Genomic DNA, 144,179 nt, shown 5'->3' with positions numbered 1-144,179 from the left:
GCCCAGAAGCAGTTTGAAGGCCACAGCACAGAGTGAGGGGACTCACACAGAACCTGGCAGTTTCAGTGAGTTCAGAATACAGAGTTCATAAACACAGAGTCAGTTAGATTGGCAGGCCAGAATATGAGCAAGGAGGGAGCCATACATAGAGGTTTGCTCTAGAGAACCACATGGAAGTCCCCTTCAACCTTTAGCTGTAAGGATCTGTGCAGTAGGAGGAAACTTCCATAAGGCTGAGGAAAAAACAATACCAGAAAGTAGTACTTCATGATATATCTAGAGTTCACTGAAAACTGGAAATAGTTTGTAGCCCTACCAGCCAGAAGAGAGAGACTTTGTGAACATGAGGGCACTGGGTTTGAAAGTATTGTTTAAAGTGTCAAAATGATCCCAAATAATCCAATTCCTAGATATTTCACTGAAAATAAGTAAAAACATACATTCACACAAAGATGCATGCTTGAATGGTCACAGCAGTTTTATTCTTTTTTTTCTTTTTCTTTTTTTTCTGTTTATTTTTGAGAGAGATAGAGACAGAGGTGAGAAGGGGAGGGGCAGAGAGAGAGAGAGAGAGAGAGAGAGAGAGAGAATCCAAAACAGGCTCCAGGCTCTGAGCTCAGCACAGAGCCCAATGCAGGGCTCGAACTCACGAGCTGTGAGATCATGACCTGAGCTGAAGTTGGATGCTCAACCGACTGAGACACCCAGCCACTCCAGCAGTTTTATTCTTAATAGCCAAACAATCCAGTGTCCACCAACTGGTGAATGGATGAATTAATTGTGGTATATCCACATAAAGAAAGAAAGAAAAGAACTATGAGTACACAATAAAATATGGGTGAATCTCAAAAACATCATGTTAAGGGTAAGAAGCTAGACCAAAGACTATATACTCTATGATTCCATTGTTATGAAATTCTAGAAAAGGCAAAAGTACAATGAAGGATTGCAGATCAGTGTTTGGCAATGGCAAAAGATGAGGAAAGAGGTTTTTCTACTTAAGGGAAAGGTGCATATGTTCTACCTTACGTGTGGCAGTGGTCGTATGAGTATGTACATTTTTTAAACATTCATCCAATTGTGCACCTAAATTGATGAAATATATTGTACATTAATCATATCCTAATACATTTTATTTTTTAAGTTTATTTATTTTGAGAGAGAGAGTGTGCACACATGCCAGCAGGGGAGGGACAGCAAGAGAGGGAGGGAGAATCCCAAGCATGCTCTACTGCTAGCGCAGGGTCTGATTCTGGCCTTGATCTCGGGAACTGCAAGATGGTGACCTGAGCCAAAATCAAGAGTCCGAGAGTCAGACACTTACCCAACTGGGCCACCAGGCACCCCCTAATAAATTTTATTTTAAAAAGCTGACCGTATGTCTAAAACAGAACATTCTTTAGGCTACTGTTTATGTATTTTCCGTCCTCCACAGAATTCATTTTCAAGCTTTGCAGTTATGCTTCAATGCCCAGTGTGTACTCTGTAGGCATCTTTAGTCTCAATGAAGACTAGGAAAGTGAACAGGAATAGCAGAATTCTTTCCCACTCTGTGGGTGAAAGGGGCGAGGCCAAACAGAATTGGGAATAGCTACTGAGTTATCTGATCAACAGTAACTGCCGCTGTCTCAGATATCTTGTCTTTTAATAAAATAATTCTTTTTTCTAATTTTATTTATTTATTTTGGGTGAGAGTGAGAGAGCAGGGGAGGGCCCGAGAGAGAAAGAGAGAGAGAATCTCAAGCAGGCTCTGTGCTGGCAGCTCACAGGCCATGAGATCATGACCTGAGTCAAAAATCAAGAGTCACACACTTAACCAACTAAGCCACCCAAACGCTCCAAACAGAATAATTCTTAATACAGTGGGGCTATCAAGTTTGCTCAGAGCAACCTAACTTGTCAGCATAATCAAGACGTGATGGATTCTAGTTAACTGTATTTTCTGGTTAGCTAGAAAAGCATTTGGTTTAGTTTTAGAAAAAATCTTCCTTAGACACATAAGAGCCTTTCCTTCTTTACCAAATACAACACAGTGAATGTATTTAAATTTTATTTTTATTAATACTGAATCTTCTACTGCTCCAGTTCATCACTTTGAGCTTGAATTTGCAGATGCAGGTAGAGATGGATGTAGTGAAATATTTCTCAGTTGGGTTCCATAGAATGCTTATCCTGCAACATCTCTCCCCTCTCTTTTCTCTACATAAGTGTTCCATAGTTAGTCATGTTTGGATAATATTGCTTATTATAGCCATCTCTTATATTATCATTGGGGCATATTTTTAAAATTTCTGAAGTATCCTACCAAAAAGAACAATCACAAAAAATCATTGATTCTGTTTATCTGAGTAGACAAGTTATTACTTTTGTAATTTATTTATGTCAACTTCCTAAGAACTGGAATTCCAATGAGGCATGCTGTTGCTGTTGTGGAAAGGCCCATAAACTGTGGGGCTGACAGAATTGGCTTTGAATCCTGACTTGGTGACTTAACAATGACCATGTATAAGGTTTAATCCCTTTGATTCTCAGTATTCTCACCTGTAGAGTCAGCATTATACCATAAAAGTGTTCTAATAAGAATTAGCGATCAGGTCTATAAAGCATCTAACACAGTGTCTAAAGAAGGTAAATGCCCCAGAATTCAGTTTATCATCAATCTATCACCACCACCACCACCATCATCATGTGACTTTCTTTCTAGGACCTCTAGAACTTTTATTTTTTTAACTTTCCCCAAAATTATAGATATTACTTTTTTAATGCACTTCTTCCCTAAAAGGGGGTTGGAGAAGTCTAGTTAATTGAAGTTTCAATTTTAGTTGTTTTTTAATTAATCAAATTCATTACACTTTGGACAGTAGCATCACATTACTCTTTCAGTAGGGTATTGGACTCTAATCCAGGTATCTAATGTATCTTAGGCTGAAATCAAATTCATAGCTTTCACTTAATTGTCTTTTATTCTTGGGTGGTTAAGGAGATTCTTAGATATTATTCCCACATCTGTCTTAAGCACCTGTGGAGATTTCAGGATGGTTGAGCTAATAGGAGGGCTGTAATAATGTATTATATTATGGTTCATCTGGTTCATTATACTTTTGAACATCCTACTCTGTCCACAGTTGTGGGTCTTTTTTCACATTTTTCCAGAGGTAATAAAAGGAGTAATAATTGATGGCAGAAAAAGTAATAGTCTTAATATTTTATACTATAAAACACTGGTTGTTTAAGGTTGTCAAGGCATTTTCTAAATAAATGTTTTAATAAAGCAATAACCAGGCTCTCTGAACCATTATGTAATGCTAGGGAGAAGGTCGTATAACTTTCCCATAAAAACTCCTTTTTTTGCATCAGGTAAAATGTTCCACAATAATTGTATTGGCTGTCCATCACAGCACCTCAGGGAAGCATACTGTTAACAGGGTCATTTCTCCTTCACAGTCGAGGATACTGAAGCATAGACACATTAGTGGTAACTTGTCCAAATGAACACCATGAACTAGTGAACCAAATCACTGTGTGACAACGACACCACTCAAAGGCAGGTGCCACACAGGAAATGGCATCATGAAGGTTAATTTCAGATTAAACTGGGGCAGCATGCACATTGGGTCATCTTGGGAAGATGTGCTAAAATGCACAGAGACAAGGTTAGTCATGGTTCATAAACCTTACCTGAGAGTGTTCTCTGATGTGTTTAGGCATTCAACTTTATTTTCACAAAATAGTTGTGGCAGGAAGACTGTCTTTTGTTATCTAAGTGCAAATAAAACACAATACTTTTTCTTCTTTCTAATGAGTATCAACAGCTTCATCCACTTTGGACTGCCAGAGTTAAGTCTACTGTGTTCATAAGGAATGATTTTCAAAAATTTTTTACCAAAATCACACGAAGTACTAAAGTAATGCCTGCTGGTTATATACTCAAGAGCTGTTTCTAGTAGCATAGTCTCACAGCAACTAGTCTCCCTCAGCTAAAGAAGTTAATTGCAGAGGACAGGCAGAGCCTCTCTTAGCAGAATCATCTAGAAAGTACCAAGATGGAAGAAAGTGATTTAAAGTCATTGGCTCATGAACTTTTTTTGAGCACACATTCCTTCTCCCTGCCCTATAGATTCTGATGCACTATACACCCTAAATATTGCATAATATATTTAAAAAAATTTTTTTAACATTTATTTATTTTTGAGAGACAGAGCACAACTGGGGGAGGGGCAGAGAAAGAGGGAGACACAGAATCCAAAGCAGACTCCAGGCTCTGAGCTGTCAGCAGAGATCCCAATGCGGAGCTTGAACCCATGAACTGTGAGATCTTGACCTGAGCCAAAGTCTGTCACTTAACTGACTGAGCCACCCAGCCGCTGTGCATAATATTTTAGAATGATCACAGACTTTATGTTGCCCTATATAGACTCCCTAGAGTGCCAGGAATCCCAGATAATCTCTCCCCCTCCCTCTTCTTTTCTCCCTCTCCATCTTTCTCTCTCTCTCTCCCTCATCCTCTCTTTAACATCATTTCTAGTTTCAAAAAGGAAAACTAGAATCCAGGACGGATAAATTTTTTCACGATTATTCCACATGGAAGAGATTCTTATCTCTTCTCTCCAGAGTTCTTGCATGATTTAAGACATCAAGTGCAACAAATATTAGACAAAGATAGGTTTTTTTTTCCAGGCTCTATACTGATTCTAAATACGCTTATAGTTCAGCATCTTAAAGATGTTGGTATTCATCTTAGCAAGTTAATATCAATTCATGATATTTCATTGAAGTAATGGGAATATATACACTGACTTATCAAAGGAAGGTAAGGATGAATGCCAATGAAATTCATTTCACTGTATTATGAATACTAATTTTGTAGAGCATACCTTGATATTTATAGCTTAGAATAGTGATTTGAGTCCTACCAGTATGATGTGAATATTTGTGCATAATTTAAAATGTTGAATTTCTTCTGTCTCCATTGGTTTTAAGTTAAAATCTGTATTTGTAACTGACAATACCAAGTGTTGGTGAGGGTGTGAAGCAACCAGAACTCTCATACATTGCTGGTGGGGACATTTAGGAACATAGTTGGGCAGTTAAACATATACATGTCCATCAATTCCACTCTTAAGTATTTACTCAAAAGAAATAAAAACATATGCCCACCTAAACAATTGTGTAAGAATGCTTTTAGAAACTTTATTCATACCAGCCAAAAAATGGAATCAACGCCAGTATTCATTAATTTTTGGAGAAAAGAGTAAACAAATTGTGATGTCTATACACAATACAATACTTCTCCAGAATATAAAGGAATGGATTCGTTGTACTGCCAATAGCAGAGGTGAATCTTAAAAATACTAACATGAATGAAAGAAGCTAGACATGAGCGTGCATAGTCTATGTTTCTGTTGATATAAAGTTCAGAAACATGTAAAAGTTATCTTGGGTGATAAAAAGTATTATATTGGTTGCCTATGGTAAGGGGTGATTTTATTGGGAAAGAGGAACAGGGAGCTTCCTAGAGTAATGGACATGTTCTAGCTTTTGTTAGGGGTATGAGTTAGATGGATGTGTACATTTGCCTACATTTATGGAACTACAGTAGTCCCCCCCTTTATCTTCAGTTTGGCTTTCCGCAGTTTCAGTTAACCTCAGTCAACTGCGGTCTCTTCTAGTGAATTATCTGAAAGAAGCCCATAGCAGCCTAACATCCTTCACCTCACTTTATCTTCATTGCATAGGCATTTTATCATCTCACATCGTCACAAGGAGAAGGGTGAATATGGTACAAGATGTTTTGAGTGAGGGACCATATATACATAACATTTTACAGTATATTGGTAAAATTGTTCTATTTCATTAGTTCTTATTGATTTCTTACTGTGCATAATTTATAAATTAAGCTTTATTTTAGGTATATATGTATAGAAGAAAACACAGTATAAATAGTGTTTGGTACTGTCCACGGTTTCAGGCACCACCAGGGGTCCTGGAATACATCTCCTGCAGATAAGTAGGGACTAGTGTATATACTTTTAAGACCTGTGCATTTTACCATTTGTAAATTATACCCTGTCTGCCCCCCAGAAATATAGCTTCAGTCTGCTTCTGCATTCTCTTATCACTAGAATGTCCTTGGTAGCCTCTCATGCCTTGCATGTCCTCTGCAGCCTTTCCCTGGGTTGCCACAAGATGACCCTCATGTGAACTCACACAGCTCTCTACTGCTGATAGGTCTTTTTTGTCTAGCTATGTTTCCCTTATTACTTAAATGATCTCTTTCTAGGATTCTGATTTCTTTTCACCATCATAAATAAATTAATACGAGAACTTTTTTTTTTTCAACTTTAGTTCCAAAATCTGTGGCAAGTCTACCTCCAAGAGGAGTTAATTTTAAAATGGTAGCTAGCAGGTTACCAATCCCTGACAAATTTTATAGAGAGAAGGGTCACTATTGTGTTGTAAAGTAACATGTGAGAAAGATGGACTTAACTAATGACTAATGATATTACGAAGGTAACTCTAAGACAGGTGGATGTCCTTTATCTGTGGCTCTTCCACACAAAAGAATTTGGCATTTGGTAGCCTGGGACACTGTCTTCTCATGGCAGAAAGGGAGGTAACAGTTAGGAGTTGGCTCTTCACGGTTTCAATACTGAGAACGTCATCTGTGGTTAGCTGTGGCAATTTCTAGGTTCCTTCAGTGAGGATGGAGGAGTTATCAGGGTGAGGACCAGGCTTCAGAAATTGATGCCGATCTCTTCGCACCGTGGCTGGCACTATGTGGTTTGCAAGCAGAGCGATGATTTTTCTGGGGTTTTGAGCTTGTCAAAATAAGGACAAAGCAAATAAGGAAAAAATTGCCAGGTGCTTTACCATGCTAAACGTATGGTGTTTTATACTCTGTTGTCTGGCAATTACTATATAGTCCCAGGGCATAAAGTCATACCATGGTTTCTAACATGAGCTTTGATCTTCATAGAACGATTTGACTGAGTGTAGAGGTGTGGGGTAACAAATTCCATCCCACACTTCATAAATTTGGGGCTACTATTACTTTAGTGTGGCTTCTTTATATTCCACTTTATTATGACTATATCTATATAAATGCAAACACTGTTTCTGTGGATATAATTTCATAAAGCAAAACTATCTTCTATCTTTAGCAGTGAAATTCAAGTGGCAACTATGACAAGCAAAGAAAAATGAATGCAGTTAACTTCAACCATCCCTGCTCATCTGAAAGCTTATGTCAGTTTCTAAATAAGCTTTTCATTTTTCTATTCAGTCTGCTGATCTTTGTTGATTTACAGCATGAATGAGCATGGCACATTGCAACTTGTATAGTGTATTTTTCCTAAATAATAAAACATTTATTGCAGACACATCAAGCTAGCTAGTGGCTCTAAATTATTGTGGCAATGAAGTGCCATGTTAACAACTCATTTACATCCTTCTGGTAACTCTCCATTACCAAGGTAAGTAATTTAATTCCATCTAGGAACAATGACTTTGCAAAGTGTATTTACTGCAATTTGGAAAAAATATATTTAAATTGGATTAGAAATTATGATGAGATCATTCTAACTAAATACAAACAAAATAAAGTATTTAGTCAGGATAGACTGAATTATCTCATTGAATTTTGGGTAAAGATGTGCTGAAATACCTTCAGAAAGCTTTATAATATATTTTCAGATATGCTGAATATATGCTACTTGTGAATGTCCATGCTTTATAAATTCAGTTCTCTCGTTCATCTTTGATTTCAATGTTCTCTTTAGGTAAATTACAAAAAGTTGACTTAGTTGTATTCCTCATCATCAGGGCTGTAACACTTCATAAACTTAGTGGGTGCATTCACCTTACTGCATATGCACAGCACTTGCATATATATGCATAAGCCATTGTGATGTGATGTGATGTGATGCCCCCCCTCTTATTTTATCATTTCCCTTCTTCTTCATCCTAGATCCTGATTCCCATTCATCTTCCTGTACCCCACTAAGTACTTATTTTAATGTATTTAGTTATATCTTTGTATATGTATCCTTTTAAAATATAGTGTTTTCTGTTTTGCACTTATATAAATAATACTTTTTCGTAATTTACTCCTTCAATACAATTTTTATATGTATCCATTTATCTCTGATACCATTCGTTTGTGCTCTCCACTGCAGTGCTGTGTTCTAAAGTGTGCATCTTCCACATTTACTTAACTGTTCCCCAACTAGAGCACCTCCAACTCTCTGCTATGCTAGATGATGAAGATTCTCATATGTCCCCTTATGAGCCTGTGAAAAAATTTCTCTAGGCTATGTTACAGGAGTGGGTTTCCTGAGTCCCACTCGTAGAGCATGCACACATACTCAGCAAAGATGAACACATGGCATTATGATGAATCCATGCTCAAACCATGTTTACATATGTGGCGAGGTTACAGGGGTATGCACATTCTCACGAAAGATGAAGACAGACTCATTAAGAATGTGCTCACTGTTTCCGATTCTGTGTCTCCCTCTCTCTCTGCCCCTCCCCCGTTCATGCTCTGTCTCTCTCTGTCCCAAAAATAAAAAAAATAAAAAATAAAAAAGAATGTGCTCAGAGTGGGTGGGGCTAAACATATACTCCATAATCAAGATGTCCACGTAATCAAGGTACACTCAGGATGTACCTACACCCAGTACAGATTACCTCTAACTTTGAGGACACGTGCTGCAGATTGTTGTTTAAAATAGCTGTGGTTTTACCAGTGGTGCCGGTGTCCCCATTTTCTCATATTCCCTACAAATGTTGCTTTATTCATAATTTGTTGCTTATCTCATAAATACAAATTATTATTTCATTTTTGTTGTGTTTATCCTATTACTAATGAGTTTTAAGATACTTGTGATCAGTTTGGCCTTACCTTTCTATGAATTATAAATATAAAACCTTCGTACTTTTGAATTGATTGTTTTGTCATTTTTTGTGTGATTTCAGGAATTCCTTTCATATATGTATTATTATATATTATGTATGAGTATAATATATTATATGTTATATAATTTGTACAGTATGTACCATGTACTGTATGCTACAGCGTCCTTCACTCGGTAACAGTAGTTAACTACATATAACAACATCCATTCAATTTTTTGTACCATGAGTTTTACTTTTGGGAATTTTGTTGAAGACTTAACTCACCATGCTCCAAGTAACAAGGTAATTTTCCTCCTTTTTTTCCAGTAGTTTTATAGTTTACCTTTTACATTTAGATACATATTATATCAGAATCGTACTCTTCTATACAGTGTAAGTTAGTGATCCAGGCTTATTTATTTCTTAACAAGTAGTATGAAGTTTCCAAACACACTTTTCTAAATACTACATACATGCATTTGTAGTGCTGTATTTATGATTTTTTCCATATATAAATAGATCTCCAAGTTCTGTTCCTTTGGAATATTCATTTCTTCGTGAACACCATATCATTTTCACTAAATCATTTTGAGGTTTATCTAAATATCTGGAAGGGAAACTATCTCTCTTCACTCTTCTTTTTATGGATCTTTATTCTCCCATGTAAAGATTAAAAAGAGTTTGCTGAGTTCCTAAAAGATCCATCTGTAATTTTTCTTGGGGTTGCCTTGAGTTTACAGATTAATGTCAGAGAAATTTGTATCTTATAATGATAAGTTGCCCCATCCGTAAATACAGAATATTTTCCCATTTAGATAGATCTGCTTTTAAGTCTTTAATAAAAGCATTAATTATCTTCATAAAGGCAGTGTTCACTCTTTGTTAGGCTAATTTATATATAACAATTTTTGTTACTTTTGTAAATTGCATCTTATTTTTCTATCATATTTTCTATTTAATTATTGTTGCTTCAGAGTGGGGGTTAGCAAACTTTCTTTGTAAAATACCAGAAACTAAATAATTTAGGCTTTGTGGGCCAATTCCCATTCTAGCATTCAACTCTGACGTAGTACCAAGAAAGAAACCCTAGACAGTATATACAAATGGGCATGGTTATGTTCCAACAAAAGTTTAATTACAAAACAGGTGATGGCCAGATTTGTCCAGCAGGCAATAGTTTGTCAACCCCTTGCTACAGAGGAACAGTATTAATTTGCTTATGCAGCAAATTTGCTGAACTCTCTAGAATAATTGGATCATTGTATGCAGAGGGTTTTTTTTTTAATATTGATAAACATATTATTTGTAAATAAAGGCAGTTCATCTCTTCCTTTCTAACTGTTAAACTTTATTTCTTTTTCCCTAATTAGAAAGTTGGCTAGGATCTTCATCATTGTATTCAATAACAGCAGTGATGGTGGGCATCCTGGTCTTGTTCCCAGCCTTTATTGGGAATACCTCCGAAGTTTCTTCATTAAATATGATGTTTCACACAGGTTTGGGTTTTGTTCATCTCTATCACTTGATAAAGTTAAGGACACTCTTCTATTTCTGGTTTAATGATATGTTTTATCAGAAATGGATGGATTGCCCAGTATTAGCCATCATTTCATTCTTAAACTTTATTACAGCATGATGTATTTTTCTCTTTAAATCAACTTTTTTGATGTAAAAATTATATACCATGGGGGGAGGCTGGGTGGCTCAGTCGGTTAAGCATCCCACTCTTGATCTCGGCTCAGGGCACAATCTCATAGTTGGTGGGATAGAGCTCCACGTCAGGCTCTGCGTGGACAGCCTCCTTGGGATTCTCTCTCCCTCTCCTCTCTGCCCCTCCCCTGCTCATTTGCACATGCTCTCTTTCTTTCTCAAAATAGACATTTTTTAAAAATTGTACACCACAGAGTAAATCCACTTTAAGTACAGTGCAGTGAGTTCTGGCAAATGCATGTAGCCTTGAAACTACCATCCCAGGGGCGCCTGGGTGGCGCAGTCGGTTAAGCATCCGACTTCAGCCAGGTCACGATCTCGCGGTCCGTGAGTTCGAGCCCCGCGTCAGGCTCTGGGCTGATGGCTCAGAGCCTGGAGCCTGTTTCCGATTCTGTGTCTCCCTCTCTCTCTGCCCCTCCCCCGTTCATGCTCTGTCTCTCTCTGTCCCAAAAATAAATCAACATTGAAAAAAAAAAAAGAAACTACCATCCCAGTCAAGACATGCGTCACTTCCATCACCAAAAAAAAAAAAAAAAATTGTATTTATACCTTTGCAGTCATTTTACCCCAATCTCTAAAATCAGGAAATAAATAATCTGCCTTGTGTTAGGATAGATTCGTTTTGTACTTTTAGTGTTTCATATCAATTAGGTCATACAGTATGCTCACTTTGGTTTGTGCTTCTTTTTATGAACATGTTTTTAATTTCATTGATGCTGAGAATATAGGTAATACGTTCTTTTTTATTGTTGAATACGATTTCATTTTATGACTCCAGCAAAATTTGTACATATATTTCACCTAAAATTTATTTTTCATCTTTAGAAATTCTATTAGATCTTTTTCATATCTTCTGTTTTTCTCCTATTATCTTTTCACTACATTTTTGAGTATATGGAGCACATTAAAATAGCTGTTTTAATATCTTTTCCTGCTAATTGTAATATTTCTGTCATTGATTGGTGTTTCTCCTTCTTGTGGGTCATAGTTTCTTACTTTTTTGCATGACTGATAGCATTTTGTAGATGCTAAACATGGTTAATTTTACATTGTTAACAATTGCTTTTTTTAAAAGAGTGTTGGGAAATGTTCTGGATGCATTTAGTTTAGTGGCAATCAGTTTAATGTTTACAGTCTTACTTTCAAGTTAGTTTGAGTCAGTCCAAAGTAGCTGTAGGGCTAATTTAGATCCATTACTAAAAAACAAACAAACAAACAAACAAAAACTACCTAATTTTCCATGTTTACTGAGACACTTTGCCTATGGAAGCAAAAGCATTCTCAGCCCTGTGTGAGCTCTGATAGTTGTTTGCTTTCCAGTGTTTCTTTCCCCAGCATTGTGTTCATCCTGCACATGTGCTATCAGTACTCAGTCCAACACTTGAAAAGACCTCTCTGCAGATCTCACGAGTTCTCTGTCTGTGAAACTCTGAAAGTCTTTTTCATATACTTTGCTCAGTTTTTTTGTTATTTGGGACGCCGTATAAATTAAATCCTGTTCCCCAATCATTAAGAGAAGCAAAAATCTTATATATATATAGATACATACCTTTTCCATTTGTCGCCGTCTCCTTAAACTCTGATCTTTCTCCTGAATTCAAAGAATCCTGTGTCTTCTGCTTGGATTTATCCTCCTTGCATCAGAGTTTGGAAAGTGCCTCCAGGAAGAAAGCAGGAAACATTGTGAAGTTGCTTCATTTTTTTTTTTTTACCTTCTCTCAGGGATCATATGCTGTGTTGTCTGTTGCTAAATCTGAAAAGAGTGCTGTTTCATTTTTTTCCCCTTGGTTTTCTTGCTCATGATGAAATTGTAATGTGAGTACCATTCACTCCATCAGGGTTCATGGATGTTTTATGTAGTCTTAGGTAATGCACTGTTGCATTTGCTTAGCTAATGCTTTATTGAGGATTTTTAGATCAATGGCTTTTCTGTGAAATGGAAATTTTCTCTATTTAAATTTTTCTACCTTGCTATGTAATCAGTGCTGTAGTAGCCTCAAGATGAATTAGACAGCATTTATTTTTATACATTTTGGAAAAAATTGTGGACGAGAACATTATCTGTTCTGTGAAAATTTTGTTTACAACTTACTTTTAAAGGAGTATGAGTCAGGAGACTTTTAGAGGAAAGCTTTTAGATAAACATTTTATTTTCTTTAGTAGGTTTTGATGTGGTCAGATTTTCTCCTTGTGATGATTTTGGCATTTTCTAATTTTCCAAATATTACTCCACTTAATCTAAATTTTCAAATGTACTTATTTATTATATGGTTTTAAAAATATCTGTGGTATCATATTTTTCTTTCCTTTCTACTCTATATTTTTAAAATTTGCATCTCCTCAGTAAACTATATGGGTACAAGTCTCCATCTCAGAGTTTATTTCTTGGAGAATCCAACCCAACACAACGGGCTATCCCTGTAGTTTAAAAAAAAAAATGACTCTCAATCTAACAATATTAACAAAATACATTTAGGATAATTAGAAACAAGGTAAAAAATGTTTTTAAAGAAAGCAGGAAATAATGTTATAATCTTAAGGTGAGGAGACCTTTCTTAGACAAGACAAATTAGCTAATACATGAAGAGGAGATGGTCAAGTATCTATATGTTAAAATTTTCTGGCGCATTTAGAGTAACCATTTTAAAAGTGAGATGCATGGCGCCTGGGTGGCTCAGTAAGTTGAGTGTCCAACTCTTGATTTAGGCCCAGGTCATTATCTTATGGTTCATGGGATCGAGCCCTGTGTTAGGCTCGCACTTGACAGCATGGAGCCTCCTTGGGATTCCCTCTCTTCCTCTCTCTGCCCCTTCCCTGCTCTCTCTATCTCTCTGTCTCTCTGTCTCTCTCTCTGCCTCTCTCTCTTTCTCTCTTTCAATAAATAAATAAACTTAAAAGTGAAAAGCCAATCCAACAGCTGGAACAAGTTCTTTGAGATGCATATACTCAATAAAATGTTAGCATCTGGAATATATAAAGAACTTCTATAAATAGATAAGGGAAAAACAAAGCAGGACCAGAGAAAATTGAACAAAAATCTATAAAAGGCAATTCAGGGGGCACCTGGGCTGCTCAGTCAGTTGAGCATCTGACTTCGACTCAGGTCATGATCTCACAGCTCTTGGATTTGAGCCCCACCTTAGTTAGGTTCTATGCTGACAGTTCGAGCCTGGAACCTGTTTCCAATTCTGTGTCTCCCTCTCTCTGCCCCTTCCCGACTCATGCTCTGTCTCTCTCTCTTTCTCACTCTCTCAAAAAATAGACAGTAAAAAATTTTTTAGTTGAAAAAAATAAAAGGCAATTTAGGAAAAGAGAATTTGGTTGGACAAAATATATATGTGAAAATATGTCAAACCCACTGCTAATTAGACAAATTAAACACTATAAGGTTATATTACCACTTTATACCCATCAGATTGGCAAAAATTTATATGTTTGACAGTATCAAATGTCGATGAAGAAGAAACTGTCAGCGAGAGTGTAAATTTATGAAGTCATTATGGAGAACAATTGGGCATTAATACACTCTTAGGAGTATATGTCAGATAATTATTACTCATGTTCACAAAGACATATGTGTAAATATGTTCATAAAAACTGTTGTTTATAATTACAGAAAGTTACCAAAAATGGAAATTATACATAAATCAGAGAGCAGATAAATAAATTATGATATAATCATATGAAGGGGCATTATTCAATAAGGAGTAAATTAAGTAGAGCTACATGTTCTTGCATGGATGATTCATAGTATAATCCAATAATGTTTTGTATCTTGAGGTAGGCGGTGAGTACACAGATGTTCATTATATTATTTTGACTAATTTGTCAAATTTTTGTTTGACTAAAATGTCTTATAATGAATGATTCTTTTAAAGAAAGAAAATATAAATTACCTAAAGTTAATAAAAAAGATACCCCATCTGGGATCAAGGAAAAGATCAGAAAGTATTTTATTAAAAAGGTGGTATTTGGAGCACCTGGGTGGCTCAGTTGGTTTAACGTCCAGCTCTTGATTTTGGCTCAGATCATAATTTCATAGTTGTGAGATCGAGCCCCACATTGGGCTCCGTGCTAAGCATTGAGCCTGCTTAAGATTCTTTTTTCAAAGTGTATTTATTTTATTTTAAGACAGAGTGCGAGCAGGGGAGGGCAGACAGGAGACAGAAAATCCCAAGCTGACTCAGCGCTGTCAGCACATAGCCCAACACAGGGCTCGATCTCACAAATAATGAAATCACGACCTGAGCAGAAATCAAGAGTCTGCTGCTTAATCAACTGAGGCACCCAGGTGCCCCTAGATGTGGCCCTTTTATCCATTGTTGTGGAGAAGCCATTCAGCTAGTTTTCAGGTCTTTTTCAGAGAGAATTGTTCTATATGTAACTGTAGATTTTATTGTGTTAATGGGAGGAAGTAAGTTCAGGACTTTCCTATGCTGCAATCTTGAAAAGCCTTTAAAACAGTTTTTTCTTATTAAAATGCATCTGGTAAAGTGCACCATGCAGAAGTCCTGACTCTCTGTTTTGAGCCTCTAGGACAGATTCTGAATAAGAGATAAGACACAGAATTACTGAAATCTATCTTACCAGCTAAATTAAAGTAAAACGGAACATTTTTTCTTTAGCCCGGTGCAACTAATTATATTTTTTGGGTGAATGGCTGAAAAACAGGACAATGGCTCAAAATGCTTTTTGGGTTTGAAACTCATTCCTTTTGAGAAAGTTATATGTGTACACACACACACACACACACACACACACACACACAGCACACAAACCAAATTTTACTCAAAGGAAGCTCAAAACTATCTTATTGGACTTGTTCCACCTCTGAAGAAGAAGAATATTGATGTGGGTCAGGGTGAATGTCAAGGTCAAGACACTAGTATGAACTTATATGAACTGAAACCTTCACATGGCAGGGGATATATTTGAGAGCTTTTGTGAGTTTATATTAACGAGTGTCTTTCAAATCTGCTCCTTGGTATCTCCTAGACCACATTCTTTTCTGTACTGTCTTTATGAAAACATGTGGTGGTTGGTCCTGTAAAGGAACAAGCAACTGCTCCTAATTTTGAGGATCTCCTTGCTCTAGGAAAGGCAGTGGACCAGAATGGGATCCAAAAGAAAGATAGATCACCTATCTTCTGGAACTGCCTTCAATCTGAGCTAAAAGTCTGTGACTTAAAGCTCTCCAGGACCATATTTTTTTGGAGGTGACTTACTAGTAATAGCACCATTGCCTCTCATTGTTTCTTTTCATCTGTTCATAAAGTAACAGGCTATTTAGTAGTCTGATTAAGCATATGTTGAAGGCATTATCTAACAAAGGGGCATCAACAATAGATTTTTTTTTTACAAGAATAAGGTATTCCCTAGAAAGATGCAAAGAGTCGTCATAACAAAATGAGAATTCTGTTAAATTTATTAGATTTATTTCAGAACTATTGTTTGGAAATAATAATCACATTACTAAATGGGTACAGTAACCTTTACAGTGTTTAGGTTCCTTAACTATCTCAATCTGAGTCCTGATCCCAGGAGTATTGCTATAGACTGTTTATGTGCCTCTCAAATTCATTAGTTGAAACCTACTCCCTAAAGTGATGGTGTTTGGAGGTGATTAGGTGATGAGGGCAGAATGTTCGTGAATGGGATTAATGCCCTTAAAAAAAGAGACCCCAGAGAGCTCCCTCAACTCTTCTGCCAGGTAAGTTTATAGTGAGAAGACAGTCATCTATGAGCTAGGAAGTGGGTCCTTACCAGATGCTGAATCTTCCAGCACCTTGATCTTGGGCTTCTCAGGCTCCAGAACTGTGAGAAATAAATGTTTGCTGTGTGTAAGGCACTAAGTCTGTGATCTTTCTGTTATAGCCATTGTGCAGACTAAAATACGTGTCTTAGCAGTGTTTGGATGTCATGTCATGATCAGACTCTACTCCACCGTTTTTGAAGTTCTGTTCAGATTTGTTTGTGCAGTTAAGTCAAGTTTACCCTAGAAGTTGGCATATTTTCTCACTCATCTCTAAACTGAAAGTCCTACATTTCCCTTGCCATCTCCTGCAAAAATACCCTAGAGTTCAAATATCTTAAAAAATTGATTTTTCAATTTTCACAGTAATTATAACTAAGCTTTTTTTTTTCTTTAGTAAAGTTGTTCTTTGGGCTCCACCCTTTATTGGAGTCATTGGAAGAGTTACTTCATTATGACTCAGGTTTTCATTCATCAGACAAATGGAAATAGTACAATACCCACTGCACAAGATTGTTATGGAGATTAATTGAGATAATGCACTGAGATCAGCACCTAACACATAATAAAGGCTTAATAAATATTGATCTCTATTATTTGTGTTCTGCAGTATCTTCTTGCACTGTCATAGATTACCATATAGAAAAGTTCAAAAGGCGTGAATCACAGAGGTGCTGCTTTTGAAAATGATAAAGCCCCAGTGCCAGGAGGAAGTAGATTTCAGGAGATATTTGGAGAAGAACAAGAAGAGTACTTACCAAGGGTAAGAGTACTTGCCAACTGAAGTGGCAAAGAGTGAGATCCAAATAGGACGTCAGGTAACAATAGAGGTGTCTGGAGAATGTGGCAAGTGAGGAGAGGTGAGGATGAGGGTAGGGTGGCAGACACAAGAACTGAATGTTTCTAGTGACTTTATGGAAATATGCTTTGAATATCACTAGGGAAGGTAGAAGAATGTTAAGAAAATGTCTCAGAAATAAGAGGTGTTGAGCATAATGGATTAGGGAAGGGCTGGGTTTGAAAAAAAGATAAGAAAAATTGTAATAAATAAACCTGAAGTGACCTGAACACCAGCTTACATTAGAATGAAAACTCCCCACAGACCAGTGACAAAGGTAGCAATGTGGGATATTTAAAACAAACAAACAAAACAAAAACAAAACAAAAACAAAAAATCAGGGATTGATGAATAAATAGGGAAACAATACCTTAAAAAGAGTAACATACCTATCATACACTTCACAGTTCTAGAAAACCAGCATTACTACCTAAAGTTAATAGCTCTTAAGAAATTCAAAAATAGAGGTGCCTGGGTGGCTCAGTCAGTTAAGCATCTGACTTTGGCTCAGGTCATGATCTCGCAGTTGGTGGGTTCGAGCCCAACATCAGGCTCTCTGCTGTCAGCGCAAAGCTCACTTCGAATCCTCTGTCCCCTTCTCTCTCTGCCCCTCCCCCGCTCATTCTCTCTCTCTCTCTCTCTCTCTCTCTCTCTCTCTCTCTCTCTCTCTCAAAAATGAATAAACATTAAAAAAAAAAGAAATTCAAAAATACATATCACTTCATAAAGCAAAGGAAAACACAGGAGCAAGCCCCTACTTTTCCCAGCCTTAACAAGAAAATTCAAACACAAATAAGAATACATTGGCTCTTCTAGTAGCCTTCATTACAAAGTGTCAGTTCTGGGTTCTGCCACTTGAAAAGAAGAAAACCAAATTTTAAAAATTATTCTCTTTACTGCCACTGGGTGAGTTATGAACCAAAGAAATTAACAAAGGCAAATGAAAGAAATGAAAGCACCTGACAATTTAAGGCTTGCTTACCTATTGCCTTAGGGTGGTAGGTAATGTAATGATGTCAATTAAGGAAGAGTTTGTTATTCTCATTCAGGACTCTTGCCCATAAAATGATTAGACTTTTCCTCAATGCTATCTCTCCAATGATTACCTGAAGTCATCATGCCATTAGAGTCTTTAGTTTAAATTCTGCCTGCCACTTCTCATTCCAGAAGAAAACAAAACAAAAGACAGGCTCTTTTTATCCTTTGATTGTTGCAACATAATCAATGGCTCCTAGAGACAAAAGGATTTTCCTTCTTTTTCATTATTTCTCACTTCACTCTTTCTTTACCCTAAAATCACATTTGCATTGTCTAGTTGACCCTTTACCCTTTCATAAGCGGGTGGAGCATCACATCTCTTACAGCAGTCTGGATAAGAACCCTAGAAGTGCAACCAAAAAAAAAAAAAAAAAAAATACCAAGCCAGGGGCGCCTGGCTGGCTCAGTCAGTTAAGTGTCCAACTTTGACTCAGGTCATGATCTCACAGTCCATGAGTTCGAGCCCTGCATCGGGCTCTGTGTTAACAGCTCAGAGCCTGGAGCCTGTTTTAGATTCTGTGTCTCCCTCTCTCTCTCTGCCCTTCCCCTGCTCACACTCTGTCTCTGTCCCTCAAAATAATACATAAACATTAAAAAAAAATAAAGAAAAAAAAGACCAAGCAAAAAGGTACATGCTATAACTCACTGAAATAAATGTAATATTCTAGGACCTAGAACATATTGACTGGTATGCCTTGTATTGGTGAATTTCTTTAGAGAGTGTGTTTGGGGGGGGGGGGGCGGTTACAAGCCAAGAGAAAATATAGTTTAATTTTCTAAAATTACAGTGTATGAACTGGGTGAACAAAGGTTTGTTCAACAGAAAGTAGAATTTTTTAAGGCTTAGAATAATAAACTTAGGTGCAATAAAATAAGAATTACTGTGGTCCCACTCTACAAAACTTATAGAGTGCCTACTACATGCCACATATTGTTCTAGATGCTAGAAGCATAAATACAATTTTTTAATTACTAGAAAGTTTGTTCTACGCTTAGAAAAATTATGGTCCAAAAGAAGACGTACCTAAATTTACACAAATGAATAATTTCCATCCAACCTGATAAATGCCATGATAGGAAAATGCACAAGGCATTGTGGATATACTGAACTGAGAGAAGGGTCAGGGAAGTCTCATCCAGTAGGTCATGCATGAGCTGAATCTTGAAAAATGAATAGGAATTAGCCAGTAGGAAATGGAATGGAGAGTGAGAAAAGCATTTCCATGCAGAAATGTCGTGAGCAAAGGCAAAGAGGCATGAAACAGCTTGGTGTGAACAGCCAGGAACTACAAGCAGTTTGCTGTTGCTGGAGCATAAAATGTGAAAAGGAGAGAAGGCCTGAGCAATAGGTAGGAATGGTTTGAGTTTTATCTTATAGGACATAATTAAAGGAAGTGACATGAAGTTTTGCTTTTCACCAAGATCTCTTTGGGACTCAGGTAAAGAAAAGATATTGAGTGTGATTGACTATATTATATTATCATTCTCAGTTCTTCATTCATAATAAAATTAGATGCTCATATCTTTTGCTATGTGAATTGTAGTACCTCCTACTGGAGTCTAATCTTCCTACCCCATTGAGGTTTGGCTTGGGTTTGCCCAATTTCCAGAATATGAGCAAGAATTAGTGTTTCAGTTCCCAAAGCTCCATGAGGCACTGTGAGTTTTCTCCTGCCCTCTTCAGATTTCTTCCCCTGCCATGAAAAGAACAGGTACCAGTTAGCCATTCTTTAAATCTGAGTTCCAGATTGATGAGCCTGATCCAAAGCCTGGAACCAACCCAAGCTCAGCTGAACTTGGCCAGACTGCAGTAGATCTACAAATTAATGAGCATGCCATACCTATTTGTTACTTAAATCATTAAGAGTTAGGGGTTAGTTGTTACCCAGCATTATCACAAGTGAAATCAGAGTAATACAGGGAGGAACAAACAAATACAGGAAGATTACTCCAAAGGTTGCATCTCTATCCTGGGAGAAAGATGATCAAGGCTTGAATACAGCAGTGATAGTAAAGATGAGGACAAAGAGGATGGAGGTGGAGATAAGAAATATTTTAGAATTAAAGTCTAGATTTGACAGTTGGTGGTGGGGTAGTGATGAGAAAGAATAACAATTTAGGGATGGCTTTTAAATTTCTGGAATGATAATTAGATACATGATAGAGCCATTCATGCAAATGTGAAATAGACAACAAATTTATTTATTCTTTCTGGAATATTTTGGGAAATAATTCCTTGCCAGCTCTAGGCTAGGCACTGAGTATATGGTCAATAGGTCAAAAAATTTGCTGCCCTTGTGGACTTTATACTGTGTTTGGAGAGATGATCACATATGTAAATAAAGGAGTAAGTACGAGTGCTTTAAGTACTATGAAGCAAATAAACAAAGATGTAATTTTTATTTTTTTAAATGCTTATTTATTTTTGAGACAGAGAAAGAGAGAAGGAGAGAAAGAGAGAGAGAGAGGCAGAGAGAGGGAGACAGAATCTCAAATAGGCTCCACACTGTCAGCGCAGAGCCCAGTGTGGGGCTCTGTCCCAAGAACCATGAGATCATGACCTGAGCCGAAATCAAAAGTCAGATGCTTAGCCAACTGAACCATCCAGGTACCCCACAGATGTAATTTTTAAAGTAGCTAATAAGTAGAAAGGGCTCCTTCATACAGGGCAGTCAGTGAAGGACCCTTTTAAAGAGATACCTGGGCTGAAACCCAATGGACGAGAATGAGCTGCCTAAGGCAGATGTGTTCTCTCAGCAGAAGGAATAGTGATGACAAAAAGTCCTCAAGGCAGGACGGAGCTTGGAATTCATTTCTGAAAAGAAACATGGTTAAGGGAGTGGGGGGAAATATGTGTTTGGTTGTGGAAACCTTTAATTTGAGATGTCCGTAAGATATCCAGGGGGAGATACTGAGCTAACACCAAGCAGGAGTCTGAAGTCCCTGAGGAGAGGCACAGGTCAAGCTAGAGATAAAAACTTTGACTCACCACCCTGTAAGTGGCAGTTTTGAACGTGAGTGACTGAGATGTCCAGGATAATTTACAGAATGAAAAGAGATGTTGTCCTAAGAACAAATCCTAAAGGTCACAGATGTTTTTAGTTTTTTTAGAGGGAAGCACACCCAAAAAAGAGACTGAGAAGAAAATCTAAGAACTAAGGGTGAAGTAACAGAATTCAAGTGTATTTATCATTGTTTTTGTTGTTGACGTTGTTTTCCTGTGTAAGAATTGCAAAAGCTTACAACAAAACCAATTTATTTTTATGCTTATGGGTCTGCAGGCCGGCTGCAGTTTGTCTAAGCAGTGCTGAGCTACACCAGGCTGGACCCCAAGCCTCTTGGTAGTTTCAGATCTACCCATAATCTTCATTCTGGGGCCCAGGCTGAAGGGTTAGCTGCTGCCTCTGGAATGTTTTTGTAATGGTAGATCACAGGAACTCAAGGCTCTGAGTAAAAACACACATTGCCTTTTATGACTGTGCCTTAGAACTGATACATTCTCATTTTGCCAACATTTCATCAGCCACAGCAAGTCAGGTGGTTTAGCCCAATATCAATGTAGTAGGATGTATATGTTACCCACCTTAGAAAGAGGTTCTGCAGAGTCTCATGGTAGAGGGCTCAGATACATACTTTTAACTCAAAGAAGGAGGGAAGAATTAGGAGCGGTTATCTAATCTACCACTTCAAGGAAATAGTGTCAAGGAGGAGAAGATCAGCAGGGCCAGTTATTACAAAGCTGTCTAACAATATAATAGCATAAGACTGAGCAGACTCCATCTTATTGAACTAAAAAAATTATTTCTGGCAATGCCAGTGGGAGCATATCTTAGAGACTGGTAGGGGCAGAAGCTAAGGAATGAAGAGCAGCTGAAGAAATTGAGAGAATGGTAACAACCTACTCTCTTAAGTTTGGATATTAAAGGAAAAGAAAGCAAAATTAAATATGAATATTTTATTGTTATGTATGTATGCTTGTTGTTTTTAGAATGTGAGGAATGGGAGCATATTTCTTCACTGTCATTATCATCAATAACCTTTATTAAGGACTTACTATGTAGCATACACAGTTTTAAGAGCTTTACATGCATTGTTTTATTTAATCCTACCATAAACTAGTGTAGATACTAAGTATATTGCCCAAGGTCAGGAATCTGATAAATAGCTATTGAGGGGCACCTGAGTGGCTCAGTCAAGCCTCCGGCTCTTGATTTTGACTCAGGTCATGATCTCATGGTTCATGGAATAAAGACTGGGTCAGTATCCTTGGTGAGAGCACAGAGCCTGCTTTGGATTCTCTTTCTCCCTCTCTACCCCTTCCCCGTTCATGCTGTCTCTCTCTCTCAAAATAAATAAGTAAACATTTTTAAAAAAGAGCTATTGAGTCTTGCTACTCACAGTGTCCCCACAGATTATCTAAGCAGCCTTGATGTCATTTGGCAGTTGGTGAGAAATTCAGAATTCAAACCTACTGAAACCTACTGAAGCAGAATTCGTGTTTGCAGCAGGATGTCTTGGTAATTTTACTCATTAAAATTTGAGAAACACTCTTTAATAGATTGATACTTTTGTTTATCCAAAATCTATTGCCCCATTTTCTGATAACTGCATGGTTTTTTTTTCTAGAAACTTCAGACTTTTCTTTAATTCTTCCTCTTCTTTTTAACACCTTTACATTGAAGAAATGACACAGGACACTAACTCCTCATTATTTGTGGGTTCCATTTTTGTAAATTCACCTACTCAACTAAAATGTATGTGTAACCCCCAAATCAATGGTCACTTCACTGTCATAGCCATGTGTGGATATGCAGAGAGTCGCAAAAAGTTTGAGTCATCAACACACATGTCCCAGCTGAAGTGGAACAAAGCAAGCAATACTCTGCCTTGTTTCAGTTTTCATAATGTACACTTGATCTTAGCCAAAAGGCCGAGAAGCGATCAGTTTTCATAATGTAAACAAGACCTTTTTCTAGTCTATTTAGTGTCATGTTTTTCACATTTTGTGTTTTTTGTTGGTGATTTTGATGTTTAAAATGACTTCCAAGTGTAGTGCTAAATGCTGCATGGTGTTCCTAAGTGGAAGATAGTTGTGATGTGCCTTACAGATAGTATACATATGTTAGATAGCCTTCATCCAGACATGACTTACGGTGCTCTTGGCCATGAGTTCAATGTTAATGAGTTACCAATAAAATATATCCAAATCCATCTACCTGTATATGAGGCAAGGCAGCTCCAGAAAGTACTAGAATAACATGTTTCATGCATGATGAGACTATGGAAAAGTGACTAAATTTGTGGATTCAGGATATGACAACCTTTTTTTAAAAAAAGTAGTGGACAACATCATTGTGAGGCTGGAAGCCAAAGAAATTTATGATCACATTACCCAGAGTCAGGGAATGTTAAACTCTTCCTCTTCTCCTTCTTCTTCCTCATCTTCTTCTTCCTTTCCTTCTTCTTCCTCTCCTCCTGCTCCTCCTCCTCCTTCTCCTCCTCCTGTTGGGGATAGGGAGTGTCTTAAATTGCTTCAGTGTCAATTTTCTTATGATACCATTTTGCTACTGCCATTTCTGGAAAGCAGATGTGAGGAAATGAGTTGATTGCAAGTCCAAGAATCTTTACAACCAAATTAACATTGCAGTCAAGAATCAGACAGGAAGGACTGAAGCCAATGGGCACAGAATTAACAAAATAAAAGAGTTGAACCAGACTTTGGCTTGTGAGTCAGAACCCAGAAACTGATGGTCTTCAGGCTATACCAGACAGGATGCCTGGTATTGAATCCATTACCAATTCAGGCTCCCTATCTCCTTGAGTAAAACTTTGACCTGGGAACACAGGTGGAGTTACTCTGAACCAACAAGGCCAATACTCAGATCTAGCCAGGCAGTGATATCAGGAAGCTGGGTTAAGATCATGAGGCCTCTCCTAGGGGTGGAGAGGCAGCCCGAAGATTACTGAATTCTTCCCAGATGTGTTCTGATCCAAAAACCAGGGTCCACATTCAGGGATTAGGAGGCGGGTCAAAAAACTGTGATCAGGAATCCAGAGTCAAGATACTTCGAGGACTTTGGAGGGTAGGTTTAAACTGAGCAATTCTTGGGGCACCTGGATGGCTCAGTTGGTTAAGCTTCTGACTTCAGTTCATGTCTTGGTCTCGTGGTTTGTGAGTTCCAGCCCCACATCAGGTTCTCTGCTGTCAGCACAGAGCCCACTTCAGATACCCTATCCCCCTGTCTTCCTGCCTCTCCCCTGTATGCACACATGATTTCTCTCTTTCTCTCTCTCTCTCTCAAAAATAAATAAATAAAACATTAAAAAATTATTAAACTTAGTAACTCTTGAGGGCTCCATTTGTGATTCCAACTCAGAGAAATTCTCCATCCTCTCAATGTTCATTTGGATGCAGATGGCTTCCAAATCCACATCCTGGTTTGCTTTTCTAGTTGGGGAATTTTCTGAGGGCTCACATAGCTACTGCTTCGGATTTATATATAGAAGGACAAGGCCCAGAGAATCACTGCTTTCTTCCCAGTGCAGATTTTTCTAGGATCCATGTCTTTGTCTTGCCCATTGCTGACTGGTGCCAGCCTGTTCACCACAGGTTTCCGAGAGCCAACATGACATTGAAAGCTCATGGTGGTGACAAGTCTTCTGCAACTGAGACTCAACGGTTTAAGGTAATGGAAAAATGCTTTGTTTCCAGAGCTCTGGACACAGAAAGGACTTCACAAACTTTTCCAACAAATACAAACTCTGCACACTGGACACATCCTTGGATGCTTAAGTACATCATCACACTTGACTGTTATAACAACCCTGAGGGATGGTATTTTTATCCTCATTATGCTCAAAAGGAAACTGAGACCCAGCGGTAGGCACTTAATCAGTATTTTGATCAACTTTCTTATGTTCTTTGAGTGCTGTAATGTCGTTATCAACAAGAATGCTAAGGAATAATGCCATAAAACCATAAACCCAAAAGTTTGAGGGATTCAAGAAATCAGCTCGAAGATCAGCTGATCTATTATTTTTATTTATTTCAACAATTGTGGAGATACTATTTCAAAACCAATGATTATAAGAGGTAAGACTTTGGTTTTCTTAATCTTAGCGTAGGATCCTTTGGTAATTAAGGCAACTATTGAAATTTGATCTAGAAATGAATGGAATAAGCGTTATTTTAAGCTGAAGGCACCTGACAAATGGCAGAGAGAGAGCACTTGCCCTCCCCGTATCTTCCCGGAGGCAGAGCATAAATTTCTCATGAGGAGGGGGCACCTTTCTTGCGCCAGGAAAAAAAAAAAGGCTGAATCTCAGAACCAGAGAGGGGGACTTGATGCAGAAGTGAGTGTGCATAATTGGACCTTATGAAAAAATAACCCTTCTATTCCATCAGTTCCCCCATATAGTTCCTAGTCACTGCCACACAGTTTACCTTCCCTAGAGCCCAAACTCCTCCTACTTTTGTCTAGTTACTTCTCCACAATTTAGTGCTCTTTGTTAAAATGCTGTATAAGCCCCAAGTCTAACCAATCTGAGTTTTCACTTCTTTTCTGTGAAGCTGCCATGCACAGAAAGATACTAACATCAATAAAAACGGTATGCCTTTTTTCCCGTTAATCTGTTTTTTTGTCACTTCAGTTCTGAGGCCTCCAGGCCCTGAATTTAACGGGGAAGAGGATAAGTTTTTTTCTTCGACAGTTCCAAGTTTTGATGATTTTTCTTATATTTCTTTACAAAATGTGATTATGGTAAAATCCAAGAAATAATATGCAAAATAAGGGCAACTTAATGCTTGGTGCACAGTAAAGGTTCAACGCGTGATAGGAAGTGTCTGGTACTGGGTTTTCTCCACCAACTCCCTTGTATGATTACAAAGTTCCAAAAGGAAGCTACTGTGAAAACAGCAGCAATGGTAACAAGTCTGGATAGTTTCCCATCTTCCACTTTGCAATGTTTGACAAGAAGCAACATGGAACACCAGCATAGCTCCCTGAACCGTAAAAGGCTACTTTTGTCATGTGAGTTTGAGACAAGTTGCTCCTAATAGAAAAGAGTGTAGGAAAGTAACCAAGAATTATTGATTTAGTGATGCCTGTTAATGTCATTCTGTGTTTTGGTCATATTCCTGCATTTCCAACTACTCCCCAGGTCCTGCAAGAGCATCTCTGTTGGAAAGCTCCCTAAGTACACAACGCTACTTCCAATTGGTTTTAATATGTAACATGGCACAATTTAAACATTGCCCCTGCACAGATACTTTTTCCTCTTTATTACAAATAAATTACTCAGCTCACAAAATTATCTGAACAGGAAGGCGCAAGTAAGAGTGCATTATTGTTTGCTGGTTGAAGAGATAAGCAGTTAAACATCTAGAGGTGAAGTGGAGGACAATTAACATCCCAGCCCACTCAATTATCACACAATGCCCACTTCTCAGGGAGTTAGAGCTATTACAATCTGCTACTATGAATAAATGAGTATTTTAGCTCTCAGAGGGTAATGCAATAGTCTTGACAATAATCTTTTTATGAGATTGTGGCTTTATCAGTTATAGTTTAGAGTCAGGATAAACACTGATTATGTATCGCATTATAATGACTGCTGGAGGGTGCTTGCGTTTGGGTTTTCAGTGTTATTAATTTTGCAGTTCTACTCCTCGTGTCTAATATGCTTTGTGGAATCAGTCTTGCCAAAGTGACTCCGGCTCACTTCTGATACTATCCTTCTTAGTGAATTTTAGCAGCAAAGAAATTAAGTTTGTAAAAACTGCCCAAAAGGCAGTATTTTCTAAAGGGCTTGTGGCACGAGGTTTTCCAATGTAAATGGATGCCTAGGACAGCATGGTCTCTCTGACACTTAACTGTGCTGAAAACACTTAAGAACAGCTTAGGCACAGCTTCAAAGTGAAAGAAAAACAAAAGAGAAGACTGCGTCTGTGTGTGTGCTCTCACTCTCATGCAACGTAGAGAAGCGTTTTGTTTGTTTGCATCGGTTAAGGAAAATCTTCTTCCTGGGACATTTTGACCCAGTTCTTTGAATCTTCATCAACCGAGTTGCTGATTTCCTCTACAGCTGCCAAGGTTCTGAGGTTTCTTTTTTTTTTTTTTTCTTTATTTGACCAGCAGACAAAAGCAAAGCTAAATAACATGATAGTGTTAGAGAAGACTAACTACAAAAGAAAGCCTTCGAGGGCCCCGAATAGTGGACCATATGTGAAATCAAATGGGCCAGCCATTGCATCAGCTGTGAACATATTGCACCAACTGGGAATGAAAATAAAACATTCAACTACCAACTGTTATAATCTGTAAATAGTCAAACTAATTCCTGTGAGTTCCAAAAATACATGGATAGGGTGCTTATCAGGACCCCATTCTCCTGTTCACAGGTAATGTGGCTGATTTGTTTCTCAAAAAACAAGTAGAGCTAGAAAGACTGATACAAAAAAAAAAAAAAAAAAAACCCAAAACCAAAACAAAACAAAAAACCAACAACAAAAAAACCAAACCATGTGGTTTAAAAGACTCCAGGGACTTAGGAAACTGTATCCAAAGATTACAAATTGAGGATAATGAAACAGTAGTGAATTTCGATGCAACTTGTCAACGTACAAATATCCCAAGACTAAAATTCCCTACAGTCAGAAACTGGCAATGAACCCGAGGAAATGTATGGACTCTACGAGGGCTCTGGAGAATTTAGTTTGCATCTGGCAAGTGTTCACCTACCTTCTAGTTGCCTTCAATTTAATAATGCGTGCTAGGAACAGATGGACATAGTGTTCCTAGGTGGACTAGATTCTCTCCAGTCTCAGTAGCAATGAAAACCTGGACTTTGAGTATTTAACAGCAGAAAGAATGAAATCCCCAGAAAAATTAGATGCTATACATGCAGTCTATAACATTGCTGTAACACATTTGTTTAGTCCTGAACCATGTGTTTCACCCAACAAAATTTCAGAAGACTAATCAAGTGTTTGAAAAGTACATATCATGCATTTGTTTTTACTTAAAGCAAATACTATATTTAGATCAATTAAAATAACATGCATGTGGTAGAGATTAGTAGTAATTACACTTGCTCAGAAAATCCTTTGTAGTTAAATACAATCTACTTATTCCCTCTCAGCACAAAACACAAAGGCTTGGCTCCGGCCACTTTGTTGCTGTATGACCTTGAGCAAGTCCTCAAATGGCCCAGAGTCTCATTTTCCTCATCTGTAAATAAGGATGATAACATGCACCCTGCACGTTCAGAGGGTTTCTGGGGAAAGACAACAGATGCCATTTAAGCTGTGAAGCTCAATCCAACATGCAGTCATTATGCCTGGCATTACCCTGGCAATATGGACATAGCTCTCTTCCTTAAGGACTTTTTAGACTAGTAGAAAAAATGATGCATAAATTTATCATTGTAACACACTGTGGTAAATGAATAAATATACTCATATATAAATGAGGGTGTATACTAAGAGATGTACTTACAATGTTTAATAGGAGCAGAGCCTGAGGTAATGGAGTAGGAAAGGAAATCTTGGAGAGAGTGACACCTGAGTTGGGTTTTAAAGAAACTAGAAAGGAAAAAAAAAGGGGGGAGGGGGAACTAGAAAGCATTGTATGCAGATTATATATGTACATCCTACTAAAACAAATTTTGTGATTGCTAAAGAACAATATACATAAATAACAACACAATAATGTAAATAGGATAGTAATGTGAATTATATAAATATAAATTGGCTTGTAATATAAATTACAGTAACGTTATTGAAATACAAATTCCATTAGAATGCGGAAATTGTCAGAACGAGTGAAAATGCAAAATCTCAAGTGAATACTGTCTAAAGGTGATGTACTTAATATATAAAGACACAGGTGAGATGGAAAAGTTATGAAAAAGATACACCGAGCAAATTGTAGTAATAACATAGCTAGAATGGCTATATTAATACCAGACAAAATAGCCTTAAACATGAAGAATATTATCAGGGATGATAATCATTTCAAATTGATAAAAATCTAATTTATCAGGAAGACAGACAATTATAAATCCAAATATGTAAATCGAAAATGGAAAGATATAAAGAGAAAAATGGACAATGCCAATATTATAAGTCAATATTCGAACATTCCTCTCTTGGCAATTAAGTGAACGATTAAACAATTTTTAAAAGGTGTAAATAATCTGAAAAACATCAACCAGCCTGATTTAACTGATATTTATGGAACACTATAACTTCCAACCAGAGAATGCAAATTATTTATTTACAATTGCACATGGTGTGTGTATTCATTTGGTGTTGATCATGATGTCTTATGGAGAAAATACATACATTAGAGATACTTCATTCAGACATGAGCTATAGTGCTGTTGGCAGATCTCAATGTTTACGAGGCAGCAATACATATTAAATAATGTAGTGATTGGATGATGAAAATGATGTGGCCAGAGGTTTATAGGAACCTAACACTTTCTTTTACCTAGGGGCAGGAACTAATTCAGTGTTTGCAATGACTTTATTGAACATAACTACCATAGATAAAAAGCACTGACTGTATCTGAATGGACAGTAAGCACATGATAGTATGCTCAACTACATTAGTCATCAGGGGAAAAACAAAGTAAAGCTAATGAAAAATCACTACAAGACACAATCAAAATAACAGAAATTGGAAAAACAGACCACAACAAATAATGGTGAGGTAATAGAGTAACTAGAATTCATACATTTTAGTGGCAATGTAAAATGGCACAAAAAGGTCTGGCTATAATAAAACTCAACGTACATTTAAGCAGTGCCCCAACAGTTCCACTCCTAGGTATTTGGTCAAGAGATACAAAAATTTGTGTAGCAGCTATGTTCATGATAGGCAAATAGGAAAAGAGACAGGTGTCTATCAACAGAAGAATGGGTCAACAGGCTGTGACATAAATATAGAGTGGAATGAAACAGCGATATAAAAGAAAAGTTACTATACACACAACCCATAGCATGAATCTCAAAAATGTTATGGTAAGGGAAAGAAAATTTACACAAAAAATACAAACCATATTATTTCACTTACCTGAAATTATAAAACAAGTTAAATTAATCTATGATGGGAAAAATTCAGAAGTGCTTCTGATGCAAGGACTGGGATTGAGTGTGCAGATGGACTGGGAACAAACAGGATTATGGTAGTGTTCTTGAGAGGGATTTGGTTCACACAAGTGTATACATTTGTCAAAATGCAGTGGCTTTACACTTTTTGATATACACTATTTGTGTATTTCATTGTTCGTAAATTTTACACAAAAAGAAAAAATTGCTAATACTGACTTCTGATGAATCATATGTATGTTGAAGTATTTAGGAGGACAGATACTGATATCTGAAATTTACTGTGAAATGTGTCACAAAATAAAGTGGATTTATAAATAGTTATATGGATATTTATATGAACAGATATGTGATGAGCGGACAAAATAAATAATGGTAAAATCTAGGTGGTGGGTATATATTCAATGTAAAATTTTTTCACATATTCTATATGCTTGAAGTTTTTAATAATAAAATGCTGAAAACAAATAAGAAGGATGACTTACTAACATACTCAAATTCATATTTATAAATGAATATTTATCTCTGAAACAATGACCCTAGGAATCTATGCACTTAATCCAATTGTATGTCATTTGCTAAAAAAAAAAAAAAAAAAAAATTAAATATATCTGTGGATACTTGTTTAGTATTGCCTTCTGGGAAACAGTTTATAAACCACAGAAGAAAATCAGTGTTCTTATCTTCTAGTCACACCTAATATCCTAATCCCACATGCTATTATTGAAAAGGATGATCCTACTTTTTCCATAGACGTGGCTGCAGCTAAATTCTCAGTATTACCAAAAGCAAATTCAGTTTTGAAAGATCAAGTTGTTCTGCCACTGAGAACTTTTTAAAAATCCTTAAGTTTTTAAGGCAGTCCCCAAAAGAAAGTTACCAAAATGTTCTGAACAATGCAGCATCATTCAAAAGATTACATAATCCTGCAGTATAACTACTTTATAGAGCATTATCCGAATTTCCTCCTTTTTCCTTCCCTCTCTCCCTTAGTTTCTCTCTCTTCTATCTTCATTCAGTAAATATTTGAGCATTAGTTTAGTACTGAAGAGAAAAGTTTGATATTACTCCAGGAATTGAAGAACTCAGTTGAGTGGAAAAATCAAACATTTGGAAAAAGATAAATTACAACTCAACAGTGTGGACAGAAAATTATGCTTGCCTATGTAAATGTTTATGTTTGTTTAAAACCTATTGCATTATTTTGTATTCATATCTAGTAAATACGTCAACACCTCACCTTTAATATCTTTAACTTTCTTTACACTTTGGTACTAATTATTCACATTTCTCAAATATTCTACCAGTCAGCCACCATTGTATGGAGAGGTAAGACTTAAATTAACAACTCATTCTTATTTTCCTTCTGAATTTAATGGATGTTTCTTTTATCTTCCCCACAATTGTCACAGAGATCACTCCAACTCCATACATTATGCAATTTTTTAAATTTCTCTCTCTTTTATGTCTCACTACTTATGGTAAGTCTATTATAATTATTATCTTCACCATGTGACCTACAATTTCCATTATGAATATAATATCAATTAGTACTCATAAAGATAAAACAAAATCAAAACAAGACAGCTAAATGAAATGGGGATAACTAATATGTCTGATAGAGAGTTTAAAGCAGTGGTTATAAAGATACTCATTGGATTAGAGAAAAGAGTGAAGGACCTCCACAAAAGAGATAGAAAACACAAAAAAGAATCAGAGATGAAGAACTTAGTAATGACATCAAAATTAAAAAAATAAATAAAATAAAAATCTTAAAAGAGGGGGCACCGGGGTGGCTCAGTCAGTTAAGCATCCGACTTTGGCTCAGGTCATGATCTCACAGTTCATGGGTTCCAGCCCTGCGTCAGGTGCTGTGCTGACAGCTCAGAGCTTGGAGCCTGCTTCAGATTCCGTGTCTCCCTCTGTCTCTCTCTCTGCCCCTCCCCAACTTGTGCTCTCTGGCTCTCTCTCAACAATAAGTAAACATTGAAAAGAATTTTTTTTTTAATACACTAGAAGGAATAAATAGTAGGCTAGAGGAAGCAAGAAGAATGGATCACTGACCTGGAGGACAAAGTGTGGAAAGTCATCAAACTGAAAGAGAAAATAAATAAATAAATAAATAAATAAATAAATAAATAAATAAATATGAAAATAGACTTAAGAAACTCATGACACCATCAATCATAATAACATACACATTATAGGGACCCTAAAGGTAGAAGAGAGAGAAAAGGGGCATAAAATTTATTTGAAGAAATAATAGCTGAAGACTTCCTAAATCTGGGAAAGGAAACTGAAATCTAGATGTAGGAGGCATGAGAGCCCTCCTCCCCCCAACATTATTAAACCAAGGAGGTACCAAGGCAGATAGTAATTCAAATGGCAAAAAGTAGTGATAAAGAGAGAATATTAAGGGCAGCAGAGAAAAGAAAATACTTATACACAAGGGAAACCCCATAGAGCTATCAGCTAATTTTTCAGCAGAAACTTTGCAGGCAAGAAGGGAGTGGTATAATATATTCAAAGTGCTGGAAAAAGAGAAAAGAAAAAATTGCAACCAGGAATATTTTATCCATCAGGGCTAGCATTCAGAATAGAGGAGAGATAAAGAGTTTCCCAAGCAAAAGTTAAAGGAATTCATGACCAGTAAACTAGTCCTATAAGAAATGTTAAAGGGGACGGACCCTTTAGTGGAAAGGGAAGAACATAAACAGGAGTAAAAAAAAAAAAGTAGGAAGCATAAAAGCAGTAAATATAAGTATATCTATAAAAATAAGTCAAGGGATTCAGAAAATTAAGCAATATAAAGTAGGACACAATATACCTAAAAGGTGGTAGGAAGAATAAAAATTTAGTGTTTTTATACTAAATTAGTTCAAACTTAAGTGACCATCAATTTAATATAGACTGCTATATGGAGAAGATGTTACATGTATATAAATCTAATGGTAACCACAAATCAAAAACTGGTAATAGAATGCAAAAAATAAAGAGAAAGGAATCCAAGTATATCACTAAAGAAAGCCAGCAAGCCATGAGAGAAGAGAGCCAGAGCAAAAAAGAACAGAGAAGAACTAAAAAAAAAAAAAAAAGCCCATAAAACAAGTAACAAAATGACATACCTATCCATACATACCTACCCATAATTACTTTGAATGTAAATGGACTGACTGCTCTGATCAAAAGACATAGGGTAATGGAATAGGTGAAAAAACAGGACCCATCTATATGCTGTCTACAAGAGACTCATTTCAGATTGAAAGTAAAGGGATGGAAAAGTATTTATCATGCAACCGGCAGTGAAAAAAAAAACAACAAAAAACCCATGGTAGCAATACTTGCATAGGACAAAATAAACCATTAAAGACTGTAACAACAGACAAAGAAGGACACATATAGTGTGTCGTTAAGGGGACAGTCCAACAACAAAATATAACTATTCTAAATATTTACGCAACCAACATGGGAGCACCCAAATACATAAATCAGCTGATAACTAACATAATGGAAGTAATCAATAGCAATACAACAATAGTAGGGAACTTTAACACCCATTTACAACAATGGATAAGACCATCCAAACAAAATCAACAAGGAAACAGTGGCTTTGAATGACATATTAGACAGATGGATCTAACAGATACATTCAGGAGATTACATCCTAAAACAGCAGAATATACATTCTTTTCAAATGCACATGGGACATTCCCCAGAATACACCACATGTCAGGCCACGAGACAAGCCTCAACAAATTCAAACAGATTAAAGTCATATCCTGCATCTTTTCTGACTACAAGGCAAGAACTAGAAAAGGATGGACAAACAAAGCCCCAAACCAGTAAAAGGAAGGAAATAATAAAGATTAGCAGAGAAATAAACAAAATACAAACTAAAATAACAATAGAACAGATCAAGAAAACTGGGAACTGGTTCTTTGAGAAGATCAACAAAATTAATAAACTTTTAGCCAAACCCATCAAAAATAGAGGACTCAAATAGACAAAATGAGAAAGAGGAAAAATGACAACTAACACCACAGAAATAAAAAGGATTATAAAAGAATATTATGAAAAATTATATGCCAATGAGTTAGACAACCTTGAATAAATGGATAAATTCCTAGAAACATATAGCTTTACAAAACTGAATCAGGAAGAAATAGAACATTTCAACAGACTGATTACCAGCAATGAAATTGAATCAGTAATTAAAAAAAAAAAACACCCCAAAACAAAAGTCCAGGACCAGAGGGTTTCACAGAGGGATTCTACCAAACATTTAAAGAAGAGTCAATACTGATTCTTCTCAAACTATTCCAAAAAATAGAAGAGGAAAGAACCTTTCCAATTTCATCCTGTGAGTCCAGCATTACCTGATACCCAAAACATAAAAACACCACAATAAAAAGAGATTAAAGTCATATCATGCATCAGGACACTATCTCTGATAAATGTAGATGCAAAGTCCTCAACAAAATATTAACAAACCAAGTTCAACAATACATTAAAAACATCATTCACCATGATCAAGTGGAATTTATTCCTGGAATGCATGGGTGGTTCAATATTTGCAAATCAATCAACATGATACATCACATCAAAAAGAGAAAAGATAAGAGCCATAGGATCCTTTCAATAGATGCATAAAAAGCATTTGACAGAGTACAACATCCATTCATGATTAGAAAAGAAGAGAAAAAGAAAAATCAACCTCAGCAAAGTAGCTTTGGAGAGAACATACCACAACATAATAAAGACCGTGTATGAAAAACCCACAGCTAACATCACAAAGGGGAAAAACTGAGAATGTTTCCCCTAAGATCAGGAACAAGACAAGGGTGTCCACTCTTACCACTTTTGTTCAACATAGTACTGGAAGTCCTAGGCATAGCAATTGGATTAAAAAAGAAATAAAATGCATCCAAATTGGTGAGGAAAAAGTAAAACTTTCACTATTTGCAGATGACATTATACTATATAGATTACACCAAAAAGTATTAGAACCGATAAATGAATTCTCTAAGTTTACAGGATACAAAATATACAGAAGCCCATTCCATTTCTATACACTAATAATGATGTATCAGAAAGAGAAATTAAGAAAATTGTCTCATTTACAATTGCACAATAATGATATACCTAGGAATAAACTTAACCAAGGAGGTAAAACACCTCTACTCTGAGAACTATAAAACATTGATGAAAGAAATTGAAAACAAACAAATGATAAGACATTCCATGCTCATGGATTATTAGAACAAATATTGTTAAAATGTCCATATTCCCAAAGCAATCTATAGATTCAGTACAATCCCTGTCAAAATACCAACAGTATATTTCACAGAACTAGAAGAAATACTAAATTTAGAAATCCTAAAATTTGTATGGAACCACAGAAGAGCCCAAATAGCAAAGCAATCCTGAAAAGGAAGAACAAAACTGTAGGTATCACAATCCCAGATTCTAAGATATACTACAAAGCTGTAGTAATCAAAACAGTATAGTCCTAGCACAAAATAGACACATCGATCGATAGAACAGAATGGAGAACTCATAAATAAATCCATGAATATATTATCAATCTTCAACAAAGAAGGCAAGAATATGCAAGGGAAAAAAACAGTCTCTTTAACAAATGATACTAGGAAAACTAGACAATACATACAAAAGAACGAAACTGGAGCACTTTCTTATACTATACACAAAATACACTCAAAAATGGATTAAAGATGAAAATGTGTGACCTGAAACCGTAAGGAGGAGGGAAATGGGATTCCTGGGCAGCACTAAGGGCCCAGTGGAGGTTCACAGTTGTGAAATTAAATTGAAACTGAGCAGCACGACTGTGTTTCCCCTACCCACATTCAGGTACGTGGGTGCTGGTGTGCAATAGGTAGACAGCTTGCCTGAATTAGGATTGTTGTTCTGCCCAGCAAGTACAACAAAGGAGGAGGAGAGTACGGGAGTTGAGGGTGTGTGCAGGCAGTGATTATAATGATTGGCCAGGGGTTTAAGCTGGGTAAGAACAGGGGAGAGCAGATATGTAGGTTCAGTAATTGCTGGAGTCAGAGTCCTAAAAGGAAATAGGGAAATAAGAGGTGGTGTTCAGAGTGTGAGATGTTTGATATTGTTAATTATGATGCATTGAAAAGTTTGATGTGTCTCCAGTGATTATGCCCGTGGGAGCTAGTGGTTGAGTTCAGGTAGGACCACATCCTTGGAGACAAAGTCAGGGAGCTGAGAGGTCAGGGTATTAGGAAGATCATCTACATGTGCATTGTAAGCACCTAGGATTAAGACAGAGGTGGTATTAGAGTGACTGACAAGAGCAAATGGTGAAAAAAATGAAGGGGAATAAGAGCAACAATGAGGGGTACTGGATAACAAGATTTAAAAGACGCAGGTTAATAGGGAGAGAGGAGAATGGTCTGTTGAGTAGGGAGGGCACTTACCTCACCTTCAGGCAGAGTCTAAGAAGCTTATGGTTGAAAACACATTTGCCACTACTTGGGTGGGGGAAGGGGAAGCAGTGTCCCAGAGGAAAGTCAGGTTTCTCTTAAGCACGAAGGGGAAGAGAAATTCTGAGGAGGTTTTGCTTACAGGTATTGTTATTTGCATAAATATATAAATGGTGTAGTGGACTCTAACGTGCTTCCACATGATTCCTGCATACCCTTAGGGTGTCCTTCTCTTGAGTGGGGGTAAGACTTAATGATTTGCTTCTGGCCAATAAAGTATGGCAAACGACAAGCTGTACATGATTATGTTACATAAGATTGTAACCAGGGCCTTACACTGAGTCTCTCCACCTTGTTGGCTTTGAAGAAGCAAGCTGCCATATTTTAAACTGCCCTATGGAGAGAGCCATATGACAGATAACTGAAGGGACCTCCAGCTGACAGCAAGCAAGGGACTAAGTCCCTCAGTCCTACAGCCTGCAGAGAACTGAATGATGCCAACAACAGTTTGGAAGGGCATTCCTTCCTAGTCAGGCCTCAGTTTGTGATCTTGCAGAGGACCTGCTAAGCCATGCCTCAACTCATGACCCATATAAATGGTGAACTAATAAATGTGTGTCATTTTAAGCTGCTAGCCAAATCTTCATGCATTTGGAAGTTCTAAAATATTGTTACAAAAACTAATGTGTTAATAAGAGGATTTTTTAAAAGGAAATTATAAAAGCAGGCAAAGTTTGGAGAAAGGCTGAAGATAGCCAGAATGGCAGGAAGTAGTCGAGTGGAGGCTATGTCTGTGCAAAAAAAGAAAAGAAGAAAAAAAAATGCCTAAATATTAACAATAATTCATTCTGGGGTAAAAGTATGGGTTATTGCTATTTTCCTTTGGATTATTTTATAATTTTCAAATTTCAAGAAGTGACAGAATGAAAGAGAGAGGAGGAAGGGAGGCAAGGAGGGACAATGGAAAAGAGGAAGGAAGAAAATGGAGGAGGGGAAAAAAAAGGAAGGAAAAGAAGGAAGTAGGGATGGATCACCCCGGGGATAGTTTGGATAACACATTAGGAGATGTGTTGGTTGAGGCAAGACAGAAGGTTAGTGTAATAAGAACAATGAGAGTACATTGAGTAAGGAAGGGAGGAAGAAAGGGAGAAAAGAAGAGAAAAGAGAGAAGGAAGGAAGGAAGGACAAAGGGAAGGAAGAAAGAAAGATCTAAAAACCAGTATTGACAGTGGAAAAGAGAATGGAGAGGAGTTATTAAATAAATAGATTCAACAGGATTCAATGACTGTTTGGATACGAGTGCTAAGAGAGAAAAGAACTTTTAAATCAGATTATTGGTCCATGTGTTGTTGCCATTAATTCATAATCTCAAGAAGACAGAAAGAGTTGTTTTGTTTTTTATGAAGAAGGTAAGAGAACAATCAGGTTAATGTTAAACAGATTGAGTTTGGTGTACCTATAGGATGGCTAGGTAGGACTGTCCAGTAAGACTTTGGAACTAATGTTCTGAAGTTAATAAACAAACATGAGATTGATGTTATGAATGTGAGAATGACTGGAAGTGGTGGTAACTGAAACTTTAATTCTGAATAAGATTGTCTAGAAAGTCTGTTTAGAGAAGAGGCTCCTAAAATAAATGTGATACATACCTATGGAGAAATGTAAATGCAACTAAATCATGTAAAACCAAAATGATATGGTATGATCCAGTGTGGCTCTGAACCCATAGTGTTTGGGTTCAAATTCTAACTCAACCTGTTATTAGCTTCTGACTTCAGACATAAGTAACCTATGTTTGCCTTAGTAGTCTCGTCTATAAATGGAAATAATAATAGTGCCTCATATATAACATTCTTAGGATTCAGTGAGTTAATACTACATATCACTTAGAACTTTGCCTAGCATGTAATAAGCTTTTAACACATGTTAAATACTATCATTAAATTTAGGGATCACAGACCCCTTCGAGCATTTGAAGGAGGCCATTCACTTTCTTTCCTGAGAAAACTCATTATAAAATTCAAGGACAATTCAAGAGGCTGATAGATCCTTTGGGATCCATCTGTGGAATGCAAGTGCTTTTGATGTCAAGTAAGAAGAAAAGAAGACCAAGAAAGGAATCCCTAAAGAAGCCCAATAATAATGAGTAGGCAGAAAAATTGAGAAAATCCTCCTAGATTAGGATTTCCATCCATTTCATACACATCTCTCCTATTGAGTAGAGTTCCCCACCACCTAATATAGCCGATTAACTCTATAGCCTAGTTTTAGGGACCATATCAGTATAGCTGTCTTTTCTTATCCTCACGTCAGCCAGATATTTATCTTTCCTGTCTCTCCTCTTCTGGGAAGTGAAACAGTTTGCCAGTCCCCTGACATTAGATTTTGAACATTTCCACAGCCTGCATTTTTCCCCCTAGAGGCCAACTCTTGCTGCTCTTTTAAGTCTATTTTTTTTAGTGTTTATTTATTTTGAGAGAGAAAGAGCACAAGGGAGGGGCAGAGAGAGACGAAGACAGAGAATCCCAAGCAGGCTTCACACTGTCAGTGCAGAACCCGAAGTGGGGCTCAATATCACAAACTGTGAGGTCCTGATTTGAGCTGCAATCAAGAAATAAAAGAATTTCTTAAAAGAGCAGCGGCGTCTGAATGCCTCAGGCGTCCCTGCTCTTTTAAGTCTAAAGCATTCTCTAGAGTCCACCTGTTCCAAAAAGTATTTCCTAATTAACCCTATCCCTTCACGTATCATGCACTTAATACATTCCCAAACTGGTGAATAAATCTGTCACTACTTTCTTTTATATTCTTTATTAGTATGTAGTAAAGAGAGATTGTGTCTATTTAAATAGACCCTTAATATATGTCCACTTAAATATATTTTAAATGTATTTTACAAATAAAGGGGTAATAGAGGAAAAGGAGCACCTCAATAAAATCATCCTGGATCTTTCCTAATATGAGAAGATAAAAATAAGTCATTATAGAAAATTTTTTTCCAATTGTCTCAGCAAAAGTCCCTTTCTTTTTTAATCTATGTCCTGTCATTGTGATACTACACTATCAAAGATCTCATTTATTTCAGGTTTAAGAAACCCAAGTGACCTAGATACGAGGTCCTTCCAAAGGAGCTATATCAGAACTCCATGACACAAAAAACACTTCCATCTTACATTTCATAGGAAAAGCAAATTACCATAGCAATTGACCTCGAAGAGTGCATAATGAATACAATGGTCAGAATCCAGCGCAAGTAACACATGCATTTTTTGCTTCTATGGTGTCACTTTTGAAACAAGCCTTTCTTTAAAATGGTTACTTTAAAAAATCCCAATGTATGCAATAAAAATACCTTTCACGTAGCATTTTGGAATTCATCCTCTATATTCTGTCTTTGGTCATGGTAGGGCAGCTACTGTATTCACACAAACAGAAAAAATTATCTGAACAAATAGAGGGGGGATATTCCTGAAAGATGAGCCTCTTTCTCTGTCTTTAGAATATGTATACTTACATATAACTACACTTTTACTATAGGTGGTAGAAGGGTTACCTATGGAGCTTGCAGTTAACTGAGATGCCAGGAGTGTTAATGCTCACAGAGGACTTTTAATTAAGCAGAGTAGGTATTTATATCAACAGGAAATGAAAAGCAAGACTTGCCAAGAAAGTTAAGAGCTTTCACATGTTTCCCTTTGCAAACTGTTCATTTCTCAACCAAGTCAATAGGGTATTTGTTTACTTTTGGGGATGTCTAAGGAAATCACCATGACCAATGAATACATGCCATCTACGAAGGATCAGACCTTCGGATTTTTCAGTATTTTCAGCTAGTTTTAAAACCCAGTGAAAGGAAGTTAACCTCAATTTAGATTTGTCTTTGCCTTCTTCCATAAATCAGCTATGGTTACAAAGCTGCTCAGTTTTTAATTCCGGTGTTTATTCTGGTGCCTTATTATTATTCCAGTTTTTAATCTCTGATAATGATGGTCTTTTCCTCCTCTTCCTCATATTAAATATCACATACAGTAAGGGAAGGCAGAGCTTTTTGTTGAGTTTTTCTGTGCCCTACTTCTGCAGCTGGCACCTCAGCCCCCGCTGTACTAAATCGACACTTCTGGAAGTAGCAGCTTCAGAGTGACTGACGACGAGAGCCATTGCTTTGCCCAAGTGTCAATTTAGTGCAGCAGGGGATGGAGTAGCAGGTGCAGCAGGAGAGAGACCTTATTTCATACTTAGAAAACAATTGCAAAAAAATGCCAGAGGGAGGGGAAACTGGTTGGGAGAATAGAAGGGATAAAAGTAAGAAAGGGAAGGAGAAGGAAGCAGAAAAGCTATGGGCACAGGGAGAGTGAGTAAATTAAATAAATAAATAAATAAATAAATAAATAAATAAATAAGTAAATAAAAGCTGGAAAAAAATGAAAAGAATTGCAAAGAAGAATGAATAAAAGGTATTTTGTCCTAGAGTGATGTTTCATTTCTCTAAATTTAGAAATATCTTTTGCATAATAAGCATGTCATATATAATATGCAGCTACCATCTGTTTATACCTTCCAAAAGGAAAACAAATAACCAAATAATTAAACCAACAAATTCTATGCCATTTACTACCAGACTGGGTGAGTGCTTGATAAGGATTGATTCTGTGCTGTGTCTTAGCAAGAATATGGGGGGTGGGGGGAAATAAAGCAAAGACAGGACTCTGAGATTTTTAACTTGTAAACCAATATGCATTATCAACACAGAAAAAAAATAATTAATTAAGAGTGGAAAACAAGAGAATTCCTATAAATAAACTTCATTAAGATAATATCAATTCTTCCATTTCTTTCTTGGTTTTAATATCCTATAAACATTTCTAGTCATATTCACACACAGGGACATGTCTGGAACAGACATTTCACAGACATTATATTCTTGGTAGTGGCTGCTAATGTTTCTACACATGAAAGCAGATATTTCTAAAATCTCATTAAGAGAGCATTACAAGTTGATACACACACACACACAAACACACACAAACATATGTACATATGTGTGAGCATATACACATATTAATCCACGAGTTACTTCTAATTTGGATGCTCTTATTTCTCCATTATTATACATGTAGCCAGTCTCTAACTCCTCAAAAAGAAAAAAAAATAATACTAGAAAATGCTTCTGCAGTTTGTTCAGTTATCTTAAAGAATTAGACACAGAACAATTCAAGTCAGTCTAAAACTTATAATTATGACTATTTGACTGAATCAACCATAATGGTCCTTAAGCCAGCTTGGTTCGCACATAAACTGCAGATGATTCAAATGTAGTTGTGACTAGAGTGGATTGAATTAATTAGAGCAATGTTTCTAAAGTGTATTCCACAAAGATACTATGTTAGTGCCAAATCACTTAGAGAAATTCTGTGTACTCCATAGTCCATATGTTGGTGGCCAGAACACAAAGGAAAATATCTGCAAATCTTTGCATTAAAAAAGGTAGTAACAAATTAAGATTAAATGCAAGTTATCCTCATGTATAAAGACAACAGAATGATATTCTTAGATATGGAGAAATTATCACCGCTGTGCTTTGTCTGGGAAAAAAGAAAGATAAATTCCTTGAAAACATGCCCTAGCCAACCAAGGGAATAATCAAAATAAATAAATCAAAAAAAGAAAAATCATAGGATGATAATGGTCTCTCATTTTGTAGTAATTTAAATATAGTTAACCCTAAAAAATCTTTAATCAAAGAATGCAAATGTCTAAACTAAATTGAAAAAATACAAAATTAATAATAATAATAAATCTCATATGCATTTTAATGAAGAAGCTAATGGGTCTAATTTGTAAATTAAATATGTAAATAGTGGGATCAAGTATGGGTGTGGAGCACCAAAAGACTAAAAATATGCTATTTTATATTATATATATTAGCATATATTTTATATTTATATGCTATTTTATTGATGGTGATAATTAAGGAAGTATAAACTAAAATAGGCTTTTTATGGTTATTCTATTAATTTTGTATTTGTTTTTTATACTTTTTAAAGCTTTCATTTAAATTCCAGTTAATACACAGTATGGTATTTGTTTCAGGTGTATAGTATAATGAGTGATTCATCACTTTGTTAACATTACCTGGTGCTTGTCACAAGCACACTCCTTAATCCCCTTCACGTATTTAACTCCTCCTCCCACCCACCTCCCTTCTGGTAACCATCAGCTTGTTCTCTGAGTTAAGAGTCTGTTTCTTGGTTTGCTTCTCTTTTTTTCCCATTGCTTATCTGTTTTGTTTCTTAAATTCCACATATGAGTGAAATGATATGATGTTTCTCTGACTGACAGCACAGTACTCTCTAGCTCCATCCATATCATTCATTGCAAATGGCAAGATTTCATTATTTTTTATGGATGAATGATATTCCATTGTCTACATATACCACATCTTCTTTATCCATTCATCAATTGATGGACGCTTGGGCTATTTTTATAATTTGGCTATTGTATATAATGCTGCTATAAACATCCAGGAACATGGATCCTTTTAATTAGTAGTTTTGGTATTCTTTGGGTAAATACTTAGTAGTGTGATTACTGGATCATAGGGTGGTTCTTTTTTGAACTTTTTGAGGAAATTCCATACTGTTTTTACAGTGGAGTGGCTGCACCAGTTTGCATTCCCACCAAGAGTGCAAGAGGGCTCGCCAATACCAGTTGTTTCTTGTGTTGTTTATTTTAGCCATTCTGACAAGTGTGAAGTCAAATCTCATTGTAGTTTTGATTTGCATTTCCCTGATGATCATTGATGTTGAACATCTTTCATGTGTCTGTTGGCCATGTGGATGGCTTCTTTGGAGAATTGTCTATTCATGTCTTCTGCCCGTTGTTTAATTGGATTGTTCATTTTGGGGGAGGGGTGTTGAGCTTGATAAGTTCTTTATATGTTTTGAATACTAACCCTTTATCAGATATGGCATTTGAAAATATCTTCTCCCATTCTGTAGGTTGCCTTTTCCAAACGGAAATGTTTTAAGAAATGAAATGAGAGCATAAAAAATTAAAAACAAGATAAATAACTTAAGTAAAAATAAGCACGCATTGCAGGAGATTTTGAAAAACAGAATATGGCAAGGAAATATTTTTTAGAAAACATTAAATTACAAAAAAAAAGAATTAAATAAATGAGCAAAAGCAATAAATATAAGTTGTTTAACTTGGTAAAGGCAAAGTCCAAATCCCACTACTCTGTCCTGTAAAAATAATGCATAAAACAGAAACATAAAAGGAAAATATGGGAAAACATATATCAAACAAACACAAATCAATGAAGGAAAAAACATGAAAAAGGAAGAGGAAATGAGATGGGGAACAATGCTATGATTATAATAATAATATGAAATTAGGAATTGAAGGCAAAAATCATTGAATGGGATTAAAAGGATCAGTTCTATGTCAGAATCCTTCACCACTATGTATCACAAGATACACAGTTTGAAACTAGAATTTGTTGCAAAACTGGAGACTAAAAAAGATGGGTCTCCAAAACCATACTACATTTATATTTAGGCAACTAAGGCTAATTATAGCTCAGTGTGTAGGAACAGCCATTTCATCACATAATTTACTTTTTTGCTCTTTAGCTTGGTGTCATTTTGATTAGCACTGTGTTCTCTAATACTCATACATTAAAATTTTATCTATCCCAGCAAACCCCAAATCACCTTTATTCATAGCAAATTGTACCTATGGTCTATTACTCTGTCTAATCTGCTCAGTTCAGTTTTCTAGTATGATAAAAGCTAACAGCATATATTGAATGCCTACTGTGTGTCAGTTACCAAAGAGTTTTGTAGGTATTCTCACTAGAATTCAACGAGTTTTGTTCTTTTTTCTCTCATGTTAGTTATGACAATACTATTGCACAACAGTCTAAGACACATAGCTAGTTAGTGGCAAAGAAGTATTTGAATCTAGATAATCTTAAACCTACATCCTTATCACTCTGTCACCTCCCTACACTGACTTTCGTTTCTGTAACAGGGTACATATTCAGTTGTAACAAAAGTAAACTTTACGCATTGATTAAAATATGGCAGAACACGTGCAGAATTTTGTGGTAACCCCAGAAGGAACATCTCTTAGCATTTTAGGGAGGGATAATTTTCCGGAAATATTCTGTGCCTTCTAGTTTGTAACTACTCTTTTGCATCTTTATTTTTAATAAAAAATGTATTTTAGAGGTTGCTTTATGTTAGTTCTGTATATGAAAAAAATATTTCACTTTTTTAGTGGTTGGTTACTAATATGTATAATTAATATCTGCTACTATGAAAATATAGTTTGTATCCAATACTTTGCCATTACAAATAATTGGATAATTTCACATGGATAAGTATCCAGTGATTTAAATACACCCTCTTATATAAAATCAAGAGTTAGATTATGCAATAGAAAAAGTCACTTTTTCAAGTAGCAAGGAAAAAGTTAAAGTATCTAAAAATAAACTTAACCAAAAATATGTAAAACCAGCTATGCAGTTGCTGGATAAAATGGTATGTGCATTTAAATTTTGATAAGTATTTCCAATGTGCTTTTCATACAGCTGGAAATAATTTTCATTCTCTCCTATATTTAGAATTTGCCTGTTTTCCCACTCTATGGCTAACCTAAACTTTGGATCTTTGCCAATCTAAGTGACAAAACATATCTCTTAATTTTAACCTGTATTACTCCTAATATGAGTAAGTTTGGTCATCTTGGAGTTTGAGAACTTGCTTTCTTGAATCCTTGAAAAAAATGTTCAAATTATTTGGACATATTTTTGTTGCATTCTTCACTTTATCCTTACTTAAGTATAAGTGCTATTTATGTATCAAGTTATTTATGTCTTTTTCTGAGATGTGTTGCATATGTTTTTATACTGGCCATTCATCTTTTGATTTAGATTCTGATGGTGTTTACAATCAAGATATTTTTATGTAATGGAATTTATCCATCTTTAATGGTATGACGTCAGGTTGTGGTATACTTCTTAGAAGAGCTTTTCCTACTCTGAGATTTTAAAAATATTTCCCATGGTTGCTTCTAGGACTTTAGATTTTCAATTTTTTTTTTACCATTTATTTATTTGATACACCTAAAATTTCGTTTAGTAAGATATGTAAAATGGAATATAACTTTATTCTCAAATGACTGTCCAGTTGGTCCAACACCACTTTTTTTTGAATGATTTCATCTTTCCTCTGCTGACTTGAAATGTCATCATCATCAAATAAACTATTTCAGTGTGATCTGAACTTTCAGTACTTTTTACTTGGAAGTTTCTGAGTATGTTTTAATATAGCTTTATAATGTATTTGAATACTTCATAATGCTTTTCCTTTCTAACTGTTCTTTATTTCTCTGGATTTTATAGGTTTTTGTTTTTATCTATGAACTTTACATATGTCTGTTTTCTAAAAATTCTGCTTATATTTTTACTGGCATCATGCTAAATTTATAAATTAGCTTAAATAAATCCAACATCATTATGGTATGAGTTGTCCTTTCTGAAAAAAAGTTATGTTCTTTTGTGCTACTTATGGCAGTTTTATAGTTTCTTCGTATAGCTTGTACATTTCAGGTTAAATTTATCAGAGGTGTTTTATGGTTTCCCATTCCTATTGTAAACAGACTCATTTTTCCCATCGAATCTTTTCACTGCTTGGTGTTGATATATATAGAGGCTACTAATTATTGCTTATTCAGTTTGTACCCAAGTATTTATCAAATTCATTTTTTTTGGTAACAATTTTTGTTTAATCTTTGAGTTTTCCAAATAAATCAACATAATTATTTCCTCCTTTTTTACAATTTGCACATTCTTTCTTTCTTTTCTTACACTTGACAAAAAATTCCCCTAATTTAATTCTTTCTGCTATTTTGGGGAAATTAAAACTACATTTCAAATAAATAGACTAGTAAGTATAATATTGACAATGCCATATTCCAATACAAATTTATAGCCTAAAATTCTCTTATTATTAAATAAAAATTTACTAAAAGTAATTTTCTGATTTTCCCTCAGATTGAAAACTCTGCAAAGTAAGGACTTTTTCTGTCTCACTTTATGTTGCAAGTCAGTAATGTAAATTAAAAAATATTTGTTGGATGCAATCAAAACTTGATTATCTTCTGAACAGCAGTCTCAATGTAGTTTGAGAAAATCATAATTGCTGCAAATGGTACAACCCACAAATTGGAAGAAAATATCTGCAAATAATTCTTACTTACATACAGGCACTATTCATGTATCTCTTATATCTCATAAAGGATTGGTATTCAGAACATATAAGCACACAATTCAATAAGAAGACAAATAATCCAGTTAAAACTCGCCAAGAATATCCAGTTTTCCCAATACCACTGTTGAAGCGATTGACCTTTCCCCATGTGTGTTCTTGGCACCTATGTTGAAGATTAGTTGACCACATATGTGTGGGTTTATTTCTGGGCTATTTTGTATCACTGGTCTGTATGTCAGTCTTAATGACAGTACCATACTATTTTATTACTGTACATTTGTAATATAATTTGAAATCAGCCAGTGTGATTCTTCTAGCTTTATTCTTTTTTCTCAAGGTCACTTTGGCTATTCTGGGTCTTTTAAGGTTCCATATTAATTTTAGGTTTGTTTTTTCTATATCTCTAAATCATACCATTAGGATTTCATAGGGATAGTATTGAATCTGTAGATCTCTTGGGAAAGTATGGACATGTTAATAGTAAGTCTTCCAATTCATGAACACTGGATGTCATTCCATTTCTTTACATCTTCTTTAATTTCTTTCATCAAATGTTTTGTAATCTGCAGTGTACAGTCTTTCACCTCCTTGGTTAGGTCTGTTCCTAAGTATTTTATTCTTTTTGGACCTGTTGTACATGTGTAAAGCTGGCCTCGAATCCTCTGTCTCCCTCTCTCTCTCTCTGCACCTCCCCTGCTCGTGTGTGCACTCTTTCTCAAAAATAAATAAACACAAAAAAATGTTTTGCACAGCAAAGGGAAAATAGTGAAAAGGAAACCTATGGAATGGGAGAAAATGTTTGCAAAACATCTGTCTCATAAAAGGTTAATATCCCAAATACATAAGAAACTACTACAACCCAGAGGGACAAAACAAGTAACCAATTTAAAAATAGGCAAAGGGGGGCACCTGGGTGGCTCAGTCGCTTGAGCGTCCGACTTCAGCTCAGGTCATGATGTCACAATTCATGAGTTCAAGCCCCATGTTGGGCTCTGTACTGACAGCTCAGAGCCTGGAACCTGCTTCGGATTCTGTGTGTGTCTCTCTCTCTGCTCTTCCCCTGATCGCATGCTATCTCTCTCTCAAAAATAAATAAAGATTAAAAAAAAATTTTTTTTCAATAGGCAAAGGACCTGAATAAACATTTTTCCAAAGAAAACACACCTCCAGGTATAGGAAAAGGTCCTCGGCTTTATTTACGATTAGGGAAATGCAAACCAAAGCCACAATGTAATACCACTTTACACTTGTCAGGATGGCTACTACATATGTGTATATGTGTGTGTGTGTATGCATATATATATATGTATATGTATATATATATATCTATATTTATATATATCTTATATATATACACATGTGTATATATATGATATATATAAATATATATATACATATATATATAAATATACACATGTGTATATATATAAGATATATATATATAGAGAGAGAGATATAGATATATATAAAGATAAACATTGGTGAGAATGAGGAGAGATTGGAACCCTTAAACACTGTTGGTGAGAATATAAAATGGTACAGCTGCTATGGAAAACAGGATGTTGGTTCCTCAAGAAATTAACAGTGCTACTACCATAAGATCCAGGAATTCCACTTTTGGATATATAACCGATAGAATTGAAATCAGGATCTTAAAGAAATATCTGCACTTCTATGTTCATTGCAGCCTTATTTGCAATACCAAGATATAGAAACAATGTAAATGTTTATCAGTAGATATAAGGATAAAGACAGTGTGGTATATACATACAATGAAATATTATTCAGCCTTAAAAAGAAAAGAATCCTACCATTTATGGCAAAATGGATGAATCTGGAGGACATTATGCTAAGTAAAATAAACCAGTTTCAGAAGGACAAATATTGTATGATCCACATTTATGAGGTATCTAAAATATTCAAACTCATAGGAGTAGAGAATAGGATGGTGGTTACCAAGGGCTAGACAGGAGAAAATGGGGAGCTATTGTCCAATAGGTATAAATCTTCTGTTATACAAGATGAATGCATTCTAGAGATGCTGTACAACACAAGACCTACAATTAACAACACAGTATTGTGCACTTAACAAATGTGTTGAGAGGGTAGACCTCAGAGTCTTACCACGGGAGATACAAGGAAAAAGGAGATACAATGAAACTGTCAAAGGTGATGGATATGTTTATTATCCACTGATCATGATGATATGTCACAGATGTATGCATATATCCAAACTCATCAAATTGTATACATTAAACATAATACAGCTTTTTTTTTTGTATTATCAATTATACCTCAGTAAAGCTATTTTTAAAAATGGGCAAAGGATTTGAATAGACATTTTCCAAAAACAGATACACACATGGCCAATAAGTATATGAAAAATGCTGAACATCATTAGCCATTGAAGAAATGCAAATCAGAATGACATGAGATACCACTCCACACCCACTAAGATAGCTAAAGTAAAAAAGATAATAACATACGTGGATGGAACTGGAGGGTGTTATGCTAAGTGAAATTAGTCAGAGAAAGACAAAAATCATATGACTTCACTCATGTGAGGACTTTAAGAGACAAAACAGATGAACATAGGGAAAGGAACCAAAAATAATATAAAAACAGGGAGGGAGACAAAACAGAAGAGACTCATAAATATATGGAGAACAAACTGAGGGTTACAGGAGAGGTTGTGGGAGGGGGGGAATGGGCTAAATGGGTAAGGGGCACTAAGGAATCCACTCAGGAATCCACTCCTGAAATAATTGTTGCACTATATGCTAATTTGGATGTAAATTTTAAAAAAAATTTAAAATAAAATTTAAAAAAAGATAAATGTCGATGAGGATGTAGAAAAATTGGAATCCTCATACACTCCTGGTGAGAATGTAAAACTGTACAAATGTTTCAGAAAATAGGTCAGCAGCTCCTCAAATGTGAAAATCTAAAGCTCCCGTATGACCTAGCATTTCCATTCCTAAGAAAAATGAAAATATATACCTACACAGAAACTTGTATGAATGTTCATAACAGCATTATTTATCAAAGCCCTAAATTGACAACAAAACAAATATTTATCAACTGAGAAAGGGATACATAAGATGTGATATGTCCATACAGAGGAATATTATTCAACCATAAAACAATGAAGCACTGATACACAGATGAACCATGAAAGCATTTTGCTAATGGAAAAAAACCAGTTACAAAAACCACATGTATTTTTTATTTCATTTATATGAAATGTCAAGAACAGGCATATCTATGGAGAAAGAAAGTAGATTAATGGTTGACTAGGGCTTGGGGGATGAGGGTGTGCAGGGGTGTGGGGGGAATGGAGAGTAACTAATGAGTACTGATTTTGGGGATGATAAAAAATTTTAAACTGAAATAGTGGTGATTACACAACGCTGAATATACCAAAACATTTGAATTGTACACTGTAAATGAGTAAATTTTATGACATATGAATTATATTACCAATAAAGTTGTTTTTTTTTTTTAAGGAAAACACTATTGGGGCGCCTGGGTGGCACAGTCGGTTAAGTGTCCGACTCTTGATTTCGGCTCAGGTCATAATCTTAAGGTCATGAGATTGAGCCTCGCATCCAGCTCCACGCTGGGCATGGAACCTGCTTAAGATATTCTGTGTCTCCCACTGCCCCTCCCCGTGCACACATGTATGCTGTCTCTCTCTCTCTCTCTCTCTCCCTCTTTCTCTCAATGTCTGTCTCTCAATAAATAAATAAATAGGAAAACACTATTAGGCAGTTAGCAAATATTTATGATAGTAACTTATATTCCAAAGTAGATGTTCAACTAATACTTGTTGTTGATGAGAAGTGTTTTTTTTATTTAGAAAAAAGTATCAATAAATTCAAATGATAGATGGATTAAGTATTAATTTATTCAAAAATCATTTAGTGAACACTCACCCACTATATGCCAAACACTAAATTTAGGGGCGGAAAATGGAAAAAAGTGATAAAATGTGGTGTTTCCTGTAAGAGTGGATAGGGAAGGGTGACATAAACAAAATACAACTTAGAAAGTGGTAAAGGCCATATTTGCAGTTAGCGTCCTGGGGGTTAGGGATCAGCCTGGCCAGGGAGGGATCAGGGAAAGCCTAGAGAAAGAGGTTGATCTTGAGGTGGAACTTACCATATAGCTAGGGCTTAGATGTGTGTAATGGGAGGACAGGGTGTGGAGGCATACAAAAGAAGTTAACTTCTGCCTTACTTACATTTTGCAACATTAAAGATAAGCAAATTGGTCTATGAAAGATTTGCTATGATAAGCCTTACCATTACATGGGATAAATGTGCATTTTGCAAAGCTGTCACAAAATTCTATCTCCCGTTCGAATTCTACTAAACTTACTGCAACACTTTTTGTATAGGTTGTAACGTAGAAAAAAAGATGATCCAGATACCAGAAGAAAGGAAATCAATAAACAAGTAAAGCAAAGTGAAATCTAAGATCCAAAGAGAGAAAATAGAATTTTTGAGAGGGTAATATTCAGACTAGATACTGTCTTAATATAATATTTCTCCTCAGTAACTTTTTTCGACAGCTTCCCTGGTCTTACAAAAGGCCAGAATTGGTTTGGTAATATTTAGTCTTAAGGTTTTCCTGGCAGTCCAGTGTAACAAATTGTTTCTTGGTTAATAATAAATTTCCAGTAATAAATTGCTTAGCAGACATCGCTTTACTTCTCAAAGCTCTCAAAGCCTTAAATAATGGTCACGTTTCAGTCAGAAGAAACCTTTGGTACAATTCAAATGATTGTTCCATTGAAAAGTCTAATATTGAAAAGTAATGCCATCTATATTGACTTTTTCGAAGCAACTCGCAGCATTGCTTCTTAGACTCTCCTCTACCTGGTGGAGCAGCGATGGGACAATTGGCAGTATCTCTGTTTTAGAGACACATTCGAGCTAATTGACTTCCTTCATATCACACAATTTGTCATAGATCCACTCTTAGAATTCTGTCTTCTAACTTAAAGTCCAGTGGGTTTTCTATCAGACACTGCTGACTGTGGTTTGAACGTTTATATATAGAAAAACCATAAGGGAAAAATTCTCAGAGCATTGAACTATTTATCCCTGACTACTGTCATATCTAAGTACTCGGGCCCCACTTGCCTTCCCTGCTGCCTTTCCTCTTCTCATCTGAGTTTAAGATTTCCCCTTTGAAACTTAAATTCACTATACTCTACTCCAGAAATGAAACTTTGCTTCTTCATGCTCTCTTTTTCTATGTATTAAGGGGACTAATACCTTCCAAAAAGAGCTGTGCTTACATCAAAGGCAAGCTGAGCCCCTTTCTTTGACAGTGCACCTTACCATCACATCATTATGTGTTTCTGCCTGTAAGAGAGAGAAGAAAGACACTGTCCTCCTAAATTCTCTATGCTTAAAAAAAAAAGCAAACAAACAAAATCGCTAAAGTATCAAAGCCCATTGCCCTGTAAAAAGATAGGGCCATAAACTTATTAAACATTATATTATTAACCCAGAATTGCACGATTAACACATGCACACATTGTTGACTTCAATATAAGAGGTGAGTTTGATCAATAAATTCCTTAAAAAATAAAATATCCTTCATAAGGCATGATCCTAGGATGAGGAGCCAAGAAAGCCTATAATTGTTGTATTCTTTCCTTTTACTTATGTTGAATATTATTAAAGTTTCTGATACACACACACACACACACACACACACACACACACACACCCATATATGGCAGTGTCTTACGAAACTGAACTCGCTCTTGCCATATGAGCCAACGTAACAAAACAGGGAGGAGATATTCATAAAAATTATAGTCTTCGTTTCTGTAAATGGTCCCATATTTATAACTACCTTCTTCCTTTACTTGTTCTGTATTCTCTTTGCCTTCAGCAAGGACATCAACGGGTTGTGGCTGGTAAGGACCCAGTGGAGTGATCCAAAACTTCATTCCTGAAACGTCTGGGCCATTAGTAGCTCTATTTGAATTGGGTTCTTGTAGTTTTCCATGGACCTTAACCACAGAGCATGGTAATACTAATGCACACTCTAAGGCATCTCCTGTATCATACTCTGGATAGTTTAAGCAACAGGAATTTATTTTTCATCATTCCAGAGGCTGAAAAGTCCAAGATCAGGGTATCAGCATAGTCATTGTCAGTTCCTGGTTAGAACCCTTTTCCTGGATTGCAGACAGCTGCTTCCTCACTATGTCCCCACATTGAGGAGAGAAAGAATGTATTCAAGCTCTTTGCTGTCTCTTCTTATAAGGGCACTAATCTCATCATGAGGGCCCCACCTCCATCACATCATCTAAATAAACCTAAATACTTCCCCAAGTCCCTATCTCTAAGTATCACCACATTAGGAGTTAGGGATTTTAGATATGAATTTTGGAGGAAAATAATTCAGTCGATAGCTCTAATAGGAGTCATCAAGGGATCATCACTACGGAAACTATAACCATTAAAAGAATAATAGAGTGATATTATGAATAACTGTATGTTAATAGATTGGGGATTTCAGACAAAGTACACACATTTTTGACTGATATAAATTGCTAAATCTACAATAGAAAAATAGAAAACCCAACTAATCCTATATTTATTAAAAATATTGAATTTTCAATTAAAAATCTTTACATTAAGGAAACTCTAGGCTCATTGACTTCACTAGTGAATTCTATCATTTAATCCTATACAAACTCTTTTAGAAAATAGATCAAGGGAATACTTATCTATTCATTTTATGAGGTCAGTATATGAGGTATCTGTTGCTGCGTAACAAGTTTCCCTGAAATTTAATGGCTGGAGAAATACTGATTATTTCACAGTTTCTGTGCATCAGGAATTCAAGAAAAGTTTAGCTGGGTATTTCTGGCTTCCAAGAGTCTCTTGTAAAATTGTAAGCAAGATGTTAGCCAGGTCTGCAGGCATTTCAGGGCTCAACCAGGAGAGAATTTTTGACAAGAGGCTAAGGTAATTCCATGAGGAAAACATATGAAGCTGTATCGATTGGATATCCACAGGGAGAAAAATGAACGTATAATTTTTTAACCTTATGAACCTTAATTTTTATGAACCTTCATGCCGTTCACAAAAATTAATTCAAAATGGACCGTTGACCTAAATGTAAAAGATAAACTGCAATACTTCTTATAAACTAAAAGAAAATATAAGATAAACTATATGCCATCATAGTGGAAGACTAATTTTCTTAAATAAGATATTTTAAAAGTATGATCTATAAAAGAAAAAAGTTTAAAATGGAATCATTGAATTTAAAATTTCTGCTCTTTGAAAGACTACATGAAGGAAATGAAAAGGCAAGGGCCAGTCAAGGAGAAAATATTAGCAATACATATGTGTGTGCGTGTGTGTGTGCGCGTGTGTGTGTGTGTGTGCGCACGCGTGCGCACACGCGTACGCATGTGTGTATGTGTGTTCTAAGATATAGGTTCTAAGTATATATTTCTTACAACTTAAAAACTGAGTATTTCGGGGCGCCTGGGTGGCGCAGTCGGTTGAGCGTCTGACTTCAGCCAGGTCACGATCTCGCGGTCCGTGAGTTCGAGCCCCGCATCAGGCTTGGGGCTGATGGCTCAGAGCCTGGAGCCTGTTTCCGATTCTGTGTTTCCCTCTCTCTCTGCCCCTCCCCCGTTCATGCTCTGTCTCTCTCTGTCCCAAAAATAAATAAACATTGAAAAAAAAAATTAAAAAAAAAAAACAAAACTGAGTATTTCTTGGGGCGCCTGGGTGGCGCAGTCGGTTAAGCGTCCGACTTCAGCCAGGTCACGATCTCGCAGTCCGTGAGTTCGAGCCCCGCATCAGGCTCTGGGCTGATGGCTCAGAGCCTGGAGCCTGTTTCTGATTCTGTGTCTCCCTCTCTCTCTGCCCCTCCCCCGTTCATGCTCTGTCTCTCTCTGTCCCAAAAATAAATAAACGTTGAAAAAAAAAATTAAAAAAAAAAAAACTGAGTATTTCAACCTAAAACATGAACAGAAAATTTGAACAGACACTGCACAAAATAAGATATATGAAAGGTCAGTAAAAACTGGGAAAGATGATCAGCATCATTGACCATTAGGTCAATGTAAATTAAAACTGCAATGCGATACAACTACAACCACACACAAAAAAAAGACTAAAAGTAGAACAATGATTATACCATTGTCAGTAAGGATGTGGAACAATGGGAATTCTCATATCTTGGGAGAAATGTACATAGCACAACTACTTTGGAAAACCGTTTGGCAGTTTATTAAGGTGTTAAATATGCACTTAACATATGACCCTGCAATTCTCGTAGGTATATGCTTAGGACAAATTAAAAATCTTTGTGGGGGCACCTGGGTGGCTCAGTCGGTTGAGCATCCGACTTCAGCTCAGGTCATGATCTGACAGTCTGTGGGTTTGAGCCCCGTGTCAGGCTCTGTGCTGACAGCTCAGAGCCTGGAGCCTGTTTCCAATCCTGTGTCTCCTCTCTCTCTGCCCCTCCCCCACTCTCACTTTGTCTCACTCTGTCTCTGAAAATAAATAATATAAAAAAAAATCTTTGTGGACACGAAGACTTGTACAAGAATGTCCATGGGAGGTGTTGGGGAAGAAGCTATTGTGGGACCAGTCACCCTTCTTTGGGACTGCTCATCATTGCCCTGGGCTTGGAACAGTCATCTATATGGAAGCTATGTGCAAGGTGTTGCTTGGTCCCATATTCTTCTTTATTAGGAGAAAGCTTTTCTCTGTTCTGGGTATGCTGTGAACTTCCACGCACTGTTTAAGCATGTGCATCACCTGGCACCTGCCCATTCCCACCAGTGTATTTGTCACCTGCAGGAGGAAACCAGGTCTTTGCCTGCATCAGCTGTTGGAAAGGACTCGTTGGCCATGGGAGTCCAGTGCACCCTACAGACACTAATATTACCATGTTTCTTCTTTCTGTGAATACATTGTGTTACAATCAGTGCTTGGTGTGTGAGTCCTTCCTGGTGACTCCCAATGCATAGAAGATGCATTGGATTAGGTCTATGGATGCCCACTTCTGGTGATGGGCCATGGTACAGTCTCTGCCATCATCCACACCGTGGGAATCCCCATTTGGGATGGGTAGCTAGATCTTCCTGCTCGACAGGAGATTTATTCATGTTAGCCCAAAGTGGAAATAATCCAACTTTCTTCTCTTTGAAAAGAAAAATAAATTGTAGTTTATCTATAAAACGGAGTCTTACTCACCATAAAAAGAATAAGTTGCTAATACATCCAAAACCATGAATGAATCTCAAAAACACTATGCTGAGCAAAATAAGCCAGACACAAAAGAGTGCGTAGTATAATGATTTTCATTTCTATAAAATACTAACAAAGGGAAATCTAATATGCAGTGACAGAAAGCAGATCAGTGGTTTCTGAGTTTGAGCTGGGGTGGGGGTGGAGATTGACTAAGCAGGGACACAGAGGAAGCTTTTGGGGTGATGGAAATGATTTATATCGTGATTGTGGTGGTAGTTAAATAGGTGTCTGCTTTTGTTGAACTGTATACTTAAATATGTGCATTGTTTGCTTATAAATTATACCTTAATCAAGGTGTTTCCAAAAATTAAATAAATGTAAACACACTACTCCAATGGAAAACCAAAGATTGTCAGATTAAGTTTTAAACATCCATTACATGTCAGTTAAAAATGACATTTCCAAAACCAAAAGCTTCAGAAACATTTAAAGGAGGAATCAGAGTAAGACATAACAGACAAGTGTTAACAAAATAAAGCTGTTATAAACAATGAACGGAACATACAAATACTGACTTGGAAAGATGACCATGCTAGAGTAAATGGGGAAAAAATGACCCAGTACATAGCATATTGTGGATATGTGTCTGAATCAGAAAGACTCAAGAAATAACACAATGGTAGGGTTTGACTGATGAGCACGTGATGAGGGACTATTTACCTAGGGAGAACAAGGGTAAGGAAGGAAGTCAACAAAGGATGATGGAGCCGGTGGGGTAGCAACAGCAGAAAGTCTCTGCCGCCTCTCTGTGTGACAGGGAAGAGGCAAGGAACACAGCCTCAGCCAGCCTGGCAGCAGTGGAGGAAGGGACTGTGGTCAGGAGAAGGGGAACAAAGGGGCATCAGTTCTCCTCCCTTCTTCTGATAGTCTTCCAGCACTTCTCACAAGACAAACCCTAGGTAAGGGATCAGTGCAATCTGCACAGAACAGCCTCCCAGGCCTCTGGGGACAGAAGGGAAAGAATGTGTGAGAGGCATGGAGACAAGTGTAAAATCATCCGCCCAGATACCACTCTGTCCCAACACCAACACACAAAAGTAACACAGAGAAAGCAAAAGCGTAGCAAAGCAAACCAAACACCAGAAATCTCTCTCACACATGCTCTCACTCTCATCTGTTTTATTTGTATTAATATGCTTTTATGAACCTGAAGACATGACTAGAAAACTAGAAAATTATTGGCATTGATTTAAGCAAGAAACATTGGAATGTAAGAGGGGTTGGGGAGGGAAATATCTTAACTTTCTATTTATTCATATCATTTCATTTGTTTCAATGTGCATATATCAGTTTTGTGTTTATGAATATACACTGAAATAAAGTGGTATTGTACAAAATGCAAATGTATAAACATGCATTTAAAATTAAATTTCACAAGAACCATAAATTTTGATGACAGTGCTTTTGATTTCTCTCATTTCTTTCTATTCTAAGTTTTTTTCAAAAATATTTCATGTTAATTTTCTTCTTTTGATCAAAATCAAATTGACAATAAAACTGCTTCAAACAGAACAAACATTCTGTAATGCTAATAAATGGCACCGTGACTGAACTTACAGTGACAATACATGACCACTGAAGTCATCCATGCAGGGCTGATACATCAGTACTCTTAAGAATCATGGTTATTATCTTTGAAATTTATTATCTTTTTAATTTGCTAAATTTAAATTTTATAGGTATGGAAGTGCATGAATGAGTGTGTATGTTCACATGTACGTGTATGTGTCTCACATATGTATGTATATTTTTTATATGAAATGGAATGTTTTTCATATAAAAGTGGAACAAGAATTACCTTCTCAGTTAAACCCTGATTTCTCTATCTAGATGTTCTTGTCCCTTATTCTTCATGGTTCCTGGCTGTAGCTTCTTCTTTGATTATCATTATTATTATCTTTCCTTCTCTGTCATTCTCCTCTGTTACATCTGAAGTGAATGTTGGGGAGCATTCCCGCTCTGGGGACAGAATAGTTTATACAGCCTGCTTTCTGCTGAAGCAAACTTGAGAGCTAGCGGATTGTTTAGTCTGGACTTGGGTTTTTTTTGCAATACAATTCAATCAAAACTTAGTATGTTTCTTTTCTTTCCTTCCTTCTTTCCTTCCTCCCTCCCTCCATTATACTTCTTCCCTCCCTCCCTTCCTTCCTTCCTTCCTTCCTTCCTTCCTTCCTTCCTTCCTTCCTTCCTTTCTCCCTTTCTCCCTCCCTCCTTCCTTCCCTCCCTCTCTCTGTTTTTCTTTCTTTCTCCCTCCCTCTCTCTCTTCCTTCCTCCCTTTCCTCCCTCCCTCCTTCCTTTCTCCCTTCCTTACTTTCTCCCTTACCTTCCCCCTTCGTTTCTCCCTTCCCTCCTTCCTTCCTTCCTCCCTTCCCTCCCTCCTTCCATCCTTCTTTCCTCTTTCTTTTTCTTTCTTTCTTTTTTTCTTTCTTTCTTTCTTTCTTTCTTTTTTCTTTCTTTCTTTCTTTCTTTCTTTCTTTCTTTCTTTCTTTCTTTCCAGATATAAAGAACACCCCCAAACCTAACATCCAACCCCTAGATCTAAATCATTAAAATGAAGTTCTACTAATATGCTCTTTCTCATTCCATCTTCCTGCCTTCCTCAGAGGCAGCTAGCCATTATCCTAAATTCTATGTTTATCCCTTTCTTATGTAAACACACACACACACACACACACACACACACACACACACACAAACACACACCTGCTTGAACAATGATTTTTTAATGGAAATTGTTTTTAATTTTATAAAAGGTCTTCATGCCAAATGTAATCTGTGGCCCACTTCTGGTACTCAAGTACAACCTAGTCATGTTGTTACAGGTATCTGTAGTTATGTTTCATATACTGTGTAATATTTCATAGGGTCAATATACCAATTTTACCGTCTTTTCTATGGTAAATTCTAACTTTCTGCTATTGTTAACAGTATTGTTGTGCACATTTCTGTATACACTTCCCGGTACAAATATGCAAGAGTTTCTCTTGAGTCTGTATGTAGGAATAGAATTGCTGGGATTTAGGTTATGTTCAACTTTACAAGGCAAACACGAATTGTCTTCCAATTTACACTCAAAGCAGCGATATTTAAGATAATCTTTCAGGTCACACCATCTCTAATGGTATCATAAGACTCCTTAATTTTTGCCAAGCAAGGAAGCATAAAATAGTATTTAATTTGGGTGATGTTTTATTATTTATTTATTATTTGATAACCTAGTATCTTTTTTCTTCCTGGAATATAATCTTCATAAAGCCTGAAAAAAAACCTCAGCAGGTATCTGATCTATTTGCTTTCAGTCAATTTCGTGTGCCAGGAAGCACACTCAAAGTTTATTCTTAGACATAATTCTGAAACCAAATTGATTTATTTTCTTCTAGCCTCCCTGCCTCTCTCTTTTAGTATAATGATGAATACCTTTAGGCCATCTGAAATAAAAGGTGGAAAGATCATACTCTATCTGATCTCTTTTGTAGGACTAACTCTCTTTGTTCTCTGAGAAGTTTTACTGAGACTTTGATGCTCAAAGTATTTTTCAAACTTATCTCTTACTGTCTGAAGTCCAGGAACAATTCACCTTTCCTAGCCTTGGAAACTCCAAATGTATAGTCTCTGTATTCCCTCTTATTTCTGCTTATAAACCAGTCAGTTCTTCCTCGAGCTGATCTATTTTAATACTTCACCAAAGGGGAAGGGGCTAATATAAACAATCTTTATTATTTCCAGTCACTTCTTCTAAAGCAGTGGTTCTCAATCCGAGGCAATTTACTCCTCCAGGGGGCATTTGGCAATATCAGGACTAGGAAGACATGATGGCATCTAGTGGTAGACACCAGAGATTCTGCTAAACATCCCACAATTAACAGGACAGCCACCACATAGCAAAGAATTCCCTAGCCTAAAATGTTAGTTGTGCTTCTCTTGAGAAATCCTGATCTCACGTTACAGGTGTAGAAAGTACATGGTCTGCCTTCTGACTTATTATAGGTGATAGTATGAAATGTTCCGCCATTGCATAAAGTGAGTTTCCCTCTTTTCAACTTTTCCAACTATTTTTTGCTACTAGTGCTGTCAATTTTACAAATCTTAAGTTACGTTAATACCCCACTTCAGGGTCACAATTTCTGTGTCCAGGTTTGTCTAAGGGCTGTAAGAAAAACTCTAAAATTTAAGTGACTTACCACAATAGCAAAGGGTGTAATGTGACTGTTTGTGGACAGTTAGCTTGCTTCCAAGGTATGACTCAAAGACTGAAGTTTTTACCTTTCCCAATATTTCAGAGCCCTCTTCTGGTGAGGCAGATGAGGGAAGAGAGAGAAAAAGTAGACAAGACCAAGGGAGGATTGTTAGACCTGAAATGACACATGTGATTTCCATTTACTTTCATTGATCTGCCACACAATCTATCCTTGTTTGTTTCTGATGTTCATAGAAATGCCTCTTGTTTTAAGCTCTTTGACTTCTTAAAAGGAAATTACACTGTATTATTCTTATTTCAAAGGCACTAAGCTTTCAGTAGAAAATGTTCATTGATCAAGGAAGAAAATAAAATTGCTCACTCTTGGATGTTTATTGCCAAATTTTGCATGTGACTTTTCCTGTATTTCCATTCCTATAACTCTGTAGCCTATTTTTTTTTCAGATATGTTAATACCTTCATTCCCTGGCCTGTGAGTTAGGTGAGTGCTTATCTCTACTCTGACTCACGTAGGTTTTAAAGCTGAATATTTAGAAGATAAACTTAGTCTCACAACTTCTCAGTTCTTTTTAATCATCAGTTTTCTTTCCGAGTAGTCTTTATTCTAGCAAAATTCTATTTTTCCTTTATTGACTTGAATGAGAGATGCAAGGTTTATGAACTCCCATGTCTAAGAACAAGGCAGATTAGAGCTGTCATAAAAGATTGTGCCCAGTTCCCCAGACAATGCATCATCCACATCCGCAGACGGTGAAGTATAGAGGGTTCTAATGGGGTCTGTAAAGAACATACAAAAGCACCCCATGAGAGAAAAACCCAGCCATTGGATATTTGCCACTCAGAGGACATCAGATGGGAAAGAGAGACAGTAATGGCAATAACAACTTACAGGCTACAGCTCCCGTCTCATTAATTTAATCACTTATTCAGTAGATTTGGTTTGAGCATCCTATGCACCAGGCACCATTCTATAATCTGCAGATACAAGAGTAAGAAAAACAAATAAAGGTACTTGCCCTCTTGGAGCTTACATTCTAATGGGAGAAAGGCAGATAATAAAAATAGTAAATACGTTATATAGGATGTTAAAAGATGGATTTAGAAACCAACAAGCATCATGACTAAAACATATAGCCATTTTTCACTGGATGAAAACATGGAAGCAGAGGATACTCTTTCCAGAAAAGTGTTTCTGAAAAGAAGGAAAATATGTCGTGAGATCAACAGCAGGCCTTTATTTTGCTTTAAAATAAGAGAGATCATTTGTATGTTAAGGGGAACAAGTTTCACTATACAGAAGACAATAGGTCAATTACTGGAATGAGAGTTCAGAAGAAGTGACAGGGAATAGAATTCATATCAGGAGATTGAATTGTCCTTCACCAGGAGTTTACTATGAAAGAAGGATTTCCATACTAGTTACTTGCCGGACCTCCCTCTCCTTCCCTCTCTTCCTGCCTACCCCCCACCACCCCCACACACACATATGCACACAGTCTCTTGGACCTTCTGTCCATGTGGAGCATGATACTATTTGTCACATTTTCTAATAACATCCAAAGGATTATTGACCTTTTTGATCTCACTCCTCAACAGACAATGTAATAGAATAAAGCTTAGTAAGAAACAAGGCTTCCAGCTTTATACTCCATTTGATCCCTGTGGTAATTCAGAGAGTCTCATTAAGAGCCTCTTAGATGGATGGATGGATGGATGGATGGATGGATGGATAGATAGGTAGGTAGGTAGATAGATAGGTAGATAGAGATAGAGATTGATCTGCAAGCATAGTCTCTTGTGTGACTTCACAGGGAAAATATTTTCTGAATTGAATGTGAGGATTTCAAAATGTTTTCATTTTCTAATTGTTTCTCAAAAATTTAGATGTTCAGTTCCCGTTTGTCTTTTTGCATCTTATATGACTAACTTACAAATGACAGCAAGTGACAATGAGAATTTAAACAACTATCTTAAATATCCTTTTGAATCTTAAGCACATGGTTTATCTGATCCTGTTTTTAAAAAAAAATGTAGCCCACTGTTAAGCCTTTGTATATGTTCACACCACCTCCTTTTTTTTCTTTGCAAATGGCACTGATCACGTGAAAGGAAAATAGCAAAGGTTATCCTACTCTGCAAATAAGGTAACTCATCTAATTCTAATAACTATAGTCTAATCTTGGCTCTTCCAATAATACTAAAATAATTGAAAACCACACCATGAACAAGTCTAAAAGCGCCAAAGTGACATAAAACTAATTAATCACTATCAATTTAATATGTGCCCTATCCGTTCAACCAGCTCAGCTCCTCTTGACTTTATGGATGATATTCACTCTGCTCACTGTGCACATCAATTCTCCAGAAAATGGAGTTCTGTCTCTCCTCCACTTACAAAAGTAGTTTAATACTGTGAACTCTTTCTATCATAATTCTTCGGGTCAATCCCATCATCTTTCAGAGACCACCTCCTCCTCAAATGAGTGCATGAACCAGTGCTGTGATTTGCATTGCAGTGTTTTGAAAGTATTTCTGGGCTATATTTCCTTTCTAAAATTGTTCATCTTCTTTCAAGATCACATTGAAGACCTCATCACTGGCATTTCTATTTCTCATGAAGCACCACAAAGGTCGATGATAATTTTTTCCTTTATTTATGTCATGTAGGTGGTATTGTGTACCAGATGTAGTTAATCTATTCATAATAAAGAACATGTCCATCATCCTCAATGCTAATATTTTTTATTCAATACACAGTAAAACATATTAATTATCTTTTATTTCTAGCTTGAACTTAAAAACTATAGACTCTTTTTAGGTTTTAAGTAAATAAAACCCACCAACTGGCCTTAGGCAAGTTGCTTAAATGTACACAGTGGTCATTCCTTTACCTATTACAAGGGGGAAACAATATCATTTATCCCATGTAGTACACGTCTAAAATGCTGCATAATTGTTATCTATTAGTTTTATTCTTACTATTATCACTCAGTTGCTGTACATCCTGAAATGTGTTACCAAGCATAGTGGACCTGCTTTGCAGGAGGAAACAATAAGAAGGATCTAGAAAGATCCAGGTCATCGTAACTGCAATAATGGGGTGTGGGCTGTGTAAGAGATTGATGATTATAGGAGAGTAAGAATTTTATTTATTTCTATTTTTTAAATGTTTATTTATTTTTGAGAGAGAGAGAGGGAGGGAGGGAGGGAGGGAGAAAAAGAGAGAAACGGGGAAGGGGCAGAGAGAGAGAATCCCAAGCAGGCTCCGCACCATCAGCCCAGAGCCAGATGGTAGGGGCCCGATCCCATGATCCTGAGATCAGAACCTGGGCTGAGATCAAGAGTCAGATGCTTAACCGACTGAGCCACCCAGGTGCCCCTCCATTAACACTGATAGTGACTCTGGGCAGGAGAGCAGGTGTTATCACCCTCAGTGTTTAAAATATATATTTATTAAGAATAGAAGGTTAGAGGGAGCGCCTGGGTGGCGCAGTCGGTTAAGCGTCCGACTTCAGCCAGGTCACGATCTCGCGGTCCATGAGTTCGAGCCCTGCGTCAGGCTCTGGGCTGATGGCTCGGAGCCTGGAGCCTGTTTCCGATTCTGTGTCTCCCTCTCTCTCTGCCCCTCCCCCATTCATGCTCTCTCTCTGTCCCAAAAATAAATAAACGTTGAAAAAAAAATTAAAAAAAAAAAAAAGAATAGAAGGTTAGAATATGAAGCAATCCTTATTGTTTTTCAAACACTTGGTGAAAACAGGCCTATGCTGTTCTGGACATGCCAGAGCAATCACTAGTTTTCAGTCATTGTGCCTGAAGGTGGTGGCAGATAAGGTTAGTATTCAAAAACGTTCACTCTGTGGGTAAATTTATTTCTCAACCTCCTTAATTCTGTACTGGCTGTGGGGCTTGCTTCAGCCAGATAGATGTTAGGAAGCAGGGTGCAAGCAGAGGTTCTGAGGGTGCTTTTGTGATGGACTCGGTGCTTGAGCCTCCCTCGCTGTCACCCTGGAAGAATATGGCTGGGATTGCTGGCCAGTCCCAGCAGGAGGCTGAGAGAGGCTGGGGCATGGCAGAGCTCCCAAGGTAACCCAGGCTAATCAGCTGCCCCCGAACACTTGAGAATAAGTGATGCTGGTCTTAATCTGCTGAGTTTTGGAAGTTTGTGGCATGCAGCAGTAGTTGACAATAGTCACAGCATGTCATGCTGCACGACATAGCACACCTTGTGCTGGTTTCTATACTTAATTTAGTGAATGCTTAGTTAAACTCAACCCAATTACCAAAGAACCATCATAGGAGATGCTGACAAATATAGCACACAGAAGGGGGACATATGAAAGACCAGCTAGATGGCTCCCACTTCCTTTCTCTATCATAAAACTGTTGTTTAAGGCATTATTAAAAATGAGTAAGTAAAACCTAGCACTGTAATTATGCTGAGCACATTCTGTGAGAGATGCTATTGGTCACTTATCCTAGTCCTTCTCCCGAGTCAGATGCCCTGCAGCCACACCCATCCTCCCTGCATGGAATGTAAATACCATTATGATCAGCAGAAGTGCAGCAGCCCTCTTTTGTGACCATGAGTTGACACATTAGGAGAAGGCCAAGAGATATACAGAGGCAGTGGCTCTACCATCATCAAACCCCTCAACCAATGCCAGCTGCACCCTGCTTTCCAGGCTCCTAATTATGTCTGAAAAATAACCCCCTCCTTAAGTCAGTCCCCTGTTACCTACAGTTTTTAGAAGCCTCTCTATTGCACTTTATAGCAGGCAAAAAGAAAGATCAAGATATACCATGGCACAGAGTCCCCGGATTAAGCTCATTACAGTCTAGTTATTCTCAGTAACCAAAGTCATCAGTATATAATATCTGTCACTATCAAATCCTCCAATACTTTTATTACTTGAAAATAAAAGCATTAATACTTGAACTAAATTGTGAATGTCTAAGTTTTTACTGTATTCAAAGAAACAAAAGATGCTTTAAGATTACAGTCTATACCTTTGGTGAATGAACAAAAGAAAATTTTCTAGAGTGATAAAGATGAAATGCTTTTGAAAAGGTTATCCATATATCAAAAGCTTAAAACATCAATATCAAATAGTCAGTAAAATTTAGACATACTGTAAGATACAATTAACTTGTCTTTGGAGTATTACAGGTTCTCCTGTAAGCCTAATTGTGCACTCTTTCCATGGCTTTCTTGTATTCGCAGTAGAGATTAGGAAATCGTTAGCTTAGTCATTAATTGGTAAAGATTTCTTTCCACCGGTGAATTTTCATTGAATATTAACACATGATTAACCCCACCTCACACATCAAGAGAAATGGTGTGAAACCATGTGAAACCCTGGCAATATTCTGTGACTGTTGAAACCTACTAAATAATTCCAGATCATAGATCCAATGCCTTTGTTCGAATACTAAAATTATTTTCTTCCATTTCATGATAGAGACATGAGTGATACAATTATAGGGCTTAGAAACCTCACTCCAGGAAGAGGTCAGGAGAAACCAACATGGTCCTTGATTTCTTTTCTCTGAGTCACTGCAATAGCTAAGAATTTAAGTTACATGTGTCATGTATATTTGATTGACACCATAAGGTTTTCATCTAAATTCGAAACCTATCTTGTTTGGATATATTTGAGCATTTTTATTGCATTTAGTCATGAGACTTGAATTCTGATAAGCTAGAATGTGTGATGTGGCTAGATCACACCAAACAGGTTACTTTTGAAATTAGTTTGAATCAATAATCCAAAAAGGAAGGGGGGGGGGTGCAGAAAAGGCTTTTTTGCTTTAGTTCTGTTGTGAAATAAAATCAAAACCATCAAAATGAAAACTCCCTTCATCACAAATACAATTTGCAGTCTGTATACTGAATATACAGGAGAAATAGATAGCAGCTAAAACAGACAGATAAAGCCAAATGAAGGAGCTAAAGGCAAAAGGCAACTAGTGATAGAAACAGAATGTGGGACAGCAGGCAGCCCAGCCAGCACAGTGAAAATGTGAATAAGCACATTCAGCAACCAACCTCCAATCATGGACGCCTGCTGAACAAGATGCTTCCTCTTCATTAATCTGCTAGAAAATAGAAGGTCTACTTCTCCCATGTGGGAGAGATACGGGATGAGTACCTAGGCAAAGAAATCATTTCTTTTCCTTTAAAGATAATAGGATTGCAGGCTGACAGAGAGGAAGGAGGGGGAAAGAGAGGCCCTCGCTCTTACTTGATCTGCATCCCGGATGTCAGTCAGACAACAACTGGGAAAATGAAATGCAAAAACTTATTTTGTCTTGAATCTGTGCCCTTCACTAAATCCTCAAATGATGAAACACTAATGTAGATAGTAGGAGATAGAGGTATTAATAAGAGGGATAGAGAATATCTCAGGCTGTTTTGCATTGATTGTGGAAAGCTATTATTACTGTATTATTCCTGGTAGCCAGACCTAAAATATACCCTTTAGGATGTCCCTTTCTGTGGGTTCACATTCTTAAGGATATTTGCTCAAGAGATGCAATCTCTCCTTCTCCCCAATAACAGTTGCTGTATATTGAAACTGTTAAAAAAAATACAACAGGCCCAAAATGGAGTCGTTCATGCTAAGCCCGTGTCACCAAACCAAGACTTACTTCCTAACCTAATTGAAGTTTCAGGCTCCTCCAGGAATGTAATCTTTACTGATCAGTCTCGAATTTCCTGGTCAGTGCCAGTGAGGTAATCCACTTTCTACACTTCTTTCATCCCCTAAAGAAAGGTGACCATGCCTGAAACAATCCACTCTTTCCCCCCTTCTCCCTGTAAAAGCCTTCCATTTTGTTCAGCTCCTCAGAGCTTCTTTCTACCTACTAGATGAGATCCTGCCTGATTCATGAATCTTTGAATAAAGCCAATTAGATTTTCAAATTTACTCAGCTGAATTTTGTTTTTTAACAAAGCTCTGATGTAAAATTCAGAGTATTGAAATGCCATTCAGGATTAGTTCCCAAGGGGGAGCAGTCAGAAGAGGAGGAAACAGGAATTGGGGCATAGTTCTCCTATTCTTTCTGCTTTCTTGCAACAGTCCAAGATCTTTGAATGAAGAAGAGAAAAGCCATGGGCTCAAGGAGTACATAGGCAGACCAGCATCCCCTCATGGAGACATACCTTTGTTATTTCCGTTTGTAAGGAGAATATGAGCCTTCAATAGTTATGAGAGGCCAGTATAGTGTGGCCACTGGATCTCTCTTGTCAGTTGCATTTTTCTCCCCATCATCAGCCTCCAGAGTTTCAGACATACCAAACCCTGCTTTCCTCTGAAGTCCACTGGATCTTTTCTGTGGTGGGCATTTACTGGTCCCTAAGAAAACCTACCTCTCACCTGCCACACTGCCACTCTAAACTTCTGGTTTTCTGACATGACCCAGCACTCTTTCTTCCGGAAACTTCCCTCATCCAGGCAGACTTCAGTGTTCTTTCCTCTCTGCTTCCTCAGTATCTTGAGAATGCATTCATTTCAGCCATCCCACAAATTGGCTTACTAGATGATTATTCAAAAGATGGTAACTTAAAGATAAGAACTTAATTTTTCATTTTTTTCCCTTAACATCCAATACATAATAGGTTGCTCCAAAGCATACATTTTTTTTAGTTGAGCTAAGAGTTGCTTTTTTGCTCTTTTTATGTTATATTTCATACCAGTTCCCTTCTTAGCCAAAGGAAAAAAAAATGCTTGTTGATTAAATCCAATTGATAGAGCCCATTCTTCACCCCTGACGTTTACTTGGTGAGTTCTCCATGTGCATTAGGATTGTAGAAATAGATTTTGATAATAATAGTTTAGTACAGTTTTCCAGATGATGGGTTGTTGGGGACAGACCCTAACTTATCTGTTTGTCTATTTGTATTTAAGTCATATTTTTCCTCAATAAAAGAGCTGTGGGTTGGGCTCAGGAATGCAACAAAAATCCAGCTCAGTCAGAAAAGGAAGCTGCCAAATGAGGCAAGAGAACACTGTCCAGGCATCTCAGGGGAGTGGCCCTGTTATTTCACAGAGATGTTAAGACATCATTCGCTGTTCTGCAATGTCAAGTCCAGCCCAGTGGATCTGACTGTCCACAGAAGACAGCCCAAACTTTTGCTTGCTTCAGGGTTGTTTCGTGCACATCCACCAGTTACTCATTTCCTAAACACTGACTCTCTAGGGAAACTGATGCAGTCACCAGATCATCATTTCTGTGATCAAGGAACCTGGTAAGAGTCAGTTTGATTTTGGCCCCACTATTTCCTTTTCTACAAAAGACAAAAGGAAAAAGGTTTTCGTTATGCCTCCATTTACATCACACAGGATCCTCATGGGGGTGCAATTTTCTCTCTTTCTTTCATTGAGCATCAGTTCTATTTTTATATCAGGATCAAGAAGTAGCCCAGGAGAATGAGGATTCTCATTTGAGTCAAAAATATTAAGTTGGGACTACTAATATTAAGCCAATGCTTAGAGAAACCAGTTTCGGGAATACCTGGGGTTGGCTCCTCACCATGTTTCCTATTGATAAGTAGGACACAAATCTTCATTAACCCGGCTGAGGCCAGTACTGTAGTTCTGCGGAATGAGTCTGGATTTTCCATAGGAAGAAATCAGTGAGAAGAAGTGGTCACTTCTGGTGGCATCTGGCAGCTGCCCCAGAATTCTGGTCCCCAAAAAGAAACTGATCACGTTGCCTCTGCAGCATGGTGGGTTCCAGAGTCTCAGGTATATGCATCTAGCCCCAGGAAAGGCATAGCAAAAGCAGCCACACCTCTCTCTAATGGCTAACTGACACATTTTTTTTTAGCACAAATATGTTATTAACTAGCACTCTGCATCCCTCCCTCTTCCAATTGCAACATAAAAATAATGACAGCTTTTGTCTTATGAAGTGTTGACCTAATAAGTGAATATTGGTCTGACCGTGACTAACTGACATGGGGTTGAAGTTGACAGGGAGGAAGAGCTCCGGATAAATAACAAGGGCGGTGCCCCCCAAGCCCATTACCCAAGTTATTTGGTGGTTAACACCTTAAAAAATCCACCTTCCTATTTCACAGAATTCTTTTCTACTGCATGTCAGAGCAGAGCAGAGTGTATGTGGAACAGATGGTCCCCATGTACACACCCCATACTTAGTGTCGTGCCAAGCTTATGCTTCCTTCACTTTCTTCATGAAAACAGGCATGCTGAAAATATGTTTGCGGATGGCACAGAAATGCTGTGCACATTTTAGCCGTCATGGCAAAGCAGGAAAAATTCAGAGCCATAACAAGTAAAAACAAAAACCACTGAAAAGTAATTTTTTCCTCCACCAGGCAATAGTCATTTCCATGCCTGAACATGGCAAGTCACAAATGCATTGTGCTAAGTGCCATTCAAAGAAAAGAGGGGTGGGTATTATGGCATCAAGACAGAAAATCTTGGAATAGGATCAGGCATCTCATGCTGTAACAAAGGGTGTTCAATTCTTGTCAGTTTCAGAAAGCAGGCCTGTGCTTCCATGGTGAAGGAAGCAGAAAAGGAAGAAAAACGAGTTGGCTTATTAAATGTCACCTAGTTTTGCACTTCAGTGTATGCCCAGAAAATTGCAATTTGCCTCTTTTTTGCTCTAATATTTTATATCATGTAAAAGCATGGTTGAGATCCATGAACTGAGTAAATATAATTAACAAAGAAAATATTACATTGAAAATAATAATAGTTGCTAAGCCCTGCAGCTATTATTTAGCTTGCCAAGCCATCACTCCTGAGTCTATCTGTGGACTATCTCCTCCTATTCTGGATAAATGGAGCTTAAAAAACCAGGCATCAGTAATCTCATATCCTGCAGAGTAAAGCTTTGCTCAATAGAAGCATTTCCCTAGACATCGTATCAGTAAAATATACAAGAGAAGTTCCTTTCTATAAGTTATTTAATCCCATGGGTCGTTACCTTATCATGATATTTAGAAGAGATCTTAGAGATCAATTCATTCATGTCTTCCAAAATATGGGAATTGATCTCATTGAATCATAAGCAACAGACTGTCCACCTATGCCACAATTCATGACACTTCCAGAGACAGCCAACTCCCTGCCAACTTTTATTTCAACAGGTACAAGTATGGTTTCATTGGTTTGAGAAATAGCTAGCTACACATCACCTTCTGGGACCCAAATCCCAAATCCTTTTTGAGCAGTGCAAATATAAAGAGAAATAATAATGAAATCCTGCACTCAAGGAGCTCGTAGCCTAGTTAGGGAGCTTGACAAACAGTTTCAATACAATGTGATAACTATTGTGGAAAAGAAAATTCTACTGTGGCCATTTTTCAGCATACTCTTTGCTTTTCTTTATGACCTTCACCGAAGTTTGTAATTACATATTTATTAGTATAATTATCTTTTTAATTGCTGTTTCCCCTGTTAAAACGTAAGCTTCATGAGAGAAGAAACTAAATCTGTTCAGCAGTTGTCTCTGGAGCTCAGTGTCTCAAACACATGATGAATCTGTGTTGCATAAATGTTAATGATTGATGAACTTTAGAAGGGCACTTTAGCCAAGTGAAACACAAGTGGGATAAGGATGTTCCAAGTGGACAGGCAGCATCTGGAAAGGCAGAAGATGAGGGGAGCACTTTAAGGAGTCCCCAGTGTTTCAGCTTGGAAGGGACTTAGAGCAAGATATGAGGAAGCGTAGAGGTAAGGCTGGACAGGAAATGGCCTGAATTACAAAGAATCTTTATGTTGTACCAAGAAATTTGGATTTCTTTTTTATTTTTTTATTTTATTTTTTCAACGTTTATTTATTTTTTGGGGGACAGAGAGAGACAGAGCATGAACGAGGGAGGGGCAGAGAGAGAGGGAGACACAGAATCGGAAACAGGCTCCAGGCTCTGAGCCATCAGCCCAGAGCCCGACACGGGGCTCGAACTCACGGACCGCGAGATCATGACCTGGCTGAAGTCGGACGCTTAACCGACTGCGCCACCCAGGCTCCCCAGAAATTTGGATTTCTTTATGATTGCAGCAAGGATCCATGAACAGACTGCAAACAGGAGAGTGATGTCATCAGCTCACATTTTGGAGGGATTGTTCTGGCAAGATGGTGGAGCCGAGGCTTGGAGAGAGTGAAGTTATGGCACACAGAGGCAATGGATGTGAAGGTAGAGAGAGGGGGGTTTTCCAAGTAAGAATGACCCTATGTGGGAGATGCAAGGATTCAGCATTGCCTCCCAGATTTCTGCCTTGGTAGAACTCTAATAGTAATAGAAAATACTATAGGAAGTTTGTCTGTTTCTTGGAGAAGGTGTTATACTTGGAGAAGGAGTTCTCGTTGAAAGTACAGATAAGTGGTAATTATATAATTCTGAATTCAATAGAGAGATTTAGGCTACAGAAAGGGATTTGGGATTGATCAATATATACATAATAATTAAAACCCAAGTAGGAATGATTTCCCAGAAAAGCATGTATAAATGGGAAGATAAGAATGCCAAAGAATGAAGGACAGTAAGAAGACAGGTACTAAGAAACTAGGAACGAGCAGTGAGAGAGTTAGGGGGGGGGAAAAAAGAGCAGAACAACATTAAGGAAATCATGACAGGAAAGAATTTCCCAAGACAGAGAGTGCAAGAACAAGCAGTTAACTGTGTCAATATGGCAGAGTAGGAAGGTAAGACCAGGGCTGAAAAATCTTTATCATTATATTCAGAATTTAGGTCCTAGGTGATTCTGATGACAGCCATTGAGACGAGTGAAAAAAGTGGAAGCCAGAAAGCTTTTATTTCAGGGCCAGCTTTACATAGTATAATATTGCCTATTCATTATTCTGAATCAAGTTTTCCCTTCACATAGATGGTTAAGTGTCTGGGGAGGAAGGGAGTGCAAATTTTATGAGTTTCAATGAAGAACGATAGTAAATATTTTATTTTGTTTCAACAAATATTTATCAAGCATCTGCTATGTGTCAAGCTCTATGCTAGGTGTTAGAGACACAAGATGAATAAGCCACGATCCCTGCCTCAAAGGGGCTCAAAATATATTTAGGGAGACACAAATACACATTTCAATATGGTAAGTGCTATAGGAAAGGTATATATAGATGATATGGTAATAGAAAAGATGCAATTGTTGGCTTTGCCTAGGCTAGTCAGGAACAAAGGTTGCAGAGACCTTTGTATGCTTTTAATGGGGCCTTAAAGAATTGGTAAGATAACACGGGTATACCTCTGTTTAGTGCAGGGTACATGTTTCTAAAAAATGAATGAATTAACGAATGATTAAGCAATATGAGCTGTCTTTGTGGTAAGGTCCCTATGGAAAGACATACCAAGCATCATACACAAACCGGCTGTGGAATTCTCTTTAAATGCCCTCAAACATGACAAATTTCAAGCCATAATTTTATTCACATGCTGTTCATACAGTAGTAGAGAAATCCTCCCAAGCTGTAGGAATCTGTATGATGCCTTTTATAAGGTGAATGTACTTCTCCTCATCTTTAACTTTTTGCCGATCTTTGCTTTCTCATTAGTTGACCATTACTTTGAGTGTGCCATAAAATATATAAGACCTCATGGTATAGTTTCTTGGCAAATTTGCTGTACCTCCAGTGGTACCACTTTTATTCATCTTGTGAAACACTCCTTATTGCTCACTGGGTAAGAGCCTAGACTAACCATCAATCATATTAATACATTAGATAGGTAGATAGATAGATAGATAGATAGATAGATAGATAGATAGATAGATACAAAGAATGTAGAAGCATGAATATATATTTCTGAGGTAAGGAGCACGCTAATGAATGTGTGTTATATAGGGCAGCAGTTCAAGTGTGAAATACAGAAGATAGAAGACAACTAAGTCCCAGCATGTATAAGCATATGCATTCATGAAAGTAAATGTGTAAGAAGCTGGTGTGGCTAGAGTGGAGTGTATATGGCATAGAGGGGTAAGAAATAAAATTGGAAAGGTTAAATTCTTTGTAGGTTGTGAATGTCACTGTATGTTATACTAAAAAGTATAGGCAATATTGTATAGCAAGAAGTGGCCTTCAAATTTGAAATAGAAAAATGGCACAATCACTAACACTGATGGAAATATGGAGGAATTATTGGAACCTGGACAAAGTGAAGGCAGAGAGACCAGCTGGGAAGTTGAGAGACCCTGAGATCCTGACCAAAACCCATGACAGCAGGATTGAAAGAGGCTGGGTGTGTACCACCGGATGCCTAGGGGATAAGAGAATTCCTTTACACAGGGTAATTGAAAGTCAAAGATTCCCAGTAGTGGAACTGAAGAGCAGTCTCTCCAACCAACAGAAACACAAAAAGGCCTCAAGAAAGTCAGGGCCTTCAATCACAGTTCAAGCCCAAGGAATTCCAACATTAGATCATAGCAACTGTCTTACTCCAGTGAGTTATTGCTTTTCCCCCCCTCCTTCCCATCCACAAGAACAATTCAACCCTACAGAATCCAGAAGCAACCAGGTCTCTGGAAGAAGGGAACCTGTACCTTTTTAGGCAATGAGAAGTCCAGCTCATCTCACTCACTCCATGCAGAAATGCTAACCTAAAGCAGGCCCCAGGTAGGGGAGGAAAGATACTTTATCTCCACATAAAGTCAGTGTTCTTTTACTGCACTGACCTAGATATACCAATTAATAAAGGGAGGCTTTTTTAGTGACTAGAAGTAACTGGAAAATTTTTTATCTGTTACCAAAAAAGTCATTCCATTCACTTTAGATTTTAACCTAAGATCACAAAAAAATGAACTCTCCTGTGCAGGTTTGAATGGGCAGTGGTAGAAAGATAAAGTGGTTTTAGGAATAATCTTATAGCCCTTCCATTGATATAGAGCAAACACCAGCAAGTTTAAGAAATAAATTATTATTAATATAGTTCAAGCCTTCTGACTTTCCTTTCTCTTCTCATTTCTCTCTCTTCTAGATAACCACCCTTCTGAATTATGGTGTTTATCATTTACATTAATTTATTTTCCTTTGACTGTATACAAGTTAATTGCTCAAAAATATATACAATTTTTTGCAAAGTTTTGTACTTTATATCAATGGTGTCATACTCTTCTTGGTGTCATATATTCTTAAGCTACCAGTTTTTCCAGGAAATCATAATTGTGGATTCTATAACTGCAATGTATATTCATTAGTATAAAGTATTCTTATATGTAAACATAGCATATTATACCTATTGTTTATCGGTATTTAAGTTGTTTCTATTTTCTTGCTATTATGAATAATAGTGCTCTGAACATTCTTCTATTTACTTTCTTTTTTTATATGCAAGAATTTCTTTAAAATATATGCTTAACAGTGAAGTTCTTGGCTCCACCTATATTATATAGAATGTGATTAATCACATCCTTGGATGATATCCAAGTCATCATTATGATATCCTGTCATCATTATGATTTGTTCATGCCTCCCTGCTTCTATTTGGTTAATTTAAGATAGTTCCTTACAATACCTATATGTAAAGAAAATAGTCCCCTTATCTCATACCTTGCCTCTCATTACCCCAAAGTAATCATTAATCTCAATCCTATTATCATTGCTCCCTTGCTTTCTTTTTACTCTTGTATCTTTAACTGAATGAAAATGAAAAAACAACAAATCAAAATTTGTAAGATGCAGCTAAAGTAATACCAAGAGGGAAACTTCTAGCACTATAAGCCTATATTAAGCAAAAAGGAAGGTCTAAAAGCAATGACCTCAGTTCCACCTTAAAAGACTAAAAAAAGGGGGCAAATGAGCCCCATGGTAAGCTGAAGACAGTGTAAAGATCAGAGCACAAATTAATAAAACAGAAGAAAAAAGACAATAGAGAAAATAAATGAAACCAAAAACTGGTAGTTTTTTTTTTTAATAAAATCAATAAAATTAATACATTTCTTCTCAAGATGATTAGGAAAAAAGAGAAAAGACAAAAATTACCAGTATCATAAATGAGAAATGATATCATTACAGATGTTAAAAGGCTAGTGAGAGAATATTACAAACAGCTTTGTGCCAGTAAATTCAACAACTTAGACAAAATGGACAAATTCCTTGAAAGAGACAAACTACCAAACTCACTCAAGAAGGAATAAATCATTTAATAACCCTGTACATATTTTTTAAGTGAATTTTTAGTAAAAATTTTCTGTCAAAGAAAACTGAAGATGTCTTTACTGGTAAATCCTACCAAACATAAAGAAGAAATAATGCAAATTCTACAAAAACTCTGAAAGACCATCAAAGAGGAGGTAACATTTCTCAACTCATTCTGCAAGGGCCAGCATTACTCCCATACCAAAACCAGACAAAGACAACAGAAAGAAACAAGACTAATATTTCTCATGACTATAGATACATTCTTACAAAATTTTAGCATATTGAATCCAACAATCCATAAAAAGTATATTACATCATGACCAAGTTGAATTACTCCCAGGAATAAGAAGTTCGTTTAACATTTGAAAATCAATCGATGTAATTTACCATATTAGCAAACTAAAAGGGAAAATTTATCTAACTATCTCAATAGATGCAGAAAATGTACTTGACAAAATTTATATCCATTTTGGATTTTTTAAAAACTAAATACTTAGGGTTAAGTGTAAAATTATAAAAGACAAGTTCAACAAGAATTACGAAACTTTGCTAAGAGGGGCACCTGGGTGGCTCAGTCGATCAAGCGTCTGACTTCAGCTCAGGTCATGATCTCGTGGTTCATGAGTTCAAGCCCCTCATTGGGCTTTGTGCTGACAGCTTGGAGCCTACTTTGGATTCTGTGTTTCTCTCTTTCTCTGACCCTCCCCTGCTCGCACTCTGTCTCTCTCTCTCAAAAAGAAATAAACATTTAAAAAAAAAATATTGCTAAGCAATATTAAAGACCTAGAATAAAAGATACATTATTTTCATGGATTGAAAGATTTAGTATTGTTAAGATATTAGTTTTCTCTAAATTTATCTATAGATTAAATGCAATCCCAATCAAAAACCTAGAATTTTTGGTAGAAATTGACAAGCTGATTTTTAAAATTCCATGGAAAAGCAAAGGAAATAGAAAAGACAAAAACTACATTGAAAAACAAGAAAGTTGGAGGACTTATACTAATTTTCTACAAGACTCATCCAAAATCTTGAAGCTTATGTATTTATAAAGCTTATTTACTGGTTTATTTACTTATAAAGCTACAAACGTTAGTAAAGACAGCATGGTGATGGGGTCAAGACAGACAAACAGACTGATAAAACAAAATAGAATCCAGAAATAGAATCACAATCAAGCCAGTTGATTTTTTACAACAGTGAAAGGCAATTCAGTTGAAAAAATAATTGTTTTTTCAATAAATGGTCCTGGAAATATTGAATAATATATACACAAGAAGAAGGAGCAGAAGTTCAATCTGTACCTCACATCATATATAAAAAAAGAACTCAAAATGGATTTTAGACATAAATGTAAAAACTAAAACTGTAAGCTTTCTAGAAAAAAATCGAGACAATCTTTGTGATTTCAGAGTAGATGATTTCTTAGATGCATACCAAAAGCAAGATGTATGAAAGAAAAAAATTGATAAATTGAATTTCATCAAAATTAAAATATGTTCTCTAAAGACACTGTTAAAGAGATAAATAAACAAAACATAGTCTTGGAGAAAACATTGGCAAATTAGATATCTGATAAAGAACTTATATTCACATTACATGAAGAATTCTCAAAACTCATGAAGAAAGAAACAACTTTAAAAAATTGGGATAAAAATGTGGACAGGCACTTCAATAAGGAAGAGATATGTTAGCTACTAAGCACTTGAAAAAACATTCATCATTTGTCATTGTAGAAATTTAAATTAAAACCACAGTGAAATCCCACTACACCCTCATTAGAATGACTAAAAGTAAAAAGGCTGACCATACCAAGTACTAGTGAAGATATGGAGGAACTGGAACTCTCTTACATTGCTGGTGAGAATGTAAAATTGAAAAACATTTGTTTGTTTGTTTGTTTAGTTTCTTATAGAGTTAAACATATATCCTACCACATAGCCACCTGTTCTATTTTTTAGATACTTACTAAAGAGAAAAAAAAGCATATGGCCATACAAAGACTTGTTTGCAAATGTTTGTAACAGCTTTACTTGTAATAGCCAAGAACTAAAACAACTCAAAGTCCCAGCAACAGATGAATGGGTAAACACACCAAGGTAAAAGCTATTCAGCAATAAAGTGAAATTAACTCATTGATGTAAGCAACAATATAGATGAAACTCAAAATAATCACATTGACTATAAGGAGTCAGATTTCTAAAAATGCATGTTGTATGTTTTCATTCATATAAAACTCTAGTAAATGAAAGCAGATCAGTGACTGCCTGGACAGAGTTAGGTGGCTAATGGCTAGGAGGGGGTGGCAGTAAGGGGCGTAAAGAAAACTCAGGGGACAATGGATATGTTATTATCTTGAAAGTGATGATGATTTCATGTAATATATATGTATCAAAACATCAAATTGTACACTTTAAACGTGCTATTTGTTGTGTATAAGTTAATCCTTAGTAAAACGGTTAATAAAACAATTCCCATTATGAGGTTGTATTTGTTCCCATTATGAAGATGTATTCATTTATCTATTCTTGGAGTTCTCTTAAATTTTGTATTATATATTTAGAAGCCATGTGATTAATTGCATAGTTTATAATTATTATATATTCCTGTTTAATTGAACTATATATCATTATAGTATAGCTATAGCATGGTGGGGATTTACAAAGATCCTCTAAGAACCATAATGTGGAACCATTTCTAACACAGTAAAAGAATGTTTAATTTGGGGTATGGCCCAGAATAAAGAATGCATTTCCCGGCCTCTTTTCAATTTAGGTGTGGCCATTTGATAAAGTATTGACAAATGGGTGTGAATGTAAGTGAACATAACTGCCCCTTTTATCTTTAAAGAGAAAATATATCCGCATTTCCTCCTTCCTAACATACTATTGTTTGAGCATAAAGTAGAGTAACAAGATGGGAGGAGGTTGGATCCTTGTACATTCTTGTGGAACAAAGCTATCATATTAGCCCTAGACTTCCTACCTCCAGACTGTTATCAGGGAGAGAGAAAGGGAGAGACAGGAAAAAGAAACAGTTCTTTATTGTCCACACTACAGTGATTTGGGATATCTATTTTCTGCCAAATCTATATCCTATTGTAGAATTTGATACCTGTACTGGGATAGCTCTCATAATAAACCCTAGAATATAAGGTGATCAGAAGGTCTCAAATATCAGAACTTAGAAAATGATGAATCTTTTGCTGTTAAAAAAAATTGTTTCAACCTCAGCCAGTGTATCCTAGAAGGCAGAGAGTATCCTTAAGGAAGTAACAAAAAGAATAAATGTAGGGAAAATTCAAAATGGTGGCAGTTACTCTTTTTCCTCACTCTCAGAAAAGTTCTATAAAAGAGAGATAAATCCAGGATAGAACAATTCAGTCTCCAAGTAGAGATGGAGAGAAGAGAACTCTGGGTAAAAAAGAAAAACCCTTTTTTGTCTATGGCCTCAAATAGAAGTGGACTTGGAATCTAGCCATTTGGAGCTTTGCATGATTACAAAAACCAATCACTTTATGTTTCCCAGATGTAAGCTCTTACCAGTGATAGAATCAAAGTTGAAATGTACATGGCTTGTAAGTTAATTTTTGACTTATGTAATATTTGAAGCAAGTACTGGTCAGAGCAATAAGGAAGCGTTTACATGAAAATCAGAAATATATCTTACAAAAAGCATCTAGGATATCTTCATGATTTCTATACAATCAATAAAAGGAAAATTTTTAATGAAAAAATAAGTAATATAGAATAATTCATGTGGTATTAACTTATTTAATATTTTATTTTCAGTGGACAGTTTGCTTTATCGACGCATTGTGTTTGAAGCCCAGCAGTATAAATTATAACATTTCACAATACCTAAACTGATGAAATTACTAACATGTCATAACAAGTCAAGTAGAAAAATCATAGAGGGACTGTTAACGATTTAATAGTTCTAGTTCATGGGGGAATGCTAATCCCACTGAAGTACAGAAGTTATGGTTATTGTGATTAAGAACATATAAGAAGAGAAATGGGAAATGTGACATTCATATTAAAACTAGGATACAAAATGCAATTATTATAAAGTGACAGTGAGTCATGCAGTAAAATTTAAGCTAACTTTTCTAGGAAACTATTACCCTTGTGAGTCTGAACCTTTATAGAGATATCTGTCCCACAGGGAAAGTACTCAACACCCCCGTGTTGGTCAGCCTTATCACCATATGGTTACTTCAGGATGGAGGAAGCACTGTCAGTGGCCCTCCCAGATCTCCCCTGTACCTTCTTACAATTTTTAGGTACCTCCCTCCTACCTTCCCTGTGTTTTCCCTTTCTTCTTTTAGGGGACTTCTCATGCCAAGGGAGTAGCATTGCCCACAGGCACAGAGAGCAGGAGTGCTGGGAATTCATAACCACGAAGGAGGCTCTTAGCTAATGACCAGTCTGTGAGGGCAGATGAGAGCCCAGCGCTCTGCCATTGCACTAGGGTGACAATGCATAGCTTCCACTTCAGAGATGCCACTACCAGAAGACACAGAAGCAACCCTCTGCAGCACTTGTCCTGAAATTGCCTCTTTTCTGGGCTACTTCCCTTTTCCCCTGTTCTTTTCCAACACCTACTTTGCTAGTTTCTCCAAAGAGCACTTCCTCAATAAATCATTTGCACAGGAATCTGCATTCCATGGGTTGCTTCTGGGAAACCTGATTTAGGACTAAGTTTGGACAAAAACAACAACAACCAAAAAAAAGGCACAGATTGGGGTGGGATTAGAGCAGTTGGGTTTTGTTAGTTCTAACAATACAATAATAATGGAAAATTTAAATTATCAATTGAAGAAGAACTAATGGATGGAGGAATTTATTGAATTGATACTAAAGCATTTTTAAGAAAAATGATTGTAAGACTGAATTAAAAAGGCTTAGTAGAAAACTATAGTACAGCCTTTAATGTAATAGGCATTCCCATTGGAAAGCAATCGGGTAGCAGGTATTTTGGGCTATAGGTCAGTAACTTTTTTTTTAATGTTTATGAGAGAGAGACAGAGAGAGAGAGAGAGAGAGAGAGCATGAGTGGAGGAGGGGCAGAGAGAGAGGGAGACACAGAATCTGAAGCAGGCTCCATGATCCTAGCTGTCAGCACAGAGCCCCATGCAGGACTCAAACCCATGAACCACAAGAACATGACCTGAGCTGCAGTCAGACACTTAACCGACTGAGCCACCCAGGCACCTCTAGTAACTTATTTTTTTTTTTTTAATTTTTTTTTTTCAACGTTTATTTATTTTTGGGACAGAGAGAGACAGAGCATGAACGGGGGAGGGGCAGAGAGAGAGGGAGACACAGAATCAGAAACAGGCTCCAGGCTCCGAGCCATCAGCCCAGAGCCCGACGCGGGGCTCGAACTCACGGACCGCGAGATCGTGACCTGGCTGAAGTCGGACGCTTAACCGACTGCGCCACCCAGGTGCCCCTCTAGTAACTTATTTTTAAGAAAACTTATATTAGGGTAGCATAGATGTGGTTATTAGTGCTACGCCCCAGAAAGCAGTGCACAATAATCAGGCACCTCTAAAGTGGGGTTTCTCAATATCCACAAGATTGACATTGTAGGTCAGGTAGTTCTTTATTGTTGGAAGGTATTGTATGCATCACAGGATGTTAGGCAGCGTCCCTAGGCTTTATCCACCAGGTACCGGTACCACCTCCACCCAGTCATGACAACCAAAATGTCTCCAGACCTTATGAGACGTCCCATGGAAGGGAAATCACTGTTCTAAAGTGACCTCTTTGCCCAAGAAGACGTATCTTCTCATACGTCATGAAGAATCTAGTAGGTACACAAATTTGAAATAAAAACGTGAAATTAATAGGCTTGTTTTAGTTTCTGCTACTTTATAAATTTATAAGCCATTTGGTTTTTAGAAAAATTACATTCTAAATGAAGGCATAATAACTTTTGTACTTTATTGGTTCACAAGACTAGACTGTTTTTTAAGAAGTCCTGACCTATTCAATGGAAAACCTACTTCACACATAATTACAGAATTAATCATATAGAGATAGTTGTGATATTTTTTCAAATGGAACTCTTGCCCTGTGTGTTTAAACGCTAATCATAAAGATATAAATACCTTTCCATCAGTTTATAGTTACTTAAATGGACATGATTCCTAACAATCTTTTCACATATAGACTAGACATAAATATGTTTTTCACAGTTGTTTACACTTTTTTTTTTCAACGTTTATTTATTTTTGGGACAGAGAGAGACAGAGCATGAACGGGGGAGGGGCAGAGAGAGAGGGAGACACAGAATCGGAAACAGGCTCCAGGCTCTGAGCCATCAGCCCAGAGCCTGACGCGGGGCTCGAACTTACGGACCGCGAGATCGTGACCTGGCTGAAGTGGGACGCTTAACCGACTGCGCCACCCAGGCGCCCCTTTCACAGTTGTTTATAAGATATAGTACAGTATATGAACAATTTCTTTTGTAAATAAGATCATCAGATTACTAAGGTTTTTTAGGAATGGTGGGAGTTGGAGGGGTGAAGAGAGGATTACCAAAGGCACAGTTAACCTGGATTTCATCAAGACATTGATAGGAAAGGAAAATATGGGCTGGAAAATACTATAGTTAATTGGTTTATATCCACAAAGTTTATACTATTGAATCAGTATCAACTCCAAAGGGCTAAGGCAATATGAAACAGATCAGTGTATATGCAGCCTTCTCTCACTCAATAATTTGAATGAAGACCTAGAAAGCATGCTTATCAAGTTTGTAGATGACAAAGTTTAAGGAAATTTGGATATATTACATGACAGAATAAAGTTTTAAATATCTGGAAAAAACATACCTAATTTAACAAAATAAAAAGAAAGAAAGAAATGGAGAACTCAGCGTATTGGCTCCAAAAATAAGAAGCAACTTTTCCTTTTAACATTTTCTTCTGTCAGTGGCAGGATCCAGCCTCACAGCTCCTGAACTACATCCAGTGAATCAGCAGGTTCTCCAGTCTCCTCTGGAAACGTGGCTGAAATCCATGACCTCCAGTCCACAGGTGTCATCACTGCCCAACTGAGGCCTCATTAGTGTGCCTGATTGCAATAAATGCCTAACTCATCCTCTTCTAACCATGCCCACTCTGAATCCATTCTAATATGGCAGCCAGAGAGCTCTAAGACACCTGAACCACCTGTGTCTCTGGCTGAAAACGCAGATACAGCCTCCTGTAGCTTAGAAGAAAACCCTACAGCAACTGCCTCTGCTTTTTTTCCAGGCTCTCCTGTCATTCCTGTCTCATGCTATCCTCTCTATTAATATCAAATTACAGATAGTTTTGTTAGTCAAATATCATGTTTTTCTTGCCTTTATTTCTGAGTTCATTCAGGTAGCTCTGTCTATAAAGACATTCCCATAGTTACTGATGGGGCTAAAACTTATTCTTCCATCACGACTTAATTGAGGCATGATTTCCTCCAGAAGACCTTCCCTTACTTCCTAGGTTAATAGACAGTTTCTTCATTTCTCCATTCCCTCTCATTCCACTCTTCCTCATGCATTGGTCACAGTCAAGGATCAAATTTATTTTGCGTTGCATTATGCTAGTGGGTGAAGTTTCAAGTGTGCTGAAGAGAGGTAGCAATACTTGGAGTCTTTGTTTGGCAGGCTGCCATAACATTACACTACACACTACGTGGCTTGAACAACAGAAATTGTTTTTTCACAGTTCTAGAGGCTAGATGTCCGCTATCAAAGTGTTGGAAAGCTTGGTTCTGAGGTTCCCAGGCTTCTTTCCTTAGCTTACAGATGGCTGCCTTCCCACTGTGTCCTCATCTGGTCTTTCTTCTGTGCACATGCACCCATGGTGTCACTGTGAGTCTTTATTTCCTTGTCCTAACAGGACACCAATCAGATTAGGTTAAGGCCACCCTAATTTTAACTGAAATCACTTATTAAAGGCCCTCTCTCCAAATACAGTTACATTCTAAGATACTAGAAATTAGGGCTTCAACATAGAATTTTGAAGGGATATGATCAGCCCATAACAGAGTCCAAGTGGAATTCATCAATCTTTGACCTCTTTTCTTCCCAGAAGCCTGGAGGGAAGGTTTATCCCAGAGCCTGCTCCCTCACTGCAAAAGTCTGCCATTCCTCTTTCTCCACACTATCATGGTTAGAGGCTAGGGAGGTGGGAAAGAACTGGTGACCTTCTCCTGCCTGAGAGAAGTTGCAGCTTATTTTCCTTGGCCAAGATGTTTCTTCACTCCTCTCACTCTTCTTCCCATAAATGAAATAAGATCTTCACCTATTTATTCTGTTCCAGCCTCTGGCATAGTTACCATGTAAAATTGGTAACACCAGGTGACGAATCATCTTACATTTATTCAAACATCTATGTTATGCTAATGTGATTTTCCCTATTTTACAGACGAGGAAACTGAGGCTTCAGAGGATTGTGGCTTTCCACAACTGCACACTCATGAGTGTATTATTTGAACCACAGTCCACATAATCCCTGAACTCTTTCTGACATGTCATACTTCCTTGACACCCAGAAAGTCCTTAAACCTTTGTAATGAATTATACTAACATCCATGTAGTTCTTTCTAAACTTATTTGACTGTAAACAAAATAACCATAATTGTATTTTAAATAAAATAAACTTGGCACAAATAAAATAACTAAAAATAACAGATTATAAGATCTTGGTAGATATATATGCTTAGATTTAAAAAAATGATCCCTAGGTGGCTCAGTCGGTTAAGTTTCCAACTCTCGATTTCTGCTAACGTCATGATCTCAAGGTTCATGAGTTCAAATGCCACGTCAGGCTCTGTGCTGACAGTGTGGAGCCTGCTTGGGATTCTCTCTCTCCCTATCTGCCCCTCCCTCTCCTTCTCTCTCTGTCTCAACAATAAAACATAAACTTTAAAAAGTGATCTCTAGAATGACTTGCTATTAGAAAGTTAATCTCTATGTTTTAATTTTTGTTTTGACACAACAAATATAGCACATGAAAGTAATTTATTCACTTTATTTCACTTAGAACAAAATGAAGATAAAGTAAATCGTCTTTCATTTCACATCTGTTATAAAACTCCAGCATTTAAAAATAGCAATCTGATCTTGGGGTGAAGATCTATTTTCTTTCTGGTTGCAGCTCAGGGCCAGTTAGATTCCTTTTGTCTTCAGAGTTCTCTATTCTAATGAGGTTGTACTTATCTGCAAATTAATAGATGCTAATTCAGGCTCTCAGTGGTCTGTAAACTTCGAAACTCTCCTTTCCCTGTCTTTGTGGTTTAACATGGAATGTGAATTTTGTTTTCAGATCAACTGTTGTTTAATTAGCACATGCTACTGTACTGTATAGTGATGGCTGATCAAGCGTGCTCTTTTCAGTTTGCCACAGTATTACAGTAGTTACTTCTTTTTTTTTTTTTTTTTTTTGACCAATGGAGATCTTCTTTAGATCTAAGGAGATTTTTTTCAAGGTTGAATTTGTAGCCAAGGGGAAGGAGATCTTGAAGGAGATCTAACTTTATTCCATGGAAAAGAAAGGAGAAAAAAAAAGAGTAGAGGACTTACCAAAAGTTTTACTTAAAATTCTAGACTTTTAATTATGCTACTGAATTTAAGAACATAGGAAATACATCTTGTTTCTGAATGAATTAAAAGCTGAAGCCATTCCAAATTGTTTTGAGCCATGTTTTCACAATGTTAATTTATTTAAGCTGTTCAGCCCTCATCTCAGATCACATCCATCATAATAATGGTTAACACTTTTAGATCTAGGACACAATTTGTCATTTAAAAGAAATGCATGGAATGCTATATTTAAGACACCTTATTTTAAATTTCAGCAAATCTCTAAAGCAAATATCCCCTGCCCTCCAGCTCCATTTGTTAATTCGCCATTAAAATGCATCTTTTTCTCACTGTTCTAATGAGCATACCCACCCATTTACCATGAAATCATTATTAAATATTGATCAGCACCCTGGCTTCATCCAAAAGTATGGTATGTAGTTAATCATAGCTTCAAAGAGAAACTTTTGTATTTTAAACACATTGTGGAACTTTCTAAAGCAACTTATGTAAAGATTAGTCTTTAAATTTTAAACTACACCTTTAAAGTTAAAATTACATAGGGGAAAAAAACACCTTTGTTAATGGGAATAGCATAATGCAGGAATTAAAAACATGCCATAGAAAAATGAGGGAGATTTCTTTTGAAAAATAACTTGGAAGGAAGGGAGGCAATGTAAGCTCTGAAGCCACATGCCTGGCTTCAAATCTCTGCCCCAGAACTCACTGGGGGGGAGGGGGGGGTGGGCAATACTGGGCAAGTCACTTAAAGCTCCTTGTGTCTCCATGTCTTCATCTGTGAAATGGCAGTAAAAATGATTTTTATTTCATGAGTTATTGTGAAACTTATATGAATGAAGACATATAAAGGCTTTAAACAATGTCTTTGTTTTCTTTGCTCAATCAATATTAGCCATATTATCATCACTGTTGTCAAACATTTTGGGAATTGTCAGAAGAGTAAGTTAGATTTAACCTTGGATGGATCCTGTAAATTAAAGTAGGATCCGGAGTGGAAATCGTAGGAAGACAGATATGAACGCTAAGACCTAAAATTGGAAGAGGCTGCCTTGGGGGAGGCAGCATACTTCCTATCTCCTGTGATTTTTAAGTCAAGGCTGGATAGCCACATGATGGGGAGGTTAAGGGGAGATTTTAAATTCTGTCCAGTCCCGAATTTCTGTTTTACCTCAAGGCAACTGCTATCATTTAATGGGCTTCACTTCTCACACTGTACACATTTTTATACTAATGAATATACCCCCTCCCTCCTCTAGATGGAGGGTCCTTGATGATGAGATCACTGTCAGATTCATCATTATGTATCTTTAATCACCAGCAAATTTGCATCTTATTCACAGCAGTGACTCAATAGTCTGCGTTTGAATAATTAAACATAGGTTTCTCATATACCTATGAGCAGGCTATTCTCCAGTAAATCATCCAGCCTACCTATCCTTGCCAGTAACGCCCTCCTATCAGGTGTCTTTGAGGTAATAATGAGGCTTTTGCTATCTTATGATGTTTTATTTTACATTTATTGTTTGCTACAAGTAGTTACTAGATGGATTTTATACAGTGATTCTAGAGAAGTTAATTTAGATAGATGCTCAATACAATAGCTGGTGGATCCAGGCTATTTAAACTCCAAATCCTCAAGGTCTAATTTTCCCATTTAGAACCCTAGTCAAAACTCAGAGACGCAGTCAGTCAACATTTTTGAGCACTGAGAGCTAAAATCAGAAAAGGCACTAGTTGCTGTATACAATAGTGCAAAGGGGAGAAATAAGAAAAATAGATCCTCCCTAATCCTGTGGGCTAAAATTGTCAAAACTAAAACATAGTGAGTTCAGTCACAAATAGGAAGGCAGGACAAGAGGGTTAGATAAGAAGAAGGAGACTTTGAGAGAAGCAGGTGGGTCATCTGCACTGAGGTGTTGGTGCTAACAAGTCCAAAAACTATGCAATTGACAGATAGTTTAGCAAGATAGCAGGCTATCTAGTGAGTCGAATTTGGCCACCTGCAAAAACTACTTAAAATTACTACTAAGAACCAAAGTTCCACTTTATTAATAGCTTCAAGAATGTTAGCACTCCAGCACAGAGTTCTAATAAAGTAAAATGGATGTGCATACTTCCCTCAATATCCAAAATGTAAGTCAGAGTTTTACCATTTTCACCCTCTGGCTTGGAAGATGTCAAGAGAAAGGGGAAAATTAAGGTGTCTGGGTCAGCAGAGCCAAAGAGGTAGGAAGCAAGAAAGGGAGTGGAAGACAGTGAGTATACAGTGTTCATACTAAAAGCATGGCCTGATTAATGTATTGGATTCTGAACATTTATTCATATAACCCATGTTTCATTAAGCCCCTTCCATGTATTTCATGCTCCCAGTGAAGAAGACATAGAAAGTAGCCTGACCTCATCAAAGCTTAGAATCTAATGGGAGATAGTGAACAAGGTAGGGTGTAGATTTCAGCTCCTACTGATATCCATCTGCCTTATTATAGCCATCTAGCAGCCGTGAGGTGATATATTTGAAGGAATAGATCAACACTAAGTCATTTCTCAAGTAGCCTGGCTCCTATTTGTAACATTATTGATGCTTTAAAATTCACTAAATTGCAGCCCGATCATCAAGGTGTTTTGAAGCCATGCTCAAAACTTTCTGAACCTTTACTGAAATTGTTTAGGGCCTCTCCAAGAGGCTGTAAGAACAGCAGTAAAATTCTAAGTAGTTTTCTTTATAAGCTGTAACTAAATACAGACTGTAACAATGATTAATTTTTTTAATATTCTTAGTGTTTCAGGACTATTATATTAATAAGGCCATCATGCATCACTGTTGTATTCCAACGGAACTATTAGTCTCTGTACCAGGTTAGTGTAATTACAGCCTAATGGTTTACATCATTATAAAAACACTAAATATTTTACTAAACTGAGTACAGTATATAAAAATTAATTTAAATGGCTCCAGGCTTGAAACAATAGAATCAATGATGAAAAAATTCTTTAACGTCAAATAAGAAAACAAAAGTATGAAAGGGGAATATTTCTTTCAAATCATCTGAAGTGTAATAAAAATATAAAGAATTTTAAAATAAAAATCTAATAGAAATTTGTCATATTTTGATCCTGTCTTATAGAGCAGTCTTCTTCATTAACATTGGGAAAGGATAAAGTTTCTAAAACCATACACTCAAGAATCTTCTTCCTTTTGCGTGGCTATGATAACTCATTTGTGAGAAATTAGAGGAAACATGTATGTACTACTGATAAGTGCTCCACAATATATGCCTCACAAATACATCACAATATTGGTGAACTTTTAATGGTCTTTTTATGGACTTAAACGTCAAATACTTAAATGAGAAATTCCTTATGTTCAGAGGTACAAGTATTCAGTAAATACAGGTTCGTTGATTGGATAGTACATGTGAGGAGAAAAATTAGGGGAAGGGAAGGGCTGACAGTAAAATCAAATAAGGCTAATAATAAATTATCCTAATAATAAATACTCTAATTTTAAATGTAACAGCATTTAACATGGCAAAAAATATAATTAACACTCATTGCACTTAGAGACTTTACTCAGTTGCCTTGAAGATTCTCTACATTTTTATGAAACACTTGTAAACACTAAGGTAGGAATCTTCTTTTCTCTCCTGTTGAAGATTCCATCCTTAACGTCAGTTTTCCTACTACATGAGGTGACTAATTTTCCTACTATATGGGGTGTCAACTCAACTGAGCCAATGGGTGCCCATAGTAAACATTATTTCTGGGTGTGTCTGTGACAGTGTTTCCTGATGAGATTAGCATTTGAACAAGTGGGCTCAGTGAAGTAGATTGTCCCCCCCCCAGTGTGGGCGGGCATATTCCAATCTGCCAAGGGCTTCAATAGAACAAAAAAGCAGAGAAAGGAAGAATTTACTCCTTTCGCTTCCTCTCTGCCTGTCGAGCTGGGGCATCTGTTTCTTGTCCTTATACTGGGATTCATACCATTGGTCTCCTTAGTTCTCAGGCCTCTGAATTTGGACTAAATGACATCACTTGCTTTCCTAGGTCTCCAGCATGCAGATGGCAGATTGTAGGACTTCTCAATCCCTATGATTGTGTGAGCCAATTCCTCATAATTCTCTTTCTAGATCTATATATCTATATCTATATCTATATCTATATCTATATCTATATCTATATCTATATCTATATCTATATCTATACCTATACCTATCCATATCTACATGTACCTATATCTGTATCTATATCTAACCTATATCTATGTCTATCTATATCTATATATCTATATCTACATATCTAATCTATGTCATATATATCTATCTATATATATCCATATCTATCTATATCTATAATCTCCTACTGGTTCTGTTTCTCTGGAGAACCCCAACTAATACACTACACAGCCTCACCTCATTGAAAATCTGGTTCTCATTTATTTTGTGGAATTTACCAAAGTCAGCCCAATATATTAATTTGCAAATGTGCCACCTGTATGGTTTAGGAGGTTTCAAATCATAATCCACCTTTAATTATTTACTTCAAGGGGATGGTTTTATTTATGTTTCTATGAATTTATAATAGCTTCCACTGTGTGGGTAGATACCAGAAATGGCAGACTTCAATTGCTTTTTTTTTTTAACACCTGACTCAATTGCTAAAAGCCTCTACAGTGGCAGGTGGTTTTAAAGCTCCATGGGCATTTGCAGCATTAACAAGAAGTTAAGGCTTGTTCTTCAAAGAGCAGTTTCAGCTCCCCAACACAGAGATGAGACGAAAGTACCAGAACATTCAGGCCCAAATTAGACCCTATCTTGGGTCTCTGGGAGAAAGTACCACCTAAGCTTTTTAGAAGTTAATACCAAGGGGCTTGTATAAGCCTCCTTTGGTCAACCACAAAAATTCATTACCGGTGTCGCAGACAAGGTAGTGCATCCCCTATTTTCTTTCAAATCTAATGAGAAAATGATTACACAGCTTGCAGTCTGTTCCCGGGCAATGGTGTTGGGTGTAGGAATAATAACACTCAGTGAATTGCCACCACTCTGAGCTATCACACCTGCCCTACCCACTAAGTAGCTGCAACGGACTGTGAACCCTTACCTTTGCCAGATCACTTGCTCACAGAGAGCCTAGGGCAGTCCCTCCCTCTAACATGTTAAAAGGTATGAAAAGATGACTCTAAGATCTAGTTAAACTTTTGATTGTAAGTTTCCATTTTTCTTACTTTCACTGGAATCCACTCAACAAAAACTTACTATCATATTGTCAAAGCTTGGGGTGAATTAAAATGTTGATTTTAAAAAATCATATAATGATTTGAGATTGTGTTGATTTTTCTTGTTAGTTTCTTAAATTTTTTTCATGTTTATTTACTTTTGAGAAAGAGAGCAGTAGATGGGGAGGGGCAGAGAGAGAGGGAAACACAGAATCCTAAGCAGACTCCAGGCTCTGAAGTGTTAGCACAGAACCCGACACGGGGCTCCAACTCATGAACCGCGAAATCATGACCTGAGCCAAAGTGGGACACTTAACTGACTGAGCCACCCAGGTGCCCCATTTTTCTTCTTTAAAAATAACTGAGACCCATGCAAAACCAGTTTCTATCTAAAAGGAGTCAAAACAGATTATTCTCTTCGACCTGGAATTACAAAGTATCATGTATTTATATACCTTTTACGAAAAATACTCTAATATGTATTCAGGCACCTCCCACTATCCCCAGCTCCTTTCTTTCTTGCTAACGCTCCCTCGTGAGCAGAACTGACTGGGAGAGGAAAATGGAACACACGTCTCCGAAATCAAGAAGAATGCGCCTCACGACTGAGAATGAACCATTTGAGACGAGCATTTGTTGATCAGATTTGAAAGGAACTTATACAGTCGACTAGGAAAAGGTGTTTAAACACCTGAATTCAATCCAGATCTTTAAAGCAATGATCTAATTTTTAGCAGCAGTAGCTCTTTCACAGGTGTAGGAAGAATGTTTACTTTCATTGAACTAATTTGTTCTAAATTGAGAAAACATTTAGGAACTAAAAAAAAACAAAGAGGCTCCTGTTTTCCCAGGACAGGAATAAAAAGAAAAAGGAGATCAAGAATACAACATGCAGCTGAATATTTCAACTTTTTCTCCACTGACCTGACTAAATGATGTCTATTTTATTTTGTTTCTTAAAAAGCATAATTCCCAAGTGTGACTTAAATAATAAATATACATAACTTATTTTGCTAAGAAGTAATTAAAGAAGTCATTTGCTGACAAAAACAAATGTACACCTAATATATAAAGCTTGTTGTTTTTGGTTAAGTAAATATTTTGGATGCCTTATTTTGGGAGACGGCTGTTAATACATCTTAAAACACCAGGGGAAAACTACCTCTGAATTAAGACATAACTTGCCTTTCCTCCCAAAGAATTTAAAAGTCTCTGTTTCAGTTGATTTTAATAATTTCTCAAAAAAGAAAAAAAAACCCACCCCATTTTCTTTGTAACTGCAAGAGGAATGTGAAAAAAAAAATTACTGCTTTAAAATGTATAACGCATATCTTCTGAGAAAAAAACTCGGCATTTAGGCATCTCTCTGCGTTGTAAACAACATGAGTTTACAGGAGTTGGCTTTTCATAAGAACTACATTTTAAAGTGCAGTTTTTGTGCCTAATGATTTAAATAAAAATTTAAATAAAATTCACTGCATTCATATTTTCCCCACCCCTCTCCCCACCTCCCATGATACTTTTCTTCATGAGAAATAACCAAAATCTCTTTAGCTTTTCCTCAAAGGACCCATTTTCTAAACTAATCATTTTTAGTCAATCTCTTTTGAGCTCTCCCCAAATTTTCTCCATCCTGCCTCCAACAAAGGGCCTCAAATTGGACCCTGTGCTCCCATAAAAACCTGATGAATGCTGATCACAGAAGAGGCTCCTTATGGTCGTACCTTCTCATAGAAGGAAATAGTCTTGATCTTACAGCTTCCTCAACCATTAGAAGCTAATGCCACCTCTGACTCGATTTGGGGATAATGAGGATATCATACCTAATTTTTCACCTCTCCATTTAAACTCCTAAGTCATAATAATAGTACATGCAGCTGTTTACTGCATTTCTCCAATGCCCCCTATGTGCCAAGCCCTGTGCTAGGTACTTTAACTGCCTTTGGAAATATTGAAACATTGCTGTTATCCCTGTTGTGCAGAAGAGGTTATGTAAGCTCCCCAAGGTCACAGAATCTATTTGTAGGAAGGTGGGAATTCAATTACAGGTCTCGCTGCTCCTAACGCCCAGTCACAACAAATATTCTTTATGGACTCCTGTGTTTAGTACAATAAAAATCATACAGGAAGCCCTTAAAACAAGAACAAGTGCAGAAACTCTCCACAGGGCAGCATTGTGGTGTTGTGGTGGTCAGCGCTCTCACTTTTACTGTGCCCAGGCCACATGCGAGGAGAGGCACCAGCATGGAGGCCAAGCACCTGAGCCCCGTGAGCATTTCCGAGAGCAGGGATGAACAGTGCTGAATGGCGCCCTCCTGTGGACAGCGTTACCTGAGGAGACAGAGGCCGGCAGAAGTGTAAGCAGCCTACCGGTGACTCAACAAATAGTTCAAATACATGTGCAAGAATGCGGTGAGGCAATTTAGCCAAGGACAGCCGACTGTCTGGTTAACCTGGTGAGCAAGTTAGTTTGTTGCCATTGAAGTACACATGTTGCTGTTCATTGCATTTTGTACTTATGTGTTAAAACAATGAAAATGAAATATAAAATGTGCAAAACCTCAGAAGCACCTGGAATAAAATTTGGAAATCAAACATTGCCTCCTTAAAATAAAAAGGCATCTGACTGCTTATTGGCTCATGTTTTGTTTATCTGTGGCTCATGATATTTCAAGTTGTATATAATGAAGAGAAAAGATACTGATAAAACAAACATAAACTAATAGCATTTGAGAGCAGAGAAAGAACTATCAGCCACATGATTTTACAAACACGGTAACTGATGTCGTGAGTCAGAATTTACTTCATTATTCATTTTTCATTGCTCATTATATACATGAATATATATTTTTTGATTCATTTTATTTGGAGACTTAACCCACTTGGAAATAAGATGATACCTAAGTTAATTTCAAAAGGAACTCAATGTAATGCACACTTTTAATTATCCTATAAATAATTTCAAGATTGTAATAAAGCATTTATCTTCTTTTTTAATAAACCAAGAGTGTTACTGATAATATAATATAGCACATCTGGTTTTATCTGCTGTGTTCATTTTATTAAAGAAGGCTGAGCAGCATTCTCTAAACTTCTCTCTCACTTCATTTCTATAGTATGTTATAGTTCATGTTCTCTTTTTTTTTCATTTATTTTTGTTTTGTTTATTTCTTTTGAGAGAGAGGGAGAGAACATGATCAAGAGAGGGGCAGAGAGAGAGGAAGAGAGAGAAAACCAAGCAGGACCCAAGCTGTCAGGGCAGAGTCGGACACGGGGCTCAAACTCACAAACCGTGAGATCATGACCTGAGCCGAAATCAAGAGTCAGGAGCTCAACCGACTGAGCCACCCAGGGGCCTCCCATGTTCTCTTTTTAAATTACTAAACTCCTTGGATCCAAGGTCACTATTTCATTATCAGAAATTGATGGAATGAATGACTCATGATAGTGGCAAAGCAACTTTCAATTTCTTTGTTTGGTGTATGAATTCCTCCTGATTTATAAATGACTGAGACCCAGCCACTGCATGTAGCCTTCCATTGTATTGCCCTTTTCTGTTCTGCTGATCCTTGCTGCCTCCTAGCTCCTGATTCTCCTACTCTTCAAACCCATTCCCTTGCAGGCCTCTGAACTTTGTTTTTTTTAATGGCTCCTATCCACCCTCAATAATGCTCTCTTCCTGAGTTACCATGGTTCTCTTTCTTTCATGGCAGAGAGCTTGGTGTTTAAAAGCAGTTCCTGGGAATAAAACTGTCTGGACTTGAATTTAGGCTCTACTGTTTTTTAACTGTATAACCTGGAGATTTTTTTTTTTAATCTCTCTCTGCTTCATTTTCTCATTTGAAAGCAGAAATATCGTTATCGGGACATATTACTTAATACATTTAATGGAAGAATATTGGCAAGCTTACTGCTCAATCATTCTATCTGTGATTATCATTCTTCTTCTTCTTAATCATTTATATTCATATAATCAGAGGCAAATGGACCTCTACATAACTATTTTTAGTGCATTGTTATTCACCCCCTCAAACTACTGAGACCCCCAAATAAGTGAGGCATCATGTATTCTCTGCATGGTATTAAAAAAAAAAAGCAATCTTTTAGGGGAAAAAAAACCTTGAAAACCATTTTGATTTTTACTTAGATTCTTGAAAAACTACTGGAGGTTTTGGATTCAGGAGAGGGAATATGTTATTACTGAAGAGCCAAACATCTCCAAATTCCTTCCTCTCCAGCTCTGCAATTCTCAAGATCATCCTTACGGATGACAGATGCTTTCCTAAATTCTTTCTTTTGGTCACTGTATTTGCTGAATCCTTAAAATTTCCTAAGCCTAACCCACAAGGTCTTTCACTCTACCTGTCTGCCCTCTTTCCCTTTTCTTATACTGTTTGTTTTTCTTTTGTTTGCCCAGTTTTTCCCCAACATAGCTGCAAATTGGAAATATATAGAGGTACTTTAAAAATATGGGTTCCTTAGACCCACACAGATGTCCTGACGTGCCTACAGTGTTGCAGGAACATCAGGATCCTTCACAGTTCCCGGGGTAATTCTCATGGATTAAGAACCACGGGTTATCCCTTCCCCTCTCTCTCCAGGGTAAACCATCTAGCTTCTCTTTTTCTTTCCGTGCCAAAGCTCATGATAAAGTTCAGGAGTTAAAGCTAGAATTTCCCTAAGGGGCATGAGAAGAGAAATCCTCTGGATATTTATTCATGTGTGACTTTTTGTTGTTGCTGGATTTTCCATCTTCTCTTGGCTCCTTAAGGACCTAGGCCCTTTCTTCCTGTATCTCTGGCCCCTCTGTTCATTCACTGGCTGGAGCTGTCACACAGACATTTATTAGCCAACGCATTTTTTAGATTCTCTTAGGGAACCTTATCCTGGTTGCCTCTAGGGATAAGTGACCCACACTCATAATGATGTTCAATTTTTTAAAAGTCTGCCTATAAAACCAAAGTGTATGCTTTGAAAAGCGGTTAAGGTGCAAGGTTGAACACTCTGTGCTGGGGTAGGGCCAAGATCACAACTCAGTGTCTTTCAGTTAATATCCATGTGGCCTTGGGCGTCATCCATGAAATAGGGTTGGTGACACTTATCTACGACACCACTGTATGGTAGAGGTAAATTAAATCATCACTTCGTGTCTTTTTTTAGTCTTATTATGTGCTACTTTATGGCTTCCGTAATAATTTACTGCAAACTTAGATTGGCATTTACTGTAAATTCACAGACTTGAATTTGCATCAGGTAAACTTTTAAAAAAAAAAAAAAACTCTTTTGCACAGGACTGTAATTCTGTAATTTTCTAACACATTTCTTGAGGAGAATATGGACACCAAATGGGATTCTGTGCTATTTTAGTTCCTAAGCACTCAGAACAGAGCCAGCCTGGGGAGTTAGAAAAATGGCATGAAGTTCTAGAAACATCTGTGTCATGTCTGTGTCATGCTGCCACAATACCCCTCTTACTACTTCCAATCTTAATGTCCTTCCCTGTCCTCTAGGAAATGTCAGGCACACATGGTTTGACGAACTATTCTCTACTCAAATGTCACCTTCTTAAAGAAGACTTCTATGACCATCTCTCTGAAAGAAAGACTTCATTCACTCATTCTCTGTCCCTTTCATTGACTTCACTTTTATTCCTCGGCCTTATTACCGCCTGAATGTGCATACAGTGCTGACTGATGTTTCCTCCCCTCAAGATAATGTCCAAGAGGGCAGGCTCTTTGTAGTCCTCATCCACTCGCCACCATGGAGAGCTGGTGCATCCCAACATTAGAGCAGCACCTAATGCGTTATAATAAGCCCTCATTACATACTTTTTTGCATACAAAAATACTTTTACATTATCAATGTAACTATCATTGTAATAATCTGAGTGCTGTATCTGCCTTTTTCTTTAAGCACAGGAACTGAGCCCCTAAGAGATTAAGTTGACTTTCTTAAAGCTCTAGCTAGGAATGGACAGGCCTGGTGCCCTTGTAAGGATAGCAGGCTATCACCTGTCCCGCTCAATCCCAAACCCTGCCCCCCCCCTCCAATAAAAGTGCTTGCTTTTGCCTCTTCTCATTGATTCAATCCTGTGAGCTATGCAAAGGTGTCTAAAAGTATTTGCATCTAAAAAAAACCCATGGAAATTATAGCTAAAAAAAAAAAACCAAACAACCCTCTGAAGAAAATGAAAATTAATTAAATGTCTATGAAATGTAACATGTCAACTACTCAGCTTGTTGTTCAACTTTTCCTTGATTCACTTCTTATTTTTTATATAGAAGTTAAATTGAGCCTAGGATGTGAATACATTAGAATACATTTAATATGATTGGTGGGGCGGGGGGGGGGGGGAGATCTCCAAAAGTAAAAATGCCTAAAAGCACTCTTGCTTGTTAAGATATTCAAAGGTTGGAGGAGTAACAGATATTGCTAGATTTTACATCAAAATGACTCTGAGGAAAGTTTTGTTTTGTTGGCTTTCTGAGGAAAGTAGCGGTCATAATCTTATGACTTGGACCTCTAATTCCTGGCGTAAATCTTTTTATTAAAAATATTTTTCTAACATAAGTGTCCTGTGAACTAATTGGATAATTAGTAGTAAGTATTTGTGAATGACACAGTAGGCTTATGAGCTCAGGTTCTGTGGTTCAGTGACTCCATTTGAATCACTGCTACCTTACTTGTTATCTGTGGCCCTGGGCAAGTACGTTGACGTCTCTAAACTACATTTTTTCTGTGGGGACCATAATAGCCATTAACCCCATAATATTCTTATAAAAGTTATGTAAAATGATAGCTGTGAAGTATTTAGCATTGTTTCTGGCACACAGGAAGTGTTCCGTGGAGTTAAGGATTATTATTATTACTGTTATTATTTCTATTAGTTATTATTATTATTATCATTGTTTAATGTATCAGATTTCTCCTCACATCAGGAGAGCTACCGCCACATTTTCTATCCCATTCTCTCAGAGAAATTTTGTGCTAACCCTGAATTCTAAGAGAGCAGAATGGCCAAGCCTCCTGACCGTGAGAAAGCCGTGTAGTCTCTCAGAGCATCTACCTCAAGCGTGTCTTTGCAAGGGGAATATCACTTATTTGGCTCTTCAAAGACCAATCCCTTTGGCAGTCTCATGCCCACCAGGACAGCGTTGTGGGAATAGGAAGAAAGAGAATCAAAAAAGAAGACACTCTTCTCTCAAAGTCCCCAACACCATTTCTTTAATACCTTTTCAGTTTATGAGATTTGACAAGGAAATAAAGGCATTGCTCCAGGCCATTCCAATCTCACAATGTAAGAATTCTCTTAAAATTGCTACATCTAGGAGAGCCTTTATATCCATGTCATTACTCTAGGAAAATTGTGAGGCTGTGGGGAAGGGTGTGGGAGAAATCGTATTAAAACATTCATACACACACACACACACACACATACATCTCCTACCTCTCCATTTGAAAGACATCTCTTTTTACTTGCTTTATATCACTCATCAAAAATGTCATGAGAAGTTGAATGATTAGTATCCTTCCAAATGCTTTTCAAAAGTATGGTACATAAAGGGAAGAAAAATAGAGCACCTTGCCAGTTGTAGTGTTACAGTCATAAAATATGTGTTGAAATACGAGTATATGATAAACCCACAGGGTGCATAGATGAGAGAATAGAAGATGGAGGCATAGATTAAATTTAGAACACTGTCTGAAGCCATGCATGAGAATAGTCTTCTGAAACTAGATCTCGCTAAAGGAAAACTTCACCGAACATTTTATCCTAGTTGACAGAAAGAAATCATACATGTGTGAGCATGTGTGCATGTCTATGTGTATGTATATCCTCTTCAAGCTCGTTAAGCAAAGAGACATTTAAAAAATATTAAAAAACGTAAACATCGTGAGATAAACCAGGAAAATTACATTAGATGAAAATAAGATCAGGTGGCGGGGTGAGAAGGCAGCAGAAACAAAGCTCTTCTAAAAGGAATGATTATATTGATGATATCAGCAGTGATGAAGTACAGTCTTTGAAGATCTTGGGGAAAATGTTTTTGAATTTAGATTTCATTCTTATTCAAACTGTCAAGTACAGGGAGGGGTGAAAATAAACATTTGAAGCTAGTCAAGAAATGAGAGATTTTTACCTCTGTGTACATGTTCTGAAATGTTACCTAAAGATAAAGTTTAGCAAAATGAAAGATGAAATTGTGCAGACAAAATGCAAAGTAAAGAAACAAACAGTAGGAACCAATCTAGAAGAACTTCAAAACACACTTCCAGGAAGCTGAGGGCACACCAGGGGCACAACCGGCACAACGGGAACAGGAAGGAGGCGGGGGGGGGGGGGGCAGGATCCCGCAGGAAGGAAGAACAGGATGGATTCAGTTCAGCAGATGGATTGTTTGAGAAGCTGCAAGATACTAGCGATAACCGGACAAAGGTGTGTGCTTCTTTTTCCAATAAAGAACAAGAAAGACATGTAGGAATTCCACACAAAACGAAAACAAAACTTTGAGCAATAAAATAATTTTCCAAATGAAACAAATGGAAATGTAGCTCAAACTGAGAAATTGACGCACAGAGAAGATGACTTTTCACTTGATTTTGATGCTTCAAGAAACAAACCACTTTAAGGAAAAACTCCCATAACTTAGCAGTTATGACACAGACTTAGCAGTAGTGGTATTTCCTTTTCTAGGTGTCCAATGACCTACTTGAATAAAAATGAGTATTATTTACTTAATCATAAGGTCTCGAATGCCATTTTACAAGTTTTGAATTTTTTGACTCAATTTCTGGATGAAGAACATATACTGAATATCAGGTCTCTGATACAGAAAGTACATGCCACACAGCTGGCAGCAATCTGGAAATGGATGGGAAGAAGAAAAGAGAAGGGGAATGCAGGAGTACTAATTTTTTCATGTTGCATAGAAAGCAAGAAGTACAGTCTGATGTTTATGGAAAAATAGGGTGGTAAGCATATTTTAAGTTCTTACCCAAACAATTATTAGTTAATAATTAGCAACCATAAGTTTACAATTAGAAGAACTATTCAAATAACTTAGAGTGTGGACCAGATAATTCCAAGAGGCAGTTTGCCCTGGACTGATGAGTTTCCTGGAATGATGAAAAAGTCCCAGACAAACCTGGGCAAGTTGGGTACCCTAGAAATATAAACAAGTTAAATTTTTCAGATTCAGTAGCAAGGAGTCCATACCAAAAAAAAAGAAAAAAAATGAATCAAGAAATGGAGGTATCTATTGGATGGATGAATCATGCTAAGTGAAATAAGTCAGAGAAGGACAAATACTGTGTGAGCTCATTTATATGTGGAATCTAAAAAAAACGAACTCATACATACATAGAGCAAATTGTTGGTTGCCAAAGGTGGGCGCCAGATGGGTGGGCAAAAGGCCGAGGGTGGTCAAAAGTACAAACTTCCCGTTACAAGATAAAGAAGTCCTGGAGATATCATGTGCAGAATGAGGACTAGAGTTAAAATACTGTACTGTATACTTGAAAGTTGCTGAGAGAGTAGATCTTAAAAGTTCCCATCACATGGAAAAAACTGAAAACAATTGTAATTAGGTTTGGTTATGGATGTTAACTAAACTAGTGTGATTATTTCACAATATATACATATGTCCAATCATTGCATCGTACAACTAAAATTAATACTATGTTACATGTCAATTATATCTCACTAAAAAATAAAAAAGATTTTAAAAAGAACTAGAAGTATTAGCATATTATCAAAGTGTAAAGTGATATTAATAACAATGGTCAGCATACTGCTCTTGGAAGTTATACAGACCCAGAATTATCAACTCATCTCTATCAGCTATTAGCTCCATGGTATTGACTTAACAAGTTACTAACCTCTCATAATAGTATTTACCTCACATGGTCATTGTGAAGAAGGTGGAAAATAATGCATGTAAAGTGATCAATCCAGAACCTGATGCAGAATAATGCCTCAGGAGTTTTGTGTTATTATTATAGTCATTATTATTATTCATTATGGAAGCCATTCATTGCATGTACAGAAAATGCTATGTGAAAGGCATACTGAATTGTTCAATTCGTTGTTAGACCCTTGAATATCTATTAAATGAATGTTGGGGCCTTAAATAACAGGGCTACACATTAAAAAAGATTCAGTGAAGGTCACAACTGGGATTTGGATAGGGAGAGGAGGTGGCAAGGTAGGCAGTATTTTCCATGACGGAGTTGCATAGTTACTTCTGTTTAAGTCACACAAAATCGACTGCAACTTTCCAGGGGCAGGGGGTAGGGGAAAGATATTTGAATAACACCGGAAGTTCTACCAGCCATTTCTCTCAGTGATCCTTTGCTTCTGGCGATATATGTAATCACACCTGAAATAATCAATGTTGTTGCATGGAAACTTATGCAAAATACATGTGCATGTTTTTAAGATTTTCCCTGTGAATATAACTTAAAATATTTCCATAATTAGGTAAATAAGAGGTGTGATTTTGTCAACATCCTTGGGGAAGAAATTGAAGAATTAATTGAGGGTTGTTGAAAAGTATTGACTGAGGAAGAGTTAGTGTTTAGTATGCTCGCTTTGAAGTCCTGTAAGTAAGTTCCAAGAATAATTCATGTAAACGTAGTTTTTTACTTGTATACTGGCTTTAGAACTTAAACTTGTGTAAGCTATAAATCTAATTAAAAAATACTTGGTGGGCCCCTGGGTGGCTCAGTTGGTTGAGGATCGGACCCTTGATTTCAGCTCGGGTCATGATCCCAGGGTCATGGGATCAAGCCCCACATTGGGCTCTGTGCTGACAGTGCGGAGCCTGCTTGGGACTCTTTCTCTCTTTCCTTCTGCCTCTCTTCCTTACACACGCTCTCTCTAAAATAAATAAGTAAAATGAAAAAATAAATAAAATTATTTGACACCATATACATTTTTAGTGGGAATAGTTTTTATAAAAATCAAAATCAAATGATGCTTATTACTATGAAATAGCGTGAGAAATCTTTGCAATAAATGCTAAGTAGAAAGATAGGATATAAACATTTATGTGTGCCTTGCCTACAAGTAAATAAAAAGAGTAGCTAGAAAACAAACTTAAAAGAGAAATATACCAAAATGCCAATATTGGCCAAGGTTATGTTAAAATGATGGGATTATGGGTCACTTTATTTTATTTACATTAGTCTGTTAAAAATGTACAGTTTTAGAAACCTATGGAAAATCAGACGCAAAATATAATGCAATGTACACAGGTGCTCTAAAATCCATCCTTGGAAACTACTTAGATGTAAAAATTTTGTAATAATCTCTAACTTAATGCTTGCTCATCTCTTAGGAACTCTAAGCTTTAATTGCTTCTCTGCAAAGTAGAAAATAACCCAGGTTACATAAGTCTATTTGTATGTAATTTTGAAATACTTTCATTTCTGGTAGACGTGCACTCAGACCCATCATCAGTGTCTCTCGCAATTCATAATTTATGCTGGCTGAATGCCTTTCCTACCTGATTGGACCACCAAGACCAGGTTAGGTCTCACTCCATTGTCTCAAAGCCAGGGCTGCACCAGTAACCCATATCTGGATTGAAGCAGCAGAAGTTTGGCTCCTCAACCAGACTATAGAAGGCTGTAGACACATGCTTGAGTTTCCATCCATGCTCTATCCTGATACCCACAAAAAATATATTATTATGTAAATTAATGTGTTAAAAACATCAAATATTATTCCAGAAACAGAACAACTGTGGACACTGAAAAACCTAGTAAATATGGTCAGCCCCTAAGTTTAGCACGTTTTGCCCTTTCCATCACCAGGTTCATGAATGGTTTAATTGTCTCATCATGAATTCATTCATACATTCAATAAACATTAATAACAAGAGCTAATAGATATTAGGTCCTTCATATTTGCTAGGTGATGAGCTAAGAATATAACATTTAATTATTATCTTGCTGATACAAATTTGAGGTTCAGAAAGGTTAATTAACCTGCCCCAGAAACTACTGAGAAGCAGTGGATTCAGGACTTGAACCCTCATTTGACTGTAAAACCCAAGCTCTTAACTATGTTATAAGGCTTTCTATTTATTAAGGACTTACTAAGTGCCAGACATTTCTAGGTGCTGGGAACACAAAGATGAATAAGGACCCTGTCATTCAGGAAATTAAAAAGCTTATACTCCTCTCTTAGATGTTTGCAATGAGCAGGGGTCATTCAGTGATACTCCTTTCCACTCAGTTGCCAAGGTTTTAGCAGGATGGGACAGCCCCTTAGAGCTATTTAAGTCAAACTGCCGTAGGCAGGCCAGGACCGAGGACCCAGAGGGGATCCCACAGGACCAGCCAGGAGGGCCCTTAGCTTTGCACAGGAAGTAAATCAAATGCGAGCCAGGAGGAAGTGAGAACAGAGTTTATTGAAGACTAGAGATAACAGACATAGAGCATCTGGGAGACTTGGAAAGGAAAAGGAGCATGAGTCTCATCTTTGCTTGGGATCTGGAGTTTTAATTGAGGATGATGATCCGCTGTCCATGTCCTCTCAGGCATCAGGAACTGGCTGAACAAGGACGAGCACTCAGTGTCCTCCATAAGTCACTCGTGTCCTGGAATGAGGGGGCTTGGCGTTAACGTGTTTGGAGTCAGTGGTCTTGGAGAACATTCATGACAGCCCTGCCCAATCACTCCTTACATGTTTTTATTTCATGGGGTGCCTTTGGTTTCCCTGTCTCGCAATCTAATTGTCCAAGGTAGAATTTGACTTGATTATTAACACCTTTTTATTTGTAGATACCATCAATTCAAGAATCTCCAAATGGCTGTTTATGTGTGGCTGAGTCAGCTCACTGACATGGCCCTTGTTCCTGTGATATCCTCCCTTCTGAACAATACCAGGGCCTGGCGGATAAAGGATGTAGCCAAGAAACCCAACTGTAAGATGTATCCACCTGCCCCCACAGGGCTCTGGTGTTTGGCACCCAGCTATTGAATTGCCTCTAGTGTAAGAACCATACAGAAAATCACTGAGGAAGCCGGGACAGAAAGTTTGTCATTGTTCGCCCATGGCAGTGTTCACAGGTTTTGCCTAGATAAATTTTCTCTCATGACTTGCCCATATCCACAGCTTCTCCATTTCAAACTATTCTCCACACAATAGAATGATACTACTAAATGAACATAAATATGAACTTCAAACTCACCTGTCTGGTATCTTCAGAGGCTTTCTATTTCCTCTATGGATTAAATTTGTAAGACTTTGTTGCAAAGACAACAAAAGTTCAAAACAGCAGAACTTGTTCAGCAAGGGGTTACAAGGAGTGTCATCCAGACCATGCCCCCCTCTCCTCCGGCTACTAGTACTCCTTGTTCACCGCAGACTGACGATAATTGCCTTCTTTCCATTTTTTTCTCTTGCAAGGCTTCTGTGCGTGCAGTTCCTGAATTCATTTTGCCTACCCACTATCCCTAAACTCTTAGACTTCCTGGGGAAGCTTTTACTGCCTCCACAGATCAAGTTAAATTGCATTGAACATTTCCTTGAATGAACAAATGTAGCTAATGTTTCCACAAAATCTACAGTGTGCAGCCTCATAAAGCACTCTGCGTCCCCTTCATGGTCTTTAGCTCAGCTGACTGGGATTTAGTCATCACCTGTTTGTGGATTTGTTTATGTTTGTCTCCTATGACGCATTTTAATTTGGTGAGAATAGATCACACATATCTTGTTCATTCCTTTTTTTTTTTTTTTTTAATTTTTTTTTTCCAACGTTTATTTATTTTTGGGACAGAGAGAGACAGAGCATGAACAGGGGAGGGGCAGAGAGAGAGGGAGACACAGAATCGGAAACAGACTCCAGGTTCTGAGCCATCAGCCCAGAGCCCGACGCGGGGCTCGAACTCACGGACCGCGAGATCGTGACCTGGCTGAAGTCGGACGCTTAACTGACTGCGCCACCCAGGCGCCCCAATCTTGTTCATTCTTGAATCCCTGGTGCCAGGCACATAGTCAGTGCTCAGAAAATTATATGTTGGGGCTCCTGGGTGGGCTCAGTCTGTTAAGTGTCTGACTTTGGCTCAGGTCATGATCTCACGGTCCGTGGGTTCGAGCCCTGCATCAGGCTCTGTGCTGACAGCTCAGAGCCTGGAGCCTGCTTCGGATTCTGTGTCTTCCTCTGCCTCTCTGCCCCTTCCCTGCTCGTGCTCTGTCTCTCTCCATCTCTCAAAAATGAATAAATGTTAAAAAAATTTTAAATACAAAATATTATATATTAAATTAATGAATTTTCACTGAAAAAGAATCAAAGTGACAGTAATTTTGTGCCCCTCTACCAGGAGCAGTGTTCATCCCATATGATCATCTGAAAAGACAATCTTTCTCTTGTAGCCCTATCACCATTTGCAGCTTTCTGGGCTCCAATAGGAGGTTTCCTCCTAAAAGCTCTTACACTGAAATATTTGAAGCTTGATGACTTGAAGATTTCTCCAAAAGTAAGGAGACAGACAGTTCCCTCCCCTCTCTAAAAGATGAATGTCTTTTCACTTGTGAACATCTACACACTTCTTTAGAACAATTCATATGTTCCTTCTATTCAATCAGAAAAGATGCTGAGAGCCTCTTATATGCCTGGCAATCCTTGGAGCTTTGAGCGTTTACAAATGAAAGGCAGTCCCTGTCCTCAAAGCCTTCCCTGTTAAATGGGACAGATGGGACGAGTGAGAGCCAATTCTGAGAGAGGATCTCACAAGAGGGATACCTAGACTACTGTGAAAGGTAGAAGAAGAAGTATCAGGAACTGGTAAGAAGTTGGGCTCAAGAGAAGGCTGTGCCACAACACATGGCAAAAAGCTATCCAAAAAATGGTACCTACTTGTGTAACACATAGGAAGACAGGAGAAAATGCAGGTGGGAAAAATGCCAGAAGTTTGGAATTGGGTATTAAGTGCTGGACAGACCTGGGCAGGGCACAGAGGAGGGAAGACATTTAGAATCCTTACCCTGAAGGTAATGGGAAGCCAATGAAGGCTTTTAAGCCAGGAAGTAAGATGAGGGAATCAGATTTGCATCTTAGAAAGAGCACATCAAAACAGTGTTAAGGATGGCGGAAGGGGAGCTATAAATAGACAAAAGTCCTAAAAGGATTTTACAAAACACTTTTGCATATTTTGAGATGGGAGTTGAAGTGAAAAAAAATAATTTATGTGTGTCGAAAAATGGATATACTCCTAATATTTCAGAAAATGTTTACATACATCATTTCCCTCGAAGTAAATTAGGAAATGAGGATAATGGTTCTGCAAAACCTAAAGACTGCTGGTGACTCATTATCCAATTAATTGATATGAATAAATTGGGAAAATCAAGCTAAATGAGAGTCAGTCACTGCACACAAGTAGAGAGCTGAATGTTTATTATCTTTTTGGTTTTTTTAATAATAAAAGTAAGGAAGCTGCACCCCTTTGAGGAGCACTAGGGTATTTCCACTGAGCCTCTGACCCTCAGCCACAGGCATGGGGATGGTGTGGATGATGTGGACCTTAGAGATAGAGGTGGGCAGACCCATGGAAGCTTCTATAGGCAACCTGAGGCCCGCCTATTCACTGTTGTATTATTTTAAAAACTGTGGGTTTCTTACATATCAATTTATAATCCACACCATTAGACAAAAGTATACCCACAAGTCTTTTCAGAATAGGCCCTTTTCTTCCCAAGTCATCTTTGAAGCTATAGAACAACGCCCTTGAGATACTTAGAAATCCTATTGTTTAATGGAGAGGATGTGCAAGGCCTATACTTAAGACCATTGGAAGACATTTTATCAAATGAAAAAGGTCTTTGCTGTTCTGACTTAAATATTTCTGAGGTCTTAACAAGGGGTTTTACTAGTCATATTATTGGCTTTATTTTTTCCTGATGGCATCCTGAAATTTATCTTTGCCATAGGCTGTTTCTTACTTTGAGAACCTGCGGGCTATAAAGAATATCTGGAGCCTCCATATTTCCTCTAAATCTTCCTTTAAAACTGAACAGTTCATTCATTTCTCTCCTCTCACATTTTATTATAAGCAACTAGAAGAAACCACACAGTACCTTCAACACTGCCTAGAAATCTCCTTACCAATGCCATGGAGTCCATTAGGTGTATTTCCTACTTTCCATGTTACTGCAGGTGACAGTTTCTGCCAATACCTTCTTCATACCTTCACGCCCTCACTGGCAACCTTCTTGAATATTGCCAGGCTTCTGCCTGATACCTGCTCGCAAAATCAATGCCGTATAGTTTAGAATTTATTATAGCACGCTCTTCTTCCAGTACCCAAATTCTATTTCAGTTATCTGCTGCTATTTAATAAACCACTCCAAAAGTTACTGGCACAAAACCAGATCCATTTATATGCCAACTAGTCCCACCTCCTACCACCTCACTCGGCCTTGATCAAGGTGGCTGTGGATGCTCTGCTCTGTGCAGGGTGGGAAGGGGGAGTACTGACACCCCACTTCATGTGCACTACTTCCTTGAGTCTCTTTGATGCCAGATGGAGGTGGAGGTTCAGCTCCCACTGGGACCCGCAGACACTGAGGGTAGGGTGACTCCTTAGCCCTGCTTTACTCCACCCCTCTCAGTCTCATTGCCTCCAGGTGGATGTAGACAGAGCCCCACCAGGACCCACTAACACCAGAGGTGGGACGAAAGTGGAGTGCTGTGGGGATTAGCCCCATTCGCAACACTTTTCTCAGCCTCGTGGACGCCAGGAGCAGGGGGAAGCTCAGCTCCTGGCTGGGACCCAATGACGCTGGGGGTGTATGGAAGCAAAGGGTGACTAGCCCTGTGTTGCATCTTCTCATTAGGTCTCAGCTTGCCACTGGGCCCCACTGGCACTGCTTAGAGGGGAAATCAAAGTGCTGCCTACCTCTGCCAGACGGAAGATGGCAGATCAGGTCCCCCCTCAGTCCCTTTGATACCTACTACCCCAGAAGGGGAATTGGGAGTACCACCATTTACATCCACTGGGAAAGGGATAGATTAGATACACCATGGTCTGCTGACACCTCCAGCAAGGGAATCTGAATATCACCATTTGTTCCTTCTGGGTTGGAGGGTGGCATGGAGAATCAGCTCTCTGCTCAGTCCTGCTGAAACTGCAGTGGAAGAATGTGACTTTTTGTTGGTTGTCTGCTGTAGGGCAGGAATTACCAAAAAAGTTTTTTTGTTGTTAAGCTACCTTTTTCCTGATCCTTGGGCTAGGGGCAACAGTTTTTCCTTGGAATTGTTTTGTGTGTGCTTGTTAATGGTTCTGGATTGGAGGTTTTTGGAACTTCCCATATGAAATATATAGGAGGTAATATGGAAATCCAGGTGACTAGCCATCATGTCCTTCCTCTAGTAGAGATGTCCCTGGAGCTTCTGGGTAGCTCAGTTGGTTAAGTGTCTGACTTTTGATTTTGGCTTGGGTCATGATCTCAGGGTTCAAGAGATTGAGACCCACGTCGAGCTCTGCACTGACTGTGTGGAACCTGCTTGGGATCCTCTCTCTCCCTCTCTCTTTGCCCCTCCCCTGCTCATGCTCTATCTCTCTTTCTCTCAAAATAATCTTTAAAAAAAAGAGAGATTCCTAAACAGTCCACCTTTTAGTCTTTCAACATTTGTTTGTTTTGTAATATCTGTTTTTTAGTTGTAAGGAGGACCTGGGAGGCATGGGGCTATTCCATCTTTACTAGAATTGAAAAGTCTGTGTGTATTTTTGACTCTCCAGGAAGAGGCAAATAGGTATTAACTATCTTGAGCTAAAGACAATCTAGAAAGAAAGCAAAACACAGATCTACAACTATAAAATAAAATTACAAAAAAAAAACAACAACAACAACAACAAAACAAGAAAAACCCTGTCACCCTAAGGGATACCAAAGACAAAATAAATGGGTTTGATACCACAAAGAAGAGAAGAGGGAAGGATTACTGTATTTATTGTCTTGAAGTCCTAAATGAATCTGCATCCTTTCCTATTGGGTTTATTGTCTGGAAGTTTAGGAGAATTATAAGGATTGGTGCTAGGTATGATGAGTCCTTTCTCTAGTAGTCTTTCAACTACTGATTTTAGTCTTGCCTAGCTTCTCATTTTTTTTAAATTTTTTTATTGTTTATTTTTGAGAGAGAGATAGAGACAGAGAGACAGAGTACGAGTGGGGGAGGGGCAGAGAGAGAGGGAGACACAGAATCTGAATCAGGCTCCAGGCTCTGAGCTGTCAGCACAGAGCCCGAAGTGGGGCTTGAACTCACGAACTATGAAATCATGACCTGAGCTGAAGTCAGACGCTTAACCAACTGAGCCACCCAGGCACCCCACTTAGTTTCTCATTTTAAACAGTATTGTGTAAACTTGGATAGAGATTTATATGGCTCAATCTGAACTGATGAGTTTGGCCCAGTAATTTTGCCAACGTGAGTAGAATTTGTTTTTTTTTTTTTTTTTAACCACAAGTGGTCCTATATCTTGAGAAGATTTTCAATTAGGACTTTACTCAAAATCAAAAATGCCAGATATTAATATTCAAATTATCTATTATTTGATTATAAGTGGAGAGTCCTCAGCATTTTAAGAAATAGACAAACAATAGAACATTTAATCTAAAAATTCCATCTTCCCACAAGATCCTTCCTTATTAAGTTGACAGGTATGATATGACAGAGGAGGAAAAAAATGTTCTTTGGTTAAAAGTCAAGAGTGATGGTTATAGACTGAGGTAAAGAAATATCTAGAAATTAATCGTTTCTATTTTTAATGTTTATTTATTTTGAGAGAGAGAGCATACGAGTTCAGGAGGGGCTGAGAGAGAGGGAGAGAGAGAATCCCGAGCAGGTTCCACATAGTCAATGCAGAGCCCAGTGTGGGGCTCGATCCCACGAACCGTGAGATCATGACCTGAGTCTGACCTGAGTCCAGTGCTAACTAACTGAGCCACCCAGTCTCCCCCAGGATTAGTAGTTTCTTAACTCTAAAACGTATGTTGTATGATGGCAACAGAGTTTGTGGTATCAATTAACAATTTGGCAGACTGTCCTTTAGTATTTGCAGAGATTTCTCCATGTGAATTTGAGGGTAAAAATGGGAAAATGAATACTAGATTGCCCTTTAGGAGCATTGTCATTGTCCACTCACTTTAATTTTTTCCCTAGTTTCTTAATTAGCACAGTTTAATTAATTTTTCATTGTTCTTTCTGCTTCTATTACTTATGAGTGTCTTCATCAATAAATTCCTTACTCAGGCTCTCATGATTGGGGTGGGAACATCCAATTGCTTTATCTGGAAGATCACTAATTTATTCTAGACTTCATTCTGATTTTGTTTTAAGGCTATGTCAAGATCTTTAGAATAGCTGGAGATCTGGCAACAGAGCTGTTTCTCATTCCTGTTTTTGCTTTCGTGTGATATCCCCTGGTTCTGGCTGAAGGCTGTTCAAAGAAAGTGAGAGTTGGGGGTCACATCTGCTTCAGGATCTATTCCTGAGTGCTGTCTAACTGTGTTAAAGAGCCTGTTCCCGAAGTCACCGATAGACTCATCCTTTCTTTGCTTGCAGGACAAGATTACAGTGCAATCTATTTTCACAGAACAGACTTTGAGGATGGCCTCTTACAGCTCTTACCCAACATCTGTAGCTTTTCTAATCTCTGCAAGTCAGGGTCCATTAGGTCATTCTCAGAATCTGACTTTCAACTCTTTTTCATCCAATTTTTGGCATCTGAGGTTCTTGTTAACATATGAAAAAACTGATTTCAATCTGGGATTCCCAAATTATCTGTTTTTAGAACAAATCTAAGTTCCTTTGTAAAGTTCTGTCTCTATTTTGTGTGTGTAAGTTTTAGAAAATGCTTAACAGTGGCTCCCAGTTCAAAGACCAGGGTTTCAAATCAACCATAACAGAACTTGATTACATTCTCATGTGAATTTAGCATTAAGGAACAGTTGAAATTTGTGAGTTTCTTGTTGACTAGAAGGGAAAGGAGATGAAGAAAGGCAGTAGTAATATGGGTAATGTAGGAGCCTAGGAAGGAAGAGGAAGAATAAAGGAATCAAGGCAGTTATATTCAGATTCCAGTTCAGAATGATCTAAGAGAAATGATTTTAAATTCTTTATACTTCTTATTTACCTTGGCTAAAGAATCTTTTGAAAGTATTCATTTTGGAAACTAGATTTCCTTTGGAAGTGTTTGTATGCTAAGGAAAAATGAAGACCATTTTCCTTCTAAAGTATTTCTCAAATGAGCAGTTTTTTTTCAAATGGAAGTTGGCCAAAATAACCACTGTAATTCTAAATTGTCTTTGGAAAAATTATGCCACCTAAATGGATAAATAAATGAATTATAGTGAAAATACATTTTAGAAACAAAATTCCCAAAGTTCTTCTGAGATCCAGGAGCTCAAAGACCTTGACTTCAAATAACCTTCTCCCAGAAGTCCCTGGAACCTGTCACTCTCAGGTCTCTCTATGATACGGCAGGAAATGAGACTAAGACACCACTATGAAAACAATGGTCTTCTGAATTTGTTGCTTGTACGCTTTGTATGCTAGTCTTCTTGTAATAATCAGCTCAGGCTACCATAACAAAATATCATACACTTGGTGGCTTAAACAACAAAAATTTATTTTCTCACAGTTCTGGAAGCTTGGAAGTCTGAAATCAAGGTGCCAACCAATTTGAATCCTGATGAGAGCTCTCTTCCTGTTTTGCAGATGGCCACCTTCTCATGATGTCCTCACATGCAGAGAGAGAGAGAGCAAACACTCTCCTGTCTCTTCTTATAAGGACACAAATCCTATTGGATCAGGGATCTACCCTTATGACCTCATTTAACTTTAAATACTTCCAAAAAAAGCTGTTATCTCCAAATATAGACACATTGGGCATTAGGACTTCAACATATGAAGTTTGGGGTGACACATTCAGTCCATTGCAGCCCCTAACCTATTCATTAGCCATCTCAAATGCAGATAGAGGTTTGGAATAAAGAACTTGCCTTGAAACAGATTTTCATGGATAAATCAAGACAAGATTGAGTCAAGATCAACAGCTTGATCAAGATAACAGCTAAAGTTAGCCTTATAAGGAGCCTGGTATGAACTCCTCCAGGGATGGATGTATCAGGCCTACACCCATATTCCTCTTTTGATCATCTTCTTAACATACTTTCAACAGAAGGGCGCCTGGGTGGCTCAGGCAACCGACTGAAGTTGAGCGACCGACTTCGGCTCAGGTCATGATCTCACAGTTTGTGAGTTTGAGCCCCGCGTCGGGCTCTGTGCTGACAGCTCAGAGCCTGGAGCCTGCTTCTGATTCTGTGTCTCCCTCTCTCTCTGACCCTCCCCCACTCATGCTCTGTCTCTCTCTGTCTCAGAAATAAATAAACATTAGAAGAAAACTTAAAAAAAAAAAAGATACTTTCAACAGAAAGTGTGGAGGACAGAAAGACACACAGTAGTGTTTCCTAGTCACAGGATGGCTTTTTATAAGGAAAAGACTTCAATCTGAGCAGATAAGCAAAGGATTCCTAAACAAGGATTTCTTATTCCTGGGAGAGATTTGGAAGCTGAAAATAATGAAATCATAGCTCCAACCCACTGAGGAATATGTTATCCATCACAGAGAGACCACATACGGGAAGCTGAAGGGTTCTCCTAGAAGTGTGCTATTCTAATTCTAGAATCTTGAGACCCATATTTGGTATATATTTTTATTGTTGAATCCCCAAAAGATCACCCCAAAAGCCTGTTGATGTAACAGTAAAGACCATCCCCTGATAGAGTCTTAGTAGTGTCTGAACTGAGAAGGAGGGTGTCAGAGAAGGATATTTATAAGGTTTATGGGGGTGATTTTAAGGGAGGTCTTGCAAAGAGGCATATTAGTTGGGACTCTGAAGATTTTATGATATAATAGATTTGGATTGGTGGGCACAGTGAGGTAAAAGTTTTGAAACAGGTCCTGATGAGCAAGCTGTTAGTCTTGATAAGTAATCTCTTTAGTTGGTTCAAGTCTTATCTTGCACTAGCAGGTATTTCCTGGAGCAAGTAGCTAAATTATTTCTGCCTGGCCCCAGTATTGTTTGGCATGGAAATAAGAAAGTAAGCTTGGTCAAAGAATTGTTTAGCACAGGGAGGCAAGGTAGGTTTGGTCTTCGTTATTCACTGGTATAGAGAAGAGTTCTGAAATATTCACATTTGAAGATTCCTTTAAAATTTCTTTCTTAATGTTTATTTATTTTTGAAAGAGAGAGGGAGACAGAGTGCGAGCAGGGGAGGGGCAGAGAGAGAAGGAGATACAGAATCCGAAACAGGTTCCAGGCTCTGAGCTGTCAGCACAGGTCTTGAACTCACGTGAGATCATGACCTAAGCCGAAGCTGGACCCTTAACCAACTGATTGAGTCACTCAGGCGCCCCGAAGATTCTTTCTAAACAAATGTCTTTGAATTAAATCTAACCAAAACTTCAAACTCTTTCTTTTAAAATTTGTATTTTATAGTGTTAACAAGCTGAGTTGCAAACAAAAAAGAAGTTTAAGCTGTTAATAAGAATAACAAAAGTTGCAAAAAATAAAGGCAAGTGCTCTTAACCTTAAGAACAGGTGATCATGCCAACTTTATATCTGCCATTCCAAAAGTAGGAAGAGGAAGGTTTGAACTTGCCTTACAAAGGAAATAAGATCACAATTTTAAAAATATCTGTATAGCACAGACATATTGTTTGGCTTGGGAAGCAGACTCCAAAAACACTGTATATGTGGGAGAGAGTGGGTTTTGGGGCATGTGCCTCTGTGTCCTATCACAAACAAGAAAATGCAATTTGTGAACATAAGCACTGCCCTGCAGGTGGAGAGCAGGGGTGAGTGTTTGTTTTCTCATCAAACAGGCCAGGTTCTGTGACAAACATTAATAATCCTGAGATGACTGGGCAATCTCTGGTCTCAGTGAGCTCGCAGTAAGGAGGAGATGGATCCATATAAATGGACAATCATGAGAAAACATGCAAAGTATAGTGGGAAGACTGAGAGGGAGTGGTGAGTAGGCTCAGAGAGAAGGATCACAGAACACTGTCACTGGGGTGTCTGGAAGGATGAGGAGAGAGCCAAGCAGGGGAGAGCAGAGGGTACAGGCAGCTACCAAGGCTCTCCACGGCAGGGATTGTGTGCGGATTGACTGCCCCTCCTCCAGCATTTGCAGGGCCTAGGGCAAGGGTACAGAAGGAGGCCCCTAGATCATATGTCTAAATATTGAAAAATTATAAATCAAGCTTGAAAACTGGGAAATACAAAAATTCTAAGTCCTACCCTGAAAACATATCTTAATGACAATAAAATTGAAATATACATTTCTGGAGACGAACTAATATAAAAATAAAAGCAATAGTAAAAAACTAAAGACGAAGAGTTCATGAATTATCTTGTATTTATTTCATGACATTTTCTTGCTTCCCATGCAGCAAAATCACCCTGTTGTTGTGAACAAGATTTGTACATAATTGCATTCATTGCATTAATAACTTAAAAAGTAAAAAAAATACATACATTTGTACTCTAAGTATAAAAAATTAAATGTATTCTCATAAAAAATGCAGCCAATGTAAAAAATTAAAATTATTAACAAATTTTTCCAAATTATTTCTTTTTAAAATACTAAAAATCATTTATTAAACTTAAGACTCTCTCTCTCCTTCTGCCCCTCTTCCCCACTCATGCTCGCTCGCTCTCTGTCTCTCTCTCTCTCTCTCTCAAATTAAAAAAGAAAAGAAGGGCACTGGATGGCTCGGTCTGGTAAATGTCCAACTCTTGTTTTCGGCTCAGGTCATAATCTCACGGTTTGTGAGTTCGAGCCCCTCATCGGACTCCATGCTGACAGTGCAGAGTCTGCTTGGGATTCTCTCTCTCCCTGTCTCTCTGTCCCTCCCTCCCTGTCTTTCTCTCTATTTCTAAAATAAATTAATAAACTCGAGAAAAAAGAAAAATCATTATTAGGGAACATTAGATTTTTACTCAAAATATTTAAATAAAGCTGAAAATTTTATTTGATTTAAAAAATATTTTCATTAAATATATTCAATCCAAATTAAAATGTTATTCAAATTACCACTTTAATTAAAATTAATAATTTTAACTTTAAAAATAATTTTAAATTTTAATAATAAATCTTATTGAAAATTTTCACAAAAGTGAAAGTATTGACAACTCTGGTCCCATTTCCATGTATTTATTAACACAAAACATTGGTATCATGCTACACCTGAATCTATAGATAACAAATAGCCACACAAATGTGACTTGTTGAACATAAAATGTTCCTCTACTGCTATATACAACTGTGGTGAACACAGCACTGTTTTCTGCGAGTGTCCCAGAATTACCATCTGGAACACAAAGAGAAGCAGGAAAACAATGCTCAGAAATCCTAGAAGACAGTACTTTATCATGAAAAAATCTATTGGATTCATGCTATCTGCAAGGAATGATCTGACAAGTCTCACGTGTGGGGCCCTCTACAAAGAGGTCCAGGACAGGGGTCAAGGGTAATAGGGCAACTCTAGGAATCACATCGCCAAAGGAAAGATAACGGTGAGGATCGTTAAGAGCCTCATGAGCCATGCTAGGGAGGGTCATTGCCAATCACCCACTACTCAGAGAACAAATGCAGAACATCTCCCCTTCACTGTTTTTCCTCCTATGGGCTAAAATCAGCTCCTTTCTCAAGTAGAAATTTAGATAATCCATTCTAGAGATGATCGAAAATCTATTTTGGAAGTACTCCACGGAGCCTAAGCCCTCAGGAAAGGGAGAAAGAAGTCAAAGTTTCAAACAGTTTATAAAGTCTTTTGGGAGTCTTCTGTATTTCCAGGAAGAATTTACATTTGGGAAAAGCATATACATATTTATAATCACATATATAGATTTGTAGTTCCTTTTACACACATGTTGGAAAACATTTCCTGACAAGCAACTTTGTTTCCCTGTTTTCCCTAACCTTAGTAAAGTGATATGTCTAAACCCCAAATTTCAGCACATGACTCTTCAGCAAAAACACTCTTCAAAGAGTCTATCACTTGCGAGAGAAAGCCCAACGTCTCTGCAGTGACATCTCATTCCTCCTCATCTCTCAGCTGCACCACTAACCAGAGCCTCCTTGAGGATCTCCCTACTTCTTCTTGTGTCCTGCTTCAGCCATTCTCCCCACAACAGCCTGAGTGAGAAATGAGACAATGCCAGAGCCATGACTTAGAAGCCTATTAATAACTTTCTATTACCCATAGGTTAAAATATAATCTTCTTACCATGAACTACAAGAGGCTGCAAGATTTGGCTTTGCCTACATCTCAGACTTACTGTCTGCCATCTTCCTTCTTGCTCACTATGATGTAGCCTCTTTGGCTTTCACTAATCTTCTAAAACAAGTTAAGCTCCTTCCGACCTCAGGGCTTTTATATTTGCTCTTTCTTCTACCTGGAAAGCTCTTCTAATCTCCACATGACTGGTGCCCAGTGTTTCCCTGAAAGCCCCACTTGAAACACATTCCCAGTTGTTTTCTCTCCCAATGCCCTATTTCCCCATTTGCTTCATTCACAGTATCTTTCACAACCTCTATTTTGTTCATTTCTTACTTACTGTATGACTGATACATTCCTCTGTGGTGCACTTCTGATTTGTTTGGTGATGTTCTCAGCTTTCAGTACAATGCTAACTCATGAGAGGTGCTGACTAGTATTGTTAGTTACCTACCTCCATGGGCTCATTTACAAGCATGTACACCTGCTATCTCACATACCAATAAAACCAAACATCTCACAGTTTCAGCAAAACCTCACAGGAATAGCTGGAGCTATTTTATGCCTCTGTGTTTTTGCGTGAGCTGTTCCATCTACCCAGATTGTTTTCCTTCTTTCCTCACCTGGCTAACCTCTCCTGATTCTTCAAGCCTCAGCTCAGATTTTATCTCCAGGAGACAATACTCCCTTGTGCTTCCATAGAATTCTCTGCCTTTCCCAGTGGTTATCACTCTTTATGGGCATGTATCTTCATTTACCTGTGTACTTTTAGAATTCAGGAACCATACCTTATTTATTTTTTATCTGCATAAATGGAGTACAGAGTTTAGTATATGACAGGTGCTAAATAAATATAATTACGTGGAATTGAAACATTTCTTCCACTTCTAATAGGGAAGGTTATGTACATAACCTCTTGGGCCTGACTGCCTGGGATCAAATCTCTTACTTACTCAGTTGTCTTGGGAAAGTCACTTGCATGTATGCCTCAGTTCCCTAATCCATAAATTGGAGCCGAAAACAAGGGCTATCTCATAGGTTATTATAACAATTAAATAACTTAATACATGAGAAACGTGTGGAAGTGCTTACATGCCTGGTCAACATTCAATAAATGTTACTAGTACCTTTATCTGAAATGTGTTTCGCATAATCTTTTTCTTTTTTCAGAACAACTGGAACAAATAAAAGAACTTCTTCCAGTATCTCTTCTTGTGTAATGGTAATAAACTTTAGTTTATGGCAAATTTGTGATTATCTTGGCACTAGCCTCTTTTCTAATTGGGCACACATACATAAATCGTGACTTTAGCTGCTTGACTGTTGTGTAACTTAAGGAGTATGTATATTGCCAGTCTGTGCCACTTGGCAGCTTAAAAAATTTAATTTAATTTAATTTAAAAAGGGAGAAATGCAGTACATGTGAGATTAGTACTATGTAAATATGCTTAAATCTATCCCCATATGTTTTGTTCAAAATGTTTTACACTGTTCAGTAGAAAAAGAAAACAGATCTGATCATATATCACCTCCCTGCTCAAAATTTTTCTATAGGTCTCAGAATAGGGGAGAAGAACGGAAATATCTCAACAGCCCCTCAAAAGAAATAAAATGAACAAATTATGAAATAATGACTGGAAAACACATAGAGATGACAAATAATCATATAAAAATCAAGCTTATTAGTAATCAAAGAATATCAATCAAATCCAAGGTCTATTTTTTAACTAATGCAAGTAGCAAGATTTAAATTTTTTTTTTTTAATTCCGTGTTGGCAAGAATGCAAGTAAATACACACTCCTACACAGGACTGCTGGGAGGGCAGTTTGGTTCAAGCTCTCAGAAAAAAACAAAAACTGGAAATAGTTACCAAGTACCAAGAGCCCTTTAAAATTTCATACCCTGTGGACTTAAAATCTCTTTCCCAGGAATAGTATGAGGAAATAATAGAAAGTTTTGACAAAGATTTAATACATATTTTCATTCTGTTGTTACTTACAATAATGAAACATTGGAAATAATGTAATGTCCAGCTAATTTCATTTATGTTACAGTTACACAATGAATTATGCAAGTATAAAAAAAGTGTTTTTGAAGCATATAGGACAACACAATTTGTTTTATATTGATTATATAAAAAGTAGTACAGGGGCGCCTGGGTGGCGCAGTCGGTTAAGCGTCCGACTTCAGCCAGGTCACGATCTCGCGGTCCGTGAGTTCGAGCCCCGCGTCGGGCTCTGGGCGATGGCTCAGAGCCTGGAGCCTGTTTCCAATTCTGTGTCTCCCTCTCTCTCTGCCCCTCCCCCGTTCATGCTCTCTCTCTGTCCCAAAAATAAATAAACGTTGAAAAAAAATTTTTTTTAAATAAAAAGTAGTACATAAATAATAAGTACAATAATGCCAATTGCATAACATGTATGCATATTTGTGTGTTTGTGTTGTGTGTGTGAAAGGAAACACATTCAAATGTTAGCGATGAATAACATAGGTATTAGGGTAAAAAAGATTTATGGTTGTGGTTGCTGTTAGTGCTTTCATAGATAGATGATAGATAGATAGACAGATAGATGATAGATAGATGATAGATTTTTTTTTTTAACCGGGGCATATGGTATGCTTTTCTAATCAGAAAGATAAGCTAATTAAAGTTAATAAAATTTTCACATTGGCGTTAAAAGCTCTCTGCAATTCACAACCTACCTTAATATAATACTAAATTTCAGTCATAACATGGAAGCCATTAGAATGATAGGATTAGGGGGCACTTGGGTGGCTCAGTCAGTTAAGCATCCAACTTTTGATTTTGGCTCAGGTCATGATCTCACAGTACCTGAGATTGAGCCCTGCATTGGGCTCTGTGCTAACAGCATGGAGCCTGCTTGGGATTCTCTCTCTCTGCCCCTCCCCTACTCATGCTCTCTCTTTCTCTCGTTCTCTCTCTCTCTCTCTCTCTCTCTCTAAAAAAAGAAAGGAAGGAAGGGAGGGAGGAAAGAATTACAGGATTAGGAGACAAAAGTGACCATAGTTCTTTTTAAGTTTTGCTCTGGCTTTGGAGAAAATCACTTAGCCACTATGAGTCTTGGTTTTCTCAACTGTTAACAATGTGAACAATTTCTGCCTATTCCACAAAAGTTATTGTGATTCCTAAGTGAAGTGGTGTATTTTACTTAAAAACTATTTAACCAATATCTGTTATGTAAATAAGGTGTTTTAATATGTTAGAAGGATATAGAAATATGAGCAGTTATTACAAGTGTTAATGAAAATAATAATAAATAGATCCTGAGAAAAAGCAAAAAGATGATACAGCCAGGTAGTTCATACTTAGGTCACCAAAACTAAATCTGTGATTTTATCTTCCCACCCTTTTCTGTCCATTCTATACTAAATAACAACTTCTAGTAAACTCAGTGGAACAAAAAGTTACAGTTACTTTCAAGAAAGTTGAAAATGTCAGGGACTGCTGAGTGGCTCAGTTGGTTAAGCTTCGATCTTTGGCTCAGGTCATGATCTTGTGGTTGGTGAGTTTCAGCCCCACATCGGGCTCTGTGCTAACAGGTCAGGGCCTGGAGCCTGCTTCAGATTCTGTGTCTCCCTCTCTCTCTCTGCCCCTCCCCCACTCACACTCTATCTGTCTCAAAAATAAATAAACATTAAAATTAAAAAAAAAAATTGAAAGTGTCTAACGTTGTGCTTTTCAGTAGATAAGGGAAATTCTAAGTATCAAATTTTCTCTGTATGTATGGAGCAAGTAGAATTCAAATTTTTGTTTCCATTTGATCCATACTTTTTTTCCCCAAAGGGCCAAAACCAAATATTTACTTCTTAGCATACTTGAATTGGGCCTTTTGATAATTATTCTCAGTGAGTGTATATTGCATTTATTTAGCACCTTTATATGTGTCAAAATATTTTCATTTAAAATATCTTTACTGATTCTCACAACCACCCAGGGAGGTGCCATTAGCAGTTTTCCTTTAATTCAGTGGTATCCCCAGTAGTCTACTAGAACCAGCTCATCTGGCTAGAGCCAACAGTGAATTTCTTTTTGGAATTTTACAAGCTGGTTTTTAAGCACAGATAATATTAAAGACTAAATCGTATCACAATTGTATGGGTAACTTAGAAATAAATAAATTATATTAAGATGGTTATAAGTATTCAAAAATCGTAATTCTAATTATTTTATTGCATTTTACCATTATCTATGCTCTCGAGTTAATGTATGCCTATCGAGTGTCTGGGGTGGAAATGCTGTACAATGTCATGCTGTGTGTCAGCTTTGCATTCAGAGGCATCACATGGGTAGCTTGAAATCAGCCATGATGAGAGTATTTACACCAGGAAAATTGGGAAACACTAAAGAGCATGGCTTGATTTAGCGCTGTGTTGATTGACTAGACTGAAGACAGTGATGGGGAAAATGTTAATAATAAAGATTACACTTAAATATGTGGCAGGTCTATAGCCGTTACGCTGTGAATGGCACAAAAAATGGAGGACAGACTCTTCCAGTACTTGAAAGCTTCTTCATTGAAGAAGTCACTGGTCATTGATGAATGAGTGAAGTTCCAACATATGTCTTCATTGTTTCATTTTTGTCTTACTCATTGACACAAATGAAAATATCAGCTAACATTTCGTGTCAGAGCTACGCTCATTCATCAAAGGCAGCCATACATCGGCTACCCTACAAGAGTTGGCAAAAATCAAAGAAAGCATTCTGTGGGAATCAATCATCTATCTGGAGTTATTAGTAAAAAGTGTATGCAGTTGTTACTTGTAAATTATGTGTGATGCGTTCCTTATATCAGTAAATTTTATGAGAAGTCATATGTGTATAGATAATACATTTTAGAAAAGAGCTAGTTGTTAAACACTTAACCATCACACCACCATCATTTAGTAATAAAAACATGGAAACACTTAGAAAAAATAAACAGAAAAACAATGTGTGTTGAGTGATAATCTCCATCAATTAACGATTTTATTTTTATTTAATGCTTTATCATGCCGGAAAGCTTCCTGAAATACACCTTTCTCAGACTTCAATCTAAGTGTCAAATATATTACAACTGCTTATATTTTCTATCATGATCATGAGTCCCAGCATTTTGCCCCAGGTGTCAGACAGAGTACCAGGCACAAACCTTGTATCCTCCTCAGATTTCTTCCTCTGTCTCTCAGACCCAGACCACCAGAGTCATCTGCCACCTACATGGCCACCATCCTGCTAAATTAAAGCCTCAGCCTGGATAGCTTTTGTGCCCCACATGCTAAGCCTATACACACTTCTGGGCAGGTGTGCGGTACCACACCGCATAGCATAGGATCTGGTTTCCTGAGTCACCACCAAAGGGCTGGATGGCTCCACTCAGAACTGAGTTGTTATCAGTGAATCTTGACCATAGGAAACAGGAACTCAGATAGAGCCAAGCAGATAAATGTTCATTCCTTTGACCTTTCCATGAACTCTACCAGGTTCTTCCTTGTAGCTTTGCAGAGAAATCCAAATGTTGATCTGATACACTTATTGAGCAACATATTGTATTTCCTAGCAGTTAGTCATAAGTAGTAGCCAGTATGGTAACAGCTCACATTACATTGCTTCACATTCCATCATGCTTCACTTTCTTTTTTCTTTACGCTGCTTGTGTGCTTTCCATAAGCATCTGCACTTCAAACCTTATCCTCTGGTCCATTTTCTACAGAATCCAGGCTAACACACAAACTCGTAACTAATAACATTATTTTTAGGGATCCAAATGGGGTGCTTTAACAAATCACTATAAACTGCACGTCTCAAAACAACAGAAATTGGGGCGCCTGGGTGGCGCAGTCGGTTAGGCGTCCGACTTCAGCCAGGTCACGATCTCATGGTCCGTGAGTTCGAGCCCCGCGTCAGGCTCTGGGCTGATGGCTCAGAGCCTGGAGCCTGTTTCCGATTCTGTGTCTCCCTCTCTCTCTGCCCCTCCCCCGTTCATGCTCTGTCTCTCTCTGTCCCAAAAATAAATAAACGTTGAAAAAAAAAATTAAAAAAAAAAAAACAAAAAAAACAAAAACAAAAAAAACCCAGAAATTTATCCCCTAAGAGCTCTGAAGGCCAGAAATCCAGAAATCAATGTGCTAGCAGGTTTACACCCTTCCTGAAGATTCCATGGGAGAATCTCTTTCTTGTGTCTTCCAGCTTCTTGTGGCTTCAGGAGTCCCTTGGTTTATAGCTACATCACTCTGAGTTTTGCCTCTGTAGTCACATTACCTCCTTTCCTCCAAAAATCCCTACACCTCTTTCTTTTCTTTTTTAACATTTATCCATTTTTTTGAGAGAGACAGAGTGCGAGCAGGGGAGGGACAGAGAGAGAGGGAGACGCAGAATCCGAAGCAGGCTTCAGGCTCTGAGCTGTCAGCACAGAACCCTGTGCGGGGCTCGAACTCACAAACTGAGATCATGACCTGAGCCGAAGCCAGACGCTTAACCGACTGAGCCACCCAGGCGCTCCCTATGCCTCTTTGTTATAAAGATACATATGATTTTGCAATCCAGGACAAACCCACCTGCACAATCCAGGACAAACTCTTCCTCTCAAAACCCTTAATTTAATCATGTCAATTGCCAATAAGGTAATATTCACAAATCCAGAGATTAGCACCTGGACATATCTTTCTGGAGGACGCTGTTCACCTCACTACACCATGGGAAAAAATAATTTTGCTCATGGTCACAAATCAATTATATATTAGGAAGTGGAAGTATTTTTTCATAGTAGATATTTCTGTAAATTATGCAGAGCATGATACTCACGTGACAGCATAACTAGATATACATTTATTCAAACAAAATGCAAAAAATCAAGCACAAGAGAGTGGAGATTAAACAATGCAAAAATTTTTATCCTGATACTCATCCACTAAAGCATTAGGGTCATATCAGCTGCTCCAGCATGCACAGAAGACAATGGCTGTCCTTGAAATGCAGAACAAGAGTTTTGAAATGGTACTGGTTTGGAGGGAAAGAATTTCTAATTACTAAAGCAAAATCTTTTTTTTTTTTTTAAATAACTGCTTAGGGTTTGCCTTCTGCTTTATAGTGTTTTTGCTTTACGCAAAAGGTTTTAGCTTCATTTCTGCCTTTTAAAACAATGAGGAAAGCTAGTGTGAAGGGTTACTGGAGGGGACTGGAAAGGAAAAGGAGGAGGCAAGTTCTGTAAAGTGAACAGCTGGGGTGTGCCTGATCTGAAGGTGGCTGCTAATATTACATTGTATAAGATCCCAGCGTGAATTCCAGCTGTGATCATGTACTCTGTTCTTCCATCGACAGCATGTACAAAAGGAATACTTATCATTTGCATATTTGAATTCCACATGCATTTTTTTTTTCATTTGTTAGTGTCTTCAATTTTTCTTCTTCAATTTGCTTTATGAGAATAGGATCACTTCTCTGGGCTGGAAAAAAAATTCTGGCACAAAATAATATGATGTGTTTATATTTGAGTTTCTAAATATAATTCATACCATACTCATCTATCATTGTCTCATTTATCATTTATTCTTTGTACTGTAGTTACAATTACGACATCGAGGAAAAGGCAGGTTTTCTGACTCCTAAATGCCCCTGGGTCTTTCCTTGCTCACTGAGCAGTTATAAATGAAATACATTTAACTCACCGGGTTGTAGGTTTCTGCAAGGCAATTTTCAGCTTACAGGTAAAGCTTGTTATCATTAGAAGCTGATAAAATGTACAAGCAAAATCACTTAGAAAAGAAATGCTTCTACTTTGGCAATCTTTATATTAACTCATAATAATATATTTTATGGCTTAAGTTTCTTAAATTACTTAAGATCACTGTGATTATAGATATCTTGCCCTTTCTTAATTCCTAGAACTCAAGTGTCAACAAGTTACGATTTTATGAAACAAGGCTGCCTTTGTCTCTTCTTTCATTATTGGCATGTAAAAGCCCCACTGCACATTTACTGAGAATGAGTCTCAGTGCCCTGGACTAATTTCACATAGGCCATTATGATCAGGCTTCCTGAATCTTCCTTGTAAATTTTTGGAGCACATGGTTTCCAAGGGGGTGAGTAATATGCTGCATAACAATTTTAGAGGCTCTTACATCTTAGTGAGGAATGATATTTTGATTATTACATTAGTTCTACATTCAAACAGAGTTCTGGGTACCTTTGATGGAATACATGTAGATATATATAAGTATGTGTGTATGCATATATATATATATACACACACACACACACATACATGCACACACCATATGGTATGTACATATATGTGTGCATATATACTGTACATATATCCTGCATGATATATACATATAACAGTGTGGTATACTGTATATAAATAGTCAATAGGTGCATGAAAAAGTGCTCAGCATCACTAATCATCAGGGAAATACAAATCAAAACCACAATGAGATATCACCTCACACCTGTTAGTATAGCTATCATAGAAACAAGAGATAACAAAGGTTAGCAAGGATGTGGAGAAAAGGGAGCACTTGTACACTGTTGTTGGGAATGTAATTGGTATAATGACTATGGAAAACAGTGTAGATGTTCCTCAAAATATTTTTAAAAAGAACTACCATATGATCCAGAAATCCCTCTTCTGAGTGTATATCCAAAGGAATGAGATCAGTATCTCAAAGAGATGTTTACACCCCCATGTTCATTGCTGCAGTATTATTCATAATAGCCAACATGTTTCCAATAGGAAACAACCTAACTGTGTCTGTCAATAGATGAATAAAGAAAGTGTGAGAGAGATATATTTAAAATATATAATATATATTATGTATAGCTGAATATTTATTATATTGTTATATATAAAATAAATCCAGAAATCCTGTCATTGGCAACATGGATAAACCTGGAACTCATTGTGCTGAGTGAAATAAACCAGACAAAAAATGACAAATATTGAGTGATCCCATTTATATGTGGAATTTAAAAAATTGAACTCATAAGAACCAGAGAGTAGAATGGCTTCCAAGGCTAAAAGTGCGGTGGGGGGCGGGGGATGGGGAGAGTGATCAGAGGGTACAAACTTTCAGTTATAAGATAAATAAGCTCTGGAGAGTAGAGCATAGTGATTATAGTTAATAACACTGTGTTTTGTACTTGAAATTTGCTAAGAGAGTAGATCTCAAGTGTTCTCACCAGCAAAGAAAAATATGGTAATTATGTAAGGTAATGAATGTGCTAATTAACTTGATTGTGAAAATCATTTCACCAAATACATATATATATTTAATATATATTTATATTTAATAAATATATTTAATAAATATTTAATATATATATTAAATCATCATGTTGTAGACTTTTAAAAATCACATTGTACAACCTAACTATATATGATTTTTGTCAATCATATCTCAATAAAGCTGGAAAAAATACTTGGGTAAACATAAAAATGTCAGGAATCAGATCCACTGGTTGCTGGGCATGGGGTGGGTATAGACTACAAACAGGAAAACTTTGGAGACAAATAGATATGTTTATTGTCTTAATTGTGGTGATAGTTCCACAGATATGTGTAGGTGTATGTCAAAACCTATCACAGGGGCGCCTGGGTGGCGCAGTCGGTTAAGCGTCCGACTTCAGCCAGGTCACGATCTCGCGGTCCGTGAGTTCGAGCCCCGCGTCGGGCTCTGGGCTGATGGCTCAGAGCCTGGAGCCTGTTTCCGATTCTGTGTCTCCCTCTCTCTCTGCCCCTCCCCCGTTCATGCTCTGTCTCTCTCTGTCCCAAAAATAAATAAACATTGAAAAAAAAAAAAAATTGAAAAAAAAAAAAAAACCTATCACATTGTGCACTCTATATATGCAGTTTTTTTTGCATCAGTTATACCCCATAAAGCCATAACAAAATAAAAAGAGACAATTTACAATGAAATAGTTAACCTCGAGGAAATATGTTCTTCCCATGTACAACGGGAAAAACTCTAATCCTAAAATATATCACCACAACATTCTAATGTCATGGCAATCTGGAAGTGGCTGACCAGGGTTATCTAATCATAGCATCTGGTTTTCAAGATCTGAAGCAATCATTGTCACATGGAAATTTCTACTACATGTTGCTCAGCTCTGTAGTCAGTTCTCCACTCTCAACTTACATGAGCTCTTGGCAGTCCTTGGCAAATTGGTCACTCCCTCTTCTGGAAAAGTTATCTTCACGTGGCTTCTGTATTCCCCTCTGCTTCACTGGCCACTTTTCCTTAGCCTTTTTTTGCTTCTGTCAACTCAATATCTAAATGGTGGAGTTCCCTGGTTCTTAGACCTCCTCTCTATATCTAAATCCACATCTTTGATTGTCTCATCCAGTATTATTACTTGAAATATCATCCAAACATTGGTAACTTCCAATGTACATGTGCAGCCTAGATCTCACCCTTGAGTCCCAAGGGCATATACCCAAATGAATATGCCACAATCTCTATTTGTATTTCGTAGAGATTTCAAACTTACCATGCCCCAAAAGAGAATTAATTCCAAGTGTCTCTCACCTTTCCAAACTGCTCCACTCACAGTTTTCCTCATGTTAGTGGTAACTTCGTTCTGCCAGTTACTCATCTTCTCGGTCAGGAAATCCTGTTGGCTCTACTGTCAAATAGATTCGTTATCCAACAACTTCTCACCACCTCCCTTGCTAGCACCATCATCTGTCACCCAGATTGTTACAAGAGCCTCCTAACTAGCTCTTCTTCTTTCACTACTACCCCCCCAATCTGTTATTAATGCACTCAGTAAAAACGTACATGGTCTGTCTTACTTCTCTGACCTGGTCTCTTATTCTTCCAAAACTCCATTCCAGTCACGCTGCCCGACTAGCTATTTTTCAAACACATCAGGAACACTTATGTCAGATTTGCTCTTCCTTCAGGTATCTGCATGGTTTGCTCCCTTATCTCCTTCTTGAATCAAATCTTCTTAGTCAGTCCTTTCCTGAAGTCTATTTAAAATTGGAGCCAGACCCTGGGCTCTCACAATTCCTGAAAGCTGTCTCTTCTGCTCCCATTTTAATTCTTTCCAAAGCATTTATCACCTTCTAATACATTTTTCAATTTGCTCATTTTATTTTTATTCATCTCTCCTTTTAAAATGTAAATTTATTACAAGGATTTTTTTTTTCTTTTCTGTTTTATTCACTGCTGTGTCCTTGGCACCTTGAAGAGTGGTTCACTGTACACATTAATTAATTAATTAGCTAATTAATTAAGTGAGTGAAGATATTGCCAAAAATATAGGATGATATTGCATTTTTAATTCTCATTATAGTACCATAAATGGACAGATTTATGTTTTGTTTTTAGCTCTTATTTACTTTTGAGAGACAGAGAGAGATAGAGTGTGAGTAGGGGAGGGGCAGAGAGAGAGGGAGACAGAATCTGAAGCAGGCTCCACGCTCTGAACTGTCAGCACAGTTCATGAGGCTTGAACCCATGAACCATGAGATGACCTGAGCCAAAGTCAGACTTTTAACCGACTGAGCCACTCAGGTGCCCAGACAGATTTGTTTTAAATCTCGTATCACTACAAAATTATTTATTTATTTTTTTTTTTTCAACGTTTATTTATTCTGGGGACAGAGAGAGACAGAGCATGAACGGGGGAGGGGCAGAGAGAGAGGGAGACACAGAATCGGAAACAGGCTCCAGGCTCTGAGCCATCAGTCCAAAGCCCGACGCGGGGCTCGAACTCACGGACCGCGAGATCGTGACCTGGCTGAAGTCGGACGCTTAACCGACTGCGCCACCCAGGCGCCCCACTACAAAATTATTTAAAAGAAATGTTATATTTCGACATTTAAGGATGTCACTTGTGTGGTTGTTAGGTTTTAAATTCTGAATAAAGGTGAAGCAAAGTGCCACTGCTGAGTTCAACACTTACCAAAAAATACAGAACTTTCTAGTGGAAACACTACTGGTACTCGAACCATTAGGACCCAAATGAGCTTTGCTTCAATAAAACAATACGGTTCTTCCTTGTCTAGTCAGATGCTGATAACTTCTTCCCCTTATTCTGAACCTGGAATATAAGGTAAAAGGTGTATTTTTTTCCCCATGAGTATGTAGCAGACATGAGTACAATAGGAGAGAAAGCACACAGACACATAACAGTCAAGGGAGGTATCTTTGCTTCACAGACTTCCTTTTTTTACCTCAAAAAATTAGACGTATAGGGGCATTTTCAGTTCTAGAAAATAAAAAAGTCTTTACAAACAAACGCATATGTCAACATTCCACACATTGTTTTCACAATTTCCATTGTTGTAACTGTTGGTGTCTCTTCTCATGTACACTTTGTTTAACTTCATGAGGTCAAAGAACTGGCTATTTGAGGGAGTGAGGCTAAATTCTTTTTTGGAATTTAAATACACACTCATAGTTTTCTTAGTCCACTTCAGAAACTGGATGATAATATTTGTATTAGGTGGGGGTGTAGCAGGGAAGATAAAATTAGCAATTTTCCCTTTACCTTCTAGGACAAACTTGGTCAACACTTCCTCTGATGTAAACAGGTTGGCTCAAAATGTCTCTTTTCTACCTGACAGGTTTTTGTTCAAAGAGTAAACTCATGTTTATCTGGCTTTTTAAAAAGGTCTTTTCCTCCCTGTGCCAATTTACCTGACTTTAATCTCAAAATTTTTAATCAAAATGGTTGGCCTTAAACTAACATACCTATTCTACTTGAATATATTCAAATAAGTTGTATTTTTCTCGTCTTCTTCTCCTTCTACTCCCCTACCCCTTTCCTTCCCCTCCTCCTCCTCCTCCTCCTCCTCCTCCCTCTCCTCCTCCTCCTCCTCCTTCTTCTTCTTCTTCTTCTTCTTCTTCTTCTTCTTCTTCTTCTCCTTCTCCTTCTTCTTCTTTCTTCTTCTACTCTTTCTTCTTCACAACTTCATCTTTTCACTAACACTAAACCCTTTTTCCCCCTGAGTATAAACTGGTATCTCCAAGGATAATTAAGAAAATTATACCTAAAACAAGGTAACCTGTATAACTTTTTACCTTCGTGGATCCAATCATTTTATTTAAGGGCTCCAACTTATTTCCTTTACATGTGTTTCTTTTAAAGAAAGTCATTTTTGAACTAAAGGAGGAGTATAAACATCATACTTCTGCAAATTTGGTAGTAGTAAAGCACTGTGTTACCAATATAATTAAATGGATTGCATTAAATTCATTTTTTTAAAGCTTATTGCTGGAGTTTACATTAAACAAATGTTCATGGTGTCCCACTGAACATCCAGAGAGCAAAATGTTAGTCTTTCTTTTCCCACGCATGCCTGGTTATTAGACTGGACTTTAGACACGATCTCCCATTTCTTAATGCTGGTCAGTTGTTCTATGATATTCTCTTCTATGACACTCTCTTCTCCACAACTGCATCCCTTTCAGGAACCCTAGCTTATTGGTTGATGTGCTGGGTTCCCGCCTAGTTTTTGCCAAGTTCCCAAGAGATATAACCTGTTCCTGTATCCTTGGTTCCCTGCTAGGGTTTTGTCACATGTGGATAAAATTCTTAAGAATAGTTACTAGGTCACTTGTCTTCCAAATATTGACTGATGGCAGGATGTTGTTCAGCCTTAGCCACTTCCATAGGTTAAACACCATTTACAGAATTAACAAAGAGAATATTGTATTCTTCATATGTTACGCTTCATACATGTTGCCATCCTTCCAGAACTATCTTTGATAGCTAAGTCAGTTTTCCCTGTTTTCTCCTTGCCTTGGTGAGAATCTTGGTCTCCCTTTTCTCTCTAGATTGGTAGGAGATAGCATTCCAGATGTGCCATGCCATACAATAATGGCCACCTTCCCAGTTCTACCAGGGATATGCCAGCTTGGTCCTTCTCCTGCAACCATTCTTCACAGGTCTTTGGCTGGCTTCTCTTCCTCTTGTCACCCAGTATGGTGGTGGTCTTCAGGCTTCTATCTTTGGTCTCTTTTCCTTGCATTCTTCCTTTGGCGATTGAATCTACTCCCTGAGATCCAGAGCCTGGATCTCTGTCGTGTGCTTCAGGTTGTGTATCCAATTGCCTATAGACCTCTCTGCCAGGATCTCCGCCCTACCAATGCAGTTCCCTAAATTCAATGCTATTTCACCTTTCTAAGCCTTGTACCTGCTGATTCCTCTGCTACAGATGCTTCCCTCTATTGTTTCAATACATGATTCAAAGGCCATCTTTTCTATGAAAACTTTCCTAAAGTGAATCATTATACTCTTTATGTTCAGGGTAGTGAAGAAGTGTTGAGGAGGAAAAGTTTTAGCCAGTCACAGGATGTGGAGGAGTTCTTACACAAAAAATAGAAATCGAGTGTGAACAACCTTGTGAAACTATTGTATATGGAAAGACAAAGATAATTTTGCTCATATTTTACCATTGCTTTTGGTAATAGTGATTAGAGTCTACTAATTAAGTAATTAATAAGAATTTATTGAATTGAATTATAGGAAATTGAAGGGCTAGGAACCCAATCAAATGCTAATATTTTTTAAATGCAATTAATTTTTATACTCTAACTTACTGGATTTATAAAGGTTTCTGCTACAGTTTTTCAAACCATGTATATAAGGAGGAAGAACAAAAAATTATTTTATACACTTCAAAAAGGCTGCTAGCAAAATAGATATACATAAAAAACATTTCAGACAATACTTTTTTAAGTGTAAAAATATCCAGCCCAAATCTTTGTAATATTTAGGACAGCAGCAGAATTGATTTGTCCAACTGGCTATAGATTAACAAAATTTTATTTCATATTAAGCTCTCATAACAATGAAAATTGTTTTCTCAGCCAGTGAGACATAACATATCATTTTACTACCAAGAGAACCCTGGATTTTGATAAAAATCATGGCCAAAAGTATTGGTACAATGTCATGACAAAGAGACATACATGGGTCTAGGTTTCATATCTTCTTTGGAAATGACAGCAACACGCACATAATCATAATGAAGTTGTTTGTGATTTCATAGGAATGTCTAAGGTCAACGAATATATGTACTGATAACAAACATGCATGAAATAACAAATCCTAGCTGGCAGTGTGGAATGACCCCGAGAATGAGGAATCCCAGAAACCAATATCGACTTTGCTACTAAATATGTTCTTGGACAAGTGATTTAACTTTTTAGCCCTCAGTTTCCTATCTGTAAAAATGTCTGGTCTAAAACTTAAGGTCACTTCTATTCTGAAATTCTTTTATTTTAAGATACATCAACGTCAAGCCATGGCACAAAGCTTCAGGCAAGTGGAAGACCAACTTAAAGTGACTTTCTAAATTTATGTCTTACTCCTCTTTCATTTTCTACAATCTTCTGAGAGATTCAGAATACAAGGACATCAGAGACTAAAATGAAGTGGAAACTCAGGGGATGGGGACTTACATGTTCTTTTAAGTATTTGGAGCTTCAAGACTAAATCACATTTGATTGGGCACATTGTGTGGGAAGTTATTATCACTGCCACAATAAGGAAAAGATGCATAGCTCCAGTCACTCTGCCATTCTTCCTTCTTCCCCATCAGGGACACACTATTTATGACCATAGGCCTGAGACTATGCACAAGTCTCTATAAAACCATGTGGACGAGTCATGAAGCTACTGTCTCTCAACTCCAGATCCTCCCTTGCAGACTCTCATGATGCCGGGATTTGGGGCTCTACAAACAACATTTTCCCTTTGCCTGTAGTTTCGCTAGGGGTCCACCAATAGACAGCACTAAACAGAGATTGGAAGCCTTAAAGAAGAGTACAGGGATTTCTTTTTCCTTGTTTTCTTGCTATTCCTATCAGCATTCTCTCAGCAATATACTTGATTCCAGAAGCAGCAATTGGTTCAACCTCTAGGTTCTTGTGACAGTCTCAGAACTGGTCTTCCATTGCTGTCTCTGAGGTACTCCCAGCTCCTGTGCACATTTGCTATTCCGAAGTCTGAGCTCCAGTTCTTCAAAGCTGCCAGCTCTGGAATTCTGTCCTTTTCCCTTTGTTGCCTCAGTCCAGGAGGTGATGCTTTCTGCAGTTGTCCTTGTATTTTCTCGTGTCATATTCTTCCCTTTTATGCCTTTAACACTTGTGTAGCCACCTCCCTGCATTAAATTCCCACTCTTGAAATACCTACTGTGGTTTCAGTTTTCAAGATTTGACTCTTGCTGATATATCCATGTGATTTATCTTCACTTATCAGCTAGTTTTCACCACGATCAACACTTTCAATAGAGAAGAATGAATGGATATTTCTGCTACTAATTCCAGAAGATTCATAAAGGATGATGATCAGACTCCCTTTCATTTGCACTCATAGTATTCATTATTCTAACCTATTAACATTCATGACTAATAGATTCAGATTTCTTCAAACTTCATCTTCCAAAACCTACTACAGTCACCATAGTTAAGCAAGGTACAAAGAAAGGACTAACTCATTTCATTCTCTTTATAAAAAAATAAAATATTCATCAACAGGAACCGTCAGAAGAGGATTATATTCTTCATTGAATTATTTCATAATCAATAATATTTTAACTTACCCAAAGCAGAAAAGCATCAACGGAGTTGAAATTACCATAATGGACAGTAAGGGGAAAAGTTGCTCTGTTATTGTTAAGAAATCATTATTAAGCAAAATAAATAATGAAAGAAAACCAAGTCTTACCAAATCCTTTTAGAGAATAACTTTTCTTTGCCTGGACAGTATGTTATTAGCATCTGAAAGAAAACTAGGATTTTGCTCTAAGCAGCAGATTCAAAGTTAATGTGCAAAGGATACTGCCTCTTTGTAATTCATTCAATAATACAATACTTTATTGAATAAAGAGAGCCATTTAAACTTTACATATTGAGCAATTGTTCATCTGCAAAAATGTCAGAATGCCAAAAAAGAAAAGGAGCAAGTTACAAAGGATTTCCAATTTCTTAGATAAGATCTTAAAGCAATATATAATATCATTCATAAATATATATGTATACATAGGGGTGTGTGTGTGTGTGTGTGTGTGTGTGTGTGTGTGTGTGTATTATTAGCAATGGCAAAGTCATGCTGTTCCCAATTCAATAGTGAAAGCTAAATCTGGAAGGCACCTCAGTTTGTATTTTTAGGAATTCAGTAAGACTGTTTAAAAGTAGATTCAGGTCAAATAGTAGCCATGATATTTTATTTCAAGCCATTGTCTATGATAAGAAACAGCATTAGGAGGGGGAAAATTCTTATTATTTTAAACCATGTTGACAATTTAAGTTAATGAAAGTAACAGTAAACATCTATGGTAGCTATAGCTCCATTCAAGAGTTTGAATTAACATTGTATATTTTGTCTACTGCAATTGATCCTGTGATTCAAAGAAAGTATAAACTATGCATGAGATTACCAGCCCTCAATGAATCCAGGGCCCACAGTGGCCCAGGGTCTTTACTTCTGAGCTTGTGCTAGTGCAAGCCTACACCGCTGTATATCCTGCCTTTCCATACCACAAGCCCTTTGCAAATGTGCTGGTGTCCAATCCAGGACAGAGGGTCCCCTGGCGACACTCAACTCTGGAATGTGACTGTGATAAATCTACCTCTTCTTCCCCCTATGAATGCCTCGCTGGGTTTTAAAACCTCTGCTAACTAGAAAATCAGAAGCAGCTCCTCTCCTCCGAATTTTGTGGAAGGGAGACCCTGCTGGGAAAACTCTGGAAATCTCCAATAAGATTCTAACAAACCTACCTGGTGTGGGCCCTGGATATGATGGTAAGTATGATAAGTGTTAGGTTTCCACTTACAAAACCAAGACAGTGGGATCTAGGCGTCAGTGGAGAACAGAGAATGAAAGGTTGTCCTGTGTCTCCTAGGTCTGAATAGAGAGAATTACACAGGATGGATCAAGAAAAGCCATAGCTTATAGCTTACCAGCTGCTGTTTCTGTCTTTGCCCTCATTCTGAAACCCCCTGGAAGAGGTGATAGCTTTGTTGAAGTTCTTTTCAGAGGGCTCCCCTTAAATTCTAAGGGGGCTTCCAAACTTAGCTAGTAGGAATCAGGGGTAATAATCCCTCTCTCTCAACACACTCAAAAGGTGGAGTCTTTAAAAGAATTAGACAATATATTGACTTTATTAGAGCTAATGAGAAAAAATGGTGGAAGAAAGTGAGACCAGAGGATTTACAAATAAATTAGTGAAAGGGTGCTACCATTTTTCATTTGACTATCTCACACCTAAACTGTAGGAAAGGGCTTTCCCAGCCTCATCCCCAGGCTCCCACCCTCTGATGCTAGAACCAGGCTTTCCTCCAGAATATACCCAGTGCTCAAGTCCTAGATCTGAAGATAGGGCCTGTGGTGTCACGTTTTCAGTGTGAGAGTATGAGTATCAGAAAAGAGAGTGGGGGGCAGTTTCTCAATTGCTTAGGTAATCAAGAAAGCATTCAGACATAGGTAAGCCAACCACAACCTTGGAACGTGTGTTCAAAATAGGGATGCAAGATTTGTTACCCCAAGATTCAACACCCTGACATTTACCTCCCTGACTTGATTGTGCCCTGGGGTTTTCCTTCTCTCTCTCTTTTTTTTTTTTATTTTTTAATGTTTATTTTTGAGAGAGAGAGAGAGAGAGGGAGGGAGAGGCAGAGAGAGAGAGAGAGAGAAAGGGAGACACAGAATCCAAAGCAGGCTCCAGGCTCTGAGCTGTCAGCAAAGAGCCTGACACAGGGCTCGAACTCATGAACCACGAGATCATGACTGGAGCCAAGGTCAGAAGCTTAACCAACTGAGCCACCCAGGCACTCCAGGGCTTTCCTTCTGAAGGTGGATTTTTACCAAGTCAGTAACTTCAAAGTGGCTCTGAACTATCTCCCTGTTGCTAGGCTGGGATATCCTAGGGACCGTGGATTTAGAGGCTCTGTGATAAGGTGACAGTACCTAGACTTGGGTACAACAAGGGAAAGGACATGAAAAGGAAGGCCTTGGACCTCAGGTAGTCTATGATAACAGCTAGAGCAATGAAAATATCTAGTCTCACTCCTGTTTATCAAGTTCCAATTCTTTTCCAGGCATAGCGTCAAGTCCAAAGTGCCTTTATTGTATCATTTAAAATCTTCACAATCCTTAGGGAAAATTTTTTTATCTGTCTGTTATAAATGAAGAAATAGCACAGACTCTTCAAAGTCATATTAATAGCAAGTTTCAGGGCTGAGAATTGAACCTAGTTCTCTCCTGCCCATGCCTTTACCTGTAATTCTACTTCAGTGTGTGTCACCTCTGGGAAGGTGTCAAGACTAAATGTTTTGGGGGAGGAGGAAGGCAGAACAGGTGCTGCTTATCGGAAAGTTGTGATCGTAAATTGGGGCAGCCAAAAGTGACAATGGTAGTTGAACTAGTAGTAAGTTTGGTAATCATGGATTGAGATAAATGAAAGGGAGCCAAATATAAAATGCACGTGGTATGGAGAATACACTAATTTGGCCAAGCTTGGTCTTGAGAGAGGAACTAACCCCCTTCTATGCCGAGCCCAGCTTGTGTACCTGTGGTGGGCTCTTAGAAGCTGCCACACTAAACTAGATATTATGAAGCAATCTTCACAATTACTCAAAATTACTAAGAAAAATGCTGCTTCCAGAAAGACCCAAACCAGAAAGCACTATTTCTATGTCCTTCACAAATTGATTTGCAAATAATCGTCCTGAGATACCTTTATGAAGGAGAGTCTCATTTGCTCCTGTTTTTATTTGGTACGTATGCAGGTTGTTGAAATATCTGTTGTACTTCTTGCTGCAGCTTTTTGACTCATACTTTTAAGGAAAAATTAAGCTACATTAGCTCCTTTTTGTTTGGGGTATTTTGTTCTTACCATTAATAGTAACTTTCTACTTAGCGGGAATCTGGTGATTTACATGTCATTAAAAGGATAAAGTCACTGACTTTTTTTGTTGTTGTTTGAGATATTTAAATCTTACGGAAGTCTAACAACTTTTTAATATAGTACTTATTTTAGCATTATTTACTATAGCTTTTGGATTTCTTTCTCATTCTTCCTGTGACTTCAGTTTTTGAAATGAATTGCCATGTTTCTTATTTCAATCATCCATCCAAGTCAAGTACATTTTTGGGGTGTATTCAGCAAGATTGCAACTAGTAACAGACTTTTCAGACATTAAAAATACCTATATCAGAAGCCCTAGGTATTTCAAGATTAATTATATCCTTTTTTCCTCTGTTGACCTCCTGACCTGAGGCCCTGGGGCTATGCATTGTTATGAAGAAGTTCAAGGACCTTGAACTTGAACAAGTACCATGTTCAGAATGTGATTGACTCAGGGCATAAGGTAATATTTACTCCAGGTATTAATGGTCACAGTCCAAAGAAGTAAAAAATTATTCCATTGTATTTTTCCTTAGAAATAACACACAAAAATGACTGGCAGAACTAGCCACTTTCTAATAACAGCTTCCAGAGGTCATGAAGAGGTGAAATGGTCACTGTGGTGTGGATACAGTGAGGACAAGTCCACTCTCAAAAGACGCTTGTGATTTCTTCTTTGTATTATGATGGCAAAACTACTAGTCACCTCCATCCCAATTGAAGACTTCTCCAAAACCAAACAAAATAAAACACATTTGTGACTCTGAGTAAATACTTCAAAATGATAGTATACATTCCATAACACCTGTTAGGAGTAATTTCTTCAGACCACAGTATATTGCTATAAGTCTAATATACACAGTTAACTTGGGTATAACTGAGGCAATTACCTACTGGTACTCTTCCTCTAGAATTGCTCACAAGACTATTAGGAAAAAATGAGTCATCAACCACATCCTAGAATATCAAGGCCTGGTCTTCTGAATATGGTTGTGTGCAGGAAACGATTTGGTGAACCCACCCTAGAAAGTAGGATACAGTCTAAGAAACTGACATTAGCCCACAACGAAAGTTTGACTTGGACCAGTTTGGACCCAACATTGCAAAGCCAGCTTCATAGCATGGAAGAGCAACATGGCTTACTGCAAAACTTCTTTGTTTTGCGCACCTGTAAGAATGGCACTCAAGTTGCCATTTGCCCTTGACACTTAAGCTGAAAGAGAAGGGGGCTGAAATAAATGAAGTCTATGGAGTGAGGCTCAGGGCTTTGTAACTCTGGAATAGAAAGAAGCTCTAGAGGCTAAGGTGGTTAGGGTAAAAAGCTAGTCATTCTACAATGTCGATCCTAGGCTGGGAATGGAACTTTAAAGATATGAAAGAAGATTTCTTTTGAAACCTCAATAGTTCAAGAGAAGATCCTGAGAGTAGAGATGTAAAGGGTGGAGTGTATAGGGTGCAGAAATCCCCAGGCCAGTTTCTGCAGAAGTGTTCTATACTCTTTATTCACCAGCTCTTCCCTACAGATGGCACATATCATTGCTCTCTTTCCTATTTCTTAATCTAATCCTTTGAGAAAGGAGTTGGATCTCACTTATAATTAAAAGTCCTATAACAACCTAAGGAGACTCTCTCTCTTTCATATATACATGCACTCAAATAGACGGCATTTGTATAGGTAAAGCTGTAAGCCAAAGCAAACTTTTATGGTAGAAGCTACCATAATAAAACGTTTGTGGGAGAATCAGGTGTTGAAAAACAACAGAATTTCCATGTATGTAGTGGCGAAGGTAAGGGACAGAGAGAGGGAGCACTGAGATCCCATCATATAATACTTTATCTTTTGAAAAATAATTGCAGAAAAAGCTTATTTCAGTCAGCTTATTTCTTTACTCTCTTCACTAAGTGTCTGTCTCTATGTCTACTTTCATCCCTGACCTGTAAAATCTGTGAGAACAGGGAAATGGACCTCTCACATAGTCTCTGTATCCCCAATGATTACAATAATGTAGAACTAAAATAAGCCATAGTGAAATTCTACTGAGTGGGTAAATGACCAAATTAAGTATCCAATAATCAGATATCTGATTATCATCAGAAATAACAAAAAGGAAACTATTCTCTAACCCGGTGGGTATTAAATGATATCATCCATTTTTTTTCTTTGTGTATCTGTTGTGTTTTGTTCTTTCTATACTACATCAAGTTCTAGCTTCTGACCACTCACTGTCATGTAAATTGACCACAACCATAGAAGAGAAAAGGGCAAAAGGCATTGGAGGGAGCATCTATTGCAGATCAGGGACTAAACCAAAAGGTAAAGAGATCTCACTTGCTTCATTCAAATGTGAATCATCTCTAGTGTCCCTTCATCTGGCCAAATATCACAGAGCTTGCTCATCCAGCAGGAGATCAAATTCTACATGAGGACATTTTATGTATGTGTACATCCAGAGATGCAGTTTGTACTCACAGCAACATTTGTACCACCATGGTGAGCTGTCTGCATAAATAGATTTCTAAAAAACAAAACCATGGCTCAACATGACATCAAATAAGAGTGTCTAGGAGAAAAAAGAAAAATAATTTAGAAGCAATTAAGAAGCTAATGCTATTGACTCACATTTGAAGAACTTGTTTTGTCTGATTAAAATTGAATAAGGCACTGAAAATGAGGAACATAAGCCTGGTTGCTTCAGGAGTCCCAATTGCCTGCCCTCTTTATTTCAATTTCCACTTTCTCTTTGCAAAGACAAGCTACTGGAAACTTCCATTTTTATTCCCTATGGTTTGAAACACTTCAAAAACTGTGGGTTTTTGAACCTTCAGTGTAAAGTATTGACATTCACCACAACAGAATTCATTTTTTACAGCCTCATAACTGAGTAACACTGACATAAAGTCATGTGTTGGATATTACACTTCATTTATATCTGAGCTCATTATCATTTTGCTCTTTTGGAAAGGATTTTAACATCTATTCTGATGCAAACAGTAGCTCCATCTATTGAGGCAGATGTAACACAGCTCTAGAGATGAGCACGGAATGGCATTCAGCAGCTGACACAGTCATGGAAGGATTCAGAGGAGGATTTTGCTTCCTTCTGTGGAAGTAGAGGACTTTTTCTCTGGGGTGCTCCTGGAGTGGTTAGTCTCTCTCCAGACCCTGGGTGCACAGAGGAAAATATTGGAGCTACCAGATACATGGGTTCTTGACTCAGCAAACCAAAACCACCCCCAGAGATCGTGTTTGGTCAAAGAAGCTAAAGTAGAGAACGAGGAAGTGTCTCTATGCACTTTTTTGTGCTTGGGGAAAATGAACTTTAACTATGAAGGACAATGAGAGTTGTTGCACCCAAGAATAAACCCAGAGATGACTAAACTATTTAAGTAACATCCTCCCTTATCTATCACATGGGGAGTTATGGATTTAATATCAGTGTAGAAGTTTTGTGATTATGCCATTTCCCTGCTCAAACCCATAGAATGGTGGTTTTATTTAGCTATGCAAAATACACAGAGGTCTCCGTTTTCCTAGATTACAGATACTCTTTCTAGCTATTGTGTACAGATTGGAGGTGCCCCCAGAATTGTCAGTGGGAGGAGGGCCCAGCATGCTGGAATGACATTACCACAGCCAGTTCCAGACATTCCTGGTCATAGCCTTAAATCTGCCATGGGATGTAAGCCTAAAAAAATATTAATATAAAACTGTACAGACTATATATAATGTTAAGTATATTGTTATTTTTTAATAAAGTAGGAAATTATAGCACTATTATTAATAAGGATGAAGCTGATGATGATGGCTAAGTTTTGCTATGACTTTATGATGTCCTTGGATTGCACTATGCTCTTTACATGACTTATCTCAATTAGTCTAACCAATGAGCCTATGAAGTTGTTTCTTTTATTATCCTTCCTGTGTTACAGATGAAGAAACAGAGACCCAGAAAGGGTAAGCAACTTGCTCAAGGTCACCCCACTGGTAAACAGTAGAGGTGTGTTTCTAACTTAGAGCTTGAAATGATCTTAGAGATAATCCAGGGCCCAGCAAACTTTTTCTGTAAAGAACCATATCATAAATATCTCAGGCTTTGTATTGCAACTGCTCAACTCTGCTGTTGCATCAGAAAAGGAGCCATAGATACGACCTACACAAATGGGCTGTGTTGCAGTATGTACAAAATGGGTGTGGTCTGGATTTGGCCCACAGGCTATAGTTTGCTGACCCCTAATCCTGTTCATGTTGCCCATTTTATATATGAGAAAACTGAGACCTAGAAAGGTGAGGATATTTTACTGCTGTTCAGTATTAGGAATAAGAGGAAATGTCTTCTGGGTCTCAGTCCTGTAATCTTTTAATTACACCGAATCCAAGAGGTTTCACCAATTAGTATGGTAACAGTTTTTAATATATTATATTAAAGCAAAGGAAAAATTCACCTGAAACTACAATAGTCCCTTATAGATAGTTACGTTCAGTAAAGGCTGAGTTTTGAACTGAGACTTTTCCACTTACCTGGTTTGTATTGATGTGCTACACATAGCTCCAAGAGCAAGCACAAAAATCCCAAACACATCTCATTAAGTCAAATCAAGGATTAGGGGAGGCCAGTGCTCAAATTGTTACAGACAAGATGATGAAGCCAGCTGAATAGTCCCACCAACACGTATGCAAAAATTCAATTGTGAAGAAAGCAAGACAAGGGCCCTGACTCAGTTCCTTACCCCTGCAGCTAGCTACTGTCTGAATTTTTCTCCAAGTCTTCGTGTAAACCTGTTAATACATTCTTAATGGAAGAAGGCATATTTCTTTCCCACTATCTCTATTGTCAGAATTCATGGCCTTTGAAATTTCACTTGAAATGCAATTCATCACAAAATTGAGTAATGATTGTTGCAAATTCTGACTCCTTGGAACATTCTTCATAAAATTTAACTCAAAAGCTTATTAAATAAAAAGCTGCCAACAAAATTGTGCTACATCAAAGAAGCAACAAGGATTTGATCTTCAATGAAATTAGACCTTTAACAATAATAATAACTAATAAGAAAGACATAAACACTAACATTTATTATTTACTGTATGTCAGATTCTGTCCTAAGGATTTTATATTTAGTCCTCCAAACCATAAATGAGGACACAGAGGTTCAAAGAGGTGAAGGGACTTACCCAGAGTTGTACGGATGGTTAAGAGGCAGGACTGGAATCCAGGCAGCTGACATTTACAAAAATTCTCATGCCATCCTAATTCTTACTAATTCCTAGAGCATTTCTGAGATATTCCCTCGGCTCCATATCTGGGTTAGGTGCTTCCTTGTCCTTCTGTATTTATTTTACTCTAATTACTGTAATTTCCTTATGTTTCTCCCCCATTAGACTCTGTTCACTGAAGGGTGAGAACCTCATTAGCTGCTTCATAGTCCATCCCAGGAAAGTGACTGAGGTCTCGTGGAGCAGGGCTTTGCAGGCACTGTGGGATTCTCACAGCCCAAAAGGAGCAGGAAGGGCTGGAACAAGGTTGGGAATGACTGACATTTTCCCAACATGCTCTTTGGCCCTGTGATGGGGACTCTGAAGCCATCATATCTTTGTATCTGTATGCAAACTCTGTGAAATCATTTTTTTCTCATTTTAAGTGTACCTTTGAGTGTATACCTTCTACCCAGGCACTGTGCCATTTAATGCAAGTGGGGTCTAAAGAACGGTAACACAATGATAATGATACTGATAACAGTGGTCAAAGTCATAGCATCAATCACCTATCGGTTATCTGTTACATGCTAGGCCCTTTATTCCTCATATATATGACCTTATATTCTCACAAGAACCCTCAGTGTTAAGGACATCACCTTCATTGATAGCCACAGAATTCCCCTTTCTGACAAACTTCCTTCTAAAAACACATGCTCTGAAAAGGGCAAGGGAATTTGATAGAGCTGATGGAGACCTAAACAGCCTAATGCAACACCAGGAAGATCTCAGTGACATCTCTAGGGCATTGGATCATTCTATACAGGCACAGAGCTGCATGGACCTTCCATTTGCATATTAAGAGTCAACATCATAAATTGTTTCCATTCCTCATATACCAATACCACTGTTTTGTGATACCTTATCCACAGTTCAGGGCAGAAAGTGAGAACTTATCTGTCCCAGTGGGGTTTTGGCTAGAACATAAATCTAGTTCACTTCCCTTTAAAACTGTGAAGTCTGGGCATCACTAAACTTCTGAATGAGCTAAATATATCAGATACTCTCTCGTTAGAAGCTTTTCTACTCTGAATCCCACCAGCCTTTTTTTTTGCAAATTGTATCTAGCCTTCACTGTCAAGTTTCCTGCCATTTCTTCCTCTATGATCATTGATTTTCCTTTGTCCTGTCTGTAGTCCCATGGCACATATTATATCTGTTCTGTCCAGTCCACAGCCACCAGCCACATGTGCTTTCAGCATCTCCGATGTGGTTAGTTTGAATTGAGATGCTCTGTAAGTGTAAACCAAACACTGGATTTTGAGGAATTAAAGTGAAAAAAAATGAATGTAAAATATATCAATATCTTTACACATGTAAGTGCATCAATTCTAGCTTAAATTGTATTTCTCACATTTCTAGCTTAAATTGTATTTCTGTTAGAGAGTGCTAATCTATATCCTTTCAACTCAAAGTGTGGTCCACAGGCCAGAATTGTTTGACCTGGCATCTCATTAAAAATGCAGAAGCTTGGGCCTTTTCCATGACCAACTAATGGTACATACCACTAATTTCAATACCTTTAGCATCTGTAGCCTTAGGTCATCTGGTTCATGTATACGTGTTACATCTCAACAAGATGTGTTTTGAAGTAAAGGTCACAGTTTGCATTTCTTGTATAAGTCTCATAGTACCTATAATAGAAGTAGACACCTAAAGACATTGAATAAATTACTCTACAACTTAAAATGTATTCTTTATGAAGTCAAGTGGTTCCACCATTTTCCATATCGATTCTTACATGTATTAAATTTTAGTCTGGGTTCATAATGTTTTACAAGATGGTGAATTAAACCTACCAATAAAAGCAAATGGAAAACAGAATGCCTTAATCATGCTGTTAAGTTCATTTACATACTTTGTAGGTCTCCATCCCCAAATCATCTTTGGAGAACTGAAGGAACTTGCTAAAACTTCACGATGTCCTACTTGACTTTCTATATGAGAAGTCATGTAAAGTTACATTAACAAACATTAATTTACTAGATTCTTCCTTTCTTAGGGCTTCATCTGAGGCTGAATCTGCTCTCCTCTTATCACTATGAAAATCATTATAGACATGTACATCAAAAGCTGGAGTCATTGTAAACCGAAGTGTAGATACTCATGTGCTTGCTGTCCTTTATGAGAAAATGAGTTGCTAACAATGGTTTTTAAAACAGAGAGAGATGGAAAAGAGGAAGCTAGAGAGGAGAATATATTCAGTACAATTGCCTACAAAGTTTACATCTACTATTGGATTACAAAAAGCTGTCCTAACCTCAGTGACAATCAAATGAGGCAGAAGATATGAATTCTATTTGAAAGCCTTAGAAACTACACCTCTACAGTGAAGAACTACATCCTCAGTGAAGAATGATGTTCAGCATGATGACTTTGAGACTTTGGCCACAATTAATCATCAAGTAAAGATTCTCTTGTAGATACTAAAGTCACTAAGGAATGCAGGCCAACTATTGTATGTTTCAAATGGTAGTGAAAATGGACTCATTCCAGTTAAATTGATTGGAATACGCTTATTCCCTGGGCATTCTATTTATTTGAGGTTTTCCATCAAAAGGTCCCCCAAGTTGGGTTTCAGATCCTTCTAGAGACTAGGTAGTCCATGCTTTTATATTTAAAGGCTTCAGCTTAGTTTTTTTCTGAAGTGAGCCCTTGTAGCTAACCTCAGAAGTAGTTTCGGTGTACAATTATTATTGTTCAGTCTACAATGTGTTACCATAACTTCTACATTACTTATTTTAATTTCCCTATGATGTCAGGAGAACGTAATGGACATACCCGAAATTGTTTGTTGAATGGAGACCAAAATCATTTAGGAACCTTTTACTACCTCACAGTTCCACTGCAACCATTAAGGCAAACACTGTAACATTTCGAGCCCTGCTTACCAAAGGAAATTTTCTTGAGCTACAGAACAGCAAAGACCCTTCCCTCCCAGCATAATATTACCTTAATTCCCTCACCAGTGCAAGAGAGAGAAAGTGAGGGACGGGAGAAGGGAGAACTTGGTAATTCTCTTCATAGGGATTAATATATTCTTTTTGTGGGCAACTGGCATCACAGTATTTCCCTAGAAATATTTCCAAATGGATACAAGTTCTCTCAAGTACTGGGTGACAAGAATACCACTTATACCTGTATGTGTTTATACCTGGTAGAATCAGATGACCAAAAATTTATCTATCCATTTAGCAAATAGTGTAAGTCAAAGAACCTCATCTCTAACTAGCCGACTATACCCT

The sequence above is a fragment of the Leopardus geoffroyi genome, chromosome C1, assembly GCF_018350155.1.
Source record: "Leopardus geoffroyi isolate Oge1 chromosome C1, O.geoffroyi_Oge1_pat1.0, whole genome shotgun sequence".
NCBI lineage: Eukaryota > Metazoa > Chordata > Mammalia > Carnivora > Felidae > Leopardus > Leopardus geoffroyi.
The sequence above is the reverse complement of the archived record's forward strand: the minus strand, read 5'-3'. Positions refer to the sequence as shown.